Raw genomic sequence first — 144,179 nt, forward strand, 5'->3', positions numbered from 1 at the left:
TGTATCCAAAATAAACTTAAACTGCTTTTCATATTACAACATCGCTTTCTATTTGGTCCATTTTAGGTAATTAAGGCTGTATTTATCCTTTCACTATAAAATTTGGCTGAAGAATCTGAGAGATATAAAAGAAATTGGCGAAATGAAAAGAAAAGTTCAAACTCCTTCGTGTAGAATATCAATTACTGGCTTCTTTACCATCCATTAATACTTCATCACACTGGTTAAACAGTTGTTGTTAATAAGATAGGAATTCAACATTTTTCTAATTATTCATGTGCTAATTGCAATCTGAAAGTCATTTTTCTCATGTCACTTGACATTCATCAACATGCATATTCCAGACTATCATCTCAACTCAAGGGGATGTGTTCTATCTATTTGGATGCCAAATTTCACGTTCATGGAACAATCCCAAGTCCAGAAATTTCTGCAGAAGAAAGCAGAGCAGTTTTATTCCCAATGATTTGTGACTGATAGGCTATAACTCTTTTGTCTAATCTGATTTAATCTGAAATAATATGTCAATGTGTCTTTCTCTGCAGTGAATAAAGTTGCTCCTCAAGGAAGCAGCAATGCACTGGTTGAAGCCTCAAGAGACAAATGACTTTGGTATCATCTGGGTTGCCTTGCTTATCAAAATGAAAGCTAGACAGATAATAATGTATTAAAGATGAGCCCACAGGCAGAAGATTATTCTGATTGTCCATTCTCTCTGATATCTTTTAAAGCATTTGTAAAACATTCTTAAAGAGAAAAAAACTGTAGCATCTTAGGCAGACCAAAAGACGCAAACTCAGTATATCAAATAATTTGCTTATATCAATTACTTATTGTAGACAACATTAACGTTTAAGGAAATAGATACAAAACTATTTATTTATATTTCTACATAGATCCCATTATAGACATGAGAGAAATTGTAAAAAAAATGTGAATTGGTGTATCTTTTCTCTAAACCCCAAAAGGCATGCATTTAGTATTCTTCTGCAGGGAGAAAAGAACATTTCATATATGAATTAATGTATAGTAATAATAGCTAAATATCAACAGTGATATTCTGTATTACTGTTTCAGGAAAAAATTGACAGCACATAGCTGCTATATATATATATATATATATATATATATATATATAGTAAAATAAACAAAACTGTATATAGATTGCCAGAAATAACTGAATCTATGAGACAGCAGCATAACATATCATTGGGCTCATAAATAAATTTGCCTTTGACATGCATATAATCTGTATATATTATGCGTTTTACAGCTTAATGACAGAAAAAAATATGCACCTTTTATATAATGGACAGAAGATATTTCGAGAGAGTTATAGGAGCATATCTGGCAGTTAAAAATAAGAATGCTCTTTTTTCATATTTCATGTCAGTTTATTTTGACAGCTGTAGTAACAAGAGTCAAAGGTTTGATCACAGCTGTGTGGGCTGCATCTTCGTCAAGTCCACAGTTTCTGCCTCCCAGTGGATCTAGTGTCATTTCAATCAGAAAAGTGCCCCCAGACAAATGCAGTAAAAAATCGGTGATATCATTTTCAGCCTTTTCTTCTACTGGATGAGCCAGAAAAAGCTGGAAAGTGAAAAAATAGAAATCGTAATGAAAGGGGTGGCATTAAATTATCTATCTAGTGCATAGCTTATGATGTAGCTGAGAAAGAGAATTTTCCTGGAAGCAGCAGATGTAATTAGTGAATGGCAGGACTTTTAATATAAGACAGCCTTTCAAGGACTATGGATGAGAAAAGGAATAAGTAAAAGATCATTTTACCCTTTGATCTATTTAATATTCTACATCCGATATACATGGATTCCAAACATAAAATAGATTCAATTATCTACTCACTAATAAAGCAAATAATAATAAATCAACCATTTCCATAGAGACTCAATTTTAAATAGGCATTACTTATTCTTTTGTTAAAGGTAATGGGTTTATTCCAGTGACTTAAAAAAAATTGCTTCTCTAAGAGCCTGTATAAAGGAATCTGTTTGGATATATTTGTTGTTAGTTTGGGGAAAATTTTATGTCTCATACTCATTCATTTTCAGTGGGTGATAAATGTTTCTTAGTAAATGGTTTGTCAGGCAAGAATAGCAAGAACCTTCTGGGGATGTTGGATACCGATGATGCAAAGGAATGTGATGTGATCACCTCTGGTTTTGTTTATGATATGAAGCAGAAAATCGCAGAAAAGATTATTGATTGCTTACTCCATGCAAGTTTTATCACATCCTTGTAAACTGCCCCCCCACCACCACACACACATCACACATGTGTTTCTCAGACTCAGCATTGTTGGCAATTTGCTCTGCACTGGACAAATCTTTGATATGTGTGGTTGCATTATGACTCATGGCTGTTTAAGCAACATCTAGTGGGGAATTATTTAACCTCTACCCACGTGAAAAATCAGTAGCACACTTCTCCTCCAGTTGTGACAATCAAAATGAAATCCATATATTGCCAGGCCTTCCCTAAGGGGTAATCACCCCTGGGTGTGAACCACTGATGCAAATATACTTCTCATTTACACACCCACTTACATACGCATGCGACCACATGACACTCCCACTTACTTCCATACACACCCTCAGACACCCACATACACACATATCTACACTCACCATGTTCACCTGCACACTGCCACACACACAGTGGCACACACCTACACTCACAAACCCATTTATACACATCCCACTCCAAATATAGATGGTCCTACATATAAGGACACATCCCTATGCACATGACACACATTAAAAACTATGTATTGGCTTATAACACAGCGTTAAGAAATACATGAATACTTGTTTATTGCCTTGAATAATTTATTGCCATAAACATAGGTTTTGCATTTTTTTTTTCTCTTATGATCTGGGCATGCAATTCCTTAAACAATAAAAGTAGGTCTCAATACATATTTGGAGAATAAATTAATGATTAGTTTTCCTGATGTTGATATAACCTAGAGCTTATTTTTTTTTTAATCCCTCCTAGCCTTTTATTAGTGAAGACAAACATAGAGCCTTTTAGTGTTTTACTTCAACTATGTCTTGAAAGATATTCTTCTATTTTTCTTGAAATAAGTACTGTATGGGGATGTTGATTGAAGCAATAAGTACAAAAATGATATATAAAAAAACATTGTTATCAATTTGAATTCAAATAGGCATAAATGATACATGGTGTCCTTGCTGAAACAAATTGCATGTATAGTTCAGCACTTATTTTTTGACCAGAAAAAAAATCACAAAACCTGTGTCATTAAAGAAATAGTGAAACTGAATTGCTAGTATAATAGAATTTAAAACAGATCGCATTTGTATATTTGCTTTTCCTCTTAGGAATTATTGAATAACCTTTTACTCCATTGAAGACATGCTCTCTATTTGTAGTCTGTGGATATATGTCAACTTTGGGATCCAAAACTAAAATTAGGAAGAAAAGGTGTCCTGAAATTTTTAAGAAAATTGACTTTTATGAAGAGATCTAAGGTAACTTGATCATTTAAAATCACTTCCTCAATTCATCAAACTCAGTGTTACCTTGGTCAAAATGCCATGCAAGCTAGAGGGTTATGTCCTCAGAGAGCTCATAGTTTATTGCTACCTTAAGAGAATATGTGATTTTATAAGATATAAGGAATATACTGAGTAGGTACAAGCATGTTTTGCCATAAAATAGCAATAATTAAACTTATATATTGTATAATTAGATTGAATTTTTTTCATAATATTTGTATGGTTCACAAAAAATATTCTGTGAAGGAAATACAATGTTATGACTCTTTTTAAGATGTCTCATATGATGGAAAGAATATAAACTTAACTTTTCTTCCCTGTCTTGATTTTGAATTTGAGATTTTTACCCTCTAATTATGCTAATATTGTAGCTTAGACTATACATTTTTCAAACAAGATTGATACTTGTAGTATAATTTCTTTATACATCAGTACATCATCAGTTTAAAAGTCAGGATGCAGACTAATGAATGAGGATAAGACTTTTTAACAAAGGAATTAAACTTTGTTTATATACACACAGATATTCTCAATAGGGTAAATGATTAAATAACTGTGTATTTTTTTGGAAAGAAATATATTTCTGTTACTTCTGAAGTTTGAATTTTATTGCGCTTATTCTTTTTTTGTATTTCTAATAGTTACATGTATATTTCCCTCACTCAAGAGTTCATTATAAGTGATGTTTAAAAAAATAAATTACATTTTGTAAAAAAGCCAAAAAAAAAAAAAGAATACATACCATATTGGTATGTTATGGAAATAGAATTTCTATAATTAATTTAGTTGCTCATTATGTAACTGTCTGTATGACTTTCTAACAGTATATTTAAGGACTCTACACTAAAATATGACTATAACTTTTTTTATTAGGTCATCTCTGCTTATTATGCATGAAGACTGTCAAAGTATAAAAGTAAGTGCATTTCATGCTTATTCTCTTTCATAAATTCTAGTTGCTGTGTTAATTTGTGTTTACTGAAAAGCCTATATGAGTAAATTATTTTATATAAATATTTAGAGAAGTAAAAGAAAAATCTTTAAAATGAAAAAGAAAAATTATGTGGTAAATACCAGTAGTAACTCTTATTTTCCATATTCAATTATCTTTTGGCTTTTCTAATACTTTATTATGATTGTGAGAGATATTTAGATCTAGTAAATCAGAAACTAGTAAGTTTGGAAACATTTTTCTCAATTATGCCTTACACTGCATGGTAGGCTAAATAATGGTCCACAATATGTCCATGTACTAATATTCAGAAGCTCTGAGTATGTTACCTTATATGACAAAAGGGACTTTGCAGATGTGATTGAGTTAAGAATCTTGAGACAGGATTATCTTGGATGATCTAGGAGGTCCAAATACAGTCAGAAGGATTCTTATAAGATAGAATGCAATGTGAAGACAGAAGCAAAAGGATCTGAGGATGCTATACTACTGGCTTTTAAGATGTAGAAAGGAGGGCATGAGTCGTGGAATACTACTTGGCCATAAAAAAGAATAAAATAAGAAGTAAGCCAGAAAGAGAAAGAAAAATACCATATGATATCACTCATATGTAGAATCTAAAAAAAAAGAAAAAAAGAAAAAAAAAAGAAAAAAAAGGACACTAATGAACTCATCTACAAAACAGAAATAGACTCACAGACATAGAAAATAAACTTTAGGTTACAAGAGGGAAAGCAAGTGGGAAGGGATACATTGGGAGTTTGAGATTTGCAGATATTAACTACTATATAAAATAGATAAACAAATTTCTATTGTGTAGCACAGGGACTATATTCAATATCTCATAGTAATCTATAATGAACAATAATATGAAAATGAATATATGTATGTAAATGTATGACAGAAACATTATGTTGTATACCAGAAATTGCCACATTGTAAACCGACTACACCTTAATTAGAAAAAAAAAGAAGAATAAAAAAAGGAATGAAAGGAATGCACTTCTAGAAGGTAGAAAAGGCAAGGAGATAAATGTTCCCCTGTCATCTTTGGAAAGAGTCTAGCCCTGCTGACATCTTGGTTTCAGCTTGAGGAAATGCACTTTGGGCTTCTGACCTCCAGAACGATATTATAAAAAAAACTGTGCTGTTTTAAACCACTATGTTTGTGGTAATCTGCTACAGTGGTAACAGGTAACTAATATGCACTATTTCACATAAACTAAAATCAGATACCTAGAATTTAGCTTTAAACAACACTTCCTAAAAGATAGATTTTTGCAATATGAAATGTTACTTAGTTCATGTTACAGTTTTGCAGCTTTGCCATTCACTATGAAGTTGTAAAGTCAGCTTCTTTCTTCTTTCTTTCCTTCCTTTCTTTTTGCCTAGGTAAAAATGTAGGTAATCAATGTCAGATTATTTATAAAATTTAGTCATGTAAATTAGCCCATGAAGAAAAAAAAAATCGGTCTTTCTTGATACTAGCTGTGGACTGCAGAAGGATGAAAAAATTTAAAACATTTAGTATTCAAAATTGTTTTGTAGAATAAATATATTTTCACATTCAGACAAAACATACATGGACATGTTGTTTTTCCTGAAACTCATACCACATGAAATTAACTTAGACTCAAACTAATATATCAAATAAATAATTGTATTAAGCAGTTAATTAGACAGTGAAGGAATTAATAATAAAATCAAGTAATTGCCTTTCCTTTAATGATTTAAGAAAAACAAAAGTAACACCCTCACTTTAACTGAAAGGAATTTTTCTTTTCACTTAATTCTTTTCTTTTTGACGAGGCTCTGGCTAGTTGGTGATTCTCTCTCTCCAGTTTTATATGTGACAGGTCTACATCCAGTGCTTGTAGCGTAGATTTACACTTCCTTGTCTATTTGAAACACTACACTTCTATTTCCATGGCCATCACCTTTTAAAATTCAATGAGTTTCCAGTTTTATTAGCCTCACTTCTTTCTTGGGTCATAAGAATCTACTGAACTCTATACAGTTGTTGAATGTATATGAAGAAAGGACTGCAATTTTCAGTGTGTAAGAAATTCAGGGCTGTTCTAAATTCTGGATTATTTTATGGGGAAAACAATTTTCAGTTGATAGACTCTATGGAAGATTTTGGTTTATTACACATATATCTACATATTTATTTAGCATGCACATATATTTACATGCACACATACTTTTTTGTCTTCCTTTCTAAATTTTTTAGCTGCATCTATGTGTTCAATTGCTTTTTATATTCTGAAAATAGCACAGTATCATTTTAGCTTTCTAGATGTATATCTAAATAGTATCCTGTGTTTGTAGATGAATTTCTCAGCAGTTTTCTAGATAAAATGCTATCAACAATAATTTATCTCTAAAATATGCTAACGACTTTGAAAGATAAATAACCAGTTACCAATGATTTTTAAACATGGTAAGATGTATGCCAGTGTTTGATTTTACTTAGATGGTCAATTTCAGATAAAAATCTTGGGATACAAACTGAAACATTCTTCTCTTAAGCCCAAATTCTGAGATCAAGATTTTTAGGGTCATTCAGGTCTTGAATGGTGTGAAATGTGTGGGCATCACATTCTTATTGATGTTAAATATGATATCATATGCAGAATCACTTAATAAAAGAAAAATTTTAATTCCTGTCTTTACTGATGTCAAATTAATGTTATCAGGAAAACAAAAATATGTGTGTGTATGTGTGTAAAATGGAATGATACAGTTAAATTAAGTAGAAATGTGGTTAAAACTTGATGTCCTAAATACTAGCTATTGGTAACAACAAATGTTAGATGCTGATAGTAGATGACATTAAATGGTAATCATTGATAATACTGGGTGTTGCTGTGTTGCACAGTATTAAGATGCAGACCTTAGAATCAGACCACCTAGGTTCTAATCCTCACTGTGTCATTTACATCTGTGTGAGTTTGGGTACATTACTTAATCTCTCCAAACCTCAGTTTCTACATCTATAAAATGGACATAATAATAGAACTTAACTCATAAGTGTGTTGTGAAAACTAATTGAGTCATTTATATGTAATGCATGCAGAACAATGACTGGTACTTAGTAAGAAAAAAACTATACCAGTGTTTGCTATTCTTACAAAAATCAGGCATCAACAAAACTTGAATGACCTCATTTGTTTGTGTGTATCATTTCGATCTATAGCCTAAATGCTAAATTTCTAATTCACTATGTACTTTAGATAGATATCAAAAGTAAAACCACATGGTTATATTATAGTTTAATGCTCCTTTAAAGCAACTATTTACTTATATAAAAATATTTTAACATTTCTCCCACAGGAAAGATATTTTTCTCCCAGAGGAGAAAAAAATTTGAAAGAAACTTCTAACAACAAAATCTGAAAACTTAGAACTATTCTAAAATAAATTATATTTGAAGAGTTTAAATTTTTAAGTGTCATCAATATTCAACTCAATATATTAGAGTATTTTTTAAAAAATATATGTCCATATTATACAGTGCCAGATGCCTGAAATTGTCTGAAAAACTGGAAAGGACATCTATCAGAAGTCAAATTCAGCAGGCATTCCCTTTACAGATTGTTCCTAGAAAAAGGATGGCTTATGAAAGATTGTCAAATTCTTTTTTTTAAGTTTTATTGAGATATAATTGACATATAACATTGTGCTAGTTTAACGTGTACAACGTGATGATTTGATATATGTATACATTGGGAAATGATTATCTCCATCTCTTCACATAGTTACAAATTGTTTTTTCTTGTGATGAGAACTTTTAAGATCTACTCTCTTAGCAACTTTCAAATGCACAATACAGTATTGCTGACCAGACCAAGGTCACCACATGGTACATTATACCTGCAAAACTTATTTATCTTATAACTGGAAGTTTGTATCTTTGGACACCTTCAGCCATTTTGCCCAACCCCTCCCCTGCAAACTCTCACATCTGGCAACCACCAATTTCTTCTCTGTACCTAGGAGTTTGTTTTTTTTTTAAGATTCCACATGTAAGTGAGATCATACAGCATCTATCTTCCTCTGTCTGGCTTATTTCACTTACCATAATGGCCTTAAGGTCCATTGATGTTGTCCAAAATGGCCAATTTTTCTTCCTTTTTGTGGCTGAATTATATTCCATTATATGTATATATATATATATATATATATATATATATATATATATATCTCCATCTCACATTTTCTTTATTCATTATATCAATAATCCATTATATATCAAGTTATATCATATATATTATATTATAGTTATATAAAATATATGTTATATATATATAATATTATATGTATTAATTATATATATAAAACATTTTTCTTATCCATTCATCCATCAATGAACAGTTAGGTTGTTTCCATGCCTTGGCTATTGTAAATAATGCTGCAATGAGTATGAGAGGGCAGATATCTCTTAGTGTTAGTAATTTTGTTTCCTTTAGCTACACAACCAGAAGTGGAATTGCTGAGTCATCTGATGGTTCTATTTTTAATTTTTTGAAGAACCTTCATACTGTTTCACATATTGACTGCACCATAACATCCCCACCAGCAATGCACAAGGATTCTCTTTTCTCCACATCCTCATCAACACTCTTCTCTTGGCCTTTTTGATGATAGCGGTTGTAGCAGGTGTGAGTTAGTACCTCATTGTGGTTTTGATTTGCATTTTCCTAATAAGTAGTGATGCTGAACACCTTTTCGTGTATCTATTGGCTATTTGTATTTTTTCTTTCAACATGACCTTATTTGTTCTTAATTTCATATATTTTTATGTTTTTTTGTTTTGTTTTCTTCTATTTTGTTGTTGTTGCTTTAATGGAGGTACTGGGGATTGAACCAGGACCTTGTGCATGCTAAGCATGCACTCTACCACTAAGCCCTACCCATCCTTCTGTAGTTCTTTGGATAAGAATTATATATTCATTTGTGGACATTGCACCAAATATTTTCATAAGAGAACAAATGGGTTAGATTCAACAAACCCATTTAATAGATTGAGAATTTCATGTTTTGGTAAGATATAATTGAAAAATCACACAATAGTGTTAGTGAAAGTGGAATACAAATCTTCAATAGGAACAACAGAAATAAAATATACTATCCATGGAGTTCACAGGAAAAAAATCACAAACTTCATGTCTGAAAATATCTTGTCATCAACTTGCCTACCATTAGTTAGTTATAAATAACTCAATACTGAACATATTGTGTGTCAAACACCCTAAGGGGACCCACAGTGTGTCTTCCTCTACCTTTGAATAAGGATGGATTCAATCTCAGCAGAAGATTGGTATGAGAGATTCTCCTCCCAGCCTTGAAGAAGCAAACAGCCATGTTGTGCACTGCCCTTGGTGAGGACCATGTGACAGGGACCAGATGACAAGGGGACAGTCTTCAGTCTACAGCCAGTAAGAACACAGGACCCCTAAACTTACAAACAAGGGAATGGATTCTGCAAAACAATTTGAATAAACTTGGAAGTGGATTTTTCTCCAGTTTATCCTCCAGCTGAGCTCACAGGTCAGCCACCACTTTGACTGAAACCTTGTGAGACCCTGAGCAGAGGACTAAGCTAGACTATATCTAGACTCCTGACCTAGGACCTCAGTTAATAAAAAATGTAAGTTTTTTTAAGTCATTAAATTTGTGGTAATGTATTATGCAAAAAAAAAAATACACTTAGCCACCAACAGCCTAGTCATTTTCATTACTAAAATCACTCTGTAATCACAAATTTAACCATTCCATCCTGATAAATTTACCTCTTGTATTTCTAGACAGTTCCTTCTGGTATGCCATCACCTACATTTCTTTAATTCTATTAGAATATACAAACCATTGTTTCTAGTCCCTCTTTATTAACACCAAACATCTTTAGCTTCTCCCTTCCCTCTTTGTTCTTTTGGTTCCACAGCTAATCTTTATCCTCCTGTACTTCCCTCAACTTCCTTAAGTCATTCTCAGTTCATCATCCAGGGCTATTAAAACTCTAATTTTGGATGAACTGTTTACAAATGAACTCTCCTTATGCTATTTTCCAATTTTTAAACATCAACTCCATCCATACAGGAGAACCGACAAAAAAAAAAGCTTGGGGTCATTTTTCTCACTTCACAGTTGCTATCATATTTCACATCCAATACATCAGCAAATCCTGTGGGTTTTGAAATATATCCAGAGGCAGTAAAAATTACTCTAGATACCTGTAGTTTTAAGTCTCTGTAAATGTGCTACAACATCAAGTCTCAGTCTACTTTCCTCATCAAGTTTACCTAGAAAGTAGACAATAAACCACCTCCCTTCTCATCCCACAGGACTCAGCGGAAGAAAGGCCCCCCATCGTCTTAGATATATAAGGAAAGATTTAGAGGCTGAACAGTAAGAGTTAACATTAAAACAAGGCACCAAACTGATGCACTGAATTTTGCTCACTCTCCTTAGTTGGAAAGATGAAGAGACGTTATTATGACAAGGGGACAGCAATCCCCACCACCCAGCTGGCAGACAGTATATCTGTGGCTAATGAGAATCCATGTGCAGAAGTCATTGAAAGCAGGAAGCAGGAAAGGTGAGAGCAAATGAGCCCCGGGTTTCTGAGTGCTGCCAGCAACCATCTGGTACACAGCAGAGGAGGCAGTGCTGTCTCTGAAGCAAGAAACCAGAAGATAAAAACCTCCCTGATTGCTCCCCACAGGCTGGATTCCCCTGTCTTCCTAATTGCTCTGCACTCCCCTGGGGAGGAGGGTTAGCTTTCTCTGTCTGTGTTCCTGGAGGAGAAAACACATGCATGCCTGGACACGCACACACAAACGTATGAGTGGCACTCACACAGAAACACACACAGGCACGCAAATCCAACCTACGTGGTTTACGAATCAAAAGTGACTTCATCACCGTCAAATCAATATTCCGTTGATGTGAAATGTATAACTGGCATTCATGTGTTTCACCTACTTGTAATTTAAGTGGTTACAAAGTGTCAAAGGAGATTCTCCCATTTAGGGACAGCTGTGCCTGGAGAGTGATTCTTTTTTGTCTGTTCCTGTGTGGTCCAAGAAAATAGGATCCCAGGAGGTGAAGGGAAAATCACCACCCTGATTAAGGAATTAAAGGCAGCAGGAATGATGAAGGATGTACTATCTCAATACAACAGTCCTGCGTGGCCAGGGGAAAGGGTGATGAGACCTGGAGACTTACAGTGGAATTGCATCAGTGTTGGTTCCCATAGCCCCAGCTCTTCCAGACAAAGTGGCTACAAATGATTCGCTGCCAAGATTGATGACACATGATGTGTTGCTGTAGACATGACCAATGCCCCCACCCATTTTTTTTTCTGTTCCACTGACACTTAAGAACCAATATTAACCCACATTCATTTGAAAAGGCCACCAATGTACATCTGCTGTGCTCCCCTAGGGGTGCTTGGGCTTCCCTGGTGTTCGCCGCTGCTGAGGGTTCACGACATTTCCCAAAAGCCTGGACCACTGAGTCCAAAGTTTTACTGCGCAGATCAGATCCGGCTGGTGGCCAAGTCAGAAGCCTTGGCCTCAGTTCTGAATAAGTACTATCACATCTCCAACAAAAGAGGTGCTTGGTAAACCCTGGCACAAATCAGGTTCCTGATCACCAAGTACAGGTTTCTGGGAATATGTGAAAATTCCTCTGTTACATCCTTGGCCATCCAGTACATAAAGGAAGACAAGCAGTGTGTAAATTCTCTGAGAACTGGAGGCACCGTGCGTCTCAGTTAGGCCTTTTACTTGGCTCTTTATGTCTATTACCTGGAAAGCAGTTTTTTGCTTGGGGCCTGAATCAACCAGCTGCAGTGGAAATTGACCCTCTGGTCAGGGCTCACTCTTTACCTTTGAGGTCCCACAACCCTGGTGCCCCCTGAGATCTACCCGGTTGATTGAAGCTTATGGCAAAGGTAGGCCACCTCCTTCCAGAGGCATCCCTTGGGGTGCTGTGCGCACAGCTTCCCTCATCCCTCACACAGCTACCAGGCACATCCCTTCTGTAAAGCAGCTACTGGCCTGCTTCTGGTCTCTCACTGAAACTGAACGTTTGACCCATGAAGACCTTGTGACTCTCGGGCCTGATAGTGCTATTTTGGGATGGGTCAACTCTGACTAAAGGTTGCAAGATGAGAAAGGCCCAACTTGTCAAATGACAATGCGAGCATAAATGAGCTGGTCCCAGTGTCATCTCAGTTCTGCACCACGGAGTTGCAGCTATCCATTTGAAAGAATTCAGATGTCACATTCTACTGCATGACACAAAGTTGCTGGCTCCATGTAGGCCTTGACTGACACAGGCTTTCCTAAATGCCTGGCCCTGATTCTGGTTTGGCCAAGTTAAAACTTGATAGTGGCTGTTCTGATTCTACTATTGGTCAACTGCGGAGTCAGCTGTGTAAAACTAAATTCAGACATGGTTATTTTGCTCACCAGTCAGAAGGAAAGAGAATTCTCATAGCTCTGGCCCTACCCTTGAGAATCTGTATCATATTTTTACTGACTCTTGGACTATTGCCAGTGGCCTGGCTGACTGGTCTGCCACTTTAAACACCATGGGCTGGCAGATTAAAGACACCCTGCTTGAGGCCACAAACTGTTAAACAAAATTGAAGCTACTGAGTGCGCAGCCTGGATCACTCATATAGGTGCCCAGGTTGTATATGGAATGTATCTGTATCTATGTGGGATAGGATAAATCCCATCCTCTGCCGAGAGTGACTGAAATCATGCTGCTTATCAGGTCTGTGCTGATCAGGTCGTGACTGCTGACACTTGGGTGCATATTGGACAGAACACAGCAGTGCAAGGCATGCAGGGAAGGAGTGCATGTGCTGATACAGAAGCCACCATTGCATTAAGAATTGTGGCTGCTGTCAGAGGTTGGCCCATTTGCCTCATTATGAAGGAAACCACATTACGTGAAGTGTAGCCTCTTCCTTTTCCTGGAAAATTGACCACATCAGACTTTTCACCCCCTCTTGGGGCTACTAATGGTGTCTCATCACTTGTGACACTTTTTCAGGCTATGCTATTGTATTTCTTTCTTATTGTTGTATAATAAATTATGACAACTAAAAAAGTATACCCACTGATTACTTCAAAGTTCTGTAGGTTATAAGTCTGGTTTAACGTGGCTGGATTTTCCACTCGGGGCATTCCAAGGCCAAAATCAAGGTGTTGACAGCTGAACTCTGGCTGACACCTCTAGGGGAAAATTCACTTCCAATCATATTTTTGATACAACCCTTCCTTGAGGTTGGGAGCCTGAGGTCCCTGTTTCCTGGTTGTCTGTGAGTGGGAGACCACTCAGTTCCAAGAAGTCACCCACATTCCTTGACTCATGGCCCTTTCCAACTTCAAGCCAGCAATGGCATATAAAATCCATTGCACACTTTGAATCTGTCTTCCTCTTTTGCCACCAATCAAAGACTCTGCTTTTAAAAGGATCCTGTGATTAGGTCAGACCCACCTAGAAAATATATGTATTTTAAGTTGAATGGTGGTGAACATAACATAACCTTGGAATAAAACTCTACTGAAAGTTCTAGGAATTATGTAGAAGAGGGAGCATGTGGGAAATCTTGAAAGTCACTTTAGAATTCTGCCTAGCAGAACTCTTACTAGCCCAGTCCAATCAGCTTACTTTTAAAGCATCATTATGACACTTGAAAATAATCTGTGTATGTGTTCATCTTTCTAGACCATCTAGAGTCTAACAATAAGGTTATCTTATTGCAAACATTAGACTAATAATTGAGACATTTGATGGATAGTCCGTGTTTCCTACTGTTAGGTAGTTAGATAAATGGGGGCACCAGGCAGATAGGTGGAGAAGAGTGAGGATGGACTGCCTCTAGAATAAAGGAACTTTAATTTTTCTAAATGAGTGCCAGCAAGAAACCAGTTAGAACCCAGCGGCCACGACAGCTCGGCAGTGAGAAGGACTTGACGGGGCAGGACCCAGAGCTCATTGTAATATAACTAACATCACAGTTTAGGGTCCCCCATGGATTTTTCTGTGTACACTATGGGTAAGGACATGCACAAAGGGACCAGACATGACTAGGCATTCCAAGGCAAGAGCCGTCGATTAATCAAAAGGCCACCTCTAAGTGAGGGTATAAGGAAAAGGGCAAAACGAAGGTCGCCACCTTTTTCTTCCCTTGGATCAGCCCACGTCCCTTTCTTGGGGGTGTACTTTTCCTTTTCTAAATACATCTTGTGAAATATTTCACTACACAAGGCACCGCTTCCCGACTGTAAGCTTATCTTTTGGGTATGACAAGAACTGGCATCTTTTCCTTTTTAGAGGTAACACTATCATCTTTAGGCATCAGGGATTTTTCATTTGAAATGACCTTTTAAAAATTAAATCAAATTTGCAACAATTGAAAATAAAATAGTAATTGTCAGGGGATGAGAGGAAGGGTTTAATGTGGGATTATTATATGATGGCTTTAGAATTTCAGTCTGAGATAATGAAAACGTTCTGGAGATGGATGGTGCTGATGGTTGCATAACAACGAGTTAACAGCTTTAGTGAATGCACTTATGCCAGTAAACTGAATTGTGCACTTAAAAACGATTAAAATGATAAATTTTATGTCTTGTATAATTCCCCACAATAAAAAAAAATCAACTCAGAAAGATTTCTGATTCTGTTTCTCTCACCTCTTCCTGGGATACACCTTACTAAAGCAGTTTCGTTAATAAATGTGTCTTTTCCCACAAACAGATCATCTCTTGGCCACCCCCTGGGTAATGATTGATATGGAAAGGATGGTAGGTCCTATGGGATAGTATAGATAATGACCACTTGGTTGGGTACAGAAATTGGAATTAACATATTTTGAATTTTATAATTAAATATCAGAAAGTATGCGTATGCTTATATGTGTATATTTCATACATTCCATCCAGCAATTAAAGTTAACTAGATTTTTCATCATCCTCAAAATAGGGACAAAAATTCATAAGCCTGGCATGTTGCTAATTAGAAAATATTTAGAGAAATTGCTTCTTGAAGCATTCCACCATATAGTCATAAACAAATCATAAGTCTCATCTGAAAAAATATATACATGATGGAGGGTATTAATCAAAAGTGAATTTATATTTTTCGCAACTAAATATTCTTTAAGAAAGAATATATGGTACTTGATGTAATTCACATGCAAGGGCCTAATAACTGAGGTTCTTACAGATTATTTTTTGTTCCTAATAAGTGATTTTATACATCCTTCAGAAGATCAGCTTTGTGTAAGTCCTATATTTAAGACTGTTTTTCTACATTAATCTATTTTGAGATTTATTTATTTATTTATTAAATTCATACCAAAAGGAAATACTGTGTACAGTTTAGTTCATAACACTCAAACAGAAATTCCATTCTGCTAACCTGGATATTTACAATTCTAAAGCCACAAACTGAATTTTTTTTTTTTTTTACAATTAAAGTATTTAGCAAAAATTTCCCCTTGAATTGCATTTAAATTAAATTCTATGCACGCTGCTTGAAATAACACAACAACTTCCCAGCACAGTTGACTTTGAAATTTTACTTTATCCTTTGGACAAACACCTGAAAATAATTGAAAGAGGTTTTAAAAAAATAAGATAATTTTATCTTTTCAAGTAATTGAAAGCTTGTGGAATATGATTAAAATCTGATTTGTAAGAATGATTCAGTTACAATTCTGACCCAGTACCAAGTAAAATAATATTACCTATTGCCTAGGAAAGTAACATAATTCGTTTTTGATATATTAGCACAGTGATATTCATAGAGAGAAAGAAAAAGTTACTACACAGAAAATTCCTGATCCATGGCAATATCTTTAATGGTTAAAAAAAAATGGTAAAAATCACTTTCACATAAGTGATGGCATTGGTTATTCAAAAGTTCTGAAAGGACAGAGGGAAGCAATTGTCAACATAAATGGAGAAGCTGGGACTTAAAGAAGTTGAATGATTTGTCAATGGCTACAGAGCTTTATGATTCTGTATCTTCAAGTGAAACTCATGTAACAGTGTTATTTCCAACGTTGCATGTAGATGCATACAATAATAATTTTAGTGACTTTCAGGTCAAACTGAAAATGATTCATGGTTAGAAGCCTACTTGAAGAAATAAGTTAAGCAACAGCTGAACTTCAGCTCGATATTTTGGACATCGATAAATGACCATCGGCAAATGAAGGTGCTTCCTCAATGTCACCCTTATCTCCCTATGTCACTCTAATCTCCCCTAATCCCTAGGGCAAATAATTTTTCCCTCAAGAGTTAAAAGTGAGGAAAAAATCTATTAATTTTTTTTTTTTTGTCGGAGAGATATTGGCTAGCCTAAAAGAGAAAAAAAAAAGGATTTTTCTGTTTCCACAGTGTTTAAAATTAGAGGAGAATTTTTATTTTTATTCTAAAGAGGAAAAAAGAAGGATATTTTCCTCAGTGACTCAATGTATTAGTATGAAATAATTTTTCAGAAGATAAATGATTAGTATGAGAAATTACTTTTTAAATGCAATGAATAGACTAAGAATCCTGTCTTTCAGTTCTAAAAGAAGGATAATTGGATGTTATATCTTTGCTTGAAAATTTACAATGAACTGTCCATCAAAAATGTGTTTGGCCCTAAAAGCAATGGTAGTGATAACATCCCATACTCTTCTCCATCCTTACTCTGAGAGTAGCATGGTTTTCCAGCCTGTATCATAACTTCTTACCTCCTTAAATCCTTTTATCCCTACACTGTGTGTTAGACAGAACAGTTACCCCTCTCCAAAGATATTCATGCCCTAATTTCTAGAATTTGTGAAACTACATGGCAAAAAGGACTTTGCAATGTGATTAAGTTTAGGATTTTGAGATGGGGAGATTTTTCTGTATCATCTTGCTGGGTTCAAGGTAATCACACGTGTCCTTATAAGATGGAAGAGGGAGGCAGGAAAGCCAGAGGGTAAGTCAGAGAAGATGTGATAACTGAAGCAGGAGCAGGAGTGATGTAACTGCTGGAAAGGGGCCAAGAGTCACGGACTATGGTCAACCTGTAGAGGTTAGAAAAGGCAAAGAAGTGAGTTCTCTCCCAGAGTCTCCAGAAGGGACAGCGCCATGTGGAAACCTTGATTTTAATTCACTAAGCATCAGCTCAGACTTCTGACATTCAGAACTGTAAGGTAATGTCCATTTAGATACATTTAAAGATAAATTTCTGTTGTTTTAAGCCACTACATTTGTGGTAACTTGTTACGGCAGCAATAGAAAACTAATATATACTGGATTTAAATATTTTAAAATATATAAATATAATTTAAAACAGCAATAAACTCATTATATGTTAATATAAATAATACATTTTTGTGAAAATTACATTTCCACAAAATAGTGAGAAGAGTGCCATTATCTCATGCTTTTGCAAAACTTTCAATATTTGGCTTAATAAAAACAGCTGGGTTTTTATATCTGCTTATATTTACTCTGTAGTGATACATAAGTTTGATTGGCCTACAGGAAGAAAATCCACCCTACATACATATTTAGTTGGAAATGGAAATGCATTTGAATCGTGTACCAGAAGCATTCACCTGGGCAGGAGATGCAAATATAGAAATGCAAGATATTTATTGAAGGAGATTTCTGTGAAAGGTAAAAAGGAAAGAGGGCAAGATTAGCCTAGGAGAATTTTCAGACTGTGATACTGGTCTGACAGCAAAGAAAGGAGAAGGGGGAGAAAGAAGGATCTTGGAGGAAGATTTCAGAAGTCAATGTAGATTTTAAGAACTTTGGCTAAACAAATGAGGAGCACCAGAGTAAAGACTGACAATTAGTGGCGGTCCACCTCAGATAGAAACGGTCCAACTCCAGTACCCATGATGCTCAGTCATAGACAGGGAGAAGCTGGCACAAAGCAATGCCTAAGCCTGTTTGTTGTGGTGGATGTCAGAGGTATAGCATCTGAAGGCTCCTCACTAAAGGTGTTTTCCTGAGGATAGATCACAGTGACATACCTCTATGACTATCGCACTGTCCTTTCCAGATGATTGTGGATAATTCCATGCTAAAACTCAACAAGTGGTAGTTTGTTTGTTTGTTTGTTTCTTTCTTTCTTTCTTTCTTCCTTTCTTTCTTTCTTAGATTCCACATATGAGTGATATTATATGGTATTTTTCTTTCTTTTTCTGGCTTACTTCACTTAGAATGACATTCTCCAGGGACATCCATGTTGCTGCAAATGGCATTATGTTGTCATTTTTATGGCTGAATAATATTCCATTGTATAAATATACCACAAAAATGCTCAATAGCACTAATTATCAGAGAAATGCAAATCAAAACTACGATGAGGTGTCACCTCACACCAGCCAGAATGGCCATCATTCAAAAGTCCACAAATGACAAATGCTGGAGAGGCTATGGAGAAAAGGGAACCCTCCGACACTGCTGGTGGGAATGCAGTTTGGTGCAGCCACTGTGGAAAACAGTACAGAGATTCCTCAAAAGACTAGGAATAGACTTACCATGTGACCCAGTAATCCCACTCCTGGGCATATATTCAGAAGGAACTTACTTCAAAAAGACACCTGCACCCCAGTATTTATAGCAGCACTATTTACAATAGCCAAGACATGGAAACAGCCTAAATGACCATTGACAGATGACTGGATAAAGTAGTAGTTTCTTAAAGTTTAGTTGTGATGTAGTATCTGGAACTCTATTAATTTTTTGATACTCTGCTACATTAAAATCTATTGGTCTATTCTTTCACTTTGAATGGAAATTTTACTCATGCCAGATTTTGTAACATCACATGCCAATCATTTAGAAAATATTGGTTCACTGAATTATGCATATCTTACAAAAGTTGACATATTTTATTATAACATACATTTTAGAAGACCATAAATGTTAGTATCTCCATCAATCTCTTCAGAAAATTCTCAGTATTGAGAAGCTGTCAAAGTCACAGAGGTGAATATAAGCTTTTTAAAGTTTCTACTTTTAGGAATTTCATTAGACAATAAACTAATTGTATCTGGACATACAAATTAACTATAAATACATGATAAAAAATGATTGTCATTGACAATTAATGCCATTAGTTATACTTTTCCTTAAAGTGACAGGTTCACTTCTTTTTTTTTTTTTTTTTTTTTTTTTTTTTGGAAAACTGTCTGCCAGATGCTGAGATCTGAATAATCACAGTTTGTCTGTCAGTTGTTTTTTCAAGCAAAAATAGTATTTCATGAAAAAAACAAACAAACAAAAAAACCAAAAAACAGTTGCAATTGCAATTCAAACTCTCCTACAGGTGTGTTTTCTAGAGAAAGTTATGGTACTGGTATATATGTGACAGTTAAATTACACAGACTTCTAATAATGGTGGCACACAGAATATCAAAAAGATGCCACTGTGAGGTCAGTGCTTAATAAAATGATGATTTTTTTCTGTTGCTTTATCAGTTACAGGCTTAGATGAATGTTTTGTTTTTGTACGTTTGGGTACCTCGAGTGTGTGGTAGTGAGGAATTCACTATGACTATGAGTATGATTTGGTGCCATATTTTTTTAATTGAAGTACAGTAAATTACAATGTCTTTCTCTGGTGTACAGCACAATATCCCAGTCATGCATATACATACATATATTTGTTTTCATTTTTTTTCCATTTGTGGTATCTAAAAAGAAAAACACTATGAATTCATCTACAGAACAGAAACAGACTCACACACTTAGTAAACTATCTTATGGTTACTGGGGAAGGGGGTGGGAGGGGATAAATTTGGTGCCATATTTTGAACCTCCCTAAGGCACATAGTGTTATCCATCACTGCTTCTGAGACAGGAAGGGGACAGGGCACAGCCATTCAAGGAATGATACAGCAATTAACATCAAAATGGTGGAAGATTCAACCCCCAGTAGGCCTTGAGGCTCATGATGGTAGGAGATTTGACTTCTAGTGGATCTTGAGCTTCAATATACGCTCACTGTAATATATTAACATGGTTAATAACATGCCCACAGGTGCCATGACAGTCCCCAGGCTAGCCACAAAAGGTCAAAAAATGGGCAATGGCCAACTTCCTGGGAATACCAGCCCCTTCCCTGGACTAGTTAGACTTGTCCTTCCACTTATTAGCACATGAAGCCACCAAGCCCATAAAAACTGGCAACACTGCACCTCGCAGCTGCCACTCTCTCTCTCTCCCCCTTCAGAGATGGTCTGCACTCTGTCTATGGAGTGTGTACCTACTTTTACTCTAACCTGAGCACCCAACCCCCACACCTCGTGGCCTTTCTCTTGCCTTTTAATGTATCTCTCTAAATAAATCTACCTTTACTCAATTGTGGCTGGCTCTTGAATTCTTTCCTGTGTGAAGCCAAGGACCCACCCTTGGAGGGGCACATCCCAGGGGCTCAACCGAAGCCTGGGACACAGCCTTCCTTAAGTCCCACATCCATTTTTCCTACATCACTTTTACAACTTAAGTGAAAAATTTTAATATAGTTTACAAGAGCAAGTAACTTCTTCATACTTTTCTTGAACTTGTGGTCACCCTGAAAAAGTCTCTTTTAGGGACCCCTAAAAGGTCTGTGGACTCTACTTTGAAAATTAATTTCCCATGACCCATATTTATCAAATTCAATGTTGAATTGGCACTGAACACACAACCTAGGGCTGGTTTCCACCTATGTGATACAGTCTCCTCACTTTCCCTCTGAATCAGAGAGAAAGGATTTACCAGTCCCCTTTCCTTTCTTTTGGAACTCCCTTTATGACATAGTCTCCTGTCCTTGTAATTTATGAAGTAGATTAAAATTCCACAGTAGCTGAATGGGCCAATTTTCCTCTTGATATGTAAAGTTAAATTACCTGAAGTTATAAAACCTTTTTCTCTAGACACAGCCTGACTTTAATGACCATTGTGTTCTGTATGCGTGGACATTTTATTTTTGATGTCCAAAGCTGAGCATTCATCTTCTTTTTTCCTCTTAATTCCTTTCATAAGAATCTGACTCTCCCTAAAGCAAACGTTGTCTCTGTCAGAATGGGATGAGATTACATGATAGTAAACCCAAATCAATAAGCACAATAATATATTTATAAATAATAGAATCTTGATCACACAAGCAAATCCTATGCCAGAGCACAGCAGATCACAGGCAATTCTTGCCTTAGTCCTTAGATGATTCCTTATGCTAAAGAAGTAGAGGTTTTTCACTCCTGCTTTCAGAGAACAATTTCCATCTTACCCCTTTACATTTCCTGCCTTTCTTGACTCAAACTTTTTTGTAAAGTGTCCCACTTTTGATTTCTGTGGCATTATTACATGTAGCATCTACTTCGATGTTAACCTTTCCTTCCCTGTTCACCTTGCTATAAAGATTTCTTTACACTTCCCTCCTTAGGACAGTGTTTTAAAGTGAGGTAAGGTATGGAATATTTTTTTCAGAGTATTCTGATGATCATTTTCGAAATATATATTCCAAGTTTTCGTCTCTCTCACTAGTCCTTTTACTTACAGGAATGGACACCAAGATTCCTAAGTTTAGATATTAAAATATTATTGAAGTTTTTTTTAACATTCTGTAGCTGTATTCTCAAAGAGAAACACTTAAAGCAGAGCCTGTGTTGATTTTTCTTTCCAAAGGGAAATTGTCCAACCACTCAAGAAGCATTCATATTTTAGTTTTCAGGCAAGCCCATTAAGTGCGGTGCCTTTTCCTTTTTAAAACAGGTATTTTATGCCATCATTTTATAGTAAAATCTAATGGACCCTCTAAACATGGCTCAACTATTTACCTATGCTACCCACTCAATTTCTGGAGAATTTCATCAAGAATAATCTGAGTGAATAGTTTAAAAGTGAAACTTTTATTGATTTTTCATTGGCTTTTGACTCTGTGAGCAGAAACTGTTTACCACCTAATCTATACTAACTCAATATAAAATGCTGGCTAATCATGTATGCCTCAGTCCTGAATTTTAATAACACTTCAAGATTTGGGGATAAGAGAACAAGTGATCTTCAACACTGATCCTGAAAAGTCAAATGAAAATTTTAGCGGGGAAAAGAGAGCGTTGTCAGATTCCTACCAATCAATTTATCTTCTGTCCATATTATTTTAAATCAATTTGATTCCATAAGTAAGTCCTTAGATTCATGAGCTGCAAGTCCTCTCAACTAAAAATGAATGACCAGCTGCAGTGCTGGAGAAGGAATGATAGCATTGTTTACTATAATAGCACAAAATGCATTATCTATAAAATTATACCTCATAATGTAGTCAGATCTGATCATCTCATACAGGAAGGTTTTTATTTGTTTGCTTTTTTAGTTATCATGGCACTCATTTTAAATAACTACATTTTAGGATCAGTAGAATTGACTAAGAAATTCTTTCTCAAATTTTCATATCTAACTATTGCAATATTGAAAATCTACTGCAGTGAAGGTAGAATGCTTATGACACTTAGCAAGAAAGAAGTCCAAATGAACAAAAATTATTTTAGTTCTAGGCTATCATGTAAACTTTGTAGATTATATGAGTGTTTTCATTTTTATTAATGTGAATCATGACTTTTTTCTTGAAGAAAAATACTGACTGTAGTTATGTTTATATGGAGATAAGGAGTTACTTCTGGAATTCCCATTTATATGAAGATAAGGAAGTTCATAACCTAGTCAAGATCCCTTGTGAGATACCTTATATTTAAGGGGCAACCCTCATACGTACTCACATGCATACAACTTTGCATTGTAAGGTTTCTAAATTATAGTTATTTACAATCACTGAATAACAAAGAATTCCAGAAGGTGGAACTCCTGTTAAAGAATCAGTCTTAAACTGTCTGCTAAACAGTTGTCCAAAAACTCCTGTGAGAAATAATATTTAAAATACTTAATACCTTGTAGTAGCCTATAATGAAAAAGAATATGAAAAGGAATATATATATATATATATATATACATATATATATATATATATATATATACACACACACATAAATGAATCACTATGCTGTAAGCCAGAAATTAACACAACATTGTAAATCTACTATACTTAAAAAAAAAAAAAAACTGTAGAAAGACTATGACGGGACAATGTAAATAATTACTAATAAAGAAAATAATGAAAAAATGGCTTAGAAAAAGATGTGCAACCCATTCAGAAGCAAGGCAGCTATGAACTTGAACTATATTGTTGTGTATTAACTTAAATCTTCTCAGAAATTAGATCTTTTGGGTTGCATTTAAACATCGTTACTTTAATTTTTATGAAAAGACATGAAAACATTTACAATGTTACATGTGTTTTAAAAAAATGTTCTTGGCATTTATAATATTATTTTCCTAACCACCACATGAAAAATCAGTGTCATAAGTTAACCAAAAAGACCCACAATAAATAAAAACAGAAACATAAAACAATCTTTTTTACTGTGTTTATTTATAATGCTGGGAATTATATAATAAGAATAATAGTAATAGCAAACAGTTAAGAACTATTAAATATATGCCAGATTGCAATTTATATACTTTATATTTTTTACAACAATTTTGTGGGCTAGGAATTCTGACAAGAGTAAACAGATTTTCAGATGAAGAAATTGTTTAAACAAATGGAAGTCCCACTTTTATCAATAGAAAGAGCTGTGCTATATTTAAATTCAACTATGGTGGCCATTGATGCTTTATTACCTGAATATTTTATAATAATCAAAATATTGCTTTCATTATATGATAGGCATTGTTCGTAGTTCTTTGTATATATTAACTTTTTAAATTCTCACTATAAGCGATGGGACTTTATAAATGAGCAAAGAGCTGCCCAACTTGTCCAAGTCCTGCAGATACCCAGTTTTAAAGCTGGGATTCAATCCCAGGCCATGAGTCTTGTGTCTTTTTGCCCTTAATCATTAAAAATATTGCCTTTATTATTTGTATTTTACTTTTTCTTCATATGGTATTTTTATTCATACTTCCCAAGGTCAAATTCCTAATTCATTTACTATTTACCTTTTCCTGTACATTTTGTCCTTGGAATCCACTTCATACCTAAATTGGATTATGACTATATTACATCTAGATTTATAACCTATAATAGATGGTTAAATAGATGGATAGATAAGTTATTCTGTAAATTTTATAATACAATGCAATATTTTTAAACCCACATTATACGCTGCTTCTAATTCATATATATGTTTTATATATCCTCTAAGAATATAAACTTTGCTTAGTTAGAGGACAAATTACTTTTGTTTTTGTGTAAAAGATAGTCCCTTATATTCACCTAATAACGGGGCAATTGATAAATTCAGCATATATGTGTAATGACATTCTATTAGTTTTTTACTAATTTAAGAAGTAGATAAACAAAATTATACTGTATAGCACAGGGAAATATACACAAGATCTTATGGTAGCTCGCAGAGGAAAAAATGTGACAATGAATATATATGTGTTCATGTATAACTGAAAAATTGTGCTCTACACTGGAATTTGACACAACATTGTAAAATGATTATAAATCAATAAAAAGTGTTAAAAAAAAAAGAAGTGCAAATTGCAGTTATTAAGGAAACCACTCTGTCAAATAGCATACATTTTGTGACTGACAGAATTGATAATATATTAGAATGTTTATGTAAAATTTGGGAGTAAACAGATATTATCCAAGTCTGTCACTTTTTCACATTACTACATTGATTACAGTTTGTTAAACAGTGGGAGTTTGGAAAGAAAAACAAAGAAAATACTTTTTCTAATTCTCTTTTTAAAGGATTCACTGGAAAAAGGAAGAAAAAATTGAAATCTGTCTAATAGAGCAGTCATTTATAAAATTAGAAGAATCGTGCTGGCAGATGTTAGAAGACTTAAAAGTAGTAGGTAATTATAGATACAGGAATTTGCTGTTAAAGAGAGTTAGCTGAGCCTCTGCCTGGCTAGGCAATTAGATTTCAGGTCTTGGTCAGTTTAATTCTCCATTAGACATTTTGGTAATGAACAGCTCACTTAATCATTGTTCATCTGCACCCATACAATTCAAATTTCCTACTATAGAATTTATCTGACTTCAAACAATATTGACTACTGGGAGAAAATGCCTTTGCTAATGACTGCTTGATAAAAATGAGATCATAGAAGTGCAAGACGTTAGACCTTTGGTTGTACTCCATTCATAACACCTAGTTGTTGAAACAAGCATATCTGCCTTTAAATCTTACACTATAAATTTAAATTACATGGTCTAATAGTAAACAAACTTATGGTTACTAGAGAGAAAGGGATGAGAAGGAATAAATTGGGAGTTCAAGATCCGCAAATACTAACCACCATATATAAAACTGATAAAAATTTCTTCTGTATAGCAAAGGGAACTATATTTCAATATCTTGTAGTAACTGATAATGAAAAAGAATATGAAAATGTATGTATATATGAGACTGAAACATTTTGCTGTACACCAGAAATTGATGCATTATAACTGACTATATGTCAATAAAAAATAAGTAAACAATAAAATAAAATAAAACAAAATAAAATACACAGGCTAGGTGACAGCACTGAAGAGAAGTGAGGAGTATTGCTTGTTCTCTGAATTCAGGTCTCCATATCTTATTATCCCACCACTAGGAGTTATCATTTAATTTCTCAAATTTTGTATTTACCTAGATGCATGTCAAGATCACATCAGACTTTCATACCTTAACAAGTATCCTTTATCCTTCCAACTCCAAAAAAAAAAAAAAATGATTCTGAAAGAAAAGTAAAAAATGAGGGATTCGTGTAAAAACTTTGTTGATTGCTAATTATTTCCTTTCAATTTTAAAATCCATTACAGATAGGTCAGGTAACAGCTGTTTTAAGTACCACAGACTAGGATTCTTCTAGCAGTGCTTTAAGAATACAAAAAGCCTCATGTTTCTGTGGACCTTGTATTAATGGTATTTTATGTTTATTGCTTGAAATATGAAAACTACAGCATCCCTTGAGAAGTAGGCTCAATTATACTCTTCTATACTAATTAAAAATGAAATGCAGGTAGGAATACAACTAACTGTAGTAGTAGTTTATGTTTTATTATTATTAACCATTGACCATGTTGTGAGTTAATTCTCACAGCTACTTATATGGATACATGGCTACTGGTCATGACCTCTCCCCTCTGATGGACTATTCCATTATCAGTCCTTGAACAATGTCCTCCATATACTTTATTCAGAGGATTCATTACATGTATTTATTTTCAATTCATGTGTGACTCCCTACTGCCAGAAAATAAAGCCCCAAGAGAGAGACCATGAAAAAATAATCTAGTGGATGGTGTGGCATGTGGAAGCTGCAAAAGTCATCAATTAAATGAATAAACTAATTAATAACGTAAATACATGAATGTATTATTATATAGTTCATAGTACCTTGTCACAAGGTTCTTGTGAGAATTAACTGTGTTGTGTAAAGTGATTACTGGATGACTTGACATATGGGAAAGATTCAGAAACAGTTGTATGCTATTTAAAAACATTGAAACATTGTCTTTTTATCTTTAAAGAAAGTACAACATACTTTCACTGTAGGAATATACAAAATGAAGATGAGTTTTTAGAGCACATACTGCAGGAAATAATAATTTCTGAATAATTCCACATATTAAACTTATGTGAGTTAATCAATAAAGTGAAATAAATAGGATAGAACCAGGTGATCAGCCAAATATTGTAGACTGGGCTTATATATGGCCAATGGAGATAGACTAGAAGAATAAAAGTGATATAGTTTTAGAATATAAATTGAGTGTATTAAAGACCTTAAAGCAATGATCTCAATATATCACACATTTTAAAACACTACTTTTATATATACCAATTTTCAAAAAGAAAACACTTTTCACAATTTCTAATTTTCATAGAAATATGCTATAAAATGAGTGAATGGACTGATACAAATGAACTAAAATTACCCAAATGAGAAAACACCAGCTATACACTAATTAGGAAAATTCGTGTTGTTAGTGTCTAAAAAAATTGTTTTGCATAAGACATGTTTTTCTAAATCTTGTCTTGAGTTCCATTGAAATACGTCTTAAGATTCTGAAAAGAAGGTGGGAAAAAATCTATGTGTTTTTACAAAATTCTTGCACTCTAACAGTAGATGATGAGTCTTCTCACTCAGTGATAAACTAGTGGCGTGTAAACACCGTAGAGTCAACATGGTGAACAGTCCTACATAAATTGCCCAGAGCAGAGGAAATTAGAAAATGCAATGGAGGGGTCTGGGCCATTATGGGTGAACTAAGAAGAATGAAACAAAAAAGCATAGGGCAGAGGGTGGGGATCTGGGAATACAAAAGGGAGCTGGTATTTACCAAACTTTATTTCCCAATATGTTTGTAATCTCTTTGACTTTGAGTCTCTGCCAAATGCTTCATTTGTGTTAATTTAAAATATCAATGTGCATTTTTTTTTCAGAAAACATCTTTAAAATGCTTAGAGAACTGTCAGGAGTGTATGAACGTGGTGAGCTGAAGGCACACCAGATTTGGACCAGGGTAGACCCAGAAGGCCCAGCATAGTGTCCCTGTTTAGCATCTGCTGTCTGCGTCATCTTCAGAAATCAAACCACCTCTCTAATGCTTGATATTTGTCATTTGTGAAATAATGATATTCATCCCTTTATCACAGGATTATTTTGGGATTAAATAATATGACATGTAGCTCAAGAAATGTTTGTTTCTAAAGAATCATATTAATTACTGATGAATAGGCTAAGTCCACTACATCATTTCTTTTTTATGTATATCATTTCTTCTTCTATCACATGAAGAAGTCAGTTCTTAAGCTTAAGACAACATCCTTTAAAAAGTTTGTTTTATCAAAAAAGTAAGTGTGTTTCTTGAAATACAGATCATCATGCTTATATTTGAATCAATATTTCCTTGAGAGGGTAAAATTAAACCCAGTTTGTATCTATCTCATCACAGATTTCAAAAGGAATTTGCATTAATCATATTTAAATGTTTTGAATTTAAATAAAGGCTTATGCAAAGTCATGAGCTCAAGGTTGCTTAAAATAACTAATTTGATGATATTAATGTTTACTTCCCAGACATTTTGTGACACTGCTCTTCCAAGAACTCATATACCTTAAAATTTATTCATGCATATTTTCAACTCTACAGTTTACTTGAAGTGGGGATGCTAAATTATGTTATTTCCATCCAAAGTGTTGCTCTGTGAAATGAATATTGTGCATAATTATGGAAATGACACTGGTAATTAGCTCAGAGTAGCAGCAGAGCCTACATAAGTTAATTTTTAATATATGGTTCAATTCAAAGAATGTTTTTAATAACACTTCCATATTTATTTCCTTATTCATTGTGTTATATTTAAGTGGACCGAATGTACTTTAGAATCATTTAGTGACAGGTATGACTAATTTACTAACCCTGAGAACAGATAAGCAAAGTCAGGAAAGCTACCTGCACTACCTTGATCCGTCAACACCTTCTGAAATGCTTCAATTTTCAGAAAATTATTCAAAACTACTTGTGTATAATTGGCTTTATTAAGTAGTACATTTTTGTTTGGTGATTAACTCAGCACAGATCAGATAAAATTGGGTGTGGGCAAATTATATCAAAATATCTTAATCTAATAATTTAATGGTATTCTCTGGGGCAACTGCATTCCCCTTTACAGGGTTGTAATGTGCTTTTCTCTTTCCTATTTTGTTTTTTTATTTAAATCCGGTCATAGCAGAATTTATTTGCTAATTAGACCCAGCACAGCCTAATTAGTTTTCTTTAATACTTCTTTGCTGGGCTAATCATTGCTCTAGGATTAACAGATACAATTATAATAGAAGGGTATCCCTTTTGTATTTAAAATGTTTACATTTAAACTACAGAGTATTGATATTCAGCAAGTAAATAATAGTGTCCAAGTACACTTCTTAGATATTTATTAGTAGAATCAGCATAATAGTTTTCACAAATTGTTTTAAACCACTGTATCATTGGCAAATATTTACTAGATTTCTTGGATTACAACTTCTTTAAAAATAAAGGCATTTAACTGGCTCAGACTTTTTATTTTTTATGTGAGTTTTATAATTAGTAAAGGTCTAGAGATTGACTTGAAAAAGTCCATGAAATCCCTGGAAATTATTTCCAAAATTGTGTTGCAAAGTCCACGCTTGGATTTTTCAAGATTTCATAGCTTTTCCAAGATTCTCGAGAGGTTTATGATATATAAATGGAAAGAACAATGAAATCTATCAGGTTGCTTTTAAATCTGAATATCTGTAACTACATGAAGTTTTGTTTTACGTACATAACATATTTAGCCCTTCTATTTTTATTCTAGACCAGCAATGCTTTTGAATGAAAGAAATTAGTGGATTCTTGATTTGAAATGACATCCAAAGAAACTATTCGCAGAAATTTTCCATGTTGTCATCTTTATAGGATGAGAAATCGATGCCAGGTTTTCCATCCTGTGAGTGTCATGGAAGATAATACTGGCAGCACCCAATATTTCTTACGAAATTATTCATTCACTTGGTGATATTTTTATACCAGTTAATACCAGTAGCCACAAAAGGTACACCATAAGAAGTAAGAAACATTTGAGCAAAACTTTCTCCCATCTCCCTCAAAATGTGTCTTTTCTCCTTCATTAGGAAAGTAACACAGTATAGAGGAGGCATATTTATGTCAGTGTCAAGATTTCCTACTGTTGGGCATCAAGATAAATTGTTATCATGTTAATCACTGGCAATCATTAAGATTTCACAAATTATTTCTTATATTCAACCAATATTTTTTGGTAGCCTTAAAGCCTCAGCAACCTTAAACATAGTTATTACAAAGTTTAGATTTTCACTACAATCAGATTTTATGTAACTTTTTATTATTTACCAAGTGGTGATTAGATATCTTAACAATTATATTTATACAACTTTCTATATAGATATGTTTAAAAATAAGAAAAATATTCTTTAACCATGGGTGCCAAGAGAAGTAGCACATGTAGTCACTGCCTTTTGCTGCATACAGATCAAAAATTATTTAGGTAGATTATCTATACTTATAAAATTAAAAAGAAATAAATACTTATAAGTATTATTATAAATCACAAACGGTTTAAGGGATTACGGTAAAATTGCTTCATCCTAGAGAGGCAGTAGACACGCACACACACGTGGGAGAATGCTATGTAAGATGGGAGTTACGCTGCCACAAGCCAAGGAAATAACTGGAAGTCAAAGAGAAGCCTCAAGCTGGTATGTCCCTAGTTCTTTCAGTGGGAGCATAGCCCTACCAACACATTGATACAGACGTCTGGCCTCCAGAACTGTGAAACAGAAAATTTCTATTGCTCTAAATGTCTCAGCTTATGGGACTTTGTTACAGTAGCCCTTACGAACTAATACATTGGTCTACCTACCAAAGCTTATTTTTTTCTTACTCTAAAAAGAAAAATGTTTCTCCTATGTTTGAAACTGTTGTGTAACACATAGCAATATACGAATGGAAACCATCACTATAATGCCAATTATCTAAAATGAATATGATACGTTCAAATTATGACAAGTAGTCTTGACATTTTTGACAAACTTAAAAAAGAAAATATTGCAATCACATTTATCTGCATGGTTTCCAAATTTATAATTTAAAGCAGTTTAATGGAAGCTGTAAAACACAGGGTGTCATGTTCAGAAAAGAGGCTTATATTGTGAGAAAAAAATAACGATTAAGAAGAAACAATATTTTATTCATGTTTGTAATTGAATCATAGTTGTGTTCCTGTGATTATTAGACTGTTCTCAGGTATAACATTTTTATGTGAAACCTCTACTTAAGGTGAGCTGCCACATTATTGTTTTGTTTTTATTTTTACTGTAATTGACCTTGTATTTTTAAAAAATTAGAAGAAGCAATTTCCAGCATATCTTATTTTACAAAAGTACTGCCTATATCAAACATTTTATATCACTATTAATTCCATTGAAGAGCTGTCTTTTTTTTTTAAGGTGCTAATTTCAGCTGATGGGATACATGCCCTTAAAATAGAAAGTTTCCATTATTTATTCAAATGCCAGCAAATACAAATCAGTACCAGATATATTATAAAAGAATGACCATCCTACACACACATTCACATCCATGTATTAAACAAATGTCACTGACATCAGGGTTCTTTATTAAGTATAATTACTTAACATATAATTAACCTAATATATTTAACATACTGAGAATAACATAGCATATAGATTGAAATATCAATAAACAATGAATTATGTGCTTTATTTTCAGTCAATCTGATGCCATTCTTTACAATATGGTTGGTTTTTTGTGTGTGTGTGAATGAGATTGGAGATTATTATTTCTAACACAAACCTTGAAATTTTACTGATCAAGGAAAAGACTTGCAGCAGTAGAAAATTAAGTAGGTGCTAGGTTCCAAGACTTTCAGAAATATCAGATTAAAATAAAGGGTACGGCTTCTTTACCCTGGTCAATGACATGATTGAAAAAAAATGGCCATGGGATGTTTCAGTTCCGCCAAAAAGGTAAGGATATGGGATTTAAGTCCCCTGTCTGGTTTGTGGCTTGTTCTGACCATTAGAATGAATTGCAAGGAACTTTAAGCAAGTTCTTAACCTAGGCTTCCCAGAGCTTTCAAATCTCTCTCTTGTTGCTTTTAAAACCCATTTACAATGTGCAGATGCTTTAACTGGTCTGCTGGGTAATAAGCAGCACAAGGGTAATCGTCATTGTCACCCGAGCCAACTTCCACATGTGAGTGAGGCCACATGGGACAATTCACCGCCCGCCAGCCAATCTGTCAACCATCAGCAGACACATGGGGGAGCCAGCTCAGATCATTTGAATTTGGCCTAGGACAGATTGACACAATAGTAGCAGGAGTGTGATCTAAGTAAATAGCCATTGTTTTAAGCCAATCAGATATGGGATGGTTAATGCCAGGAAGAGTTAACTCAAATGGAAATTGGTTCCTGGAAGTGGGATGCTGCTGTTAAAAAAAAAAAAAAAAAGTGGCATTGCATTTGGGAGAAGGTGGCAGCTCCCCATTCTCTAACCTACTAACACATTTACCTACTTCACAGCTCTTCCAGCCTCTGATAACCATTGGCTTGCTCACAGCCTTTGCTAACAGTTCCACTATGCTTCTCCAGCTCCTGCCTGCCCATGCTACATAGTAGTGAAAATAGAAATGACCAAACTCTTATGTGTGATGATAACTTGGAATCTAAGAAAGGCATCCAGTGAATATCTGGATCTGAGTAAGGAAATCACTGGACCAAATGTTGCAAGTAACTATTTGGTTTTATTAACTGTGAGTGATACACAGCCACAAGAGAGGGACTATATAAAAAAAGAACCCTTTGTTTGCAAGCTCTCTTACCAGTAGGTTATAAATGATTCCTAAGTATACTTTTTGTTGTTAGTTTAGACTATTAAGAATCAGTACTCAGAAAAAAGAAAAAGAAAGAAAAAGTAAGTATGATCTGAGACAACTTTCTGCACCTGAGGGATAGTTTAAACAGGCAAGTTCTAGGACAGGGTCAGATATTCAGGGTCACACTTCCTGGAGGTGGGTGACAGGAATACATGTAATTTTGCTACACCTCTGGTGATATTTTTTGTGTGTTAAATTTGGAGAACTTTTGCCAAAGGAGCTTTTAGAGCGGTAAAACTGCAACTCCCCTGTAGTACTGTATCATTTTCTTCTGGCTCTTTCTTTTTAGTCTCACTCTCTTCTTTTCCCTTTTTCACTTCCTCATATGTTTTCCTTAAACTTCAACTTCCCTAATTCCCTCAAGTGGACTTGGAGTCTGTTTACATCATCCATGTAACAAAATACATGGACTTTGGCTTCCATAACTAATGTATCTCAACTTAGTCCTGTCAGTTCACTGTCCAAAGACAAAGCACGCTTTCCACAATCGACAAAGAGCTTTGGGAGTCGCACTGGGACACTGAGGCCTCTCTGTCTCTCCCAGGCTTCCTTTCTCCTACTGAACCATATTCTTTGCCTTTATTAGAGCCTCATATGAGTAATCACTGTAGAATTACAGCTGTCATTGCAATTGTGTCTGGTGTGATTGCTGCAAACTTACATACACAAAGTTTGCTATTATGGTCTGACCATTACATTTGTGTGTGGAGCACATAACTTGTCTTTTTCAGTTTATAGCTCCTTGGATGAAAAGGGGCCACATCCAAAGAGCCTTAGCCACTGCCAGACTCATCATTCAAATGTAAGACATTAAAGAACGTTGACAAGAGCCTCCTGTTAGAATAATCTGAATATATCCTGTCTTCTCCATGCACAGGAAGAAATAACTCTGCCTCTGAACCTGCTCAGAAGATAACTGCATCAGATAAAGGGAGCTGAACTCCAAACTGTATCTCATGTCTCATCAGGAGTATGATTACTGCGAATCATGCTTTTGTGCCTCTCCAAAGGCATTAAGTTATCTAACTATTTTTTAAAGATAACATTTCAATGTATTTGGCTTATTTAATAGGTGCATTTGTGAAATATTGGATTTAAGTAAGCTTTTGAAGGCTGCTTCAAAACACATTAAAATATATCATATGATCCAGCAATTCCAGTACTGAGTATTATCTGAAGAAAATAAAACACTAACTTAGAAAGATACATGCGCCCTCATGTTCATAGCCCCCTATTTATAATAGCAAAGATATGGAAGCAACATAAGTGCCTATCTTCCATGGATCAATGCATAAAGAAATTGTGACATACATACACATGTAAATAGATGTATATATAGAAATATTATTTGTCCATAAAAAAGAACAAAATCTTGTCATTTGTGACAACATGGATGGACCTAGAAGGCATTATGCTGAGTAAAATAAGTCAGACAGAGAAAGACAAACCCTCTATGATCTCTCTTATATGTGGAATCTAAAAACAAAAACAAACTCATAGATACAGAAAACAGATTGGTGGTTGTCAAATTTGTGCGGTGGAAGAAATGTGTGAAGAGAGCCAAAAGGTGGAAAAAAAGAGGATTGAAACATGATAAAGGGTCAAGAAGGAATATAACTGTGTGGAGTGAGGTTGGAAGAGTGTAGCTTCACAAGGGAAGGGCAAGCCTTAGCGAAGAGTTCAGCTTCTGTGAGTGTATGAAGTTAGATTACAAGCCCCAAGAGCATAGAAACATAAAATAAAATAAATATATATTAAAGGATTATTTATTAATCAATTTGTACCTATTGGCTGGACATATTGATCAGTACCATTTGGAAGCTAGGGTTTTACTCTATTAAGAAAAATTCTGTCTTTTCCTTCCTGGGTAATAAACCCAATCTAAAAAATATTTTTAGCTTAATTAGTACAAGGAGATTAATCAATATGCTATTTTGGAATCAGAATCAGGAAACCCTACCTTGGCCAAACTATAGGTTTGACATGAAGAGGTTAATGGAGGGACTTCTGGCAAACTCAATGTGCTGAAGGAAAACTATTTCTAAGTGCCAGGTAATACTTCAGAAGTGCATGTCCACATAAACCTTTAATCCAATGCTTTTCTGCCATCCGTCAGGGAGGAAGGACAAGAAGATGAGGTACCTGTGAATCACTGGACAATGAAAGGTGGTATCTTAGAGAACAGAAAAGGTATTTTTAAAAAGGTTAAAAACCTGAAGCATTAAATGCAGGACCTGGATCAAAATTAAGAATGATGTTACAAAGGCAGATTTGAAATCAAGAAATTAGGGATTATGAAGGTCCAGAGACAACCATGATCTGCAAAGAGAAAAGATAATGCCAACATCGAAGTGTATCTGTACCTTAGTATTAATAGCAAGGGGACTGGATTTATCTCTTGTCAGCTACTCATTCAGCTTTGTGATATCACTAATCTTCTCAATAACCTTACCATGATTTTGATTCAAAGGGAACACGTTTAAATATAGAAGAGATAATGGAGGCCATATTGCCAATACTACTATTAATAAGCATTTAGACATTCATTGTAATGGCATCTGAAACCCAGTGGGAAAATCGTTGGGGTCCAAATTAAAAAATGTCTCCATAATATTACATCAGATGTACTTGCACTTACTAGAGTATCAGGGTTCTGTGTTCTGGCTTAAATGCCTATGAAGGCTTCTAATAATGTGCTTGATTGGTTCACTGAATATTAAAATCAACCTATGTTAGGCAAGGTTAAAATGCCAGAGCTTTGGGAGGTGGGATCAAAATGGCAGAGTAGAGAGATCCTGGGATCACCTCCTTCCAAGGACACACCAGAACTACAACTACAAATAGAATGACTCTCTCTGAGAACAGCCTGAAGACCAGCAGAACAGTTTTTCTACACTTAAGGATGTAAAAACAACAAACAAACAAACAAACAAAAAACACCTTGATATGAGTAGGAATAGTATAGACACGGTCTAGATAAGACCCATACCCCCAGTGCAGTGACTCACAAGCAAAAGGGAATATCACAAATGCAGATGCCCTTAAAGGTCTCACATGGGGCACTCCAGCCCTAAGGACCTGCATGTGAAAGATAAGCCCCCACAACATCTGGCTTTGGAAACCTGCAGTGCTTACTCCCTGGATAGCCAGTGGAATGTAGGAAGATTTCACTTTTCAAAGACTCAAGCAAAAACTCACTCTGAGTCGCAGTGAAGAGGCCACAGTGCAATTTGACAAGCACCTGGAGGGGTGTAGTATAGCTCAGTGGTATAGCACAAGCTTAGCATTGCATGAGGTCCTGAGTTCCATCCCCAGTACCTCTGTTTACATACATACATACATACATACATACATACATACATACATACATACATACATAAATCTTTTAAAGCACTTGGGTCATACTGTGAATGAAATGTTTTGACTAATTTTAGGGCCAGTGACAAAAGGGCAGGGATCTGTTGAAAGCACTGTTGGGCACCATTTTAAAAAATTCTCCCTCTACTTAGCTGGCCCAACACTGGTGAATTCTATTCTTGACATCTTTCATCTACCTTTCTAGCACCACTTGCCCTCGCCCAGCCAGGTACCCCTCCAAAGTGGCTCCCTCCTGGTATGAACACAAATAAATGGAAAGATGTATTGTGCTCAAGGATTGAAGGATTCACATTGTTAAAATGTTAATACAGCCCAAAACAATGTACCAATTCAATGCAATTCCTACCAAAACACCAAAAGCATTTTTCACAGGACTGGAACAAACAATCTTCAGGTTTGTGTGGACCCACAAAAAGACCCTGAATAGCCAAAGCAATCTTGAGAAGAAGAACACAACTGGAGATATCACACTTCATGACTTCAGCCTATACTACAAAGCTATAGTAATCAAAACAGTATGGTACTGGCAAAAAACAGACACATGGATTAGTGGAACAGGGGTATGGGAGATGGGTGAAATTGGTGAATAGGATTAAGAGGTACAAATTTTCAATTATAAAATAAATAAGTCATGGAATGTAGTATACAGAATCAGTAATATTGTAATAACTTTGGTGAAATACGGTAACTAAATTTACTGTGGTGATTATTTTGTAACGTATATAAATGTTGAATCACTCTCTTGTACACCTGAGACCAGTATGGTATATCAATTATACATAATAAAAAAAACTAATATCTAAATAAATAAGAGAAATAAACTTGTATTTGAAAGAAAGACGTCAGAAATTTGCCTAATGCAGAAACATGACTATGAAGACTTCAAAAAATAGAAATGTTGAAGTAAATGTATTTATGACTCACTTTTTCATTCTTTCCATACTGGGAGGGGATAGAGACACTCTCTTAACCAAAGTATGAAAAATACATTAGTAAGGAAATCCGTGATTTCTTACAAATCTCAGAAATAGCTGGCAATGTGAGATCCTAACATTAAAAAGGGCAATCTGATTTAGGTGTTAGTAACAGTTCCCAGAAGAACAGAATTCTGATGCAGCACTCAACTGCCAGAGACAAGGTAGTGATTACAATGAGCACATGGATAAAGTGTACTCAGATGGATTTTACCTTCAGGATATTTGGCAGCAGGGAATTTATCACGGCATCCCTAGGGCTGAAGTAGAAACTCTACCATAGGTCTTATTTGTACTGCAAAACTGGGGGAGCAAAACCCTACTGACATCAAGAATGAAAGATATTAAATATATTAAAAGTATAATGTTGAAATCTTACAAATGGCTCTATGTCAATTAATTTCAAACACTTTAAGGAATTTTCAGAAAAAAAAATAGAAAGTTATTAAAATCAATTTTAGAATACTTAATAAATTTAGGGTATAGGAGGGATCCCTAAGCAAAGCTTTTCTTAGAAGGACTTCTAATAGCCTATAGAGACATGAAACTATTTCAACTTAGAAACAAAAAAATGCAAAGAAACAATAGCAGATATAGCTTTTGTTATATATATGTATTATATACACACACATGTGTATATATAAATGTATTCTACATATAAATGTATATTCTCTCTCTATATATATAATTTATATATAAATGTATATACACATTCTATATTTAAAGGTATATACACATAAACACATTGCACATACAGACTTATAAGAAAGTTACATTGTAAATATTCAGTGTAGAGTAGTTAGGGAAGATTTAAATAAATACATTGTTTTAGCACTAAGGCCTTCATAACTAACAAGGGTAAAACTAATTAACAACAAAACTATAACATAGAAGATGGTGCCTATATCTTGAAACTTTGAATACCTCTACTCTTCCTAAAAATATCATAATAATTGGACACACATTTTATTGTCATCGCATATGCTTACTCAATTGAATAATTTCCATTTTACAAGTAAAGTTTCAGGTGTTAACAGGTCCTTTTCTGTTTGAAAATGCTGATTTTAATTACTCGGATTTCAGTTATGATCCAGAAGAGAGAAGAGGGCTAGGATATTTAAATATAATTGAAGATATCTTTCCTTCATTTATTCCTTCTCTTAAGTTTAAATTTTTGCTTGATCAGTTTCCCTTATGAAGAACAAAACTGGCTTTTCTATGGAATAATATGACTCATGAATCTAAGTTGCATTTCACTATGTATATACCTAAATTTGATTAAGTAGGAGTGCAAATTTTGGCTGAACAACTGTCATAGAATTGAATGGCTGCACAGAAATGAATTATATTTAATTATTTAATAACTGCTCATGAATTAACCATGAGTGAAACTTGAACTAAAAGTCACAACATAAAATATATTACATTCTGCAGGTTTGAATTATGGCTATGCACACATAATGCATAAAGTCTAAAAACTGGTATACCATACATCTTCTAAGCTAGTATTTAGAGTTCAGTCAAAGATGCACTACTTATGAGTATAAGCTGTAAATGAAAAAGAAAACTTATATCAGTGTTAAACTATTGTCTACTTTATATATGTAAAATATATTCTTACCTAAATATGTTCAAATTAACCAAAAACAAAATTACCTAACTTTTGAAAGTTATTCATAACATATACAACAGAGATAAATAAAATTTCTGTTTATCTCAATAAAATAAAAATATTGATTTAGAAATAAAATTATATGCCACTTTTTAAAAGAGCTAAACAGAACTTTAATTAAGTGCACTTTTATATCTTTCTGTCTGGAAAATTTAATGAGCACCATGTAGAGGTTGCCATTATACTTCATAAAATGAGGAAGTAGAAGTTTGATTATATTAAGTTATAGAATTATTAGTTTTATACAGTTGGAGAACTATAGATCTCAGTGAGTTTATGGATATTAATAAGGTAACAAAGAAATTATTAGTATAGGATAGGTTCACTTTATATTTTCAGATGTATTGAAATGGAATAGTCATAAGACAAATATTGTAAATATATTTTAGAAAATTATACTTATTCACAGAATTTATAGATCTACTTAGAAAGCAGTACACACTGCTACTCAAAATTGGCATGGAAGCATTCCTAAAAAGGAAGAACTATAAACATATTTTTATAAGAAATTTAGTTATCCAAAAGGAAGCATTAGAGAGATAAATGAAGTTGGGTTTCTTCTCTTTCTGTTATTATTAACAACGTTGAAATGTGTTATCTTCAGGACATACATAATTTTTCCAAGTATGTAAATTACCATATTTTATTTATCATAATAGATACTTACAGGTGTAGCATAAAGAGAATTTCCCCTTTTAACTTTTTAACTTATTTCTAACTCATCAGGACACATAATTTTTTTAATACTTTCAGAGTTCATACAGAAATGGAAAAAACAACTTGATATAATGAGTTGTTTTATTTTTTTAAAGCCTGTCAGCTACATTAAGAAGGACCCATTTTTGCCTGTCTCTCACATTCAAGAAATAATTTGGTTCCTGCTCCTTTCATCCAGCATTGGCCAGAGAACTCCTAAGATGTCTTAATATACAAAAAGGATTTTCATGTTTGAACTCGAGGAATCCTTAACCCTCAAAATACGTATTCTAGACTGGTAACCCCATTGAATACTAGAGGAATAACAATTATGTGTAACTATGGTACATAATAACGTAGCCTAAGAATCAGCTTCTCCTTCCCAATTCCAGACGTACGTAGCCAACGGAAAACTCCACACCTGTATTTGGAGGTAAGATAGGATCTTACTCAGAACAGGTAAATAACTTGAACTAATACTTTCTTCCCAACCCCCATATCTTACTCAACAGCTCCCTCCCTCCACTCTTCTTTATATATGACAAGTCTATCTTTCTGTGTTGGGACCAACCACCTATAATCATTCTTGAATCTCCTACACTGCATTCATTCCACAAAATAATCCTGTTGACTTTTCTTTTTAGTTTATTCCAAAACCAGTCACTACAGAGAACTTACATTACTTCTACCAGGTCCCTGCATGCTTATTTCTTTATCTGACTCTTAAACTAGTTTTTAATAACTTGTACTTTTGTTTGTGGTTTGCCCTTAAATCTGTTCTTCATACAATGGAACAATCTTACTAAAATATATGTCAGATCATGCCACAGCTCTACTCAAAATCTTCTAATAATTTTGAATCTCACTCAAAGTAAATTTGGAGGCCCTTGTCATGTCTTTAAGGAATTTCATGAGCTAGAACTCGCTATCTGCCCAGCCTCCCTTGCTCACTACATTTCAGACACTCTGGCTTCTTTGTTATCCTGCGCATTGAAAAAGCATGCTTCATCTTGTTGGGTATTTTCAATTGCTCTTCCCTCACCTAGAATGTGCTCTCTCTAGATATTCACATGCTCAATCCCACACTTCTTTCAGAATCTACTCAAATGTCACAGTATTTCAGAATTCTGCACTGACGACCCTGTAGAAAACAACAATACCTTTATCACCATCCTCATTATCTTTGTCTAATGTTAAAAGCACTGATCGCTAATGTAACATAGATATGAGTTTGCTTACCACTTGACTTCTTTTGCCTAGAATGTAAGCCTCAATAGATCATAGGCTTGTCACTAACAGTGTCTTGTCCATAACAGGATCTCAAATATTATTAGTTGAATAAAGTAAATTTGGAAATATAAAGATAAATGCTACACAGTCTGTGTTGACAACACAGCAACATAAAATTTAGGACAGAATTTTCCTTCCACTACTCCCCAATTTGATTATTCTAATCAATGAGCCAATGAACAAAATGTACTTACAGAAATAACTGCAATTCACTCAATAATTTAATATTTTTAAGGATGTGTTTGTTGCTATGTACCATGGAATAAATGCCAAGTAAGTAGACATTGCATTAGGCAAATACAATCTAAAGATACATTTCTTAGATAATTTCTATTCAGTTATAAATGTTAGATAATTCAGAGTAGAGTGTTTCTATTCAGAAAAGCAATTATAATTTACCCTTAGGGTAAATTTATAAGAAAAGAAAACAGTTTTTAAAGTACTTTAAATATTTCATCACTTCAAATGAAATAGAGTGGCTCAAATACAATTATGTATCTGTGTTCCCTCAATAAATTCCATCATAAAGAAGACAAAGTTAGGTATGAATCTACAATGATAAAACAAATCAGTAAGAAGAAAAGAGATCAGAAAAAAGAAACAGAAAAGAAAATGAGTAATAACTGTCTTAATAAAATGGCATAAACAGAAAGCTAATTTTTGTATGGAAATGGTATGCCCAGACCACACAGAGCACTTATAGCAACAAAGACAACAATTTTCAAAAAAACAAGTATGTGCACAGCTGAAATTCAAACAGCAAAATGACCACTCTTCTCTGAAAATACTGAACCAGTTAACTAAATGTGAAGACATCAGGCATATTTGTTGGCTAATGTATTAAACAAAAAGAGAAGAATCAAGTGAAATTCTATACTGTTGATCATGAAATCCCAGTACCATATCACAGCTCAAGTGTAAGATGCTGCCACCAAGCTTATTCATCTATTGGCAGATCACAATTAAGGTTTCCTCTTTGTGGAAAACTGACCAACTCAAGGGAAAAGACTTGCAGTTATTCTCAGTGAATAATCTGCCAATGAAAGAATTGAATTAACTCAGTCCATAGCAATGTCCACTGGTGGTTTACCACCTCGAATTACCAGCAGTTCTCGGTTATAGTACATAATTCTTAAATATAAGACTATCAAAAATCATCTGATACTTGAATAAAGCCTTCATAATAAAAGACAAAAGTCAAACAAACCAATGGACAAAATAATCTAGAAGAAAATGAATCAAAGTCAGGGGCAGAAGATGTCTAAAACAAAGAGGGGAAAAAACAGAAAACAATGAATGTACTAGAAGAGGTGAAGGAAGATATTAAGTGCAATAAATAATAGCAAGAAGTTTATAACAACTTGAACTCATAAAACAAGAACCAGCTCTTGTAAATTAAAGCAATTAAAATAAGTTTTAATAGAATGTCCCAGAAAATAGAAAAACAATTAAGATTATAGAAAACAGGCAGAAAGAGAGAGTGCGTGTGAAAGGGAGAGGCAGGTGGAAAGAGAACAGAATAGGAAATGTGAGAGGACAAAAGAAAATTATGGAGGATTCCAGGGTGTCTAGCAAAGTAAATTTCCATGAGAGAATAGAAAGATACATATAATTTGGGCTGTTTTTATTTTTTTAACATAGGTGTGATACTTATTTTTTATTTTATTTGTAATTGATTAAAAAAACTTTACATTATTTTTAAGGTTACTTTTATGTACAGTTAGTACAAAATATTGGCTACATTCCCTGTGTTATACAATACATCCTTGACCTATCTTACACATGATAGTTTGTATCTCCGACTCCCCCACCCTTATATTTCCCCTCAGTCCCTCCCTACTGGTAACCACTAGTTTGTTCTCTATATCTGTGAGACTGCTTCTTGTTTGTTATATTCACTAGTTTGTTGTATTTTTTAGATTATGCATGTTGTGATATCATACAATATTGAAATTTCTCTGGGGTGTTTTTATTTATCAGCATGGGGTAAAGGAGTAGGGAATAAAACATCAGAACCTCTTTGAGGGGTCCAAATGATCTAATGGGTTCCAAGGCAAAATATTTATAGAGGAAAAATATTTATACCCTGCTTAGATGCTTTGGTCAGTTTCCTGCAATATGACCTACTTTTAATAACATATTTAAATTGTCACAAGCCTGCTAAAGAAAGCAAAAAGTTGCTTTTTTACTGAGAAATAACAATTTACTAATTTAATTTACTAAATTTATTTTACTAAATAAAAATTTACTAAGAAATAAAGTTTGACTTGGCAATTTAAAAACAGCAATGTAAAAATGACAAACCTTCCTCCCCTCCTCACCAAAAAGGGCTGGAAGTGTAAAGTACATACTTACAATTTCTGTTATAATTTTAAAATACATGTATATAATCTATAATAAATTCAACTTAAACATTTTAAAATGTAAACATGACAACTAGACACTTCAAAATGCTTCTGTTTTAAGTTTTCTGTCATTCTGTTGTCCCCATTTTATGAATTTTACTATTGGCTTCTTTTTTCTGATCTAAAATAATACAATTTAAAAATTAAAACTCTTCTATATCTTCATTGTTTTAAAAATTCTCTCTGAATAACGTGTTACACTTGTTAGAACACGGGGAGTCTCTTATTACAGTGTTTTCCCTCCTTTTCACCTTGTTTCTGCATAAGTTACAATCAGGAAAATTCTCTTTCAGTGTTTAATTAATGGTAAGTCTGTAATTAGTCAAAATCTCACGAGGAGTTTTGCTTTGGCGGAGACCGCTTTCTCCATAATTATGCAGTTTGTGCTTTACTCAGAAGCACTTCATTCATGCATCCTAAGAGAGTGAAATCAAGCCCTCTTCCCTTCACCAGGTGCTTTTCATTGGCTTGGAGGTGTACATCCATCCCAGGAACATTTCCTGACTTTTCTGACTAAAGGGAATGCATTCAGAGAAGGCATTTTTTAACCTATAGCAAAGCAACTTGGACATTTCCAAAACAGCTTTTTTAAAATCTTTGAAATTATTTTGATCATTAAACAATACTGATTTTAGTGACTGTTGATAAATATCTCTAAACTTATACAATTATCAATCATTTATACAATTAATAGGTATTGGAGGTTGTATTGCTTCTATTCTGAATGATAATTACAAAAGCCAAGAAGAGACATAGATAACATAAAAGAGAATAGAAAGTTAGTGAGATGAAAAATTAATACTCATTGAGCAACTTTACTTGAGTATTTTAAGTATTTTATTGAATGCAGTGGAAGGAAGGAAATTTACACGTTGACAGTTAACGTTAGAAATTCATTCAAGAATATACTAAAAGGTGTAAAATATACAATTAAGCTGATTTGAAAGAACAATCGACTATCAACATGTCTAAAGTGAATAATCAGAGAACATCAGGGCAAACTGAATCTTAAACCATTCTCTAGAGGGATTAGACGACGCACTTCCTGTAACTTCATCCCTTTCCATATTTAGCACTTGCAGAAAATCTCTAGCATTACCTGTTCACATCAAGTTTTCTATAAAGAGAAGCGGAAATATCAAGGAGTCGTTATGTAAAATAAATGAAGTGGATCTCAGATCATTTTTTAAAGAATTTTAAAAGTGTTTTATAATAAATTAGAGATAAGTAACAAAGAAAAAATTTTAGCCATGACAGCTTATAAATATGTTAAGGAAATCAACATGCCATTATAACCAGATTTACTGATTATCTTTTCCTATATATACTTAAATATAGTTAGTAATAAATTATATTTGAAAACTTATAATAGACTTTCCATCAGTATTTAAAGATACTAATTGCTACCTATAAATATAAATATAGAATTTGAGACAATATTTTATTTTTATACTTAGAGTGAATTACACATTGATTCTAAAACTTAGGTTTTATTAGGAAACTGTATCTATTATGAGAGTATCTGACAATTATGATAATTTATTGTTTGCCTTGACAGCTGAAGTCCCGATGCTATATCCAGACTTAGATATATCTGAAACTAGATGATTCATGTATATATTTCTTTAATTCTCTATATACTCCAAGATCATTATCAAGATTTCCATTTGTTATTGTACAAATTCAAATCCTGGCTTTGCATTCTTTATGGATAACAGAATTATAAGTAATAAAATTATCTACCAAGAGTGTTCTCCTCATTTGGCATGCTCAGTACTTTATAGAGATTATATCTAAATCTCAAAACAACCATCAAAGATAATGATTATTCTGTCTACTTAAAATAAGAAAGTTAAATCTTGGATAGTTTATGTAACTTCCTAGATGTTAGTCATCTGATAATTGGAAAAGCCAGGATGCTAATACAAGATGTTAACTATTGATTTGGGGCTTTTATCCTCACTAAATATATACTTAAATATATACTTGCGTTACAATGACATGGTAATTGTTACATGTCCCATGTGTAAGTTAGCATAGGGTGCCTAAAATTCTTGATTTCTTTAGGTATGTGGCATATTTTCCAAATACGATTACAAATTATTGAATTATGTATTTGTACCTCTTTCATCCTTTATATGAAGCCAAATATCATTTCTTTTAAATGCTTAATTATTATCACAGAAGTAACTATATAACTATTAACAACTGTCTTCCATGGACTGTATATTTATTCATACATTTAATTTTCAAAACACTCTTAGAGAGTAAGTGCTGTTGTTATCATTCACAGTTTATAGATGAAGATGAAACACAAGGATGGAGATGCCAACTAAAGAATGTCACTGAAACTCACAGCTCTCAAGCTATGCATTGTTATTTGTCAGCAATTTTGGCATCCACAGAGGGGCTCGGGGTAGGCTTCTCCCCTTCACCTGAACTCTGTGAGGGTCCAGAGCCTTGGCACCAGCAAGGGCCCCTTGCACCCATCCTCTTCTCCACTGGCTCCAGATGAACTGGAGTGAGTCTGTCCTGATTCTCAGACCTCCTGATTATGGGTTGATGTTCCTGAGTTTTATTTGGTGGTGGATAACAGGTACCTGATGGAGACATGTTGAATGACAAGGGGGAAAGACACCTCCCCACCCCAGTTCAAACATATTGGGAAAATCCAGTTGAAAGACACTGGGATTTGCTCAGTTGAAAGATACTAAGTGGTCTGGATTGAGTGATTAGGTAGGAGGCTGGCCTAATGTCTTTCCTCAACTAGGCTAAATGAAGAGTCTCAGAAATCCACCCTCCAACTAGAACCCCTGCCAGATTTATGTACGTATGGAACCTATACTTACAATTAAAAGAAATCTTGCTCTGAAGATGGCCAAGATGAGGCTCTTTTGACATTCCAAAACTGGTTTTTGTGCACACAGTTGGAGAAAGTAGCTTAGGAAAATATCTTTTTAGATTTCTGACCCTAAGAAAATAAGTCCTTCTCTAAAGAGCTCACACTTCTCAGCCTGTCTTGAGATGTAAATATTCTACCAGGGCTCTCAGGAAATCTTGTTTTACTTTTATCTTCATATTCAATTCCCGAGATTGGGGGGAAAAAAGAGGCCTATTCCCACTGTTATTTATAACTAGTGAATTTTTTATTGTAATATATGATTTTTGACTGAGTATTGAAAATGGATCTATGAGATCTCTCCTTGTGTCTGTCTGTACATCTCTGTGCATATCATAGATATAATATGTCTCTAACTCCAGACAGTATATCAAATTAATTTGTAAATGAGCTGTATTTAATTGGCATAAAGAAAACTAAGCACTTATATAAATTTTCAGAAATATGAAAGAAACTAACCCTAATGAATTTCAGGTTCATGTGATCTGGGAAAGTTTAAGTATTAAATTAATATGTTACATTAAAGTTAGTTTGTTGTTTAATTAATACAGACATGCCTTTAAACTCACCAACATTTAGTATAATACTTTTATTGTACCTTGGTTTACTAGAAGTCAATTAAGTTTTTATTATTTCTGTTACAAATATTTTTCAGCAAAAAAATAACTTGGTATGTTGAAATTTTATAGGTAAATTAAATGTGGTAAGAGTTCTTAGGTTAACTCTTTAGAAATAATTTTATTCAGAAATATCCACTTAAAATTGTTTCCCCAGATATTTAGAACTTTTGAGTTCTGCTAAATTAAATTAAATAATGGAAGGTCACTGAATAGTGAGATCTTTCCTAAGTAAAATAAGATCCTGGGATATTAATTACTGAATATAGTCTTTATTTTATAGAACAATTAAAGATATTTAGGACTACTAATGAATATGTTTTGTGTCAGACTGAGACACTTTCTCTAAGAAAGCACACATTTTCAGAAATTACAAATAATATTTATAATCTTGCCAATATGCAAAAAACTAGTATATAATTACTTCTTGGTTTTTACTAGAAATTAAGATTTTTAAGAGTTGAGAATTCTAGATTAAAATATGTAATTAAAACTACTAGGGCAAACACCTTTGTATTCAAGGAAAAATCTGAAGGTAAAAATGGAAGTTATAGAAGGTTGTGGAAAAGAAACTCTGTATGTGAATGGGACTAGCTAAGAATAGGAAAAATCTAATTCAGTACATGAAATTTAACATTAAAGGTAAAATGTTACAAACTTTTTCTTAGAATATTAATCTGCTTTTGATAATAGATTGTACATTTTCCTTACCTTTTAACTAATCTGTTATAACTTTCTGTGTTTGTCTCTGAAATCTATTATTGTCACTTGGTTAGGTGAATAAGATTGTTTCACATTGACCTATGATCCTATTTGACCAAGTGTTTTAAGACCTTTTGATATTTTTGACAGAATTCCTAAAGATAAAATTCTAAATGGATTTCTTTGACCTCAGGCTAACTTTGAAGTTTTCCAGAGGGCCTGTGGAACACCTCAAGAGATTTGTTTCCTCTCCTTATCAAAAAGAGATACTAAATCAATTAGGCTTACTTGGTATGCTAAATTACATGGGAAGCATTGTCAAATGAGTGATAAACCTTCTTAGGTTCTAGTGTATGTAAAAACTTTATAAATATAGATATTCTAGAAATTGTATAGAATTATGAAAAATGTGTTCTGGTAAAATGTTGTCAGTCATAATTCTAGTTATTATCTTAAAATGCTGTATGTCACAGTAGTAACCAAATTTACTTGTCAATTGTATTGTGTTCAAATCTTTAACCATGCCTTTAAATATTTTATCATTTATAATAATTATTTTTGAACTTTGATGTTTTGCCAAAAAAATCTCTTGAGGTGTCCTAAGACTCACTTCCCAAATGGCTTCTTATTATTATGTTGCATTATTATAAAGTTTAATAGAATTATTAAAAGGGCACTCTAAGTTTTGTTTCTGTAGCTTATCACGGTAATCTATCTTTGAATGAACATCAGATGTCCCATGACCCACAACCAGGAGATTATGCATACTGGAAAAGACATCATTTAAAGAATTGTCTCCAACTTAGATGAAAGAACCCTTATCAATTACTATTAAATATCTCATGCACAGGAAAACTGAAGGGAATTGACACTTGGATGTATATTTTCCACTTAGAAGGATTCTTGGAACCACACCGGTCTATAGAGTAGACTGCTGACCTCAAACTCAACTTAAAATGATGCTCAAACAGAAGAGAAACAGTACCCACAACAGAATGAGAAGACAAGATCAGTAGACAGGTATCACAAGATGCCAGACCTAACTTGTATGATTATACATGTTTTCTTAACTTCTTAAACTTTTGCATGTGTTCAAATCTTTTTTTTTCCCTATCATGAGTACAATCCTATGCAAAGTTTTAAAATTAATCCAATAATTGGGTTTATGATTAGTTACCTACATCCAGTACTTTTGGCTTACGTTGGTGGATTCTGCCTCTCCAAGGCTCTAATTGTATGGCCCTTAGGAAATTTGTTTTAGAAGAAAGAATTTATATTTCTGTTGGGGCAACTATTACTATTACTAGATGGGAGTCCCCTCACTTGGGCAAACAATCCTACTTGTTCTGACCATGGCCATAAATATACATTTTTCTTTAAGGTTACTCAAGCTCAGTCAGTACAATGAGCTGAATCCCTGTCAAATGCCATAATTCCCACTTATTAGGAGGAACCCTCATGCAATTATGGGAGAGATACATAAGCTTAACACCAGGCTATAGTCATTTAAGTTTAAGAGCCCCCTTATGTTGGGAACAGTTGAACCATACTAAGGATAATCAGTTTAATAACACTAGGAAATTGGGCTGGGGTGTCTTAAAAAAATGTCAATATATAATTACCTTTAAAATAGTGATTCATGTGAGACTGACTGGATCAGATGACCTGGGGATATACTAGGCAACAATGAATGGAAGTTTTTGGCATAAATTCTTACTTATGACCCTATTAATGGTACTATCTATATCACTAGGAAAATAGTATTCTGCTTATTTTTCGAGAATGTGGTTTCTTGCATAACCAAATGTGTGACTGAGCCCCCAATAATGATGAAGTGACTTGAAATGATTGACCAAATACATAGTTCTGTATGAGATCAATGATTGTCATACTAGAACTCTAGATACTGAAAGAAGCAACAAGAAGGAATATTTTCCTGGATCATAACAGACTAGTAAGACAGGTGGTCCAGTGACACTTGGCTACATTTAATAGGGCCAAGTCTTCTAATAGCACATTGAATGACTTATCAATAAAATCCTGGCCTGACCTATGAAGGAGAATTCCTAGCACCACAGGAGAAAATGGTCATGAAATGCCTTCTAAACCTTGGTTGAATTTATAACCATGAGGGGACACTGTCAACCAAAGAATGTCACTTGCCATCTGGCTCTACAAGGATCAAACCACTGCAGTTGTTGACCTTCAACACACATTGAAAGGAATTCAGGGTGGAGATCAGGAATAATGCGTTCTGTGCTCTGGGAAAACTGTATGTCCCCTTATCCAAAATTACGTATGCACTGACCTCCCCTCTACCTCTTCAGAGTAGTTTTACAGAGCTGTCTGATAAGCTGTCTCCTGTCCTATGGTTCTAATAAGTCCCTAAATAAAACTGAAATTCACAACTCTCACGTTGTACATTTTAATGTCAGTTGACAGAGAGCTTGAATAAATTACCCAAGGTCATATACTTTGCAAGTAATAGGGTTGGGATTTAAATGTAGCTATTCTTGATACACACACAAGAAAATACTTTTATGAAAGTGTTGCTGGGAAAAGGGGAATAAAATTTATCTCAGTTCTTAGTCACCCTCAAAAAATAAATTCTTAATGAGAGACAAAAAGCATGACATAAACAAGATTTATTAGTAAAGTAAAAAGGTAGTAAAATATAGTACACTCCCAAGAATTGGGAGCCGGCCAATCCAAGAGAGGAACAATGGCACCTCTCCTTTGTTTTTCCTGTTCCTATATCCTGACTTAGGGGGCGTTTTTATGATTGATTGATTGATTCACGACTCAGGTTCTCTGAGTGCTCAGGCTGACTGATACAGCTCATGATGCTTGTGCTCAGGCATGTCCACCTCTTTTACACATGTATTTACCCACGATGCACGTAGAGAAGCCTATGGGAGGGGGCTCAAACTGTAATGTTAATTACATTGTAATGAGCACTGGGTCAAGTTAAGCCAGGTCCTTCTCTCTATTGTGCAGCCACAGCTTTTAATCCTAGCTGGCTTCTTTGCTGGCCTTCATTTAGAAAAAGTAAAAGTTTTTGGAGCCCCTTATTCTGAGTGCAGGTGTACTGTTATTTTCTGGGTTGCTCCTTTCCCATTCCTTTCCCCCGCCCAGTACTCATTTCTATCTAACTGCCTAAGAAAGTAATTAGTAACAGAACTAACATTGTGTATGAGTTCCTTTTATAGGAATATTTTAAATAAATACATTTTAGACATATGTTATATTCTTGGCCATAAATTCAAGAAAACAATGTCATACCCTCTCTAGTGTCCTCCATACTTATTCAATATATTTCTGCTTTAATATATAAAGGAGATGGCTGAAATAGTGAGTGAGTATAGGTCATGAAAATAGTCCTACAGGAAATAAAATAGACATTAGAAAATATAAAACAAACAAAAAACTATTTTAGTGTTAAGGTCAACGGCACATAATGTAAAGAGTTGAAACTAAAGAAAAAAAGAAAATTTAGATTAAATAGTCATTAAATATGTAAGATAAATGACAATTTCAAAAACTGTGGAACAGTAGAATGTCTTGAAGTACATGGCATGGTAAAAAAATGTTTCAGTGGCAACTTTTTGGATCTAGTACAACTTTGGAAAATAAAAGTGGGCATGGTAAGTAAATTACCTGAGTTACTAGAATTTAAACCAATGTGGGGAAAAAAAAAAAAGTTAGATCTTTGTGATAGCCAAACAAAGGGGTTTAATATTTAAAATTCAAAGAGTGAAATTTATTAGCACTTGTAGGTTGTATTAACACAGAACTAAATGATGGCTAATTATAAAAATGCCTAAGTAATCTTTTTTCTTTGACAATGAATAGACTTGTACAGATGAGGCTGTGTGTTCTGCTGTAAATAAGCACATGCTGTCTGCAAAGCATTTCACCTGGTAATGTAGCATTAAGGATAAAAACCAAGGGCAGTTTATATTTTCAGGTTCTTGCTACCTCTGTAGAAAGACAAAAGGGACCAGGCAGAGTTGCACATGTGGACAAACATAACTGAAAGACGGGTGTTTTAGGAAGTGCTACATATTCAGTGGGAGAGAGCAGGGGACACGCTTTATACTTATTAGAGCAACTGGAGTAAAATTACTCATTTTAGAACTATTTTGAAACCTTACTTTGAGAATCATTTTGAGAACCATTGAGACGTTATTTGCAAGAGAAAGAAGAAATCACATGGTAAGAAAACATAAGAAAAGGAATGTAGGTGTTAAGTACCTATATTTTCTAAGCACTTCACAAGAAGTACTTCATTTGTATTCATTTAATCTATGTTTACTTCATCTACACAAAACCCCCTAGATATCACTATTCTTTTTCTATATTTGTGGATAGTACAATTAGGAGCACTTTAAGATCAGACTGCCAGTATCATACTGTCAGGGTTTGACATGATATAAAATAAGTTAAAAAAAAAACTCCTTTTCACTACAACACTCATATGGCATCAATCTTTACTAGTGTTCTGAAGTTTGAGAAAACAAAATGAAAACTATTGTATAGGATATTATCAGTGTAACAGAGATGAATTTTAGAGGTCAAGAAGCTTTTTTTGGTCCTTATCTTCATGAAAGGCAAACTATAATTCTGTACTCAGAATGATAGGTTAGATGTGGTTGTGAAAGTAATAGGGAGATTTTGACAGTAATATTTGGGACTGATTACTGGGTGATAAGAGAGAAACTGCTAAGACATTCTGGGCCAGTGGTTCTCAATTTAGCACATATCATAAGCATCTGGGGCCTAAGAATTTGCATTGTCTAACTAGCACCTGGATGAACTGATATTGCTAGCCTAGGGGCCTCACTTTAAGAACCACTGCTCCAGGCAACAGACACCTGTATCCAGTGAGACACAGGATGATAATACTCATCTGGACTTCCTACTGACTTGGAACTCGTTAGGCAAAGGAATAGGATGTGCATGATACTATCTTATCATTGATTATAACACAGTTAATGATATTAAAATTCTCACATTTTAATTCTGAAGTTAAGAATCTAATTTCCCATAAAGGATCTGAATTAATATATAAAAACTGCTTTAAATTCCTGAAAATATTAAGAAGAAAATAAATATACTACCCATCAGCAGAAAGAAATGTACTGTGTTTAAAACTGCATGTCACTGTTATGTAAAATGCTCTCATTCCTTCGGTGAAGGATAAAAATGGCATGCATAATTTAAAAAATAACTTAGTGGCTTGATTTTGAATATGCATTTTTATATTATTTGAATACATTCAGTACTTCTAAATAAAATGCATTTTCTCAATTAATTTTGTTGGATTATGTACAAAAATGCATTCAGTTACTTTGAAATATAGCTACACATTTTACTTCTGTATCTCATTAGACAGCTCTCTTAAATTTATACGTTATAGGAAGAAATATGGGTCAGATGAGAGAAAGTTTTCCTTTATTTGTTTTGTTACATTTTCTATTTATTCAATAAAGAATGGATATGATTAATTATAGATTATTTAACAAAGTATCTTTACCAAATTAAAGAAATTCATTTTACCTATTGAGCATGATATAATACTTTCTTCAAAATTAGATCCTTTAAGTAATTTTAAGCAGCAAAATAACAGCATTTACTGTTTCACGTAAAATCAAGTGATATAATCTAATATAATCAAATGCTGTCAAAACAGAAATTTCTTTAATTTTGAGAATGTTGAATGAATATTTAAAAGTGCATATTTCTAAAGAAATGATTGAATCTAAAACAGGCACATAACTATAATTTTATATTGAGTTAAAAAATAGGAATATCTTTGCAATTATTGAGTTAAATGAAAAGGAATATCTTATTGTATTGAACCACAATAAGTCTGTGGTTAAATACTTCTCTAAATATAGTATTTCTAATGTATTAAATAGTTCACACTGTGGGAAAACAGGATGGGATTTAAAGAAGTAAATGTTGCTTTCTAATATGATTTTCTGAATAAATGGTTTAATCCTTAGAACGATGTTAGGGCTGGGGATTTCCAGATGGAAAATACAATTCTGAATGTCAAGTTCATGGTATTCAAGCTCTTCTGCTTTAAATGTCAGGGCTGTTTGCCTGTATCAAGCACTGGACTGATAAAAGCAGTCAGGGAAATAGAAAAACAGAAATGAAATCAAATATGACATATGGAAGGGCAGAGCAGAGTACTGTGAAAACTCATGTCCTTCATTGAAAAAGAAACAGTACTTGAATTACATTTCTGAAAAGGGGTTAGGTTGTTTTTAAATTTTGCAATCATCATCATAAAATTATAAAATTGTAAAAAGAAAATTGACCTTTGCACAATCTGATTTAAGAGAACAAAATTGAATGATGTTTTTTTCATTGTGTGATCAAAAGTTGAAAATAGAAGGAAGTGTACCCTTCCTTTTTGTAGGAAGTATACACACAAATAGTTTTTCTTTTTCACTAACAATGATTTTTCTTACTTGGCTTTTCTCCTCCTTTGAACATAAGAAATACTGACACTTATTTTATCAACCCTTTGTGCGATTAGAACTTGTTTGACATACTGATGATTGTCAACATATTTTTTTTTCCAGTGGAAAAAGAACAGAGAATGTTCATCCATTATATACCATCACTTCCAGTGGGATATAAATCTAAAATGATATAAATGCAACCTCTCAGTTCAAGAATTTTTATACATAATGTTTAGGTGTTTATGTTTTAGGCGTTGAATCACACAGTTGACTTTTAACATATGTTTTGTTTTGGTTGCTGACAATATAACATGTGAAAACATACTGAAGTAAAAAAAAAAGAATGTGGTATAATATACTCTATGGACACATGAGATAAGAATCAGAAATAGGAACACTTTCATTTTTTTTAGAAGAGCATAAAATTTCAGCCATACTTCTCTATCCTTGCTATATCCCCTTATATAGAAAAAATGTATTATTATTCTTGTTTTATATATAATGCCCTTGTATTGCACTTTGGTCTTATAGAGCAAATTATGCTTAATTAAAAAAAATCTCATTATAGTAGCTAGATAATAAAGTTTGCTTAGTATAACTAACCTATTAATCATAATAATAAATCTCTTAAAATATTGCAAATTAAGTAAAAATTCCCTAGCTATTCCTCCTATTATTAGGTAAATAAAGGAAAGTTCAACTTGAACCTAGTATATCTTCAAGTTAGACAAGTTTCTTATTGCAAGGGTAATTAGGTTTATTTTTTTTTAAATTTTTTTAATGGAGGTAGTGAGGACTGAACTGAAGACCTGGTGCCTACCAAGCATGACCTCTACTGCTCAGCTATACCTGCCCCTCCCCTTTCTTATCCTTTTTGATTGTTTTCTGTGGACGGGATTAACATATGTTCTTATGAGGTGATTAAATAAATAGAAGTTCACCCCAAACTTTATCTCTTTAACTTTAATGGTGATCTGTATGGAAGCTGAAGGTTTAGTAAACTTACACTCTCTTGCCCTTTTATCTCTCTTTCCTTCAAGTACGTAGTAGTGTTATGAAATCTCCTATTGCTTACCTTTGAGTAATATATTTAAAGCTTATTTAGTTTTCTCTGCTCTACAATTCCCTCCACTCAATAACAATAACTAGTTACTCCCCACAATGCAAATTTTTGGAGCTTTTTTGCTGTATGCTATTCTCATGCCAAGAACTCTTTCATACAACTTCCATTCACCTGGATTTTTGAACACTCATCTCTGTGTCTTCAGCTCTGCAACCCCTTAAGATCTCTTGGGGTGAGAATGTGCTCCCTGACAGAAATCAGAGCATTTATAGGGCTTTCTTCATTTGTTTTTCCCTTGCTCAGGGTTCGTATTACTGTGCTTCAAATGTAATGACTGAAACTGTTGTTTCATATTTTGTCCAAATTCTCTTCTTTTAAGATGAAGGGTTACATCTAGTAATATGATGTTACTTCATCTTGGTCAGACAAAAGTCCACATTGTTTTTTCAAAGTTTGGCACATAATTACATATAATTATAATGTATAACCAGGGTTAAGAATCACTCTATAAAGTAGAGTGCACTTTCTTTCAAAGTAGAGAAACTGTAAATTATCTTAAAATAAGATACACATTAATTTTCTGTCTATTCCTTCAAATTCTAGCCAGTTTCATCTTACCTCAAGAGAGTATTTTTAATTTTTTAAGCTGACCTTTTATTTGGTTTATCTTTTCAGTTTCTTGCTTTTTGAAGTTCAGCTCTCACATCAGTAGTATTGACATTAACTGAGAGCACATTAAAAATCTAGATGTTCAGCCTCTCTCCCAGATTTGCTGAATTCAGTCCTAATATTTACAAGATCTTTAGGTGACACCTGAGTACCTTATATCCTGAGAAATCCTAAATAATATACACACTACAAAACTAATGAAAACCAAATGAAGTTGATATATTAAGACTCAAGAAAGCTAATGAGAATTTTAAAAGACCATCTTAAGGGTGAGTTATCTTATTTCCAGTTGTGTGCATCATGTATATGCAACTTCTTTTATATGACACACTTCTACATTATCTTAGAGAAAAATCTCCCACTGAAGTGGGAAAGTGGTACTCAAAGTAAATGTCATATTGTGGAAAGTGAATTCTAGCTCTTGCATTTTATTTGTAATCCAGTTTCAGTGTATAGGTCAACAGCAACATGCTATGTTTTTCTAATATTAGTTTATTCTGTCATTTAGTTCCACTTAGTGTCATGTTGTGTTAGAATTGTTAGAGTACACATAAACCAGTTCAAGGAAAGAATGGTCATTCTTTGGAAATAATTGACAGAACAATAAACCTTTTACTACTCTACTTTGCAGAAAGTCAAGACACATAAATAGTTGTGTCACTACTCCTGCAGTTCTTCTAAAATTTCTATGGAATGCTGTAAATGAATAGGTGGCTTATCACATTTCTTGAGAGAAAAGTAAAATACTTTTGAAAGATGAATATAAATGTATTATTTATCAGTAAGGTAAATTTAGCAGTATTTGTTTTTCTGCTTAGTCTTTCCTTCAACTTAACAAATTAAATAAGTGAGCATGTTATAAATATCTTCTGGGAGCCAGGCAATGTGCTGGGGGTTGCATAGAAAGATAAATAAGATGCCATTACTTTATCAAAAAGCTAACAATTTGGTAGGATCACATAAGATATAAACATGAAAAAATTCAATGGGAAGTAAGATAAGTGTCATTAAAGAATACCTGTGGATATAAGAGAGAGGAAGAGAGAGAGGGAGGGAGATAACATCATTTAGCTTTGAAATCAAATGAAAATTCATGGAGAAAAGATAAAATGTGGTCAGTTGCTAATGATATCTGGTTGGAATTCCTGGTGGATAGTATCACATTAGGAAAATTCTGAGGGCAGGAGACAGAAGTTTACCTGGTTGATTATATAGGAAATTGGAGGAAAGAAATATTTAAAATGATATTTGGGTGGGGCCAAGTAGGGGAAGGGAGAATTTGTATGCAATGTGTTAGGCAGTCAATTTCACTTTTCAGATACCTTATTCTCAGTATCTCAGTATCATTTGTTCATGAGGTTTTCCTAAGTTTAATACTTAGTACTGACATGCTAAGGAGGGTGGCTTCTTCCAACAAGCTTTACAAAACGCTTTGTGCATCCAGTGTGAACCTAAGATTGGCTCTCTCAGTATAGGGTGTTCAAAGACAGAACACTTGTTTTCCATCTGATAATACGCATGGTCAGGTGGTGTATCCTTTCTCAGTGAGTTATATACTCTTCCTCACTGGGCAAAGAGAGTTGCTATGAACCTATCTCCATAATTGAAGTCTGGCCAAAAAACAAAACAAAAACTTTTGAATAAAAACATCGTTTTGCTCATACTGGACCCCTCAGATACTATAATGTTACACGTGTTATGCTTTACATTTCCAAATCCCTCTTTGAATTCTCAGTGCAGCAGGGCAGTGCCTGTTCCTGCTTAATCAGGTAGATTCTATATGGAGGGAAATGTAATTTAAATTAGAGTGCTAAGATGGCACTGGGGATAAAAGTATTATGCCCTAGTGATATAGAAATATTCATATTCTCGGAAAGCTCAACATAGAGGAAATACCATTTTCTCATGAGAAGAGGGTAGAAAAGGTACTCTATCCACAGCAAATTATAGCCTCCCCATGGTTAGTAGCTCTTGCCTTATTTCTAAATAACAAATTGTCCTGCATTGCATTCCTCTCCTCCAAATTTGTGGCTCTGCATTTTAATTTTGCTAAAATGTAATTCCAAATAAAGAACAAGACAAATAACACACCACGAAGTTACCGAGACAAATTCTTCTTAATAAACAGTAAAATTTTCATTTAATCCCCCATTGTGCTCTTGGCTTCACTTACTGCTTAGTCCAAAAACTCAACTTTATCTTGATATTTACTGTCTGACTATTCCCTCTACCTATCCAAATAATCATTGCTGTTTAGACACAGGCAACATCATACCCTGATGTGATGAACAGCGGTAGCAATTCTACTCCACTTCACCACGAGGGCAGAAAAGTTAGAGCAATAGAACATTCTTTATCCACAGAATATCCCCATAAAGAAATTGAAGCCACAGACCATTGGAAGTAAATGGGAAAAAGTACTGGTTAAAAATTCAGACAGTTTGTTTGGCATCTGTAGGCTAGAATGGAAAGAAAATGAAGAATGAAAATATGTATGTATGGAAAGTATTTTCTTTACTGCAACAGGTATTTTTTGAGCACTTATTATGTATAGACACTGGAAGGCACCCTTAGATCTAAAAAGTTACCCTTGCCAACAAGTAGCTCAGGATTTAGCTGTTGAGAGAAGAAAAGAAAGTAATTCATGAATAACCAATGAGGGACCAAATCAGGAAAAGAGAAAGGCATCAAGTAATAGTAAAATCTGACAGGAATCACAAGGAGGGAAGAAGGTTCTGGGATAATGCAAACTGATTCTTCCATAAATATATTTGAGGGCTCCTGCTAAATTGTCAACATCCTTTCCAGCAGCCTTGCAACCATAAAAATTATACAAGTGCAGCTCTGATTCTTAACATAAAAAGGAAAACTGCATTCATCCATGCAGGAAGAATATCTCAGAGAAGTAAAAAGAAGCTTCAAGTGGAGGCTAATAAGGGTATTTGAAACGTTCATAGGACATTGTTTTATCGGTTTTTAAATTTTTTACTTTATTTCTTTTGTCTCTAAATCAAGATAGTTTCCAATGTAAATTATTGGCCTGTTGTGAAGATCAAAATTAAAAGTATAGTACAAGGTGCAAAGTGATATCCAGATAGTATTAAAGTCATTCCTCTTTGCTGCTGAAACTATAAAGCCCTTAAAAATAAATTTAAACTAGAAAACTTAGAGTAGATTACTAATTCCATATGGAGTAAAATAGCTATGACATAATTTTGGTGCACCAGTTCATGAAATTGGGTCTTTTGATAATTTGATTGATGTAATTTTGTTCTCCATAGATTTATGATTTATAGCAAACTGACTTTAAAAATTATGAGATGCAACTGATTGATGTAATTAGACCATGAAAGTGAATGAAATCTTCTGACATATTAGGCAGTAACGCATTTAAATGAGGTGCCTAATGTGTTAGCTTCCAGAGTCAGATCAATTTTAGATAAGTAATTTATATTACTGAATTATATTCCAATTCATGAGGACAAAAATATTAAACACTGTACTGTCTGTTGAGGGACTGCCAAAAAGGCATGATTTTAGTGCTGAGAAGGTTAAGTATATAAATGTTTAATGACTTAAACCAACAAGCAAAGATTTTTAAATGCAATAAAAATAAATGATATAGTTGAAAGCAGTGACAATTGCTAATTTATGAACTGTTAAAGCTTACCGGCTGGGCTAGGTACTGCCAGGTACGGTCTGCTAATGAAGGAAGTCTTCTGCAAGCCAGTAATATAGTTGTAATTTACCTCTAATAATGTATTCTAATAGAACTTGTATGATGAATTTGAAATGCCATTTTCATTGGTAATGAAAGGAGTGCTGCTTTATAACTGAACTGCAGGGATCTATTTATAATCACTTGACTACTCACTGAGGCTTGAGTACGTATATGGATGGTATTTATGCAAAAATAAAAATATACTGGGTGAGAATGATTTGTCACTTAGTCAAGACACTGTTTCAAGGTGCACACAGTATAGTGCATGTTTCTCTCATTGTTCATCAAGAGAGAAGCTGGAATCCAATTTGGGATACTGTACCTTTTTCAGTTGGAATAAAGGTATTTGCAGCCTATGAAGTAAAGTAGCAATTGCAAATAGCTGCAAACTAGACCACTGGAGAGTCTAAGAGAAAACAAAGTAATAGTCTGAGTCTATGGCAAGAACTGCTAATTATACAATTTATCTCTTTAACCCACACAGACAGGGGTGAAGAATCATTGTCATCTTTTATTTGGAACAATAAACATTTACAAATGTGTAAATGTGCTACCAGTTGAGATGTCTAAATTTCACATTTTTAATATAAAAATGTGTTTCACCATATTATTAGAAAGTGCATATCTTTTGTGGGTAATATATGAATTAAATGAATATTCTTTTAAACTAATTTAATATGTTTATGTGTCCATATCCATGTGTATTATTTTCTCATATTATCTGGAACCAACTGAACATTCAGTTCATATCCCAACTCTCATTCTTTTCTTTTGGACAGGATTTTCATCTATTTTAATATGCACTGTTATTTTCTAAACGTCAAACCCTTTTGTTCATGAGCAGGAAACAGTACAGCTTACAAAAAAGAGGCAACTGTTTACCCAACAGCGGAATGAATCACCCAGGGCCAAGTCCAGAATACTTGTTTCCTAAGAAAATTATACTTAAGGGCATTTTATTTTTATATCTTTTAGCTAAAGTCAGATATTAGAGATTTCAAAGAACCACAGTAATCCAGAGAAAATGTTATAGGGTAGGTATATGAGAATATTGAAATTTTTTTAAATAATTTTTTTCATTGAAGTATAGTTGATTTATAGTGTTGTGTTAGTTTATGGTATGCAGCATAGTGATTCAGTTATACACATATATATATTCTTTTTCATATTCTTTTTCATTATAGGTTATTCCTAAACATTGAATAGTTCCCTATGCTATGCAGTAGGACCTTGTTGTTTGCCTATTTTATATATAGTAGTTTGCATCTCCTAATCCCAAACTCCTAGTTTATCCCTCCCTCACCATTTCCCCTTTGGTAATCATAAGTTTGTTTCACCATAAGTGAGTTTTCCGTTTTGTAAATAAGTTCATTTGTATCATTTTTTAGATTCAGCATATAAGTGATATCATACAGTATTTGTCTTTCTTTCTCTGACTTACCTCATTTCATATGATAATCTCATTCATGCTGCTGCAAATGGCATTATTTCATTATGTTTTATGGCTGAGTAATATTCCACTGTGTGTGTGTGTATACATATATATATATATGTATGTGTATATATATATATATATATATATATATATATATATATATATATATTACATCTTCTTTATCCAATCATCTGTCTGTGGACATTCAGATTGCTTTCATGTCTTGCCTACTATAAATACTGTTGCTGCAAACATTGGGGTGCCATAGGTAAATCAATGAAGTTAGAACACTCCCTCATATCATACACAAAAGTAAACTCAAAATGGCTTAAAAACTTAAACATAAGACAGGACACCATAAATCTCCTAGAAGAGAACATAGGCAAAACATTCTCATATAAATTGTAGCAATGTTTTCCTAGGTCAGTCTCCCAAGGCAGTAAAAGTAAAAGCAAAAATAAACAAATGGGACCTAATCAAACTTACAAGCTCTTGCACAGCAAAGGAAACCATAAACAAATGAGAAGACAACCTATGGAATGGCAGAAATTATCTGCAAATGATGCAACTGACAAGGGCTTAATTTCCAGAATATATAAACAGCTCATACAAGTCGATAACAACAACAACAAAACAATCCAAAAATGGGCAGCAATTCTCCGGTGAAGACATACAAATGGCCAATAGGCACATGAAAAAATGCTCAATATCGCTGTTATAAGGGAAATGCAAATCAAAACTACAATGAGGTATTACCTCACACCAGTCAAATTAGCCATCATTCAAAAGTTCACAAACAATAAACCCCGGACACACTGTGGAAAAAGAGAACCCTCCTACACTGTTGATGGAAATGTAGTTTGGTGCAGCCACAATGGAGAACAGTATGGAGATTCCTTAAAAAAAAAATTAAAAATAGACTTACCATATAATCCACATGATCCTGGGCATACACCATATGATATACCATATGGTATATTCCCAAAAGTGAGTAGCAGTCCCACTCTTAGTCATATATCCAGAGAGAACTCCAATTTGAAAAGGAAGTTTTATTGTTTTGTCTTCTTTTGTTTTAGATTTCAGAAAGTGGGGTGATAGGAAGAGTGAGATTGAAGTTTTAAAAAATCAGAAAACAATAGTTGCTATATGTTTTTAACAGGTACCATGAAAAGTCAGTTTAGCTGTCAGACTTATGCCAACATTGATGCCAATAAGTGCTAAGATGATTTCTGACTCTGATGTTGGTCTTTAGAGATATTTTGCTTTCTCTCTGTTGTATGTTTATTGAGTCGCACAGACACTCCATAAAACTGGGACATATCCACACAAAGTGGGGTCAAGGATTTTTGAAAGAAGTAAACGACAGAATTGTACTAGGTATCAGTTTTATAATAAAAAGTTATACCCATGTCAAACTGAGTTTTAATGTCCTATGATTTAAACTCCTTTATGTACAAATCATCATTTAAGTGGTTATAAAAACATAATATATATCTACGTCCATATCTCTCTATCCACCCTCCTTGGAGATCAAATACCTACTACTTGACTTATCTCAATATTATCCTAAGCCTTTGAAATATTCTGGCTTGCAACTACTAAATTTGATATTTCTAATTTTAGAAGTGACTGTTTCACAGTAAATTTCAAAAAGGAAATAAATTCCTGAATAGTACTCATTATTTATAGGAAATATCAGCTCCAATAGCAGGATTATGTTGAAAACAAATTACAATTTTACACAGTAACAGGCCACTAAATACAGAGCTGCAAAATGTGTATTTATGGGGATCATGATCTGTCAAACACTAGATGACCTTGAAGACTTTTATCAGACTCCAGCTGTCACCAGTCACCATATTGAGTCCTTCACATACGTTCTACATTTAATGCTTACAATCACATGAGGCTCCCCACTTTATAGAAGAAAACTGATACTCAGATTAACTAATTTACTTAAGGGCATCTGTCTAAAATTGATAGAGCCAGTAATCTCACCAAGACTGTGTAAATGCAAAACCTGTGCTCTTTTCACTCTCTTAGAGTTTAGTGGTTTTATACTGTATTTCTGCAAATCCTATATAAATTTCTAACTGAAAACTAAAGCTGTAGAGGAGGGGATTTAACTGTACTGTAGTCAAAATGCTTTGAGACACTCTGCCAAGATGAATTCTTTGAGACCTCATTTTCTTTCTTGACTTGGTACACACATATCATTTCTCCTGACTAAAATACTCTACGTCCCTTTACATCTAACTGAAGGTCTACCCCAGTTTGAACTTTTGATAAAGCCAATTCTTATATGAAAAATACAATCTTCCTTCACTGGGCTTTTTGCCCATAATTTATTATAGCATCATGACACTGTGTCGATAATTATGCATTTATAAGTGTGTTTTCTAAGGATCCTGAAAAGTAGGAACCCAACCTTGTTTGTCATTATGTCCTTAACATTCAGTCGGTACCAAACAGAAGGATGAGTGAAAAAAAATGGATGAATCCCAAATCCAATGAACCAAGCTATGGGAACTGTGAAGGGCAAGGGGTCCTTTCACAGTGGCTGTGCCTGAAGGGTTTAGGATGCAAAATCTTCAGCTCTGGATTGTCCCACTAACAACTGCTATGAGCTGAAACCCAAACTAGCAGAAACATCCAACCAAAATGCTAGGAAAGTATGTGCAAGAAATAAAATCTGTCTATGGAATCTTGTAGCCTCATCTTCAGGTACCACACTCTCTATCCGACTGTGCTCCATCCTGCCCAAGTGGCCATTTTGTGATGTCCACATATTTACCACATCGAAACAACTTCTCAAGAAATGACCAGTCAGTTCTCTTAATGGAGAAAGTAAATGACTGATAGGACCTGATATTGCTATTTCCTTAAAGGGGTATTTAGATTTCACTAGGAAAGAAAGAAAAACATAAAAAAAGGAAGAAAATTCTGTGGCATTTCAGGCCTCAGAAAATTGAGTAAGAAGATACAGATGGTGGCAAAGTAACATTTCCAGTTCCCATCAAGTCACTCCAAGTTTAAGAGTCAATTATACTTTTTGTTTAATGAGCCTTCCTTTTTTTTTTTTTTTAATGTCCCTTCCCTCATGTCAGGGTGTTCATGTTCCACAGAAGAATTTAATCTATTTTCAGAAAACTATCTGATTAAAATTGCTTTAGATCAGTGGTCTTCAACTCTTGCTACACATCAGAATCATGTGAGAACTTCTATCTCTCTCTCTCTCAACTGTCTATCATCTATCTATTTATTTCTTCACCAGAAAACCTTAATATTTCCCTCAGCGCAATTAAATTTTAGACAGGCTTCTTCCTGAGTATAGGTCCTGATCTCACTTTGCTTAGAGCACTTTTAGGAAATGTATAATTGTAAATTCTTTCTGTGTCCCTTTGACATGCAAATCCCTTTAAAAGCCTCTTGACAGTTTTACAACTCAGGAGTGCCTTTCTCAAGGACCTGAAATGTAGTCATCAAGGAAGATGGTGTCCCTATGTCCCTGTATCAGAGGGAGGGTAGGAGTCTAAGTTTTGTGGGTGCCTTGCTCCAAGTTACAAAACTATCTTCTGTACGAATATATGAGAGAGTTTACTTTTTCTCTGGACAAGGTTAATGAGCAAACACAAGTGGCCTACAAATCTCCCCACTTTAGCTCTTAAAAATTCTCTTGACTTTCATTTCAGTGGGGTTGAATGCAATCTCTTTCCCCTCATATAGTAGCTTTGAATAATGTTTTCCCTAACTGCTTAAATCCAGTGCAACTTAGCTTTTGACACAGTTCATTTCTCTCCAGCTGCTCGGATCTTCTCAAATCTTTAATTCCACAGGTTTGGACTTGCTTATTTACCTGTTTTAAAAATCTCTACAGGTGATTCTGATATGTAACTTGGTTGGCCAACCATTCATTTATATATTAACATAAATTCAAATCTGCTGGGTCAAGATATACTTGCCAGTCATGTTTTCTGAATATGGGATGAATGTAAGTGAGCCCTGATACGTGTGAAATGCCAGAAGTAGCAGCAAAGAATTCTAAATGATTATTGGGTGGAGACAAGCTAACGTAACGACAATGGTGTCAAATACTATATGAAACAAGTATGTAAGACTTTTTCTGACTTATTTTAGTCACCCACAAATCCCCCCAAAATAAACTAGATATGACAATTATATATGTCACATATTTCAAAGATTATTCTGGAAAAAAAAAAAGGCAATGTATAGTGGAAAGACTTGGCTCAGGCAGTTTGAGCCCAGTCACTACTTTGCCACCAGGCTATAAAGGCTTTGTGAAGACCGAATGACTAAAATGCTATTGAAAATTGTCAGCTCTAAAGCCCTCTAGAAACATAGGTGGTGCTGGTGATGAATGATTGAAAGGATAACCTTAAATAATTTGATATTTTTGAAAAAGAAAATGTGCCCTATGCTTTAACTGTTGCTCATGTGTAAAAATATCAGCAAATAAGTGTAAGTGTACCAGGTCTGCCATTATGACCAATTAGCTAATTAGTAGGGTTTCTGATAGTATAAGTAAAGGAATTGAATGACACTTAATCAATGGAGAATTCTTTAGTACAATAAATGTCTTTGAACTTCTGTATAAGTCAGTTATAATCCAGGGGACTAACTACTGACAACTATTATGATATTAATATTGAAAATTTCAGTTAAAATTCATTTAAAGTGATCCTGTATTATGTGTCTGTGTACAGTAAAACATCATAATGTAACACTGCAAAACACAATGAAACTGGTCGATAAGAATGAGTGTATCAATGATTTAGCAGACAGAACAAAGTCAGAACACTGCTGTTTGTTACGTAGTAGAGAACTATTACCTGCTAACAGATTTGTTTCTGCCATTATGACAAATTAAAGGAGATCACTACAAGCACAAAAGCATTAACATTCTGGCGTGGAGGTTTAGATGTAATTTGGTACATTGCCAAACAGATTAATGTCTTGTTTGCCAAGTTTTGTATGTTATTCTGCCAATTGTGCCTCTTCTAATAAAAAGAAGTTCTTGACATGGGGAAGAAAAATGAACCCAAATCCGAACAATTGTTAAGAAAATATAAGTGCTCATGTGAGTCTTGTGAATACCACTTAAAATTTGTTTCTTGCTATCTTCAATAATTTTATAAATACATATTAAACAATAAAAAGCCTGAATTGAAAACAAATTCTAGGCTCTAGATGATGTAAATCTTATTAAAAGGAATTAACTGCAAAACTTGTAGAGATAATACCTCTTGAATTTAATTATATTTATTATGATTAATTATTTCTATTTACAGCCAAACTTTTAAGAGGATAACATGAAATGGAAGGCTTGTTACAGTGGCAAATCTGTAGCAATAAGGTGATTATGAGGAGAAGGATAGATTATTAAAGAAATTTGGCACTAGGAGTTTCAAAAAATTCTTTTTCAGGCCAAATGTGTAGCTGTTGCTTGGCGTTTAAACTAATGACCCAAGTTGGCTGACTTTGAGTCTGATTCAATAATATCTGGTCAGCATTCTCCTCTCCTGCCAATACAAGAAACAAAGCAATTCTCTAAAGAAGGAATAAAAAATGAACAAGTCATTTCCTCAGTCAAATACCACATTATTGTCAGGTCTCCATGGTCAAAGTAAAGCAGACAGTTGATACAAAGCTCTGAAGGACAAAACAGATTTTCTAACAGCTCATGCCAGTGATACAAGTAACAGAGTTCAATAGTAAAAGACATTGGGCTTCAGAAATAGAATACATTTTTGCTATATACATAGTTACAGTAATAGTTGACCTCCTTCAAATGAACTAGGGTAGTACATCTTTCTACTTAACTGTAATAAGAAACATTACTGGATCCAAAACTACTCTTTGAGTGAAAACATGGCAGGAGAAGGATTATTATTTGATTTAGAAATATTCAGCATGTGAATACCACAAAGGAAATACACCTTGGGTATGTTACACCAAGTCTGAACAATTCAAGGATCAATTTTATAACCCTTTAAGCTTCATATAACCTTTACAAAATTGCTACCTAGTACTCTTTCATTAGGGAACATCCTTGGAATTGGCATGGACAAGTGCAGGTCAAAATAAAATGTCTACATTGCATAGAAATGCTTAGAAATGAGAAATTTATTAAAAATTTTCAGTAGCTGGGAAAGTTTTGGGGGGCCTCAGTTTCTTTATAAATAAAATAACATATTATAACTATAATAGGCTCTGAATCCATGTCTAGGCCTGAATTTCCTCTAACACTTCACCATGTACCAGTTGTAGGCTCAGAATAAGTTTTTTAAAATTTTTTTTTCCACTTCCATTCATATAGAGATAAAAAGTTGCAGAAAAGAGGATGACATTTGTCTTGTAGGAGATTTGTAGGAATATCAGGACTTGACCTATGTGGACAGTTGCAAGAACAAAAGATTCCAACACCAAGAAGTTTGCAACCACCAACTACACCCTCTCCCCTTTTTAGTATTAAAGAAGCCTGAATTCTGACTTGGGTACATTTGAAATAGAATGTGTGTATGAGCCTGTGTGTTGAGCTGTAGATGCAACTGGAGACTTAACACTGTATTCTCTAAGTCAATGAATCTCTAATTTTTTAAAAAGAAGTTTTAACAATCCCTTTAAAAATTAACTTATGTTTACTCCTTATTTAAAACTCACCATTTTTTCCTTTATTATCCACTAGCTATCTAACTGTATGCTATATTAAAATGATAAATTATGATTATCATGATCATTCATGTGTTCTAGATACAAAAACTCAGCATGAAAGACTAAACAAATACTTTCCTGTGGGCTTTTTTCATCTGTCTCCCAACAACCAAGCATAAACCAAAAGTAGACTTATCTAAAACACAGTAACTAAATGGGGATTTATATATATTCTTGGTTCTGTGTAAGTGCTTCTGTGTTAGCGATATTTTACAACGAATAAAAGCTCATCCACTAAGCCATCTTATGTAAGTATTATTATACCTGTAATATCTCAAATGAGATATGCATTTTGTGATATGCTTTCTAGGTGGTGCATCTACTTCTCGTGGTTGCAATAGTAACAAATCTAGGCAGACAAAAATAACCTGGATCTATTTTTAACGTCCTCTAGCAAATATGCTTTTAAAATGGATGTGTAAGAAAAAATTACCCCTTATGAAACACCTTTCAGTTGCTGACAACCTACAGCCATTTTGTTCATTATATCTTAAGTCAAAGCTCTGCAAGACAACTCAAAGCATAGCAAAAAGGAAAAAAAACAAAAAAACTCAGCAAGTTCTTAATCACTTAAAATATTCCATCTGTGAGAGCCTGGCCTGGACTGTGAGGACACAGTGTCAAGGTGCTGCTGAGACTGTAGTTGGGATTGTTTGGGAATGAAGAGAGGATTGAAGCTCCTGAAAAGATAAAATCTTTCCTTCTTATTGGCTTTCTCAAGGATCTTCTTGTTTTACTCCACTCCTCAAAGCAGACTATGGAAACTGGGCCTTTTGTAGTTCAATTATAACATTATTTTTCAGAAACAGGAACAGATTCTTGTTGTTATCCTGGTTTCCAAGAAGAGATAAGACATCCCAACTGTGATGATTCCTAGTAAGTGATGATAGTTAAAACCTCCATGTCCACAGGGTCTGCATAGGGAGATATAGATTTATATACATAGATATGTCTTCAAGCAGAGCTCACTCTCTTGGCAAGGATTTTAGGAAGAAATTTCAATAAAATTCTGAGGACATTGCATTATAGGAATAGCAAGCGAATCTAAATTTTAGTAGATTCTAATGACAGTTAGATGCTAATAGAAAAGCTGTCCTCAAAAATATATCTTCCGACTCTTCTTTGTGCTCGGTAGATTCTTTTGATACTGAATGCAAAACCTCTCACAGTTCAGGCCATGAGACAACAAAATTAACTAAACATACTTTTTTTTTTTTAACTGACATCTTAATTTAGGAAAATCTCTGGGCATTGATTATGTTAGCCTAAATATTAGGCTATTCTGATATTCAGGCTTTCTGTGAATAGAGACAGATATATATACATATATTTATGTTGAATCTGTAAACATTTAGTTAGTCTTGCCTTAATGCATTGACCAGGAATTCCCATGTGATATTGAATCCATGCAATGAGGAAGGACATTGTTATCTTCTTCCCTATCTTATTGAGAAAGCATTCTAACCTTACCATTGGAATAGTTGTTTTTCATTTGTTCCATCTGTTTTTTAGATATTTTATTTTATTTTTATGTCTTTTGGTAGCTTGAGCATTTTTATGATGCAATTGTATCTGTGCTATAGACTTATTATTTACACTCTTCAAAAGGATGCTTTTAATAATTTCCCTAAGGTTTAGAATATATTTTTTATTTAATCAGTGTCTTATCCTAAAATAATATTATACCCCTTGATACATAGTATAAACATCTTATAACGCTATATTCTCAATTCTTACCTCCTATGTGTTGTGCTAATTTTGTCTTATATTTTTCACTTCTACAAACTTTATGAACTGGCAATAAATTGCCTATGATTTGGTTTTAGACATCTATCTTTAAGAGTGATTTAAACTAAACTTTTTTTTAAAATTTCTATTTATTTCACTTTCAGTGCCCTTCATGTCTTCATGCAGATCCAAGATTCTGTCTTGGTTTTATCCTGTGTTTTCATGAAAAACTTTTCTTTAAACATTCTTGTGCAGACACTTGCTAGTGACTCATTTTCTCAAATACTGTTCTTCCAGGGTAGTCTTAATTTCGCCTTCATTTTTGAAAAGTTTTTTTCTAGAAATTCTCAATTGACAGTTCTGTTTTTCGCTTTTGTTTTTCCTTTTATCACTTTCAAGACATCATGCTAGGGTTTCATGGCTCCCATGATTTTTGATGAGAGGTCTACTTGTCATTATTTTCTTTGTTTGTCTATTTTTAATGTGTATTTTTCCCCAGTAGGCCTTCAGGATTCTCTGTTGGTCTTTTGCTTAGAGCAGATTGAATATGATATACCTAAGTGTGTTTTGTAGTTGCTGATGATAATCCTAGGTATTCATAAACCTATCTGATTTGTGAGTATTCTCTGTCCTTATTTCTGTAAAATTCCTAACCATTATATTTCAAATTTTTCCATCTCTTTCTCTGGGATTCTAGGATTTCAACTACATGGATGTTAGGCTGCTTGATATTGTTCCACACTTACTAGGTGGTTGTTATTTTGGTTTTTATTTACTTTCTTTTTTCCTCATTCTGTTTCTACTTGGTAACTATCTATTGACTTCTTTAAACTTAACTGATCCTTTCTTAAGCTGGGTCAAACCAAGTAAGGAGTCACTGATGGCATTCTTCTTCTCTGTTATTATGGTTTTTATTTTTGTATTTCTGTTAGGTTCACTCCCGTAGCTTTTCTCTCTCTGCCGAAATTGTCCCTCTGATCTTTCATGCTGCCATCTTTTCCATTTGAGTCTTTAACATATTAGTCATTCCCTGTTAGTTCCAAAGTATGTTTTGCATATGAGTAGTTGTGCTGATTGTTTCATCTCTTGAAAGTGGATTTTCTTGCCTTTTAATATGTTTTGTCCGTTTTTTAAAACTGGACATCAGGTGTAGGAAAGAAGAGACTACGGTAAATAAATTTTAGGCTTAAAATGGGGGAATATCATTCCTCCATCAAGGCTTTTAGTGTGAGGGTTGGAGTTAGTCTAGTAAAGTATGTGGCTAGATTTTAGGTTTGCTGCTAGAACGGTCATCTTCAATGCAGCATAGTTTAATGCTGTTTACCAGAAATTTACCAGAAACTTACGGTATGGGTACATTTGCCAGAGAGTTTTTCTCAATCATTTCCATCTTCAGCTTTAGGTCTTTGCTTTGTTCTGCGCATTTGGGAGATTTGTCCATGCTCTTGTAACTCTAATGGAAGTATTGTACTCTTGTTAGAGCAGGTAGAGAGTTAAATATGAGCAGAGAAAGGGGGCCTGGGCCAAAAACAATAAACCATACATCATGTAAACAACAGGGGTCCTTGGGCAGACAGAGAAGAGTAGGAACCTTGAGACTGATTAAAAACACATTTTGGGGTGACAAGTGTCCTGGAGGCAAGCAAAGAAAGGTGGGAAAAGGCAGGAATTCCCAGTGTCCAAAAGTAACTTTTGGCTCATTATGCCCTCATTACCATAAAATTAGCCTTTCAGATTATAAGTACCCATCATGCACAGGTGCTGTCACACTTCCAATCCAGACTAATAAGGACAAAACTCCCTCCTCCCCTTGGGAAGAGGAGCTGGGATGAAAATCAGGGAATACAGCCCCAAACCATTCCCTTCCCAACAAATATTCCGCCCATTCATTTTTATACTTCTCTTGCTAAAGAAACAGCATAGTGGCTTATCTGGGCCTGTCTGCTGTCTCCTTGAGAGTTTACTATATCTATATTATCTATATTATTATCTATGGCTTAATAAAACCCCACTTTACCTTCTTAACCTGTGTCTTGTCTCTGAATTTTTTCTACCATGAGATAAGAACGTAATCACTGAGAACACTCTTACCTGTGCTTTGGTGCTTGTTAGCTTAGAAGGAAGAGTGATTCTCTGTTGTTATAATTAAACCTCAGACTGAGGCAATGCACTATGATCCTTCTTAGCGGTCTTGAACCTTCCTGAGCTAAAGTTCGGGGCCCAGCAGGTATTCCTGATCCTGGGCTAAAAGTTCCTTTCATTTGTTTTATTCAGTGACAGTGTGTTTTCACCACACTCCTAAGGGCAACAAGATAAGCTTTCTTTACTCTATCGATTAAGGATTTTGTTCCCTAGATACGTGTCAAAAACTGAAAAATCTGAAATTATACCCTACTCAAAGCTAACAAGTTGCATTGCCTCACTTTCTGGGATGCTGACAGAAACTGTGAGAGTCCAGGGTCAAAGTCAAAAGACAACTTTACTCACAGCAGAGTAAACAGCATGAACTTCATGTCCACATTAATTCCCTTTGCTCCCTTTCCCCCAAGGTTCATGGGCAGCGTGGTGTTGGGGTAGGTGTCTTATGAAACCCCAAACCTAGGAAGCAAGTTATTCATAACCAGCAGCAAGCAAAGCTTCCTAACCTTTATCTCAGTAGAAACTTTATCTTTGTTAAATGAACAGCAAACACATATGCCTTCTGCTCATGATGGAGACACTATCTCTGTCTTCCAAGGCTGTTTGCTATACAGTCATTATTGAAAAAATAGTCCAGAAAAAGATGCTACCTGTGCCTTTACTTGCAAGATGTGTGAAAACAGAGAGGCTCATGGAAAACACTTCCCCAGCAATGAAGACATGAAGCAGAATGGTGTGGGCAAAACTGACTTTCTCTTCTCTGGCATCTCTTGTTCCCTTACCCCAAGAATCATGAAGAGAACTGCAGATATCTTGCCAAGGGAAATCTGTGTTCACAAAAGCCTGCAAAAAAAGTACAGGCATCCTTTATATTTGCAGCCTCCAGTCACTAGCCTACAATCTGCTTTCATCAACGTGTTAGCTATTCTTCTTAATTTTTCTTCTTGGTCTGTGTCTGATCATTTCAGCCCAAAGGAAGCAAATATTTACATCCAGTATCCCCCTTCAAGTGACTGTTTTTTTCCCTAGATTTCATGTTTGTTGGTTGCTCTGCAACCTTTGTTTCTTGATAAGCTCAAGAAAATTTGTGAACCTGCAGGTTTTATGGCTGTTTTGTCCAAATTATGCTAAAACAAGATTTTATTAGCTGCATCAAACAAAATAGATAACTAGGGTCCCATGAAAAAAAAATCAAAATTTATTATACTTGTCATATGTGTTTCACCCATATAATAAATATAAAATCAAATAGTGTATCAATCATAGTTATGTAGAGTTACCAAGAGAGGCAGCATTATAATGTGAAGAGGAGTGCAGAGGGTCCTCAAAAAACTCAGCAAATTTCATTCCTGGGTATATATCCAGAAAAATTGAAAACACTAATTCAAAAAGATACATGCACCCAAGTGTTCATAGCAGCACTATTTACAATAGTCAATAAATAGAAGCAAACCAAGTATCCTTCAACAGATTAATGAATAAATTGATGATAAATATTTATATGTATGTATACATATATACTATATATATATATATATATATAATGGAATATTGCTCATCATTAAAAAGAATGGAATTCTGCCATTTGCAGCAATGTGGATAGACCTAGACCTATTATGTTTAGTGATATAAATAAGACAGAGTAAGACAAATACTGTATGATACCACTTATATGGATATATACAGCAAAACAAAATGAACTCACAGGTATAGAAAACAAACTAGTGGTTATCAGTAGGCAGAGGAAAAGGGGAGGAGCAAGTTAGGGATATGGGATTAAGAGATACAAACTACTATGTATAAAGTAGATAAGCAAGAAGCACAGGGAATTATTGCCATTATCTTATAATAACTTTCAGTGAAGTGTAATTTGTAAAAAATACTGCATCAATACGCTGTACACCTCAAACTAATTTAATATTGTAGATAAACTGTAGTTCAATTTTTAAAAACGGCCATTTTGTTTTTTGGGGTTTTTTTTTTTTTTTTAGATTTCACATATGAGCAGTCTCATATGGTATTTTTCTTCCTCTTTCTGGCTTACTTCACTCAGAATGACATTCTCCAGGAACATCCATGTTGCTGCAAATGGTGTTATGTTGTCAGTTTTTATGGCTGAATAGTATTCCATTGTATAAATATACCACCTCTTCTTTATCCAGTCATCTGTTGATGGACATTTAGGCTGTTTCCATGTCTTGGCTATTGTAAATAGTACTGCTATGAACATTGGGATGCAGGTGTCTTTGTGAAGTAGGGCTCCTTCTGGATATATGCCCAGGAGAGGGATTCCTGGGTCATATGGTAAGCCTATTCCTAGTCTTTTGAAAAATCTCCATACTGTTTTCAACAGCAGCTGCACCAAACTGCATTCCCACCAGCAGTGAAGGAGGGTTCCCTTTTCTCCACAGCCTCTCCAGCATTTGTCATTTGTGGACTTTTGAATGATGGTCATCTGGCTGGTGTGAGGTGGTACTTCATTATAGTTTTGATTTGCATTTCTCTGATAATTAGTGATATTGAGCATTTTTTCATGTGCCTTTTGATCATTTGTATGTCTTCCCTGGAGAATTTCTTGTTTAGGTCTTCTGCCCATTTTTGGTTTGGGTTGTTTGTTCTTTTCTTATTATGTCATATGAGCTGCTTATATATTCTGGAGATCAAGCCTTTGTCGGTTTCATTGTTTGCAAAACTTTTCTCCCATTCCGTTGGTTGTCTTTTTGTTTTTCTTGTGGTTTACTTTGCTGTGCAGAAGCTTGTAAGTTTCATTAGGTCCCATTTGTTTATTCTTGCTTTTATTTTTATTGCTTGTGTAGACTGCCCTAGGAGAACATTTTGAGATGTACATCAGATAATGTTTTGCCTATATTTTTTTCTAGGAGGTTGATTGTATTTTGTCTTACGTTTAAGCCTTTGATCCATTTTGAGTTTATTTTTGTATATGGTATAAGGGAGTGTTCTAGCTTCATTGATTTACATGCTGCTGTCCAGTTTTCCCAGCACTATTTGCTGAAGAGACTGTCTTTATCCCATTGTATATTCTTGCCTCCTTTGTCGAAGATTAGTTGACCAAAAGTTTGTGGTTTCATTTCTGGGCTCTGGGCTCTCTATTTTGTTCCATTGGTCCATATGTCTGTTTTTGTACCAATACCATGCTGTCTTAATTACTGTAGCTCTATAGTATTGTGTGAAGTCTTGGAGAGGTATTCCTCCAGCCTCTTTCCTTCTCTTCAGTAATGCTTTGGCAATTCTAGGTCTTTTGTGGTTCCATATAAATTTTATTACGATTTTTTCTAGTTCTGTGAACTATGTCCTGGGTAAGTTGATAGGGATTGCATTAAATCTGTAGATTGCCTTGGGTAGTGTGACCATTTTAATAATATTGATTCTTCCAATCCAGGAGCATGGAATATCTTTCCATTTTTTTAAGCCTTTTTGATTTCCTTCATCAATGGTTTACAGTTTTCTATGTATATTTCTTTCACCTCCTTGGTTAGATTTATTCCTATGTATTTTATTACTTTGGGTGCTATTTTAAAGGGGATTGTTTCTTTACTTTCTTTTTCTGTTAATTCATCATTAATGTAAACAAATGCAACTGATTTTTGACCAGCTACCTCGCTGAATTCTTCGATTAGTTCTAGTAGTTTCTGTGTGAACCTTTTAGGGTTTTCTATATATAGTATCATGTCATTGGCATATAGTGACACTAAAAAGTGCTATATATTTTAATATCCAATTATTGTTATATTTTCAGGAGCTTTTAAAATCTATCATCATACCTAGACATTATCCAACTGCTAACACTTCACTTTTTTTAATTGTTTAGTAGTCTGTCAGTAATAGTTGATTGGAACTCAGACTGCATTTTCTCATATGAACAGTGTATATGAAATTAAATGAACAGAAGTCTATTAATTCAGAGTTCTTTTCTCATCTAGTTAGTTGACTACCTCACATGCTGAAGATTTATACAATTTTTTCCCTTCTCCATCTTCACTGCAGAGATTTCACAAAATCTCATTGTTTTCACAGTGAAAGAAAGCAGTGTTTGGGAGTCCAGCCAAAGGAATCAGACAAAACACAGGGCAGCATCTTGATCCTCTGCCCACCAGGGACTGCTTAAGAAGTCTTAATTTTGCTTATAACAGTCCACACTCAAGGTAGAAGGGGAACTGGAGAAAACCTGGGTAGAGGTGCTTTAAAATATATGTCAAATGTAGAATTGTCTTGTCGCATGGTCATGGACAAATAATTTAATGATTCATTGTATAACAAAGTGAAGTGGAAATGTACAGAGCAGAGAATGAACCCACATTAGCTTGTAATACGTGAATAACAATAATTTTAAACACAGAAAATATGCTTGCATAGAAATACTGTTTAAAAATAAATCCATAGTCAAAGATGCATATTCAGATCTATTGTTTTCTTTACACTTCTTTTTCACCCTAGAAATGATCTTTTTTTTTATTTGCAGTAACCTATTTCCTATGACTTTTACAAGGAAAGTATTTTACAGTTCTTTGAATTGATTATCACATTTTTAAGAAAGTGTCCAGTTGAAGTAGCAATTTAAAAGTATCTATTTTCCATTTCCTGATCTTTGATGGTAGCTATTTCCTATCTTAGAAATATACTTTTTAAATGCTTTATTTATTTTCTTTCTGAGTAGTTTGTAATATCTACTTTGAGGAACAAAGGAAAGGGAGCTTGTGATTTTCAGGGGTGATAAGGCACCATAATCACTAAAGAGGGCTTTGAGAAAAGAGGACCAGCTTAAGATTTGCTAGACTTTTGTCACAGACTTGGAAGTCCTACAGACTCACATGAGGGACAAAGGTTATTCAGAGCAGCTGCACTCTTTCGCCACCAAGGTTCATTGATCTGGAACATTTAAGAGCAGAAATTTAAAAATCAAATATTGTTTTTCCCAACATTATAATGCTGTGTCTCTTTGTAACTATAAATAATTACAATAGATATACTGTTAGATTTCACATTCATTTCTTTTTATGGGTATAAGATACATACAACAAATATAATAAGTATTGATTTTTTGTGGGACTTTAGGTAAATGTTTTGCTTGATATGAGAGATGAAAATCTTATTTTAGCATAATTTGGACCATTCTAGGCATTTTAACAAACTTAATAAGTTATACTATCAATAACATCATCAGTACTGTTTTAATCAAGAAATATTATTTGAATAGCTAACCAGATGCTCTGCTGGCCTATATGCATATGAGGTGAGCATATAAACCAGTAATAAAAGTAAATTTTTTCCTGGTACAAAGGAGGCACTTAATGATTTGTTTAATTCAGGTATGTATGTTTTGATAAAATAGATAGAAATGCTATGGGGTTTAAGAGTTGAAATTCAACAACTTTTTTAAGAAAAAGGAGTATTTGAGGTAAACTTTGAAAAATTAAGCAAAAGATGAGAGTCTAAACCAGGGTGTAGATAACGAGCATGGAAAATAAAAAAGGTGGATTAAAGTGGCAAGAGAATTGATTACACTTGAAATGATCAAGGAAGCTGGAAACCAGGGTCATAGAAGACCTTCTAATGTGAATGATGAGTCCTCCAAAAATAGTGGCCAGGAACACGGTGAAGGCTAAAATCTTGAAAATAGAAACTGTACCTTATTCAATCCTTATTATTAGAATCTGGCAGTGTGACTAACACAGTAATAATTCAAAAACTCTGGAAGGACAAATAGAAGGAAGGAAGGACAGAAGGAAGGAAGGAAGGAAACAAACAAACTACAAAGTTCCTTGTGACATTAAGCATTGGTTTAGCATAGAAAACACTAATGTTTCCTCTTGACAGGAATACTTGATGGTAGAAATGACCTACATTGAGGAATGTGCAAAGAGACAGACATCAGAGTAATCAAGTTTCAGTTATTGAAATGAAGTAAAATAATGTACAGTGATAAAGTCTGAAGCAGGGAGTGGTTAACTCTGTCTCTTTTCCAATTGAGCATTCATTCAGCAAAACTATCAGCTCCAACTGTCATCGCCTGGCAGTTTGATTTGAACCTGTGCTCAGCAAATTTTTAGGTCAGTCTTATTTTTGATGAGCAAAACAAAAATTTAAACATTGTAATACCCTAATTGACCCTAAATTGACATTACTGACTCAGCTAAAAATTCAACTTTTTGAAATAGAATATTAGGGAAGGTCCCATATAAGTTAGGGCAATGATTTAATTCCTTCATCATATGCCTGTAAATTCTTTCCCAAATCCCAGGATGGCTTTATTATCAATTCACAGGTGCTACACCGATTGTTCTAAGAAGAATATTTGTAAGGTAAAGAAAATGCTTTGACATTTGGGTACTTTGACATTTACCATTGATATTAATGATGCTATAAAATTGCCATGCAGAATGCCATTTACCCATGGAGTGATGCTTATTAATTACAAATATTATGTAATCTGTTTTAGATGTAAAAGGTTATGTGTTCTTTTTATTTCACATTCTGATTAAATACAAATCTGCACAGAAGCAGAACCATTATAAACTCAAATGTGAACTTTAAATAGGATTTTAACCTCAGGGATTTGCATGTCAGAAAGAATTTAAAGCCATCGAGAGAATCAGGAATGAGATACTTTTTCTATAAGCAACAGCATTGCTTTTGTAAATCTTCTATCTCCCCATATATATTAAAGAAAAAATAAAGGTGAAAATATTCAGATTATGGACATATGGAGTTTTACGTGAATATGTGATTTAATTAAATGCAAATAGAGAAACAAAACTTTCTTATGGTGTAAGAATATGAATATTAAATGAGCCCCCTTTAAAGGAAACTAATTTGACGTGATGTATTTCAATGGAGACTGACAAAGGGGCTTCTGGTGCAAAAATGATTCTAGCTAGAATTGTATAGACCCTGAACATTTGGAAAATACTGCTCTATAGAACTTTACAGTTACGCAGTAAAAAATATTTTCTTATGTTCATTTTCCTTTAATGTTCTGTTTTTCTGCTTGCTATGAATTAGCATCCAAGATATATTCGTATTCAATGATTTGCTCACCTACAATAACATCTGTATTTATTTTGGGTTAGTAGTCCTCACTACTAACCCATGATAAGAGTTTCATTCATAGTGTTGAAAAAACAGCATCCTTCTATATATACTGTAATCCTGGGCCTGATTTTTGGAAGCACACAGTGATTATATTTAAAAGTCCGTATTTATTTTCCTATGTAGCAGTCAATATTTTTTTTTTATCTCCCTCCTGTTTTCTGTAAAATGGAGAGTAAAATGTGATTGGAAAGTTAATTTTGTTTTAGATCTTTCTGCTTCTGATATTATTAAAAACATAAAACGGCTTTGTTTTTATTTCTAATAAATATGACTTAATCTGAAATATTCTACATGCATAAAGTTGTAGAACAGTGGTCTGTAAAAGAAATTTAGAAATCATCCAGATATGATTATGTTTTAAGTAAAAGGAAAATGCAGCCCAAAAATGTTCATTGAAATTTTAAAGAAAATCTTTAATATTCACAGTAACCAATGGGTTGACTGAAGAAGAATGACATGTGACCTATCTTTGGCATTATTTTTTATACTGATGAATTAAATATATACTATAGTGTTAATTACTAGTTTGATTTGACTTCTTTATCACCCATCAATATTGTTGGATTCTTTACGTTTTTGTTAAAAGCAATACAAATATATATATGTAACTGCACAAATTACCTTATTTCACCAAGCAGAGGGAGAACTAGAATCAAAAGAATTTTTGCAAAAGTTAGGGCCACTCTCTTGAGCAACTGATAAAAAGTTTGAATTTTATTGAGAAAAAATGAGAAACTATTGAAGTATTTTAAACAGAAAAGTGATATAATGTGAATTACATTTTTAAAGGCTCACCAGGGCTATTGTGTAGAAGGTAAACTGTAGAAGTCCCTGGGGTAGCAAGGATGCAGCTGGGAGGCTGTTGTAACACAGTGATGACGGTATTAGTAGTAGGGTGTTTAAGGGGGAGGGTATAGCTCAGTGGTAGAGCATATATTTAGCATGCATGAGGTCCTGGGATCAATCCCTAGTAGGTCCATTAAATAAAATAATAATCATAATAAATAAATAAACCTAATTATTCCCTGCCTCCCCCAAAAATAGTGGGACGTTGACAGTATCAACAGAATAAACTTGTGTTTTGAAATGAACTGATAGCTCTGCAGATAAATCACCCAGGCATTGTGATTCAGGTATTTATAAACTAATTCTACTTTTTCCAAGGTTTCAAGTTAAAGAAGCCCTTTAAGAAAAAATTCAACTAGAATGCTCCAAAAGACCAAAGTTTACCACTCTGACAGAAAAATAAAAAAGCAGGATCAACGTTTGGTTGAATCTTCCAGGCTTTAGACAACACTTATTGAATGATGTCCAAATACGAATCTCTCTTATTTAATATTTGATTTGTTTGTTTTGCTGTATTTGATTTTATCAGAGACCTATTAATGTAATTAAACATGGAAACTAGCCTGGAGTGGATAGACTAGACCAATCAGTCTTATTTTTAAAACAAATTTTATTGCATGATTTTTTTCTTTGGATTATTCATGTATGTGGAAATGGAAGAAGATGAATTTAACAATTAATGAGCAACTAGCACATTACAAGGGATTTGTTATATATCAAACGTGCTATCACAGTTCTCACAATAACCCCATGTCTCTTTGAGGATATCTCCATGTTAAGATAAGAAAACTATGGATGGAATTCAGAGATTTAAGTAAGTTGCTTTATTTTTCTCTGATAACAAATAGTAGAATCTATAGTCAAAGCCAGGTTAGCTTCCACCGGGAAGCCTCTTTTGAGTAACCTTAACTAATTAAACAAATTAATTTTCCAGCCATGGAAGCATTCTGCTGATACAGATAACCAGAAAAATATTATTTGATACTGTGTTCTTCATTTATTTTATACTCTTAGAAAGAACAAGTAACTAAATTGTTTGATTAAAAACAGCCATAATTATTGAATAAGATAATTCTTTAATATCGCATCTTAGCCTCATTTCATGCAGCTTATAATATTAATTTATCCTTTCCTATTGTATCCTATTCTGGATGATGTGTGAAGCTGAATGATTTCACCAAGCTGTTGATAACATTATGTGCCACCTTATACTTGGGAGTGTACAATTGTCTACAATTTAATTATTGAGTTATCACACATTTTCCATGCACATGTTCATAACTTGAATCTATCGCCAATCATTTATTTTTCCTTCTGAGACAGAAAAATTCTATTTCTACCATATGCCACTGAAATATTGGCCTTTTGTTGGCCTTAGGATTACAGGAAGTTGTTTTTCTTGTTTGCCATTGTTTGCAAACACATTTGGAAGCAAGTCCATTTGTCATTTGTATAAGACATAAGAAAAGCCTTACTGGTTTGATAGCTCTCATTCTAGGAAACAATCATTTAAAATGATGGAGGGAAGCTAAAATTCACTTAAGCTTAGTTTCCTTGTTCCTAAATGATGCTCATTCAAATTTTTATTAAAGGCTTATATAACATTCAATTTAAGCCACATTAATCCACTGTGACAAGTTCTAGCCAAATGTTCCCCAAAATATAGCTTAATTTTTATTGGAGACAGCTTTCACCCTGTATTATAATCGTTGTAGGATGTTTTGATATCATGCAAACCATAACATCTCAAGTTTCAGCAATCTGATTTAAGAAGGTAATACACAAAACTGGAGTAGTTTTTAAGCAATCTGACTTCAGGAGCATATGTGTAAATTAGACCAGAGTTTTTAACATTTGTCATCAATAAATTACTGCTTAATGATATATATTGCTTCAGGGTGACAAGAACTGTAAAGAACTGTTCTTCCTTTCTCTGTCTGCCTCCTTCTAGATACAAGTGAGATCATTAGCCTCTGAGCCCTTGATACAGAGACTAATGAAGCCACTGAATCATTTAATTTATAGCTTTTTCAGACAGTGCGTGATCTCATCTAATCATATCTGTTACATTCACTACTCTACTCAGGGTTTCTCTAGTTAGCCCTTTAATAAACTGTATCTGACTTGAAATTGACCTTATGAATTTAGCTGTTATTATATATTGTGGGTTCTGTCCCAAGAAAACTTGAGAATTTGGTGGGAAAGTGGGACTACACTGCTTCAGGTTAAATACCATAGTTCTCATCTTGCAGTAAAATAAAACTTTCTTACCTAAAAGACAAATGGTCATCTCAAGATAAGATTAATATTAAATGAAAGTACTAGTATTTCTAATGGACTTTTAGAATTGTAGTTTATCAGAAATAAGTTAAATACAGCAGGCTATATTTGAGGGTGAAAACCACCAATGAAGGAATCTTTTCACTGTCTTAAAACTTAATGAGGAAGCTGTGGTCTGACTGGTTCCAATGTAATCTTATATTTGCCATATTAACCTCAGAAGGATATTTATTGCCAGCTGTTCTTGTCTCATGATAGTATATATGAGGAATATAACCCACTAAACTGAAAGCAGAAATAACTATTTAAAATTGATAATTGAGGGACTGAGGCCAAGATGGTGGAGTAGAAGGACACTCGCAGCACACCCTCTCCCACAAATGCACCAAGACCCACATCCACGGACCCACTCAGCCAACCAGAGCACCTGCCAAACTCCGACAGAACACCGTCCTCTTCAAAAGACAAAGATGCCATGAATCTGGTAGGAGAAAAGGAAAAAAGAAAGAAGAAAAGGCAAAACAGTGTGGGACTGGTCCCGCGGGGAGGGAGCAGCAAAGGAGGACTGGTGCTCATTCACTGGGTCTCCCCTCTCCAAATGAGAGGCCAGCGGGATGGAGGGGGAGCCTCCGAGGCTCTGATCTGTACAGAGCAGCCCTTGACTGACAGAACTAAGTTAAACGGGCACAGAGGGTCCCCGCGACACCCAGCCAGAGATGCGGGCCAGCAGCTGGGGGCAAGGCCAGGCTGCCCAGGCCGGGTGGAAATCAGGGGCGGCTGCACTAAGGTAGCCCCAGGGGACTGCAGGGGGCTGCGCACCATGGCTGTGGGTGCACAGGGCAGAACAACCTGGGCCCTCCATAAAACAACATGGTTGATGTGCCCTGGGGGGAAGGGTGCATACCCCTATCTCTGAAAACCCGCAGAAAGTTTGCGGGGGAAGAGAGGCGGGCTCAGGCACAGCCACCATATCCTCCAGTGCTGAGCATCCAGGCGGGGGCGGGGGCTAAACCTGCATCCGCACCTAAGGGCTTAGCAGCCTCAAAGGCCAGACGGAGACTTGTCTACAGCCCGAGGCAGATAGGATCCTTCCATCCTGTTCCCTCAGAGAACTTGCTCCACCAAGACAAACAAGGAGCTGGGTTTTGGCCCAGAGCAGGGACAAGGCTGTTCCTTGGTCTTCCCCAAGCCCACCTGCGAAGCACCGACCCGAGGCGGAGCGCGGAGCGCGCAGCGGCACAAAGCACCAGAGCAACTGGCACAGGGAGAGGGAGGGCGACCCCCCGCATTTTGGGCAGGAACGCAGCCCTTGACAGCGGTGCTGGGGGGGGCGCAACCTGCCCTCCTACCTGGCCAGTCTGCAACATCTGACTGCGGCATCGGGAGAGGCAGTGACCCGCCCGCCCACAGCAGAGGAGAGCTGCACCTGACCCAGTGTTAGGAGGAGGCGCGATCTGCTTGCTGACAGGTGCTGGGAGCAGCACAGAAGAGGGCGCCAATGGAGGGCCTCTGGAAACAGCAAGCTGAGCTTCCAAAACAGGACTAAGACAGAAAGACTTCACATTAAAAGCACACAGATTCCAGAAGAACACCGACACACCACCCTTTTTTTTTTTTTTTAAATCTGTTTTTATCTGTTCTATTTTCTATTACCTTCTTAATTTTTACTTCTTAATTCATTTTTATTTCTCTTGGGTTTTGATGTCCTGTTATTGGTTGAACACAGGTTTCAAATACATCTTTTCATCTTTTCCCCCTTTTTTAAAGGTTTTAAAAGGAAGTCTCAACCTGATTGCTATCCTGCTTCAGCTTGCTCTTCTATTATTCATTATACACTGTTTTCAAGCCTTTTTTTCTCTCTTCTTTTAAAATTCTTTCTCTCTCTTATATTTTTCTTTTTTTCCTAAGTCTTATTCCTACATAGGCATTAGATAGATAAACTACTTAAGGACCACAATAGGTAACTGATACTCCATAAATCACAGTGCCAGAGAGGTATGAGCAAAATGAAGAAGCAGAGAAACCTTTCCCAATTAAAAGAACAAGAGAAATCCCCTGAAAGAACAATCAGTGAAATAGATGTCAATAACCTACTAGATCAAGATTTCAAAAAAGGAGTGATCAAAGTGCTGAAGGAATTAAAAGAGATAGTGTTTAGAGATATAATATATGTCAAAAATGAAATTGAAGCTATAAAGAAGAGCCAAGTAGAATGGGTAAACTCATTGACTAAGATGAGGAATGATCTAAAAGCTGTGCAAAGTCGACTAGATAAGGGAGAGGAACAAGTTAGTGACCTAGAAGACAGGACAATAGAAAGCACCCAATCAGAAGAGCTACAAGAGAAAGAAATAAAAAATAATGAAAGTAGCATAACGGACCTATGGAATAATACAAAGTGTGCCAATCTTTGCATAATAGGGGTCCCAGAAGGGGAAGAAAGATCAAAGGGGATTGAAAAGGTTTTTGAAGAAATCATGACTGAAAATTTCCCAAACTTAAAGAAGGAATCAGATATCCAAGTACAGGAACCTCAGAGGGCCCCAAACGGGAAGAACCCAAATGGACCCACACCAAGACATATCATAATCAAGATGGCCAGAGTCAAGGATAAAGAAATGATTCTAAAGGCAGCAAGAGAAAAGCAAAGAGTAAGTTACAAGGGAACCCCCATAAGGCTCTCAGCTGATTTCTCTACACAAACACTACAGGCCAGAAGGGAGTGGCAAGATATATTCAAAGCCCTGAATGAAAAAAAGATGCAGCCTAGGATACTTTATCCAGCAAGGCTATCCTTTAGGATAGAAGGAGAGATAAAGAATTTCACAGAAAAGAAAAAGCTGCAGGAGTTTAGCAACACTAAATCCATGCTAAAAGAAATATTGAAAGGTCTTATTCTAAATAGAAAAGCAGCAGGATGCTACAGAAATGAGAAACTCACAACTGGAAAGGTGATAACTCATGAATTACAAATAAAATAAACACAAAATTATAAAAGAAGACATACAAATCATTGAGAGTGGGAGAGGGAGGCAGGGAAATATAGAATATTTTTTTCTTTCTTTTTTAAATTTTTTTTTTTCTCAGTAGGATGGGTTTGAGATCATGTTACTATCAGTTTAATGAAAACAGTTATAGTAATGGGCTAATAGATTTATGAAAAAGGGTAATAACAAGCCAAAAACTTAGAAGGGAGTCACAAAAATTAAATAAAATCCATGAAAATACAAAGGAAAATTACCAAACCACAAAAGGAAGAAGAAAGGAACAAAGAGGAAATACCAAATCAACTGAAAAGAGAAGTTCAAAATGGCAATAAACACACATCTATCATTAATTACTGTAAATGTTAATAGACTAAATGCTCCAGTCAAAAAACATAGACGGGCAGACTGGATAATAAAGCAAGAACCTTCAATATGCTGCATACAAGAGACCCACTTTAGGGAGAAGGACACATATAGATTGAGAGTGAAAGGATGGAAAAGGATATTCCATGCAAATGGAAAAACCAAAAAAGCAGGTGTTGCAGTACTGATTTCAGACAAAATAGACTTTAAAACAAAGGCCATAAAGAAAGATAAAGAAGGACATTTTATAATGATTAAAGGAGTGATACAAGATGAGGATATTACACTCATTAATATATATGCACCCAATATAGGAGCACCTAAGTACATACAAGAATTACTAACAGAGATAAAGGGGGATATTGATGGGAATACAATCACAGTTGGAGATTTTAACACTGCATTAACATCACTAGACAGATCTTCCAGACAGAAAATAAATAAGGGAACAGAGAAATTAAATACTACAATAGAAAAACTAGATTTGGTGGATATTTTCAGAGCATTACACCCCCAAAAAATAGGTATACATTCTTTTCAAGTGCACATGGAACATTTTCTAGGATTGGTCATGTACTTGGGCACAAAAGAAACCTCAACAATTTTAAGAAGATAGAAATTATCTCAAGCATCTTTACTGACCACAATGCCATGAAACTAGAAATCAACAACAGAGAAACAAAGGATAAAAAAAGGAAAGCATGGAGATTAAACAATATGTTATTAAAAAACCAATGGGTCAATGAGGAAATCAAAGCCGAAATTAAAAAATACCTTGAGACAAATGACAATGAATGCACAACCACTCAAAATCTATGGGACACAGCAAAGACAGTGCTAAGAGGGAAGTTTACAGTGATACAGGCCTTCCTCAAAAAAGAAGAACAATCTCAAATAAACAATTTAACCTACCAGCTGAATGAATTAGAAAAAGAAGAACAAAAAGCCCCAAAAGGCAGCAGAATGAAGGAAATTATAAAGATGAGGTGGGAAATAAATACAATAGAGATGAACAAGACCATAGAAAAAATCAACCTAACCAAAAGCTGTTTTTTTGAAAAAGTAAATAAAATCAACAAACCTCTGGCCAAACTCACAAAGAAAGAAAAGAGAGAGCACAAATTAGCAAAATAAGAAAGGAAAATTGAGAAATTACAACAAATAAAATAGAAATAGAGAATATCATATGAGAATATTATGAAAAACTATATGGAGCCAAACTGGATAACCTAGAGGAGATGGACAAGTTTCTGGAAACATACTGTTCACCAAGGCTGAATCAAGAAGAAACTGACCACTTGAACAAACCAATCACTAGAAATGAAATCAAATTGGCAATAAAAAACCTCCCTACAAATAAAAGTCCTGTACCGGACAGCTTCACCAGGGAATTCTACCAAACATACAAAGAAGAACTCATACCAGTCCTTCTCAAACTCTTCCAGAAGATTGAGAAGGAGGGAATACTCCCAAACTCATTCTATGAAGCCACCGTCACCCTGATACCAAAACCAGGCAAAGACACTATCAAAAAAGAGAATTACAGACCAATATCACTGATGAACATAGATGCAAAAATCCTCACCAAAATATTAACAAATAGAATCCAACAGCACATAAAAAAGATTACACATCATGACCAAGTGGGGTTCATCCCACGGACACAAAAGTGGTTTAACATACACAAATCAATCAATGTAATACATCACATCAACAAGAGAAAGGACAAAAACCACATGATCATCTCAACTGATGCAGAAAAAGCATTTGATAAAATTCAACACCCATTTATGATAAAAACTCTGACCAAAGTGTGTACAGAGGGAACATATCTCAACATAATAAAAGCTATACATGACAAACCTACAGCCACCATAGTACTCAATGGTGAAAAACTCAAAAGCTTCCCACTGAAATCTGGGACAAGACAAGGCTGCTCACTATTACCACTCCTATTCAACAAAGTCCTGGAAGTCCTAGCCACAGCAATCAGGCAAGAGAGAAAAATAAAAGGGATCCAAATTGGAAAAGAAGAGGTGAAAGTGTCACTATATGCTGACGACATGTTACTATATATAGAAGACCCTAAAAGGTCCACACAAAAGCTACTAACGTTCAAAAATCAGTTGCATTTCTTTACACTAACGATGAATCAACAGAAAAAGAAAGTAAAGAAACAATCCCCTTTAAAATAGCACCCAAAGTAATAAAATATCTGGGAATAAATCTAACCAAGGAGGTGAAAGAATTATACACAGAAAACTATAAACCATTGATGAAGGAAATTAAAGAAGACTTTAAAAAATGGAAAGATATCCCATGCTCCTGTATTGGAAGAATCAATATTGTTAAAATGGTCACACTGCCCAAGGCAATCTACAGATTTAATGCAATCCCTATCCAATTACCCAGGACATATTTCACAGAACTAGAACAAATCATAATAAAATTTATATGGAACCATCAAAGACCTAGAATTGCCAAAGAATTACTGAAGAGAAGGAAAGAGGCTAGAGGAATAACTCTCCAAGACTTCACACAACACTATAGAGCTACAGTAATTAAGACAGCATGGTATTGGTACAAAAACAGACAGATAGACCAAAGGAATAGAATAGAGATCCCAGAAATGAACCCACAAACTTTTGGTCAACTAATCTTCCACAAAGGAGGCAAGAATATACAATGGAATAAAGACAGTCTCTTCAGCAAATGGTTTGGTAAACTGGACAGCAGCATGCAAAACAATGAAGTTAGAACACTCCCTTACACCATACACCAAAATAAACTCAAGATGTATCAAAGACTTAAACATAAGACAAGATACAATAAACCTCCTAGAGGAAAACATAGGGAAAACATTATCTGACATACATCTCAAAAATTTTCTCCTAGAAGAAATAAAACCAAGAATAAACAAATGGGACCTAATGAAACTTACAAGCTTCTACACAGCAAAGGAAACCATAAGTAAAACAAGAAGATAACCTACGGAATGGGAGAAAATTTTTGCAAATGAAACCAACAAAGGCTTTATCTCCAGAATATATAAGCAGCTCACATGACTCAATAAGAAAAAAATAAACAACCCAATCCAAAAATGGGCAGAAGACCTAAACAAGCAATTCTCCAAGGAAGACATACAAATGATCAATAGGCACATGAAAAAATGCTCAATATCACTAGTCATCAGAGAAATGCAAATCAAAACTACAATGAGGTATCACCTCACACCAGTCAGAATGGCCATCATTCAAAAGTCCACAAATGACAAATGCTGGAGAGGCTGCGGAGAAAGGCGAACACGCCTACACTGCTGGTGGGAATGCAGTTTGGTGCAGCCACTATGGAAAACTGTGGAGATTCCTCAAAAGACTAGGAATAGACTTACCATATGACCCAGGAATCCCACTCCTGGGCTTGTATCCAGAAGGAACCCTACTTCAGGATGACACCGGCACCCCAATATTCATAGCAGCACTATTTACAATAGCCAAAACATGGAAACAGCCTAAATGTCCATCAACAGGTGACTGGATAAAGATGGTGTGGTATATTTATGCAATGGAATACTACTCAGCCATAAAAACCAACAACGTAACACTATTTGCAGCAACATGAATGCTCCTGGAGAATGTCATTCTAAATGAAGTAAGCCAGAAAGAGAAAGAAAAATGCCATACGAGATCGCTCATATGTGGAATCTAAAAAACAAAAACAAAAACAAAAACAAAAACAACAACAACAAAAAAGTGTAAATACAAAACAGAAATAGACTCATAGACATAGAATACAAACTTGTGGCTGCCAAGGGGACAGAGGGTGGGAAGGGATAGATGGGATTTCAAAATTGTACAATAGATAAACAAGATTATACCGTATAGCACAGGGAAATATACACAAAATCTTATGGTAGCTCACAGAGAAAAAAATGTGGCAATGAATATATATATGTTCATGTATAACTGAAAAATTGTGATGAACACTGGAATTTGACACAACATTGTAAAATGATTATAAATCAATAAAAATGTTTAAAAAATTTTATAGACAGCTCAACCAATGATTGTCATAGATTTCTTGACTTGTCCAATTTAATAGTTCTTCACAGAAATACAAATGAACATATACCAATGAAATTAATGGGGAATGTAAATGTAAATATCTTACCTTCTGAATTTATATTACTCTCGGATTTAGAATGCTTTCTAATATTTAGCTTTTTTATCTGCAATATATGAATAAAGCTAACCTGCCAGCCATGACTGCTATAAAGACAATATAAGGCAATGATATGAAAGAAATTTACTAACAGTAAAGTAATATTCAATCAGTTAGTCAAAAGCAACATTTTTGAGTGACTATGGGCTAGTCGCTATGCTAGGAATTTCTGGACATACATTGATAAATAAACAAACAATTCTTGCCAAATGGGGCTAATGCTATACTAATGGAGATATATATATATATATCAAAAATGTGTTATTACAACTTATGTTAAATTAGAGGAAAGAAACAGATCCCACATATTGAATGGTTATTTTATGCCTCTCTTGAGAAAAATGACACAAAGATTGATACCTGGTAAAGGAGAAAGAGATAAACATATAGATATTCTAGGCAAAATGAACCACATGCACAGGATTGCCAGATGGAAAAAGAGGTTGGCATGTATGAGACCTTAATAAAAGGACCAAATTAAGAGAGGCAAAGGTGGAGTAAAATGAAATTAGTTCTATAGGTGGAACTCTATTCACCATAAGGACCTACAGTTGATGTTAATGATTTCAGAATTATCTTTAGGAGAATGTAAAGCCATGGAGATTGTGTGTTGTTGACTTAATTTTTAAGAGCAGTTTTAGATTCATAGCAAGAATGAGGGGAAGGTACAGAGATTTCCAGTATACATCCTTCCCTGACACATGCACAGCATCCCCCGTTATCAACATTCCCCAGCAGAGTGGTACTTTGGTGAACTCACATTGACACATCATATTCACTCAGAGACTACTGTTTATGTTACTGTTCACTCTTGATGTTGTACATTCTAAGGTTTGGATGAACTTATAATGATATGTATACATCGTTATGGTATCACACAGAGTATTTTCACTGCCTTAAAATCCTTTTTGAGCTTTTTCTATTCAGCTCTCTACTCCCTCAGACATCAGAAACCACTGCCTTTTTGTTGTCTCCATAGTTTTGCCTTTTCCAGAATGTCGTATAGTTGGAATCACATAATATGTAGCCTTTATAGATGGCTTCTTTCACTTAGTAATATGCATTTGAGTTTCTGCTATGTCTTTTCACAGCTTGATAACTCTTTTTTTCAGTACTGAATAATATTCTGTTGCCTAGATGTACCACAGTTTATTTATCTATTCACTTACTGAAAGACATCTTCGTTGCTTCCAAGTTTTGGCAATTATGAATAAAGCTGCTATTAACATTCATGTGCAACTTTTGTGTGGATATAAGTTTCAACTCCTTTGGGTAATTACCACAAAGAATGATTGCTGAGTCATATGCTAAGAGTATATTTAATTTTATAAGAAACAACCAAACTCTCTTCTAAAGTGGCTGAAACATTTGCATTTTCACCAGCAATGAATGAGAGTTTCTGTTGCTCCACATCCTCACTAGCATTTGGTTTTGTCAGTTTTCCAGGTTTTGGCCATTCTAATGATATGTAGTGGTATCTTGTTGTTTTGATTTGCATTTCCCTGATGGCATATGACATGGAGCATCTTTTCACTTGCTTATGGCCATCTGTATATCTTCTTTGATGAGGTGTATGTCAAGGTCCATTTATGATTCAGGCTGCTTTTTTATTGTGGAGTTTTAACAGTTCTTTGTATATTTAGCATAACAGTTCTTTATCAAATATATCTTTTGCAAATATTTTCCCAGTCTGCGGTTTTTCTTCTCATTCTCTTGGCATTGTCTCTTGCAGAGAAGAAATTTTCAATTTTAATGAAGTGCAGTTTATCAGTTATGTGTTTCATGGCTCATGCCTTTTGTATTGTATCGAAAAGTCATAGTCAGACCCGAGGTCATCTAGATTTCCCCGTGTGATATCTTCCAGGAATTTTACCATAGAGATGTTTTAATTTGGAGTCCCATTATCAGATTTATGTTTATAAAGATCATATTGGCTACTGTGCAAGAATGCTTTGAGAACTACAAATGTGAATTCAAGGATACAAACAAGGACTTATTCCAACTACCCAGGCCAGAATTGATGACTTATACTAGGGTGATGACATTGGAGGCAAGGTTGTGTGTATTTACTCTAAATGTAATAAGATGAGAGAAGTGGAATTTTGTAATAATAGAATGAATGCCAATGACTAAGAAGAGTGGATCATTAACATTGACTTTTATGTTATTGACCTGGTTAATTTCACAGGTTATGAAAAGTTGTAAAGGAATAAACATAACTAAAAGTAAAAAAGGAAATCATGATATAGTGTATCACATTTCAGCTGATATTTTTGGACCTAAATGAGACTTAAATTTTCCAAAGCAAGTTTTATGTTTGGTGTCTTGTTTGGAAATAGTTTCTTATATATTGAGCACTGCTGCTGAATTACATTATGGATTTTCTTGGTACCTAAATTTATCAAAGTGAAATCTTGCTGTACTCCCAATGTCACCTGGAAAAGAGAACTATAGAAGAGAGAGCATAGTTGTTGCTTTGTGGAAGGGAATTCAATGACTTGCCTCATGACATCTTTGAACTTTTACATATTTAAAAAGCAAAAGCAGTGCTCAGAAAAATATATATAAATATTATATATGTGATATATCATATATATCATATTATATAAATAAAACATATATATGTTATGAGTAGAAAACAAAGCACTCAGAAATAATAAATAACCTACCATATCTATAAAAATCACTAGCTACTCTAATTAAGAAAAAGAGAAATTAGAAATATATAAAATATGGAATGAGGAGAAATATATATGATATATACATGTAAGCACAAGAGGAATAAACCAGATCTATTTTGAGCAAACTGGTGGTTACTTTTTCTTCATGGTACCCATCATGTAGCAAAATTTGTCATTTTTTTTGTATTAGTACAATTTTCCTTGCACAACCACCTCCCAGGCTAGATTTTAAGCTTCAGTTAACAAGGCCTCTAAGTACTTAATTCACTGTTATAACCTCTGCAACAAATCTAGTATCTGTTATATAATAGTGCTAACTTAAAATTTGTTGTATGAATCAAGTAACTAAATTTCAATGTATTGTTAGCTCCTGATTTATCAATCTGATTATAACATATGTAAGCACGTTCCTTAATACACACACACAGATTCAAAACACACAGAAACATACTGTTTTATCTTTAATAACATACTTACTGATTGAGGAGTGAAATGATATTGTACCAGAGAATACAGAAAAACAATAGCATGCAGAAACATAGTACTAATGATTAATATGAAATTTGAAAGTAAAGGGTGTTAGAATAAAGCAAGAGCTATCTCATTTAATTCTCCACTGAAGAAAAAAGCTGTTTCTCTGATATTTTAAAATAAAGGGAAAAGACTAATTATGATTAATTTATATTTTCTAGGACTTTTAAGTGCTGAAAAAGTAATATATGGCAAAAAAAGTTAGTGTAAATTTTATCGTGTTAGTCTGGTGCTCTTCCTCACATCCCACCAAAAGTTCCTAAGTTATTTCAAGAAAGTCTGTTAATTAAATAATTTCTAAATGATAGTTTCCAAATGAAGTAAACTTAAAACATGTGTGAAGAGTTTTATTGTAATTTTGAAATCATATATTTTGGTCTTCCGTAAGATTTTTAAAAATTTTACTGAATTCATACATTTTTTAAGGTTATATACCATCACTATATGAGGAAATATTATCTACACGGAGATAAACATATTACATTAGCAAGACAGTTTTAGTCACATGATTTTTATTGAAATAATTACCTCCTATGATAACTGACATTTGCTTTAGACTTGTTGGCCTAAAACAAATAGACTGTCAGATATTTCTCTAGCAAAGATGGATTTTTTCAGGATCATCAGAGAATTGCAATCTGGGGCCTGCCACCACATCAAGCCACATGCAAACCCCCAGCTAAAATGGGGAGAACTATTTCCTAGAGAGGAAAAGGAAGTTGGGAGGGCTATAAGCAGAGTCCGCAGCTTTTCATTGGCTGAGTTGTTACTGTCTCTCGTTGACTGAGTTTTTGCAAGGAAAGAAAAGGAAGTTGTTTCTCCTGTTGCTCTCTGCTATCTTCATAGGTAATGAGAGGGCTCACTTCTGGTCTCCCAACTCTACGTAACTGAGTTTTCCGTTAATTAACTTTTTACAAATTTCCAGAAATGAACAAACTGATGGAGCAAGGCCTCCCAGCCCCAATGACATGGTGTGGTGGAAAGGGCACTGGCTTTACTGTTATAGGAACTTGGCTCTATTAAAAACCAGCTTTATGAGACATCCTTGTGAGTTCATTATCTAAAATATTATGAAGATTTGCAGGTTTATTGTGAAGTCAGTACACTTTCCCATGCGAGTGAAAGTGGCTAGCAAAACAAATAAAATACGTCTCCATGTTAATTTTCCTCCCTCTCCTCCTTTTTTATTTCTATCGTTTTCTTTAAGTAACAGAATCATACTTATTAATAAGAAAATATCATTTTAGGTGCTTTTTCAGAGACTTACCTTCAAACTGGTGTTCACCTTGTCCAATTATAATGATGGCAATATTAGTGTTATTTAGAAAAGTTTGAAATTGATAGCATTATCACATAGACACAATACTCAGGTTTACCAGCCAGTGTCCAAAACAATAAAATCACATTTTTATTCATTCTGTGGGATTTAGACACTTGCCTACAGAATCCTTGGTTATTTCTAAGACTCTCCCATGGTTAGGATCATGGATCCTCAATGTGGATTTTTCAGTTTTCTGCTCCAAGCCCATCATAAAATCACAATGTTACTTTCTTTTTTTGTTCTTATTGATTAATGATATAACTTGTTTATTGACTGAGAAATAATTCTAAGGAGAACATCTTTGGACAGTAATGTGATTATTAATAATAATAATGGCAACATTTTGCAGAATTCTATTGTGTCATTATTTTATTTGCTATGCTGACATATAAGGAAAGCTTTTGTGAAATTCTCAAAGCCTTTATTTCCCTGACTTCATGTAATGATATGTGACAGGATCCAACTAAACATATTTTTCTGATATTAAAGTGCTTGTTAAAACAAACAAGCAAACAAAAAGCCAAAAGAAAACAAAATTAAAAAACTAAAATTTAGAATTACATCGGAGGGTGTGAAAGGCTTCTCTATACTTCAGGGCACCAAGCTTAGAAACTCGTTTCCAATGTGATTCAGAGAGTAAAGTGTGCTCAGAGAAGCACTACTAATTTATTCTAGAATGAAGAAAAAAGTTATAAAGTCAATTATAGACAAAGGCAGACAGAAATACCCTCTTATGGAGAGGTGTTGGTAACTAATTTAAACCGTCAGTAAATACATGGACTCAAGATATGAGAAAGTGAACTCCAATGGCAAGATAGGAGAATAAATTCATGAGGCATACTCAAAAAGGTCAAAATTTGTAAAATATCAAGGTCTTTTGCATTTTGCATGCATATTTATGCTCACCTTGAAAAAATAAGCAAAGTCTTTTGGATTAGAAATAGGTTTGGACTGAGAATGGGTAAGAATAGCTGTGTTTATCATATTTTTTTATTTAGATGTATTCTTATATTTAAAACTTTTAAAAAGCCTTTTTATTTTGAAATTCCTCTGGCAGTGTTTTGTTTCTGCATAAATGATTTTTGGAAAACAATTAGAAAATGCCTTGCTATAGAGTATTTCATTCACTTTTGTTGACTTTGGCAAGATTTAAAAATATAAGTACCTAGATTTATATTTATCCCAGAATGTATTACCAAGAGCTGTCAGTGTACATTGAAGTCTTTTAGCATGAAATATGTGCTAAAATAATGCCCAGACTTTATGCATAGTCACACACAATATTGCTTGCAGTTTCAAAAATCCAAGAGCTTATCTTTAAAAGCCTGGCATCTGATTTTCTTTTAAATAATTCCTTAAAATTTCAGTTTCATTGTGTAAGCTATCATCTCTGCCATATTCATGGCTGCAGATCCTGAATTACAATTATCTGCTGATCCTGAATAAACCCATTTTTCTTGGAGATAAATCTGGAGGTCCATTTATTTAAAGTCAACATTACATGACATAGACATGATTGATTAAATCATATTGATTCAACCTCCAGCACCTTTCACCTCCTAGGAGGAAAAGGAGGGCGAGGAGGAGGAGGGGTGGGGAGGAGGGATGGTGGGAGTGAAAGGTCCAGTCCTCCAATCACATGGTTGGTACCCCTGGCAACTATCACCCATCCTTAGGTTAGGTCCAAAAGTCACCCTATTAACATGACAAAAACATTTTTAAGTTTTTATTACTTCTGAAATTCCAAACATTTTATTAGGAATTCCATGCCAGAAAAGGGGACAAAAACCAAATATATATTTCTTATTGTAAATCACAATATCACATCCCTTAATGTACAGTCACAGTCAGTGAAAAAAATAAGTGCTCCTTTAACTGATCAGTCCAGCAATCATGCTTATTAGTTTGAAGGTCCTATACTGTCTTACAACATATTTGTTTTATGTATTTGTGCCTAGTTCTATGTCTTTGTTTCTTCAATTTAGAATGTTCCCTTTATCACCTTCCAATCCAAACCTCCATCCTGGTCTGATGTAAAGAGACTTGGTGATAAAACTTGTAAGAAATGTGTAAGATCTCTATTTTTTAAAAAAGTAAAATTCTGCTGAACAATATTCAAGAAATGTTGAATAAATTTGAAAAATTCCACAAATGTTATTGCAGAAGACTCTATGTTTTAAATATGATATTTACTCAAGTACAAATTGTATGTTAAACATAAAAAGGGTAAAAGGAAATATTTTGTATGTGGTAAACATATACATATTATTTCATTTGGAAAACAGAGTCAAAATATCCTTAACTAATAAAGAATAATGGTTGAAGGCAGGGATGGAGTTTCTTATTAATAGAACTAGGACTAGACAAATGTATCAATAAAACAGAATAAAAGTCTATTCCAAACATAGGTAGAAATGTAGTAAGCACAGAGTTGTCATTTTTAATCAGTGAGGAAAATATGACCATTTCATAAATGTGATTGAGACAACTGGTTTATCATTAATGGGAAATGTTAATGTGAATTGCTACTTCATATATTTTACCAAAAAATAATCCCAGATTTATCAAATATTGAGATCTAGTAAATAAAGCAACAAAAGTACTAAAATAAAGCATGGATCAACTTTTGTCATAATGTTTTAAGGAAAGCATGTTCATTTATAATATGGAAAATAGAAATCAGAAAAGTAAATAATGATATATTTTAACACACAACATTTTAAACACCTGTACAAACAACTTAAACAGTGTTGAAAATAAAAGGGATAAAATATATTTGCAATGCAATTTCTACAGGAAAAATTTAATCTCTAATAAACTAAAAACTACTATAAATGAAATACACTGAAAGTCTCTTATCACACTGAAAAATGTTCAAAGTGATTAATCCTGAGGAGATTCAGGTTAACATAACAGACTTTTCTTCATTGACTATAGGATTTATTATAATTATAGAGATTACTTAGATTATATACATATATATGCATATATGTATAATTATAAATACAGAGATTTGGTCAAGATACAGAGAATGAACATTGTGAAATGATCTTGTAAATCAGTTCTAGTGCTCTACTGGATAGTTGTCAATATGTTATCAGTAAATTCAAACCCTTGATTCAGCAAATCTACTTATCTTAGAAATGGTGAAGAAAAAAATATTGTCATAAGGTTAGTGACTCATGTTTCCCACAAAAGTGAAAGTTTGGAAACAACTTTACATCATCAGAAAACTGGTTTAAAAAAATGAGTGACATGTACAATGGAATATGATGCAGCTACTAAAAATAAGATTGTGTACCTGTAACTATTCAAATTAAAGTTACTTTTGAAAAATGCTACTGAGAGAAAAAGGCAGAAGAGAGATCTTCATTATAAGAACAGTTCATTTACACACTATTCCACGTACATGCCACTGCAGTTTAATCTAAGCGCAGAATTAGCTGACATACTGTCAGTGGTTATTTCTCTGTAGTAGAATTTTGCTGATTTTTGCTGTCGGCACTTGGCATCACAATTCCGTATCCCAGGACTATTAATGTAACCATTTTGTGCTTCAGATTTTTCATCTCTCACGTTAAAATAATAATAAAACTTAGCTCATAGGATTGTTTTGAAAATTCAATAACAGAATCAGTTTCAAAACCTGGTGCTGTAGCAAAGATTAAGACATGCAACCAAGCACTTAATTTACCCTCAATCAATATTAGCTCTGATACTTGACTTTTTTACACTGGGCGTATATAATTTTCTAATATACAATTTTCTAATAATCAGAAAGCTATTTTATAAAAGTAAAATAAAATTGATTTAAAAATCTGAATAAACACAACAGAGACTCTGCTTAAAAATAATTCATTTTATGGAGCTTTTTCTGATCTCTTGGAGTATTTCCCTAACTCTGAACAAAGACTGAGTCTCTTCTGTCTGAGATGGGGTATGGTAAACTGAACTTAGTAATTCTGACACATCCTTTATAAATCAAGCACTCTCATAAGCATTAAGTGCTTTCTCTTATTTAATCTTCAAAGTAACTCTAAAAAGTGGGAGATACTGTTATTTTATAGATGAAGAATCACTTATATGCATATACATAGCTTCTAAGATTTTGAACCAGATCCTTTTGACTTCTGGGGCCAATTTTCCAAATTTTAGCATTTGAAAACATACTGGTCACACAGTGGGTTTTAAATGTATGTTAAATATATGTTTAATGAATAACTAAATTGATTAACTATAAAAATTCCACCATAAAATCGAAGGGAGACTAGTCATGTAAGTATTTCTACCTTATTCCCCTAGATTCCTCTATGCCTGTCTTTTTGGCTTCTCTCTTTTGTGTGAACTTGACTACCATTAATTTATTAAAAGTGTCCAGAATGACATTATATGACATATTCTCTGTAGAGTCAAAGGAAGAAGCATCCACAAAGAGCAATCAGAATGAAAAGGGTGAACTTTTCAAATCTGGTCCCCCACATAGCAAAACACACAGAATACATTGACTGCTTAGAGAGTTCAGGCCATCTGGAGGATACACTTGGGGAAGTAAAGACAAGGATTTATAGGTTAGGCTCACTTTTAGGTCTGGAATCTGGAAAAAAAAGTATGACTGAGTTGCTGCAGGTTTAACACATTCCTCAGCCACATAACAACCATATTCTACATAAGCATCTTTCAAACTCTCTCTTACTATTCTTTACCTGTGCATATACTTCTGTTTTTTCCCTCCTTTTGTTTTTCACATTTTTTACTTCCAATCACAGCCATTCTAGGTCCATGGACATTATATCTTTTCTAAGAAAGAAGAACAAAAATGAAGTAATTAGGATCATCTATTTGAGTAAGTTTCATTATTTTATGAGTTGTTCCCAAGTCCTCTTACTCAGGATTTAATTCTGGACTGTGTAATAGCACAGATGTGGCAGGCTAATATTTAGATGAAATCAACCGGAGCCCATTTTTCTTAAAATTTCCTATTCTTTACACACATTCTTCAAGAAGCTAATAGGCTTTATATTAATTATCTTAGGCAAGAAATGTGTTCATTCAGAAAAATGGTAGGAAGGAAGGAAGGAAGATAGAAAGGAAAGAAAGAAGGGAGGGAGGGAGAGAGGGAGGAAGGACAGGGAAAAATGGAGGGGAAAGAAAAGAGATGAAGGGACAGGAATAATGAATGGGAGGAAGGCAGGAAATTAGAAATGAGTTTGGTGGATCTTTTAGGAGATTATGATAGATATTTAGTATCAGGAGAGATGAAAAGATTAGCACAACAAGATTAATGGGCTACATAAAATTTTTTTGTTCAGCTTCTTGGGCAAATTCTGTAAAAAGCAGCAAGCTACTCCCTCTTCCAAAAAGAGAAATCTTTATATTCTTCATTTAGGCATAGGGTACAGAAGATTTCATTATCTTAGGATGACATCAAAGGAGCTGAGAGATCACTATATCCCAAAGCTATGTCCAAGAAGCAGCAAGGAAAGAACAGGAACTGGAAGAAGACATGAGATACAAATGAAGGATCTCAAGGCTTTATTTTTGTGAACCAATGGCTTGAACTAGAGGTACATACTCCCCTCCCCATCCCTCTAGCCACTACCTTAACATAAGATAGGCTCAAAATAGATATGAAGTGATTTTTCTGACAATTAAAAGATGTTGTATATGTTGCAAAGTTGAGAATCTTGCCCACTTAACTTGGAAAAAAAAAAAAGAGATTTAGTGAGCTTAATAGACTCAGAAACAACCTCCATGTGCAGAGAAGTGCAGGACAGTGAATTGCTTTCGATGATGTTAACTTAGAGCCATGCAGGTGGGCTGGCCTTGGCTAGCAGAATCCTTCTTTAATAAAGGAGCTACTCTTTGACTTGCAGATTAATCACATCTAGAGAGCTAACATAGTTTTAATAGTGAAAGAGCTCCAAAGTGGCCCAAGAAAGAAATAAAAACACATTTTTAATCATGAAAATTAAGAGTCATATTTTAGGACTATGTATTTGTTTTTATAGTCAGTTTCATTAATCTCTGAAATGCTGCATGTCATACACAGATACCTTCAAATAACTAAATACATGGTTTACTTTAGGGAATTCATTGTGCTTTGAGTGCTCTGATTTTTTTTTAACATTTTTTATTGATTTATAATCATTTTACAATGTTGTATGAAATTCCAGTGTGGAGCACAATTTTTCAGTTATACGTGAACATATATAATATTCATTGTCACATTTTTTTCTCCATGAGCTACCATAAGATTTTGTATATATTTCCTTGTGCTATACTGTATAATCTTGTTTATCTATTCTACAATTTTGAAATCCCAGTCTATCCCTTCCCACCCTCCGCCCCTTTGGCAACCACAAGTTTGAATGGTCTGATTTTGACTAACTCTTGGAAATATCCTGGTGAAATCACCCAAATGTACATCTTAGATTCCAAACATTCTCTTTGTGGGGAAGTAGATCCTTAGTTTTTGTTTTGATTTGTTTTGTTTTGTTTTGTTTTTTTCAATTAAGAGGACAATCTGTCTTTGTAAAATGAAATCTATTTTTCCTTTTAAGGAACAAAATAATTCTCAACTTTCAAACTGTTGAAACTTTCTGTTGCAATTCCTGAACTAAAAAACAATTTAGGAAAAGAATATTGTCATAGTTAACACATGGGAGAAATAATGTAAAAATTTGTTTTGTTAGGAAAATGAAATTTGTTTATGTGCTTGATGTCTTTCAGTTGTTTAAAAAGGAAAAACACTTTTTGAAAGATACTTAATCCAATGGAAAATATAAAATTCTGAAGACTTTTTTCAGTTTTATTGAGGTATAATTGACAAATAAACTTGTGAGATCTTTGAAGTTCACAACATGGTGATTTGATATATGGATACATTGTGAAAGTAAATCTTCCAGATTGATGTCAGTAAACAGTATGCTATACTCCTTTATGTTACATATAGTTTTCATATGTTACAATCACAAACTGAGATACATCTTAAGGTCAATGGCATCTTCTAATTGTTTTTGTCTAAGGCAGCAGTCATGAATTAGCTGTCAATGATTGCACACGTTCTCAAAAGTGCTAGCACCAAGACTTACAAAGTAAATATCAGTGGCTTTGAGTAAAATTGATGAAAGCGAATCTCTGATTACAAGCAGCAAGGCCCAACCAGTTCCTGGCTTCCTTGGTCATTGAGGAGAGCTGCTGTATTGGCTGCCGTGTGCATCAGCCAGCCAGTGAGTGGTAGATCCTTCAACTAGAATTTGGTTTTAAAAGCCACTATAAAGTATCTGTTCCACCAACTCACATATACAGTAATATCAACAGCACATATCTTTCCTTTGGGCCAGAATCAACTTTCATAAGTCTCCAAAAATATGTACGAAATGATAACTTTACTTATATAGGTCTCTACTTCATGCTAGCTGGGAATGCATGTATTTTATTTTCTCTGAGAGGAAAAAAGCTCATAAATTAGTTCATGGTTAGTAGGATGTATCTTTTGATATATTCACAGATAGCATTTATTATTATATTTCATGTTTAGACCATAATTTTATTTTAATGTGTTTTAATAAAATTGCTGTTGCAAGATATTTTTCTGTGGACAAGGCCTAATATGAAGGCCTGTGTAATGTGATATTCAATTTCTAGTGTATATATTTCTGAGTCCCTTGGGGCTTCTAATTTCATTTCCTAAGACGTAATTTTTTTCATCATATATGGATGTTTTATTTGATGCAGGAAAGTGCATCTTTACTATAGCTACTGTTTTCCCATTGGTGATCTTAGTCTAGTATTATGGAGCACTTGGTTGTTTTTGTCCCTCTGAGTAAATAAAGGAAGTACTCCGTCTCTCAAGAAAACTCATAAATCTAACTCCTTTTAAAGTGAGCTCATCCTATAAATCTTTTCTAGTCTACAGCAATCCCGTACATTTTTCTTTCAGATTGATAACTACATACCCTCAATATAAGTGCAAAAAGAAATTGCATTGTGTACTTACAAAGGAAGTAAGTGTTTTTGAGAGATTTAGTTCCGAAATTTATATTCACCTCATATTGTTCTATGAAATAAATGCCATAAGAAGTGGCATTTCTATCATTTCAAGCACACTCAGAGTGCTCTTAATAAAGTCAAAATGGCTAAAGGAAGTGCTTTGTCCTCTTTGATTTTGCTAGAAGGAAAATGCTTTAAACTGTTTTCTACTATCCTCGTACTTAGGTTACATAACAGTTAAATAGATTGTAAAGGATATGAGTTGTAACAATCTCTATCAAGTCAAGCTTGTCATAAAGTAAACCCACATTTGGGGTTGGCTTGGGGTTGGCTGTGACTCAGATGGACTAGTGATCCCAGGAAAGTGACCTCAGCTCAACTCCTGTAGACACTTTCAACGGTAGTGTGCTGAAGGGATTTTTTTTTTTTTTTTTTGCCGTTAGGCTTGTGAATCTGGATTTTTATTATAATAAAATGTAAAGAGATTATTGAGTCAGGAGGACCCTGATGGCTATCATCATTGTGTGAGGAAGGCTCTATTGATTATATGAAAGCATGGATAGTCACTTCTGGGATTCAAAGTTATTTGCAGTCACATGTGAAACATACTCTCTTTTTACTACTAGTGTTTTAAAAGATATCTGAAACCTACCCAAGAAGTAGGAGAGATTCTCAAAGATGTCTAAGAGAAGTTTGTATCAACGTCTATTTGAAACTAGTAAGAGAAGAATTCCCAGAACAAATAACTTACTCTCAAGTAAGACCCTGCAGCATGATTTTTTGCCTTTAAAACTGAAATGGAAATCTTCGCTGAGCCTCCTGTTGATTTCCTTTCACTGAAACCTAAAAGGTAGAAACTATAATGCTATTTACAATGTTAACCTGAAAATACATAATATTGCTTAAACCTTCCATTAATGTATTCTTGTATTATTGAATGAATGAATGTATGTGTGTGTATAATGCAATTAATCCAAATCTTTGGATCTTTTCTCCTCTATATTACATCCTATATAGTCTACTAAAATTATATTTATATGTCTATTTAAAATAAATTCCAAGATGTCTCTTAAATACAGGAACGTGTATGTCCGTTTTTGTATCATTAGCACTCGTTCATTGTGAATGTCAGACACTTCAAAAATGTTAATCAGAACTAATAAATTATATCCTATTATAATCTGTTTTGAAATATTAAACTTTCAATAAAATGTCTGTGTTGTATTCTTTTTGCATGTAAAGTTTTAGGACAGAAAGCAGTTGAGTGATAATAAAATATTAAACAGTTTGAATAAAGATAGAAGTTTTAGAGGGTTACTGGAAAATTAGTTTGATATCTTCAAGGCAGAACTGACTTCAGTGAAACTTTTAATTCCTTACAAAGAGAATTGAGATGAATTTCAAACCTTAATGTGAGTTCAAGGCTTCCAGGTGGCCTCTGACTTTTTGTAAGGCACTTCCCGGAGCAAGACTTTTTATCAAACCTATGTACTCTAGATAATAAAATTTTTATACAAAAATTTTTGCTAGATAATCTGACAACTAATATTTTAATTGATTTGTAGGATTTTTAAAAGTACATAAAGAAATAATCAATTAGGAATATCAAGAATATTTGAAGAACATCATTGCTGCGTAATGGGACAATTAGCCACCAACAAGTAACAGCCAAAGGCCCTCTGAGTTTCTATGCTTTGTAAACTCCAAGGACCTGACTTTCACTATTGTATTTTAACATTTTTTTATTGAGTTATAGTCATTTTACAGTGCTGTGTCAAATTCCAGTGTAGAGCACAATTTTTCAGTTATACGTGAACTTACATATATTCATTGTCACATTTTTTTTCTGTGTGCTATCACTAGATCTTGTATATATTTTCCTGTGCTATACAGTATAATCTTGTTTATCTATTCTACATATGCCAGTCAGTATCTACAAATTTTGAACCCCCAATCTGTCCCTTCCCACTCCACTCCCCCTTTGCAACCACAAGTTTGTATTCTATGTCTATGAGTATGTTTCTGTTTTGTATTTATGTTCATTTTTTGTTTTTTGATTCCACATATGAGCAATCTCATATGGTATTTTTTCTTTCTCTTTCTGGCTTACTTCACTTAGAATGACATTCTCCAGGGACACCCATGTTGCTGCAAATGGCATTATGTTGCTGGTTTTTATGGCTGAATAGCATTCCATTGTGTAAATATACCACATCTTCTTTATCCAGTCACCTGTTGATGGACATATAGGCTGTTTCCATGTCTTGGCTATTGTAAATAGTGCTGCCATGAACACTGGGGGGCAAGTGTCTTTTTGAAGTAGGGATCCTTCTGGATATATGCCCAGGAGTGGGATTCCTGGGTCATATGGTAAGTCTATTCCTAGTCTGTTGAGGAATCTTCATATTGTTTTCCACAGTGGCTGCACCAAACTACATTCCCACCAGCAGTGTAGGAGGGTTCCCTTTTCTCCACAGCCTCTCCAGCATTTGTCATTTGTGAACTTTTGAATGATGGCCGTTCTGACTGGTATGAGATGATACCTCATCGTAGTTTTGATTTGCGTTTCTCTGATAATTAGTGATATTGAGCATTTTTTCATATGCCTACTGGTCATTTGTATGTCTTCCTTGGAGAATTTCTTGTTTAGGTCTTCTGCCCATTTTTGGATTGGGTTGTTTGTTTTTTTCTTATTAAGTCATATGAGCTGCTTATATATTCTGGAGATCAAGCCTTTGTTGGTTTCATCGTTTGCAAACATGTTCTCCCATTCCGTAGGTTGTCGTTTTGTTTGGCTTATGGTTTCCTTTGCTGTGCAGAAGCTTGTAAGTTTAATTAGGTCCTATTTGTTTATTCTTGCTTTTATTTCTATTGCTTGGGTAGACTGCCCTAGGAGAACATTTTTGAGATATAATGTTTTGCCTATATTTTCTTCTAGGAGGTTTACTGTATCTTGTCTTATGTTCAAGACTTTGATCCATTTTGAGTTTATTTTTGTGTATGGTATAAGCGAGTGTTCTAGCTTCATTGATTTCCATGCTGATGTCCAGTTTTCCCGACATCATTTGCTGAAGAGACTGTCTTTATTCCGTTGTGTATTCTTGCCTGCTTTGTCGAGGATTAGTTGACCAAAAGTTTGTGGGTTCATTTATGGGCTCTCTATTTTGTTCCATTGGTCCATATGTCTGTTTTTGTACCAATACCATGCTGTCTTGACAACTGTAGCTGTATAGTATTGCCTGAAGTCTTGGAGAGTTATTCCTCCAGTCTCTTTCATTTTCTTCAGTAATGCTTTGGCAATTCTAGGTTTTTTATGGTTCTACATAAGTTTTATTATGATTTGTTCTAGTTCTGTGAAATATGCCCTAGGTAATTTGATAGGGATTGCATTAAATCTGTAGACTGCCTTGAGCAGTGTGACCATTTTAACAATATTGATTCTTCCAATCCAGGAGCGTGGGATATCCTTCCCTTTTTTTAAGTCTTCTTTAATTTCTTTCATCAATGGTTTATAATTTTTGATGTATAATTCTTTCATCTCCTTGGTTAGATTTATTCCTAGGTATTTTATTACTTTGGGTGCTATTTTAAAGGGGATAGTTTCTTTGCTTTCTTTTCCTGTTGATTTATCATCAGTGTAAAGAAATGCAACTGATTTTTGTATGTTAATCTTGTAACCTACTACCTTGCTGAATTCTTCGATCAGCTCTAGTAGTTTTTGTGTGGACCTTTTAGGGTTTTCTATATATAGTATCATGTCATCTGTGTATATTGTCACTTTTACCTCTTCTTTTGCAACTTGGATCCCTTTTATTTCTCTCTTTTGCCTGATTGCTGTGGCTAGGACTTCCAAGACTATGCTGAATAGGAGTGGTGATAGTGGGCAGCCTTGTCTTGTCCCAGATTTTACGGGAAGTGTTTGAGTTTTTCACCTTTGAGTACTATGCTGGCTGTAGGTTTATCATATATAGCTTTTATTATGTTGAGATATGTTCCTTCTCTAACCACTTGGTGAGAGTTTTTATCATAAATGGGTGTTGAATTTTAACAAATGCTTTTTCAGCATCTATTGAGATTATCATGTGGTTTTAGCAAGTATAACAAATATGTTGTGGTTGTCATATAATCTCACTATCAGAATCCATTGGGGAAAAATATTTCCTTTTTCAGGAAAATCCAATCCTCTATTTCTTTTCTTTAGTTGATTATTCCCCTTTGAAAATTATTATTACCTAAACAATAATTATTATTCTTGATATAATGTATTTTATAATTATTTTACCTTTATGCATCAAAACTAAAAGGTCTTAATCTATAATTTGTAAAGATGGTGAGATATATTCATCTGCACAGCACAGTTCCATTTCTGTGCCAACTAACATACACTTTTGACATAATATAGAAAAATGGGTGTGATTTGGCAATATAAAAGTTGATAATTAGAGAAATACTAGGGGCTCGATATTCTGTTTATAAATTTAAAAAGTAAACATGTAATAAATAGATCTTATCTCAATGGTTATTGGGTATGACTTCCCTGGGAAATTTGAAGTTATATTCTTCAAGTATTTTAGGAAGGGAAAGTCAGAAAGACCATGGTTCATTGTCCTTCAAAGGATGTGTATATTTTGTAATTTATTACTTTTTCTTTCTTCATTCCCACTTGTCACCTATGGAAGCAAAATTCTAACAAAATATCAGTTTGTATTTAAATATTTTTAAGTATTTCCACAAGAATAAGACCAGTCTTCTTTGCTTCCCTGATAGACACCTTGAATGTCATAAGGCAAATGGACAGCCACTTGGCCTTGTGAATAAAAGGAGTGTGCCATGTTCTCTTTATAGTTGAATATGAGGCCTGGGAACTGAACACAGAGTATCCTTGACTGCAATATCATTTAGATGAACTGAGGACTGGAGCATAAACCAGTAAAAATCCACATGCAAAACTTTCCAGATGTTGCTGGCAGGTTTTCCATATCATAGGGGTGGCTTGGGAAACTCTTGCATTGTTTTTTCTGATTGACTTTTCCATTAATTAACCACATGATTAAACTTGCAGATATAGCTAAGTGAGTCTCTTTCCCTTCCTGGTGAAGTGAATGTTTTCATAACTAATTCCATAACTCAAAGAAGAAAATATAGTCCCAAATTCCTTAGCCCTATTTAAGTCAATAGAACATTTGCAAGAGACAAACAAGGTGGAGAGTGTTGGTGTATAGAAAGATGTGATGACCTGCTATAATCTGTGTGTTTGTACACCAACAGCAATGCTGTAACTATCACAGCAAACTGAACAGCAAATCACAATCCATTTGGGGATTGATTTTCCATTGTCTATAATGAATTTGTTTAGGGAAAGCAATTTTTCTTCTATCAGTATTTGACTTAATGTTATGTACACTTAGCTTCAGAGTGTACTTGAAAGGCATAGACATAATAAACGCAAAGTAACAATAAAGTTCTATATGCAAGTAGGACAAATGGTAAATGTAACAAGCTCAGTTTTTCCCTTTCTTTACTCCTGTCTGGTTGGATTATGCACCTTTGAAATGTCAAACATCTAGGCTTCAAATTGCCTACTTGTCTTCAGCTAAACAAAAGTTTGTGCAAATATAGCTATATATCTTAGAAGAAAGATACTTTTAGACACTCAGTCAGAGAAGTCCAAGGCCTAAACTAGTAACAGTACAATCATTATCATCATCATCAATAACTTTACTTGTTTTTAAATTATGTCAGTTGACAGAATGCATATTGGGGAAATCTACCTTTGGTCATAACTGAAAGAGAAAGACTGAAAAGTATTAGGAAATTTTCAACTTAAGGGTATCTTCTCTCCACCAAATCTCTTCTTAGATCTTGTCAAAATGACCTTCTCAACCAACTTTATCACAGATTTCACAAGGATATATTAACAATAATTACCTAAATGTTTATATGCATCGACAATGAACAAATGATACTTGTTCTTAGATGTAATTGTATGGATGCTTCAAATAAGTAGTTAAATATAATGTATCCTCTTCACAATTATTTTTGGAAGAATTTTAAATATATATTCCCTCCTTATAATTACTGTAATTTTTATTTATTTTTTATAGTTGTTGCCGTTCTAAAGTCATTCAGTTTTGGGTGTAGTACTGCTTCTATGCTGGTTGCATTGGCAATTATTACGGCTTTTTAATTATTATGGTGTTTTAGTAACTATAATTATTCAAGAATGAGAATAATTATCATTATTAGTTTTATAATTAATGCACAATTGATCAGACACATAATACAACAAATCAAATGTTTTTAATTACTGAAGTAACATTTTCAAACTTCTAATTAATCAAATTCTCTTCAGTATTTTAAATTAAAAACATGAGCCTAAAATGTCATTCTCCTAAATGTTCAAAAAACTTAAGTAACACAACGAGCACACAAATGAGCACTGTAATAGTTAAAATAATCTCTCTAAAGCTGGCACAATCAAATATGGATTTAATTAAATTCTTCCTTTCAAGTTTAGCTATTTACTTACTCAACAAAGGTGAGAAAATTTATGTCCACTCTGTTGAGATTTTAATATTATCACAGATTTGTAACAAGGATATGGCTGTAAGTGTGACTTGTTAAAATGACTTGACCATAATCAGTAATTATTGGAGTCACTCTACAAGGGATGCACTTTGTCAGCTACACCAATGGGATAAATGTACCCCATGTTTCACATCTAGGGTCCCTTACCCTCACAGTTGAATTTTTTTTTAATCTAGTGTATTATGTGCACTTTGGGCATTCTTGAGTTTTGTTTCCAGACAATTGTACCTTTATGCTGATCACAACTCTTCAATGCAAGTCTTTGTGACATTCTCTTTTTGTAATTTTTTATAAGTAACCCTTTCTACAACTCTTACTATTTATTATTGAGTTGGTTGTATCCAAAATCATCTAACTTGGATTGAAACTCATTTACATAGTCTTTAACAAAAATCTTCCTATTGTTGCACTTTCTTATTTAACTAATTCAAAAATTTATTCTATAAATATGCTATTAAGAGTTTCCAAAGGCTACTTTAATTTTTTAAAAAACATGTTTGGGCTATTCTATGAGGTTACCCTTTGTTTTTCCAATTTTATTATTTTAGTTAGCTCCAATTCCCAGTGGAAGATATCTTCACTTACAAAGAAAATTTTCTTAGGTTCAAATTCTATCATTCAAAATCACAGAATTTTTAACATTGGATATAAATCCTTTCACAAATTTTATTTTATAGATGAGAAGATGGACTAAGGGGTTTAGTGATATGCTTCAACCTATATAACTAGTTAGCAACTGAACCAGGAACAAAGGTCAACTCTCTTAACTCATATAATATAAGTTTTTGAGGTTCTAGTCCAAGATGGCAACATGGGAAGCTCCTGAACTCATCTACCCCCACAAAACACTGAATGAACAGCTATATATGGAGAAATTCCCTCTGAAAGAAATTCAGAAACTAGCTGAGTGACTCCTGCATATCAAGCAAATGAGAAAATACCCAGGCTTTCAGGTAGAAAAGGCTGAAACACACTCTCATCATCATAAATCTCACCCAGCACAGCAGTATATAATCAGAAGGGAACTCACAACTCCCATTTTCTTCCTAAAGGGTAAAGAGTTTGAAACCAACTTCTGGCTCCTCAACTTTTGAGATTTCCATCTTAGAAACAGGCCCCCCAAACATCTAGCAGTTCAAAGCAGGAACTTCATAGTGATACAGCCCTACCTCAAAAAACAAGAAAAATCTCAAATAAACAGCTTAACTTTACACCTAAAGGTTTTGAACAAAACCCACAGTTGGTAGAAAGAAGAAAATAATAATATTAGAGTAAAAACAAATGGACTAGATACGTTTTAAAAAAGAAAAGATCATTGAAACTAAGAGCTTGATTTTTGAAAGAATAAATAAAACAAAATTGTTAGCCAAACAAATGAAGAAGAGAGGGCCCCAAAAATAAAGCTCAAAAAGAGAGAGATCTCCAAAAAATGAAATTAGAAATGAAAGAGAAGTTACAATGATATCACAGAAATACAAATAATCATATGAGATTACTATAAGCAATTATACATCAAGATAATTGGACAACCAAGAAGAAATGGATAAATTCCTAGAAAGATAACATTTTCTAAGACTGAATCAGGAAGAAATAGAAAATATGAACAAAACAATTACCACTAATAAAATTGAATCAGTAATGAAAACAAAACAAAACAAAACAAACAAACAAAAAAAACAAAGGCACAAGACCAGATGTCTTCACAGGTAAATTCTACTAAACATCCAAAGAAGAGTTAATACCTATCTTTTCAAGCTATTCCAAAAAATTGAAGAGGCAAGAACATTTCCAAACTCATTCTATGAGGCCAAACTTGCCCTAATACTAAAACCAGGTAAAGACATTACCAAAAAAACAAACAAAAAAAAAAAAAACCAAAAAAACAAACAAACAAACAAACAAAAAAATACAGAGCACTATCCCCGATGAACATAGATGAAAAATCCTAAGCAAAATATTAGGAAACAAAATTCAACAACATATTAATAGGATCATACACCATGATTAAGTGGGATGTATTTCATGCATGCAAGGATGGTTCAATACCCACAAATCAATTAACACAATATACCACATTAACAAAACAAAGGAAAATTTTGCATGACCATCTCAATAGAAGCAGAAAAGGCATTTGACAAAATTCAACATCTATTCATGATAGAAACTCTCTGTAAAGTGTTTATAAGGGGAACATACCTCAACATAATCAAGGTCATTTATGACAAACCCATAGCTAACATTATACTCAATGGTAAAAAGCTGAAAGCATTTCCTCTCAGATCAAAACTTAGGATCTTGGGATGCAACAAGGTTATCTACTTTTTCCACTTTTGTTCGATAAAGTATTGGAAACCCTAACCACAGAAATTAGGTAAAAAAATAAATAAAGAACATTCAAATTCCAAAGGAAGAAGTAAAACTATTTGCATATGAAATGATACTACACATAAAAGACATGAAAGACTCTACCCAAAACTATTACAACTAATAAATAAATTCAGTAAAGTTGCAGGATACAAAATTAATATACAAAAGTCTGTTGTATTTATATACACTAAAAATAATTTACCAGAAATAGAAATTGAGAAAACAACTTCATTTACAATCACATACAAATGAATAAAATACATTTTGGAATAAATTTAACCAAGGAGGTGAAAACTAATACTCTGAAAACTATTAGACATTGATGAAAGAAATGGAATAATACACAAATAAGTGGAAATATACAAGTGCTTATAGATTGGAAAATAAATATTGTTAAAAATGTCCATACTACCCAAAGAGATCCACATATTCAATTCAATCCTTATCAAAATCCCAATGGCATTTTTTTTTACAGAACTAGAACAGATAATCCTACTATTGTTTGGAACCAAAAAAGACCCAGAACAGCCATAGTTATCTTTAGAAAGAACTAAGCAGGAACTATCACACTGACTTCAAATATACTACAAAGCTATAATAATCAAAACAGCGTGGCCCTGGCAAAAAATCAACACATATATCAATGCAATAAAACAGAAAGCCCAGAAATAAGCCCAGGCACATTTGATCAATTAATCTACACCAAAGGAGGCATGAATATACAATAGAAGAAAGACCATTTCTTCAACAATTGGTTTGGGGAAAACTGGACAGCTAAATGTAAAAGAATGAAAAGAGAATATTTTTTCACACCATATGCAAAAATAAACTCAGAAAGAATTAAAGACTTAAATATCAGACCTGAAAATCATTAAATTTCTAGGAGAAAATGTAGGCAATATGCTCTTTAATGTCAGTCTTAGCAATCTGTTTTTGGATCTTTGTCTTCAGTCATGGAAACAAAAGGAAAAATAAAGAAATAGGATGAAATCAAAATTAAAAGCTTTTGCACAGTGATGAAAACCATCAACAAATTAAGAGGCAATCTACAAAATGGGAGAAGCTATTTGCAAAGAATATGTCTCATAAGGGTTTAATGTCCAAATACATAAAGAATTCATACAACTCAATATCAAAAAAGCAAACCTGATTAAATAATTGGCCAGGACGTGAATAAGAATTTTTTTATAAAGAAGACATACAGATGGCCAACGGGCATATGAAGAAATGCTCATTATCACAAATCATCAGGGAAATGCAAATCAAAAGCACAATGAGATCACTTCACAGCTGTCAGAATGGCTATTATAAAAACAACAAATAACAAGTGTTGGCAAGGTTGCATAGAAAAGGGAAACTTCACACACTATTGGTGGAAATGTAAATTGGTACAGACACTGGGGAAAGCAGTATGGAATAGCAATCAAGATGGCATAGTAGAAGTGTGCTGAATTTACCTCCCCAACCAACACTTCAAAATATATCTATACATGGAGCAACTTTTGCCAAAATCACCCTTGAGAACTGCAGAAAATCTCTTCAACAACCAAGACTGTAAAAAAGATTGATAGGGAGTTTGGTATGAGGAGAAGTGATCAGGTTGGGACCCACACCTTAGCAGGGTCATCGAAGAGGAGGTGGGTATTACAGTCTCGCAGTTCCTCCATTGGGGAGTGAGAGGTTCTATCACATATTGGGGTCTGACACTGGGAAGATGAGTCCCCTTAGCTGGTTTAAAAACCAGAGGGACTTACATGAGGACTGTAAGAAACCAAGACTCCACTTGTGAAGAGCAATGCACATATGCTTGCCTACTCCTAAGAACAGAGAAAGCAGACTGAAAACTGACTAGGGCTTTAGCTGGTTTCTCACAACTGACCTAGTACACACCCCAGTCCATACTGGGAACCCACTCTAGCCACTCTCACTCCTAGTACTGCTCTCCAATAAGATAGAAGTGCCATTGCCAAGGAGTGTGCATACACTTGTAATGAAACCAGCTCAGACGCAATCCTCAGGGCTTCTGATCCAACACCTTGGGCCCTCCCAACACCCTCAATAGAATGATGAGTACCATTAAAGACTGGAGAATTCCTGGCTCACACATGTCTCTGACTCTAGCCCCTCCACCTCCAGCCTTACCTCCCCAATGTGGTAGCTGCTAGTACATCCTAGGCAAAGATATGACCCATGTTCACTTCAGATCCAACTCTCCCACCAAAGCCATTAGTCACCTGCAGACTGTATAGGGATGCTGTCACACAAGGACATCTCTTCAAGACTGAGATAGGTAACTGTTCACCTAATTTCACAGATATGGAGATTTTTGAACAAAATGAGAAGATAGTGGAATATGTTTTAAATGAAAGAACAAGAAAAAAACCTATAAAAGGAAAACCTAATGAAACAGAGATAAATACTTTAGCAGATAATGTTCACAGCAGTAGTAATATGAATGCTAACTGAACTTGGGAAAAGAATAGATGAACACAGTGAGAATTTTTACTAAGAACTAGGAAATATAAAAAAGAACCACTCCAAGCTGAAGAATATAATAATTGAAATGAAAAATACATTAAATGGAATTAACAGCAGACTAGGTGATACAGAAGAATGTGTAAGTGATACGGAAGATGGAATCATGAAAGTCACCCAATCAGAACAACAAAAAGAAAAAACAAATTAAAAAATGAGAATAGTTTAAGGGACGACTGGGACAACATCAAGCATACAAACATTTGCATTATAAGCATCCCAGAGAAGAAAGAAAAAAAGGTGTACAGAATATATTTTATAAAATTATGAATGAAAACTTCCTGCTGCTTAAAGAAAATTCCCAGGTGCAGAAAGCGCAATGAGCTGTAAACAAAATGAACCTGAATCAACCCACACCAACATGTATCATAATTAAAATGGCAAAAGTTAAAGATAGAGAGAAATCTAAAGGTAGCAAGAGAAATACATAGAGTAACATACAAAAGAACCCCCATATGGCTGTCAGCTGATTTTTTTGCAGCAGCCTTTCAGGCCAGAAGGGAGTGACATAATATATTTAAAGAGCTGAAAGAGAAAATCTTACAATCTAGAATACACTACACAGCAATTTTATCACTCAAAATTGAAGGACAGAGAAGGATTTCTCAGGCAAGGAAAAACTAAAGTAGTTTACCAATACTAAAATACCCTTATAAGAAGCAATAAAGGGTATTCTTTAACTGGAAAAGAAAAGGCTACAATAAGAAGTAAGAATTTATAGGAAAATTACACAAATGAAATTATTTGCAAAATAGAAACAGACTCACAGACATAGAAAACAAATTTATGGTTACCAAAGGGGAAAGGGGAGGAGGGATAAATTAGGAGTTTGGGATTAGCCAATACAAACTACTATATACAGAACAGATAAACAACAAGGTGCTACTATATAGCACAGGGAACTATATTCAATAGCTTTTAATAATCTCTAATGAAAAATAATATGAAAAAGAATATCTATATGTATAACTGAATCACTATGGTGTACATCAGAAAATAGCACAACATTGTAAATCAACTGTACCTCAATGAAAAAAAAAATTATAGGAAAGAAAATATCCCACTAGTAAAGGCAAATATATAGCAAAGGTTATGGACCTACCACTTAAATAAATTAAAAGACAAAAATTGTAAAATCAACTGTAACTACAGTAAACATTTAAGGGATAGACATGAAAATGTAAAATATGACATCAAAAACACAAAACTTGGGTGGGGGGATAAAAATGTGTATCTTTTAGAATGTGTTTGAACTTAAATGACTATACCAGTTTAAAACAAGTACATATAATCATAGATCAATATATATATAAAGCCCATGATATCCACAAATTGAAATCCACCTACAACAGATACACAAAAAATTGAGAGCAAAGCACATAAGCATAGCACTAAATAAAATCATCAAACCACAAGAGAAGAGACTGAAAAAAGAAAAGAACAGAGAAGAACTACAAAAACAACTGGAAAACAAATAACAAAATGTCAGTAAGTGTATAACTGTCAATATGTACTTTAAATGTCAATGAACTAAATGCTCTAATCAAAATACATAGGGTGGCTGGTTGGATTAAAACCCAACAACAGCACCCGTGCATATGCTGCCTACAAGAGACTCACTTCAGACCTAAAGACACACGGACGGAAAGTGAGGGGATGGAAAAAGATAATCCGTGCAAATGAAAATGAAAAGGAAGCTGGGATAGCAATACTCACGACAAAGTAGACTTTAAAACAAAGTCTACAGCAAAGAACAAAGAAGGGCATTATACAGTGATAAAATGATCAATACAAGAAGTAGAAAACAGTATGGAGTTTCCCCCTCAAATGCAAAATAATGCTATCATATTATTCAGCAATTCTACTCCTGTGTATTCATCCCAAGAAAACAAAAACACTAATTCAAAAAGATGTATACTGCCCAATATCATTCATTGCAGCCTTATTTACAAAAGCCAAGAAATGAAAACAACCTAATTGTCCATGACAGATAAATGGATAAAAAAGACTTGAAGTATATATGCAATGGAATATTATTCAGCTATAAAGGGATATGAAATCTTGCCATTTTGGACAACATGGGTGGATCTAGAGGGTATTATATTAAATGAATTAAGTCAGACAGAAAAGACAAATACTGTATGCTTTCACTTACACATGAAATTTAAAAAACAGAACAAATGAACACATATAACAAAACAGAAACAGGCTTACAGATACAAGGATCCCAGAGAGGATGGGAGCGGGGGAACAGGTGAAAAAGGTGAAGGGGATTAAGAGGCACTAACTACCCAGCAGCCAGTCGGTTCCCGCGTGTTCTGCGACTCTGCAGCCTTGAGCCCCAGTGACCCGCAGCATGGCCGTCAAGAACTGGCAAAACCAGGCTCACCACCCTGGCGCAGGTCGGGCAAGCAGGTTATGAGGTGACAGTGCTGGTGCAAGACACCTCCAGGCTGCCCTCAGAGGGGCCACAGCCGGACCACGTGGCAGTGGGCGACAATCAGCAGGCAGCAATTGTGGACAAGACCGTGGCTGGGCATGATGCTGTCATCATGCTGCTGGGCACCGGCAATGTCCTGTACAGGTAATGTCCGAGGGTGCCCGGAACATTGTGGCCGCCATGAAGGCCCACGGCATGGACAAAGTCGTGGCCTGAGCCTCGGCCTTCCTATTGTGGGACCCTTCCAAGGTGACCCCAAGACTGTGAGATGTGAACGATGACCACATTCGGATGCACAAAATCCTGCAGGAGTCGGGCATGAAGTATGTGGTCGTGATGCCGCCACACCTAGGAGACCGGCCACTGACTGGGGCCTGTTCAGTGACCCTGAGTGGACAAGGGCCCTCAAGGGTCATCTCCAAACATGACCAGGGCCACCTTATGCTGTGCAGCCTTACCACCGAGGAGTTCAACAGGGCACAGCCCCTACCCACACAAAACAGCATGACTAGGGCTCCGCCCGGTCCAGGAGGACAGCATCCTGGGAAACAAAAAATAAAGGAAGGAAGCAGTCAATCTTGAGCCAAGAGCTCCAAATAAAAACAAAACAAAACAAAACAACAACAACCAAAAAAACCCAAAAACCTTATTATTACCTTATAACTTATTATTAACTTATTACTACCAGTTATAAAATAAATTATTAAGTCACAGAGATATAAAGTTCAGCACAGGGAATATGGTCAATAATAGTGTAATAACTTTGCATGTTGCATAATTTGTAAAAAATATCTGATCACTATGTATACTTGAAACTAACATAATATTATAAGTTAATTATACTTCAAAAAATTGTTACCTAGTGTATGAGTCCATTCATAGGAATGGAATCTAGAAAAGGCAAATTTACAGGAACAGTTGTTGCTTGATACTGTAAATTTGGGAGAGGGGATGATAATGGAAGGGTAACATAAGGGGATTTGTGGAACAGTTGTGTATTGTATTCAGTCCACTGTGGAGAGATGACTGTATGCATTCAGCATAATCCTTAGAACTTGACATTTTAAAGGGTAATTTTTCCTGCATGCCAAAAAACACCCCCCACCCCAAAACCAGATAGGAAGTCAGGGTAACCCAACATGGAATGCAGAATGTTGACTGTTTTGACTCACACACAAAGGAAAAACATAAGGAGAATGAAAATCAAATACAAGTAGTTGCCTTGAATTGGATAAAATTATAAAAAAAAAAAATGGGGAACTCTAAGTAAAGTCTATAGCTTAGTTATTAGTAGTGTATTGATGTTAATTCCTTAGTTTTAACATTTGCATCATGGTTATGAAATATGTTAACATTAGGGAAGCATATAGGAATTCTTTGTACTATCTTTATAACACTTCTGTAAGTAAAATTGTTTCAAAATAAAACCTTAAAAATAATCTACTTTTTGAGATGGAGTTTGATTCTAGAAGTTTTTCTAAAATGAAATTATATAAATGACTTTTCAACAAACACTTGTTTTGATACAGCTGTCTGTATTTCCATAAATGCATTGTGGAAATATCCCCAAAATTTTGGGAAAGGATTTTTTCCCACTAATACTTTCCATGAATTAAGAAACAAAAATTATAAAGATAATTTGAGGGATTTTCTTAATGTTTAAAATATTTTCAGACAAGTTAATAAGCATATATGTCATATAACATAATGCATGCAACTCTTATCACAGCATTAACTACATGAGTTTTGCAATAATCACATTCACTCCTCCTCAGGTGTAGTTCCTTGACATGAATTTGTTTTGTGAAAAGTAATCTTGCTGGTTCAAATGACTTGTGCTAATTCACATGTTGAATATTTCATCTTGAAAAGTGAAGGTTTTTTTACAAGTGAGAGTGCTTCTGTGCGAAAGCCAATAAGTTTTATGATGAAAGAGAAGTTGTGTGTAAGAACTATTTATCTCTTCACTAAGCTGAAGGTCCTGGTCTTAACGTGATTTAAAAGTATAGCAGTGCTATTAATTACTTCTCTTAAATTCATGTGTGATGCTGTGGAAAATGCTTTCTCCATATACCAATATGGGTTATTTTCCATCACTTTTTAAAAATAAAAAAAAAATTGGAAAGGATAGGTAATTAGGTTTATTTATTTATTTTTAGAGGAGGTACAGGGGAATGAACCCTGGACCTCATGCATATACTCTACCATTTGAGCTATAACCTCCCCACCTAAACTTTGAATTTTAAAATTCTATTTTTTTCAGCCCTGGTTCCAGGTGGTTCAACAAAAAAGAAAGAGAAAATAGATCACAATGTAAAATCTTATTCAAATGATGGATTCTCATTAATAATAACCATAAGGATCACTAATAATGATTTTAAGAAACATTAAATTTCTGGGCAGTATTCTAACCTACACACGTATCTCAGTCCTACCTCATAACAGCCATGTCAGGTAGGTTCTATAATTATTTAATTCTACAAATTGGAAATTTGAAGTCTAAGATATTAAATAATTTGGCAAAGGGTAAATGGATGAAAGAGGCAGAACTTGGGTTCAGAACCAGGGATCCATGTTATAGGGACATTATATATTATATATCAATATAATAAAATGAGAATGCCATGTTCTGTGCACATCATTACTTTTGCTTCTTAATAATTCACCAATTTATTACTTCTAGTAGTTGACAGTTCTTTAGTGTACAAGGCAGGAATTATAGTAGAATATGTGGGAACATGGATCCCTGGTTCTGTATAATTATAAATATAACCACAGAAAGTATAAAAATAATAAGTATATTTATTATAATTTAAAAATAACAATTAACATGGCATAATAAAATGTCTAAAAATGCATGCTCACCAACTGTGTTGTTATTTTATATATAACCAGAGGTTTGCATGCTATCTTTGTGAACTACATTTTTAGATACTGGGAAACAATATAAGTATTTGATTAAGATGTGATAGGATTAATGTTTTGTTTTGTGAAAAATAAGTTGATGGTGTTTCACAGGAGAATTAAAAGAGGGAAAGAGTAGGAAAAGACTGAACCAATAGGTAGGCTAATGAAGGATTCCAACATTGGTTGACAGAACCTTGAATTAGAGAGGCAGCAAGCAGAAGGAAAAGGCTGAATGAAGGCACAAGATATGGCTAAGATAGGCTGCACATAATTTTGGACTGCAATATGATCAGAGAGGGTGGTGAAATGACGGTGCCCAGAATGGTCTTGAAATTCCAAGCCTAGAATAAGAAAAGGATGCTATCTCTGATAAATGCAGAGTCTCTTTGTGAGACCCAGGGGTGTATGATGAAACATTTGATGATTGGCTGAGATGGTATACGTCAGAAAGAAAGCTGGTAATAACACAAGCCTGGAATAGTGATTTAATAGCTGTGCACTTGGAGGTAGATCTGTACTCCAAAAAGTATTCTGATACTTGTGAATAAAAGGTGAGACAGAATTATTCCAGATTATTGCAATAGGATTAGGGGAGAGAGATTGCCTCTGAATACAGCAAAGACGGATGGAGATTTATAGCCATTGAGTAGAGTAAGTGGGTCAGTGGATAGAAAATTACTAAGAAGAGCTTGATTATGTATCAAGGACGGAGGGGTTCTTGCTAGAAGGCAGGCCTTGACTTAGATATGAAGGGCAGGGGATTCTTCTTAAACTTACTTAGCAGTATTCTTTGCTAGGATTTGCCTCAGCAGGTCAAAGGCAGAGAGGCAGGCCAAGGTTGCCGAGAAAGTTCAAAGGAACCTAACAAAGTTTGGTGAGACTTGATTCAGTTTTAACAAACAAAAGCAGGTGTTAAATTTAGGAATTGACTTGTGCACAACTCAGTGCCAGGTATAACTGGAATACAATTTCCAATCCTATAATTGGTATAATTGAGTCGCTAGGAAATTTTCTGTCTTACATTTACTCTTTCCTTCCCATTTCCTTCTGACATGTTTAATTGTAGACATATTTTCTGTTTTTTATGCTGTTTTCTCTGCCAGAATTTTTGTGGTTTCCTACACTCATCCTTATCCTTCGAGTGAGCCCCTCCTTTTTCTTTGAGATGCAAGTCACATAGCAACTTTTCTGTGACAATTGTCTTGTTTCTTTATATAAGACATTACCACCTCTACAATTGCCGAGGACATTGTTACAGCCCAATTTTAACATTATTATTGATTGATTTTCCTAGATATCTTATTAATATGAATTTTTCAAGATCTAACTCAAGAACACACTTCCTTTGGCATTCCACCATAAATAAAGGTGACGGAGTTTGGATTGAATCAGATACTCACTGAGTTTTTGTTGAATAAATAATATTGAAGAGCAAGATATGAAATAGAGGATGTGGGCATCCTCCTTGCCTTAGTAACTGTCACCCTAGGATAAAGGACATTTTGACCATCTAGGTTTTCCAGAGAAGTATACAACTTTCTTAAAACATCAAGCTGCTGAATAAATAAAGTTTGGATAACTAAGGGAATGGGAACTTTGAACAGGTAACCATTAAACAATGAATTCCAATTATCCACAGATCACTAAATTTCATTTGCAGATGCTCACTTATTCAAATCATGCATTAGGCTGTATCTCTTTCCCCTCAGATAGGTCATACTTTGCATAATGTATTCAGAATTGACAACTCAAGTAATAAGACTTTTGGAGAAAGCTTATAACTTATGGATATATATATATGCATAAGCTGCTTATGGTACAAAAGGCATTGGGATGCTTGAAATTTAAATTTTAGATTTAGAATAATTTATTTTTATGGTTCAATATTTACTAACAAGTTTTGATTTATTGCAGAAGAGGAGATTCATCCAAAAATGACCAAGATCTATTCAGATACTACTGTATAGGAAGTAATGGTGATTCAGTCTTCCCTGGCTTTAGAATCTCAACATCAGGTTCACATGGGTATGTCTGGCTTACTACATCTCATATTACCTGGAAATTTTACTATCTGAAGATTTTAAAAAGCTTATTAGAGATTATTTGAAAATTAATTACCCAGTATGGATTAAATATATTTAGTTTCATTAAATTGTATGTAGGTACACAAATTATACATTATGCATTTGTAGCAATAACATTATTATCTGACAGTCTTTTCTCATTATAGTCAAACCCCTAACTGAGAGTGACTCCTTTCTCCCTTCCCAACACAATTGCTTCTCACTGACCACTGTACACTATTGAATCTCATGAAATCATTGCTTAATACCACTCCTTGGGAGAATGTATATTCCTAAATACAAAGGTTTTGCATGTTTTGGACACTTCTGTGTCTCCAGCTTGCAGAATATTGCTCTACCAATGCTAGCTTCTTCATAAATATTGTATCAATAAGTATTTATTAAACAATTTATCTTACATTTTTCATTGTCAATCACTGAGTTTAAATTTACTGTTTCCGTGCACCAGTGTTGATAAAAATAATTATAGAGAATTCTCATTACTCTCAAATTATTCCATAGGATGTATGTAAAATAATATGTCATAAACCTATTGCTCAACTTCTCTTCCTTTTACCGATGAACGTACCGCTGTAAATTCAGGAACTTTCTTAGGTAATGTTCAAGTGGGAGCAAGCTTTATCACACCATAGCAGAACGCTTTCCCTGGGGTCTTCTTCCAAGGGAGAGATTTAAGTATTACCCAGCTTTATCTGGGAGATCTCTTACTATTCAAAAGTCTTTTTATTAGAGTGTTTTCCTCTGCCTCACTATCGAAATTCACATCCATATGTTTTTGCTACTATAGAACAGTTAAGAACAGTGAATCCCTGGCTTGCTGGGGCTTTGACACTGAACTGGGTCAGACTTTTGACTTTTTTTGAGCATAATCTCCCACCTCTTCAGAATACCCTTGTCTTAGTACAGAGATCTCAACATGTCTTTCTGCAAACGTTTCTCAGTCTTGGCCACGTTTGTCAGGGTGATTCACTGAATGGCTAACCAGTGTTTTGTTTTGCTTTTTCTCCCAGGGATGGAGAATCTCCTTTAAGCCAGTGATATTTTTTCCGTCCTTCTCTCCAAAAATGAAATGTTTCAATTTGAAATCTAAGCCTCGGAACTCTTGACTTAGGATAGCATTAGCAGTTTTTGTTTTGCAACATTGCAAACAAACATGGCCCCATGACAATGGGACAACCTCCGACCTTCCCCTGATTTTGGTGGGAAACAGCAGCTCATCCAAGAAAGAGGAGAAGAATCCAGGCATCCAGAGAAGGCATAAATGAGCCAACACTTCATGAGAAAGTGAGCTTCTCTGAGAATAGGACAGAATGCTGGCTTGTAAGGTGCAGTGTTTACAAGATGGATGGAGATGACTCTATTTGCAAATAGCTCTGCTACTTTTGTTGTGTGTGAGGGGAAGTTTATGGGGTGGGGGGATTCCTACCTGATATCCAGAAGTGACATAAGACCGTAGATACTATAACTAGAAGCCTTGAGTAAAGTTCCCCACACTCTAGCTTGGCAGGATGTAAATGGCCTCTTTCCCTCAAATCACCTTCGAACATCTAAATAGTGACTGATATGAACTGGAACTGTAGAGTTCTTTCCAAAATTTAGAGATTGCTTAGTCTTCCTGGAACTAGTAAGATCTCAATAAAAGGAAAAATGTCACTAGTACCCCATCTATTTTCCGAATGTCTGCAATCACATTATCTGCTGCTCTCCCTGGCAATTTCCAAATTTGGAGTTGGATTTGTTTAACTTAGAAAACTGTGGCATTCTTGCTGAATATCATGGGGCACATTCATATCTGTCACCCTTTTGCAGGAAGAGAGACCTTGAGTCACTTGTAAATTGTTGTCTTCCACTCTTGGTTATCTTATGAAATAGGCTCTGCCTATTTTTTAGGCATTTGAAATCATCTTTGTTTTGTGTGTTCACACACAGTCATAAACTTACCTATATGCACATTCACTCTTTGCCAACCCATATCCTGACCTGGTTCCTGATTACACGTTAGCATCACTCAATTCTTAACATGTTGGTACACTAATCTTTAAGGCAAAAATCTGTTCTAGTATTATAATGATATTTTATTGTAATATATTATGTTAATTTGATTATGAATTGTAATTTAACCACTATTAAATCTTGGATTGTGGTAGAGGAGAATTTGAGAGTGTTACTTCTGCACCTCTCAGCCTCACTGAGCCATAACTCTTAGCCCTCTAGCATCCAATGGACAATTCATTGAGGCAACACAGACAATGCACTTTTATTTGTTTGAAGAAAGAAAGCACGAAGCAATGGAAAGAAATTAGACATGCTGGAAAGGGCAGGGATGGTGTACACATACAGAATTTCATCAGATATCAAGGGAAGAAACTAGAATACCATTTGAAACACAATAGGTATTCAAAACAAATCCCCATTTTTTTTTTTTTGGCTATTTAATGGAACTGAAAAGCCTGAGTTATGACAAAAGATCAGAGCAGCATTTCAAAGCACTTGTTGTATGAGGAGCCATGATTTGTGAAGTGAGTCAAAGATAGCTGCATAGATCCACTGACCCAAAACTTGGGATGTGTGTGTGTGAGTGTGTGTGTGCATGCTGCAACAGACTGGACACATCAATATCTTTAGCTTTACCAGGAACAATAAAAAAGTCTGAATAAAATACTGGAAAAAATGTTTGAAGGAATTGGGACAGGAAAATAACATTAATGGAAAACAGCTGAAACTCAAATAGTCTGGAGTTTACTTTGTAATGTACCAATGTTAGATTCTTACCTTTGACACATATAGTGTAGTAATATAAGACAATAACATTGGAGGAAAAATGTAACTGTATTAAAATTATATAGGAACTCTCTGTACTATCTTTGTAAATTTTCTATAAATCTAATTGTTTACAAATTTTAAAAATATGTTTTAAAATAAAATGTACACATGTATAAAGATAAAGAGCAGAGGGTAAGATCAGCCAAGATGGTGGAGAAGAAGGACACTCGTAGCTTACCCTCGCCCACAAAAACACCAAAACTCACATCAATGGACTCACCCAGCAAACCAGAGCACGTGCTGAACTCATCCTCTTCAGAAGACAAAGATGCCCTCTTCAAAAGACAAAAACACCATGAATCTGGTAGGATAAAAGGAAAAAAGAAAGATAAAAAAGCAAAACAGCGTGGGATCTGTCCCATGGGGAGGGAGTGGAAAAGGAGGACTAGTGCTCATTTGCTGAATCTCCCCCTCACCAACAGAGAGGTCAACAGGATGAAGGGGGAACCTCCCAGGCTCAGATCTGTACAGAGCAGCCCTTGAGTGACAGAATTAAGTTAAACAGGCACAGAGGGTCTCCAAAACCCCCAGCCTTAGAGGCAAAGTGGCAGGTGGGGAACAGGACAGGCTGCCCTGGCAGGGTGGAGGACTGGGGCAGCTGCAGTGAGGCACCCCCAGGGGGCTGCAGGGGGCTGCACACCATGGATGAGTGGGTGCACAGGGCAAAACAACCTGGGACCTCCATAAAACAACATGGCTGATGTGACTTGAGGGGAAGGGTGCCATACCTCCTATCTCCGAAAACCATCTGAAGGTTTTCAGGAGAAGAGAGGTGGGGCTAGGCCACAGCCACCATATCCTCCAGTGCTTAGTACACAAGTAGGGGCGGGGTCAAAACCTGAGTTCTTACCTAAGGGCTTAGCAGCCTCAAAGGCCAGACAGAGACTTGTTTACAGCCCCAGGCAGATAAGATCTTCTGCCCTGATAACTCGGAGAACTCACACCTCCAAGACAAAGAAGGAGCTGAGTTTTGGCAAGGAGTGCAGGCGGGGGTGTTCCGACTGCTTCCCTGAGCCCACCTGTGGAGCACGGACCCAGGAGCAGGCAGCTGCACAGAGCCGGGGAGCAACCCATGCCAGGAGAGAGTGGGTGGCCACCCACCTTCCTGGCAGGAGCACAGCACCTGACTGCGGTGCTGGGAGGGGGCACAATTCTGCCAGCCAACCTCACCCGAGTGCAGCATCTGACCTCAGCTTTGGGAGGGGAGTGACCTGCCTGTCCACCGTGTAAGAGCACAACAACTGACCACATTATTGGGAGAGGGCATGATCTGCTTGCCTACAGGCACTGGAAGCAGCACAGAACAGGGGTACCAACAGAGAGACTCTGGAAACAGCAAGCTGAGTTTGCATAGCAGGGTGAGGACAGAAAGACTTCTGGATAAAATCACTAAGAGCATACAGTCTCCACGAGAACAAACACACTTTTTTTTTTCTTATTTTTTTTTTAATCTGTTCTATTTTCTATTACCTTTTAAAGTTTTACTTTTTAAACAATTATATATGTCTCCAGTTTCCATCACTCTTAATTTTTTCTCTTAAAATATTTTTATTATCATTTTTAAAATCAACCTCATTTCATTTTTATTTCTCTTGGTTTTGATCACCTGTTATTGATTATACACAGGTTTCAAATGTTTTTTGTTGTTCTTTTCTCCTTTTTTCTTAAGGTTTTTTAAAAGATGTCTGAACTTGATTGTTATTTTGCTTCAACTTGTTCTTCTGATATTGATCATACATGATTTTCAAAACATTTTTTTCTCTCTTCTTTTAAAATTGTCTTTTTTTAAAAGATTTATTCCTGCATAGGCTTTAGATAGATAAATAAATAAATTCCTTTAGGACCACAATAGATAACTGATACTCCATAAGCCACAGTGCCAGAGAGATATGAGCAAGATGAAGAAATAGAGGAACCATTCCCAATTAAAAGAACAAGAGAAATCCCCTGAAAGAACAATCAATGAAATAGACATTGATGGTCTACTAGATAAAGATTTCAAAAAAGGAGTGATCAAAGTACTGAAGGACCTAAAAGAGAGAGTGTTTAGAGATATAAAATATGTCAAACATGAAATTGAAGCTATAAAGTGGAGCCAAGAAAAAATGGAAAACTCATTTGCTGAGATGAGAGCTGATCTAAAAGCTATACAAAGCAGACTAGACAATGCAGAGGAATGAATAAGTGACCTAGAAGACAGGACAACAGAAAGCACCCAATCAGAACAGCTGAGAGAAAAACAAATAAAAACCAATTAAAACAATATAAGGACCTATGGGATAATATAGTGTGCCAATCTATGCATAATAGGGGTTCCAGAAGGGGAAGAAAGAGAAAAGGGGATTGAAAAGGTATTTGAAGAAATCATGATTGAAAAGTTCCCAAACCTAAAGAAAGAATCAGATAACCGAGTACAGGAAGTTCAGAGGGTCCCAAACAGGAAGAACCCAAACAGACCCACACCAAGATATATCATAATCAAGATGGCCAAAGTCAAGGATAAAGAAATGATCCTAAAGTCAGCAAGAGAAAAACAAAGAGTGAGTTACAAGGGAACCCCCATAAGGCTTTCAGCTGATTTCTCTACACAAACACAAACACTACAGACCAGAAGGGAGAGGCAAGATATATTCAAAGTCCTGAATGAAAAAAAAGATGCAGCCTAGGATACTTTATCCAGCAAGGTTATCATTTAGAATAGAAGGAGAGATAAAGAACTTCACAGACAAGCAAAAACTAGAAGAGTTTATCAATACTAAACCCATGTTAAAAGAAATATTGAAAGGTCTACTCAAAATAGAAAAGAAGTAGGATGCTACAGAAATGAGAAACTCACAACTGGAAAGGTGATAAATACCATGAATTACAAATAGAATAAAAACAAAATTGTAAAAAAAAAAAAAAAAGACATCTAAATTATTAAGAGTGGGAGAGGGAAGCAAGAAAATATAGAGGTTTTTTTTTTTAATTATTTGTTCTTGGTAGGATGGGTTTGAGCTTATATTACTGTCTATTTAATACAAACAGTTATAGTAATGGGTTAATAGACTTACAAAAGATAATTATGAAACAACAAAAGGAAGAAGAAAGGAACAAAGAGGAAATACCAAATCAACTGCAAAAATAATCCAAAATGGCAATAAACATGCATCTATCATTAATTATTGTAAATGTAAATGGACTAAATGCTCCAGTCAAAAGACACAGAGTGGCAGACTGGATAATAAAGCAAGAACCTTCAATATGCTGCATACAAGAGACCCACTTTAGGGAGAAGGACACATGTAGATTGAGAATGAAAGGATGGAAAAGGATATTCCATGCAAATGGAAAAGCCAAAAAGGCATGTGTAGCAGTACAGATTTCAGACAAAATAGACTTTAAAACAAAGGCCATAAAGAAAGATAAATAAGGACATTTTATAATGATTAAAGGAGTAATACAAGATGAGGATATTACAATCATTAATATATATGCACCCAATATAGGAGCACCTAGGTATGTAAAACAATTACTAACAGAGATAAAGGGGGATATTGATAGGGAAACAATTGTCGATAATTTTAACACTGCACTAACATCACTAGACAGATCTTCCAAACAGAAAATAAATAAGGCAACAGAGAAATTAAATAATCCAAAGAAAAATTAGATTTGGTGGATAATTTCAGAGCATTACACCACCTCCCCCATAATAGGATATGCCTTCTTTTCAAGTGCACATTGAATATTTTCTAGGATTGATCATGTACTTGGGCACAAAAGAAGCCTCAACAATTTTAAGAAGATAGAAATTATCTCAAGTATCTTTACTGACCACAATGACATGAAACTAGAAATAAACTACAGAAAAACAAAGAAGAAAAAAATGAAAGCATGGAGATTTAACAACATGCTATTAAAAAAAAAAACCCCAATGGGTCAATAATGAAATCAAAGTTGAAATTAAAAAGTACCTTGAGACAAATGAAAATGAAAACATAACCACACAAAATTTACCAGATGCAGCAAAGGCAGTGCTAAGGGAAAACTTTGTAGCGATACAGGCCTTCCTCAAAAAAGAAGAACAAACTGAAATAAACAATCTAAATAAACAGCTAAAATAATTAGAAAAAGAAGAGGAAAAAAAAAACAAAAGTCAGAAGAAGGAAGGAAATAATAAAGATCAGGGAGGAAACAAATAAAACAGACATTTTTAAAAAATAGAAAAAATCAATCAAACCAAAAACTGTTTTATTGAAAGAGTAAATAAAATAGACAAACCTCAGGCCAAACTTACAAAGAAAAAAACAAAGACAGAGCACAAATAAGCAAAATAAGAAAAGAAAATGGAGAAACTACAACAAATAGAATAAAAATACAGAATATCATCAGAGAATATTATGAAAAACTATATGGAACCAACATGGATAACCTAGAGGAGATGGACAAGTTTCTGGAAACATACTGTCCACCAAGACTGAACCAAGAAGAAACTGACCACTTGAACAAACCAATCACTAGAAATGAAATCAAATTGGCAATAAGAAACCTCCCTACAAATAAAAGTCCTGTACCGGACAGCTTCACCAGGGAATTCTACGAAACATACAAAGAAGAACTCATACCAGTCCTTCTCAAACTCTTCCAGAAGATTGAAAAGGAGGGAATACTCCCAAACTCATTCTATGAAGCCACCGTCACCCTGATACCAAAACCAGGCAAAGACACTATCAAAAAAGAGAATTACAGACCAATATCACTGATGAACATAGATGCAAAAATCCTCACCAAAATATTAACAAATAGAATCCAACAGCACATAAAAAAGATTACACATCATGACCAAGTGGGGTTCATCCCAGGGACACGAGGGTGGTTCAACATATGCAAATCAATCAATGTAATACATCACATCAACAAGAGAAAGGACAAAAATCACATGATCATCTCAATCGATGCAGAAAAAGCATTTGATAAAATTCAACATCCATTTATGATAAAAAACTCTCACCAAAGTGGGTATAGAGGGAACATATCTCAACATAATAAAAGCTGTATATGACAAACCTACAGCCAGCATAGTACTCAATGGTGTAAAACTCAAAAGCTTCCCACTAAAATCTAGGACAAGACTAGGCTGCCCACAATCACCACTCCTATTCAACAGTCTTGGAAGTCCTAGCCATAGCAATCAGGCAAGAGAGAGAAATAAAAGGGATCCAAATTGCAAAAGAAGAGGTAAAAATGTCACTATATGTAGATGACATGATAGTATATATAGAAAGCCCTAAAAGGTCAACACAAAAACTACTAGAACTAATCAAAGAATTCAGCAAGATGGCAAGTTACAAGATTAATGTACAAAAATCAGTTGCATTTCTTTATGCTAATGATGAATCAACAGGAAAAGAAAGTAAAGAAGCAATCCTCTTTAAAATAGCATCCAAAGTAATAAAATACCAAGGAATAAATCTAATGAAGGAGGTGAAAGAATTATACACAGAAAACTATAATCCACTGATGAAGGAAATTAAAGAAGACTTAAAAAAAGGGAAAGATATCCCATGCTCCTGGATTGGAAGAATCAATATTGTTAAAATGGTCACACTGCCCAAGGCAATCTACAGATTTAATGCAATCCCTATCCAATTACCCAGGACATATTTCACAGAACTAGAACAAATCATAATAATATTTATATAGAACCATAAAAAACCTAGAATTGCCAAAGCATTACTGAAGAAAAAGAAAGAGGCTGGAGGAATACCTCCCCAAGACTTCAAACAATACTATAAAGCTACAGTCATCAAAAACAGACATATGGACCAATGGAACAGAATAGCAAGCCCATAAATGAACCCACAAACTTTTGGTCAACTAATCTTCAACAAAGGAGGCAAGAATACACAACGGAATAAAGACAGTCTCTTCAGCAAATGGTGTTGGGAAAACTAGACAGCAGCATGGAAATCAATGAGGCTAGAACACTCCCTTACACCGTGCACAAAAATAAACTCAAAATGGATCAAAGACTTAAACATAAGACAAGATACAATAAACCTCCTAGAAGAAAATATAGGCAAAACATTATCTCACATATATCTGAAAAATGTTCTCCTAGGACAGTCTACTCAAGCAATAGAAATAAAAGCAAGAATAAACAAATGGGATCTAATTAAACTTACAAGCTTCTGCACAGCAAAGGAAACCATAAGCCAAACAAAATAACAACCCTCGGAATGGGAGAACACTTTTGAAAATGATGAAATCGACAAAGGGTTGATCTCCAGAATATATAAGCAGCTCATATGACTTAATAAGAAAAAAACAAACAACCCAATCCAAAAATGGGCCAAAGACCTAAACAAGCAATTCTCCAAGGAAGACATAAAAATGACCAATAGGCACATGAAAAGATGCTCAATAGCACTAATTATCAGAGAAATGCAAATCAAAACTACAATGAGGTATAACTTCACACCAGTCAGAACGGCCATCATTCAAAAGTCCACAAATGACAAATGCTGGAGAGGCTGTGGAGAAAAGGGAATTCTCCTACACTGCTGGTGGGAATACAGTTTGGTGCAGCTGCTGTTGAAAACAGTATAGAGATTTTTCAAAAGACTGGGAATAAACTTACCATATGACCCAGGAATCCCACTCCTGGGCATATATCCAGAAGGAACCCTACTTCAGAAAGACACCTGCACCCCAATGTTCATAGCAGCACAATTTACAATAGCCAAAACATGAAAACAGCCTAAATGTCCATCAACAGATGACTGGATAAAGAAGAGGTGGTATATTTATATAATGGAATACTAGACAGCCATAAAAATTAAAACATAACAGCATTTGAAGCAACATGGACATTACTGGAGAATGTCATTCTAAGTGAAGTAAGCCAGAAAAAGAAAGAAAAATACCATTTGAGATCACTCATATGTGGAATCTAAAAAAAAAAAAAAAAAAAAAAAAGAATATAAATACAAAACAGAAACAGACTCATAGACATAGAATACAAACTTGTGGTTGCCAGGGTGGAGGGAGATGGGAAGGGTCAGATTGGGGTTTGAAATTTGTAGATACTGACAGGCATTATGTAGAACAGATAAACAAGATAATACTGTATAGCACAGGGAAATATATACAAGATCTGGTGTTACCTCACAGTGAAAAAGAATGTGACAATGAATAAATGTATGTTCATGTATAATGAAAAATTGTGCTCTACACTGGGAATTGACACATTGTAAACTAACTATAACTCAATTTGAAAAAATCATAGTATTAAAGTTAAACAACAAAAAAAAACAAAACAGAGCAGATGGTAAAAATGTTTTTAAAATAAGGTAGGAAAAGACCTGACAGCTTCCTAAATATTATAAGAATATATGATAAGAAAGCAGCAGGGAGCAGGTGCCACACCCAGGCCTTTTTGTGATGTGTCTTCAGTTTCTGTGAAACCCAAGACCTGCAAGGTCTTGTGGAGTAAATAATGATGATGGAGTGTAGAAAGCAAGAGGGAAAGAGAGAATAGTGAGTGGGCTGACAGAGCTTTCCTACAGAGCCCTGCCACATGCGCACTCTTCATGAGAGATGGAAACACTGGGAGTGACTGTCAAGGTTCAAAGCTATATAGACATAATCTCTGCTGGCCAGACCTATGTTCTAAAGCCCCATGAAGACTTATGAGAAGTTGAATCTGTGCTACAGTTGGGTTTGTGTCCTCACTTGAGTGAATGAGTGTCTTTTGCTCTAGGGAAACCAATTCTAAAGCAAAGTGGACCATCTCACTCTCCAAGACGTGGAAGATGAGCTGGACCAGCTGCCTTTGCTCACTTATGTTGACATATTAAGATGTAAGTTAGCCCATTCAAATTTTCATCAGTAGAGAACTGGTTAAATAAAATATGATATATCCATACAATGAATTCTATACAACAGCTTACTAAAAGTAGGGATTCAGGTTAATATTCAGGGGAATATTCACAGCATATTACTAAACAAAAAATGTAGATTATAAAAGACTATATTTTATATATAACAAACAAGAACATATATAACATAAAGAAAAATCATATATGTGTACAAAAAACTTGGAAAGATGTAATCTGAAAAGTTCATAACACTTATCTACAGATAAATGGGTGATTTTTAACTTTCTTCTTTAAACTTGTAGTATTGCATACATTTTTAGAAACCTTATTTCAGTAATCAGAGAGAGTCAACTTATTTCCATTTTAAAACAAAGTAGTAGCTTTTCTTTCAATTTGGTGTTTTTTAAGTCATTGCAGATTCAGAGCTCATGCAATCTGGCAATACTCCTGGTGATGAGCTGTGTGAGATTTTTCTCTCTGGGTGATCCATGTCACATGCAGAATTACTGTCCTCTGATGCCCAGAGAGCTTTGTCTGCCTTGCTGCAGGGAGTTGTGAAAAATGGGAAGCAGCTGAAAATGATGGAAAAGAAGATGTGTGCTCCTGTTAACAGAGGAGTTTTCTTATGTGCATAGGTCCTCTTAGGAAAAGCCCAAGACTACAGAGCCAGACTCTGAACCTTTCATTTTTCTGTAGGACACGTAAGGTGTGAGCCACCCAGCCAGTTGGCTACAGGTACAGATACACTGATTTGTAAGGGAAAATAAGCACTTCCAGGACCATGAGAAGCTGCCGCTGCTCCAAGGCTGTCCCATCAAGAACACAGGTCGGTGCTATGGTTTGATGATTTATTCTGGTACTTTTCCCTGGAGCTGCAGCCAGACCCCCAGCATGTGGGATTCTGAAATTCAAAGCCAAGCTGTGGGCACAGGATACATTTCCGCATGGGGTATCTGTGTAGACAAAGATTTTTCAAAAACCACTAAGCATACAGGAATAAATTATAAATTGGACTACATTCAACTTAATTAATCTTCTTCATTCAAATACCTCAGTAAGAGAATAAAAAGCCAAGTCACATAATGGGACCAATTATTTATAATATGTATATCTAACAAATGACCAGTGTCAATAAAGAATGTCTAAATATCAACAATTAGAGAGAAAAAAAAGATGGCTCAAGACTTAAATGTACATTTTGCAAAAGAAGGAAATCAAATTTGTGAGAAATTTATAAAAATTGCTTCATCACCATCACTCAGTAGAGAAATGCAAATTAAAGCCACAATGAAGAATTACCCCACACCCACGAGAATAGCTACAGATTTTAAAGTCAGTATTATTGTTTTAGACAATCATGTGAAGTGACTATAACTATCATAGAATTCTTTTGTTTTCCAACTTTATTGACGTATGATTGACGAATTAAGATTACATGTATTCAAGGCATCCAACATGATGTTTTTGTATATGTATACATTGTGAAATTATTACCACAATCAAGCTATGTAACATATCCATCACCTCACATTACCATTGTGTGTAAGTGTGTATGTGTGTGTAGTAAGAACACTTGAGATCTATTCTCTTAAAAATTTCAAGTATACAGTACATTAACTATAGTCACCGTGCTATATATGAAGTCTCCCAAACTTACTCATCTTGTAGCTGAAAGTTGGTGCCCTTTGACCAACATCTTCCCATTTCTTCTGCCCCCAGCCCTGATAATCATCTTTCTACTCTCTATTACTTTGTTAGATTTTGACTTTTTAAGACTTTGGCTTCTTTAGACCCCACATACATTGAGATTGTGCAGTATTTGTTTTACTGTGTCTGGCTTACTTCACTTAGCATGTCTTCCAGGTTCACCCATGTTGGGGCAAATGGCAGGGTTTCTTCTTTTATAAGGCTATGTTATAAATATTCCATTAACATATAAAATATTCCATTGCGCGTGTGTGTGCGTGTGTGTATTTACATACACCACATTTTCTTTATCCATTCATCCATTGATAGACACTTAGGTTGCTTCCATGTTTTGATTATTGTAAACAATTCTACAATGAACATAAGGGTACAGATATCTCTTCCAGATAGTGATTTTTCTTTGTCTGGATATATACTCAAAAGTGGAATTGCTGAATCATATAGTAGCCATTTTTTTTTAAATTTTTTGAGGAAACTCTACACTGTTTTCCATAATGGCTGTACTAATTTACATTCCTACCTTTTCTTCATATCCTTGCCAACATTTGTTATCTTTTGACTTTTTGTGAATAGCCATCCTAACAGATTGGAGATGACATCTCATGTGATTTTGATCTGCATCTGATAGATCTGATGGGAGTATATACACTGATATAACTTTTGGGGAAAACAATTTGGCAGTGTCTATCTATCTGGCTTTAAATAGTCTATGGTCCAAAAATAATTCCTAGCAGAAATGAATATGTATATTCACCAGCAGATGTATGAAAATATTCTTAGAAGCAGTCCACATGTTTATTAACACTAGGACGGGTTGATAAACCAGCATATGAACACAAGCACACAAACATAAATGACCAGCCACTGTAGCTCTTTCAGTGATATATAGAAAGGAGGAAACAGATAATGTTCAATGAATACTACATACCAATGAAAACAAAGAAGATGTATGCTTCATTCAAACAGGAAATGAATATCAGAAACAACATGTTAAGTTCAAAAAGTCAGACATACTAAATTAAAAAAATTATGCTGATAAACATTACCCTAGTATTTAAATTTGTGGTGTAGTGACTGGATGGAACAACAGAAGGTCTCTGAAGGGGTTGGAAAGATTCTAGATGTTGATATGGCTGCTGGTTAAAGAGGTCTGTTTAATTGGTGAAATTTTGAGCCCTGCACTCATCATACGTATACTTCTCTGTAACAGTGATATATTTCAGCAAAAGGCTTATTTCAAAACAAACCCTTCACAGTTTTTTAAACTATAGAATTCCAGGCTTGGTTTATTCAACTGTGTGGTCCTGATCATGAGTGGTACTATAAAGTGTTCTAGAGATAATTTGACCAAATCCCACTATAAATGGAGAAAAAATAAAGCCCTGAAAGATTAAGTTATCAGTACAGATTCAGGCAGAAAACCTGTCTCAGAACTAAACTCAGATCCATGCCTCTTGGTTTCTGAGCTTGTTCCACGTCAACGGATGTGTATTCAACAAATTTTTATTATGTACCTATGATGTGACAGACACTTTGATACATGTTGGGCATAACAGCATTAACAAAATGAAACATCATCAACAAAAGAGAATTCCAGTCTCTTGCTGAGCATATATTCTAGTTGACATGTCAAAATACATTTAAAAATCAACTCCAAGAGCCCAACGCGATGTGATCATGGAACTGATCATGAGTTGTCTGTCAAAATCTCTTTCCTCCTTGTTTCTTGGTAACATAACTATTTTTTACCCGGATTATGGACCAAGTAACATTTACGTCCTTAGCTTACCTAGCAGGGAGAATGTAGCCATATGAGTACCTACAAATTGATGGGGTTTAAGGATAAGTTGAGTGTTCTTTCTGGAGGATTTTCCTTTCATCCCTTCCTTTGTCCCCTCTCATTCCTCCTGGCCTGGACCGAGGTCATGAGGGCTAGAGTTGGATCATTAATTTTACGTAAAGCCATACCTGAGAATGGAGAATAAGATAGGAAGAAACCAATTATCTGATACCATAGCTCAACACATAAGACCTGGATAACATACTTTCTAGTATGTTTTACTTAAAGGAATGTGAAATAAAGTTCTATCTTATATAAGACCCCATTACTTTGGATTTTCAATCACTGACTGTTAAAAGTATTCTAACACAACAACTTAGTGAGATATTGTGCCATTTTTATGGCATCCAAGGACATCCAGAGAACCTGGTGGCCACTGAAAGTTCTATTTCCTACTGCATAACTCAAACACACTTTGAGCTACTAGTCAGCCCATATATAGAATGCGTTCATGTAGGTCAAGGCAAAGTTCAGTTCAAGGAAACAGAGTGATGAGGACATGCATCCCCCATGACCCAGTCCTGACAAAGGACTGATGCTGCCTTCCTTCATGATATACATCCCAGTGCTTCAGCAATGCAGGTAGTCTGAATCAATCACAGGAGAGAAAGTTTCAGTTTTCCTCCATTCATCCTAGTAATTTCTCTTTCCAAACCTAATACTGGTAAGTGTAATCTGATTCCACCTGAAATATTTCAAGTCACAAGCTATTCTATAATGAATATAACAAGACATAACCAGTTTAGATGGTTAAGCTTAACCCAATTTAAAACTATGTTTTATCAAAGAAACACAGAAAAATGATAGTGAGTATTTCACATTATGTCATCTAGATTTCTTGCTCTGAGTTTTAAAATTGAACAGTGAAAGAACATGAGAAAGAAATCTCCTGGGAACCAGCTCCCATCTATTTTGAACTAATTTCAGACTTAAGAAAAAGAAGAACATTTATTCTGGGCTAAGAAATTCAGATTTGTAATTAACTCTGGTTTGTTTTCTGTCACTGGTGAGAAATCCGCATTGACTATGTGTCCAAAAACTGGTTATATGTTTTTCTCAAAGAACTAATTTGTAAAGATGTTTTAAGCTTTCCTTTTCAAGAATGTCGTGGTTAATGATTCACTTCTTATTTGCTTTTTCCCTTGTATTTTAATTATATTAAATAATTGGAACCAAGGATCAAAATGCAAATTTAGAGAGAACATTAGAAATACCCAGCAAAGATAGCTTACTTTCTGATTGTAAGAAAACCTTTATAATACTATGTGAAGAGATTATCCCTATTTATTTTTCACTAAAGAAGAAAAAAAGCAGATTTACTGAGTGTAAAAGCTAATTAAGATAAAATTGTGTTATAGACAGTCACAGCCTTGGTCAGTTAAGGGAGAGTTATCATCAGCACAGAGATAAATTTCTGCCATAGAAATGATTTCTTCTGATTAGCTTCCAGGAACTCCTGGCCCCTAAATAAGGGCTAATGGCTAAAACCCAGTACCTCCAGGGCTGTTGGAAATGTAACTTTAAAAAGAAATGCAGTTTTAAACTCAGTTTCCTCATCTGTAAAATGATGGAGTAGGTCAAGATGATTGTAAGGTTTCTTTTGAGAGTATGTTAATATATTTGTTTAAGACAATAATCTTGAGGTGGGGGAAATATATATCATGAAGTTTTCATCTAACTGGTAAGAAATCTTGACTGTTTTTCTTTAGAAGCATATTACTGCTTAGTTCATTTAAATAATACATAACAGAGAAGTCCAATTAAAGATGGTAAGTTAACCATGCTTTACTTCATTTCTCTCCAGCAAAAAAAGGATTAAGAGAACCAGCTACATCCTTAAAGAAGCAATGAAATAACCTCAATTCCCAAAACAACAGGAAAGGGAAAAGAGAAACAACTTCATATTCAATAAAACAAAGAAATAGCCCCAAATCCCGAGGAACAACACAAATGTTGCAGTACAGTGAAACTTAAATCCCCCGCCCATACACACAGAGAGATTTAAAAGCCTACATGTAATTCCACAGACCTTGATCAGAAAACTCTGTCTAATATCAAGTCCCACGCTCCTCCAAGATCTACAAAAACAACTTACTTTAATCAGGGTGATGGGATATAAGAGTGTGAGCAGGCTATACAGAGGAGGAGATCATGCTGGTAGACACAGGTCTGCTCCATTAAATTTCAGGAGAGGTCAACTGAAGGAGATGTGATGAAGAATCATGGGCTTCATTGCGGAAGATGAGAATGCAGGCTCAGATTTTACATAAAATTTTGTTTCCTGAGATATGTATTGCAGGAACGAGTTAGCAGAGTGATTAGCAGCCAAAGCAGGGTAACCACCAGGCACTGTTTCCACAACATCAAAATCACAGACTTTATTTAAACACCAGGGTGCAACCTAAGATGGCTCTGAGACTCACCTTTATTGACAAGGGAGGTGGGAGTTTGTGACAGTCAGTGAGAGAGCAGAGACTTCAAGCTAGACATGAGACAAGGAGAAGGCAAATCTTGTACCAGAAACTACCAATCTTCAAGATAAACTCTAAGAAAGGGATCTTGATAACACACATATTAAAGATTCATAATATTTGTCCAGTAAGAAAAATTATTTATTTATTTATTTATTTATTTATTTATTTATTTATTTATTTATTTATTTATTCCCATTAAACGTACTCAAACATGACTGGAGAAACTTGTGACTCAAGCAGATGGGAATTTATCAAACTTCTGCCCAATAGCACAACCTTGACAGCCTCAAAAGGAGGGAGGGTGTTTATCTGATTTTAGACCTCACATAGAGTGAATGCTGCAAGTAAGAGAACTCATTGGGATTGTAACATAGTTACTTTTGCTCTATGAGCATAGTAAGCCAAGGAACTTTGAAAAGTCCTGATGGACAAGTCGTTTATTGGAACAGTTTGATGAGCAAGCTGGGTATTCATAAATAAGCGGTTTTAGTTATTTGACCATCTTGTCTTCCTCAAAAAGCACTTCCACGAGCAAGCAGCTAAATTACTTGTTTTCTTGCTCTTGGTTTTATTTAACAGTGTCAGAACATTTTGCTAAGTTATAACTTCACAGAGTTGTTATTTTGGATACATTGATTTTTTTTTTTTCCCTAAGGCAGCAGCCTACAGACATTCTCAGAGGTGAAACAGTAAAGGAGTGAGGTAAGAAAGTAATTCCAAGATTTCATCATATGTAGACTGTAATTAGGATTTTGCTGTGAGCCACAGACCCAGAAATGTCAGCAACTCAGGGGAAAAGGCTCCAAGTGCAAAGGATTTGGTGAAGCGGTGTTTATAAAAACAAAATCAAGTATAAATAATATCTTGTCCCACCTCATAGTAATACTTCCTCCCTCATATTAATATTAAACAAATATTCTCCCCATGTAAAAATTAGTAAGAATAGAAAAAAAAATAGACACAAATCTATTCACAGACACAGGAAGAAAAATATCAAGAAAAAAATTAAAGAAAAAAATAAGAGGAATTTTCAAAGGAAAACAGTTTGTACAATTTCTAAGAAAATTGAGTTGGAAATTTTTAAAAAGTAAAGTGTCAAAGAAAAAGTCATTAGATGCTCAAATAAAATAATTGCATGAGCAATAAAATTAAAAGTAACAGCAATTTAGACATGAAAGCCATATTAGACACAGCAGAAAAATTGAATAAATGTGATTGAATGCAGGTAAAAAAAAAAAACATTAAAATAAGAACAGACCAAAATTATATAAAACACTATGAGACTGATACATAAATATTGAACATTCCTAATAAAATATAAGGAGCACATTAAATATATGGCCGAGCAGTGCTGGGAGGGACCTGCCAGGGTGTCTTAGCATGTTTTGATCACGTTTCCTAAGGAAAAACGATTAAGAAAACAGGATTCTCCTCCTGCCTTTTTTAATAAGATGTCTCCTTCCAGAGTTGCCAGCTCCTCCAGACCCTAGAGGAGAGAGGAGCTACTTAGTATTTAGGAGGTGTCTCCACCTTTGTTTCTAAAATGACTATTAGAGATACACATAGAATCCTTGACAGACCTACATTCTATTAGCACCTTTTCGAGGAGGAGAAAGGGGACTGGATCACCTTGGATGTGTCCCCCCTCCTCCCGCCAGGGGAAGGATGTGGCGCAGGAGGTCACTGTCCTTGCTTAACTTGCATTTGGTGTGGTTGCCTTTGCCCCTGCATTTGGACGCAGCTGTGGACCAGAAGTCAGGGGAGAGGGCGCCCCGGGCCTTCCAGGGCCCCGGGTGTACAGACTGCAGCTTCAGGGCCGCCTCCCCAGCCCTGAATGTCAAGGTGTTGAGTGCGGTGTTGGGGCTCCAGCAAAGTAAAAACCGGCTGCCCGGTTTTATTTTACCTCCGGGAAAATTTATTTTTCCTTTTTGTGTTTAGGTGCGAACTGGGAAAGGCTGGTCTGACAGAACGTGCAGGGAGGGGGTCCTGGCTTGTCCCCTCCGAGAGACCTCTGGGGTGCCCAGCCCTGATCTATCTCCACTTAATAACTCAAAAGGAAGATTTCTGCAACCACATTCAAATATCAGAGTCGGTGACATTGCCCCAGATGTCGGTACATTCTGCAGAAACATCTCCCAAAAGGCCCTTCAGCAGGCTTATGGCCAACATGGCTCAAAGGCCACGTAGGTTTTCCATGTTCATCAAGACCCCTTCTCCCAGCCCAGGCTTCCTCCAGTCCCAGTCAGAGGGTGGCAGCATTACGGAAATCTGGTGTTTCCATATTTCCGTGATCATCACATCCGAATGCTCTCATGGTGTGTGTGACAGAGGCTGCTGGTGGCCTGTCCCCAAATTCTTTCTCCTTTTCTTCCTAAATAACAGAATGTTGCATTCTAGAATAAATATGATATATGGCCAAACTATGTAAGCAGTTGTTTATATGAAATTTCTGGAAAGTTTCTTTAAAGAAGAGTAGGAGGGGCTACTCCATTCTCATACCTGCTCCTCATTTCTTTCCAAAATGTAGAAAGATGGGCTGAGCCTAAGCATGGGTTATAGATCCCAAGGCAACACATTAAGGATAGTATGTAGTTTAAAAAGAAAAATTAAGGACACTTGGCATATTATGATTAGGGAGCCACTTTTATAGCTCTGGATTTCCTACTCCGGCTCTCCAGGAAAGAGGAATCCTAAAAGCCACTATGGCAGGAGTTTGGTGAAATGCAGCAGAACTTAATCTTAAATTGCAAATACTTTACTGATGTTTATTTCAAAAATCTTTCCATTCACATTAATTTAGAAAATGTTCTTTCTCTGATAATAAGGAAATATAAATTATAATGCATAAATTTAATTCATTCTTATGCATCTCATATATTAAAATTCTTACATATTTTAAATATTTTTAAAATGAAGAAAGACCCTTTAAAAATAAAAGTTGAGAAATACTTGGCATCATGTTGTAGTAATTTATTGATTAAAACTCTCCCATATCCTCTGTGTTGCATGTCCAGGCAGATGGAACTCAGATGCAATTTTCTCAGGTAGACAGTCTTTCAGTTCAGAACCAAGGTCGAGAGAAACATAAAGATAGCTGGGCTTCCACAATAAATCTGTGGTTCTGTTGTAAAATTGGTGGGATAAGAGAGAAGTCAGGGGTGTCTAGAAAAGTTTATGACAAAGAACTTAGCATTTCCTAACAACTTCCAATTACAATAGTTTCATTGAAATCTTTGTTACTCAACCCCCATCTTAGGATTTCTCTTTCTCTTTCTTTATTATGAAGGATATATTCTTCTATAGAAGATCCAGAACCACTATTAAAGTATTTTATCAGCAAAGCTAGTGTCTCCTTATTGAAATATATCTTCTAAACTTTTAAGGTAATAATTATTGTCACAAGGGTAATCAGTGATGTACTAAATTAAATAGCAAAGAAAGTTATGAGAACTCATTCCATGTGTTATATAATCTTTCTCTTTCCTTACAAAATTGTAAAAGATATAGGATGCTCTAAGGAAAGGTCTTATAAATTCTTCCTAAGATTAAGAATGATTCAAATTTTCCATTTATATATGAGAAACCTACAAAAGCTTTCAAATGCTAAGTTCCCAGAAAGACTGCTTGCTAGCAGTTGTCATTGTCAAACTTTTCTACCTGCCACAGATCTTATAAATATATATATACATTTTTTTTCTTTCCCTTGAATCTACTGCTTTTTATAAATTGTTCCTTTAAAAATTTTGGGTAGCAAGAGGCATAGTCTCTCTTAGTACACCCCTACTTTTACAGATTTAAAAATACTCTATTTGAAATTATTTTGCTATTCACTATAGAAAAACAGATGGGGCAAAAAAAATTAGCTTAGGAAGTTATAAAAGTTTGTGTGCTCTTATATTATTTGAAACATTCCTTAGGGTTTTGCCCTTGACTTCCTTGACTGATGGTGATTGCAGTGTTCACTGACTTCCCTTTCTGTATTTTTATTTATGGAATCACCATGCTCTGTGAAGTGCAAACTACACAGAGAGGCTCTGGAGGAAGAGATGCCATAGTGGGAGAAAGAGGCAAAGAAGCAGCGAGGCAACAGGCATGTCCGTGAAGACGCCGTTTTGGGTCGGAGGTGAATCCTCCCGTCTGGGTTGCCTCCAATCCGTGTTGGCTAGAGAAGAACCGCCCAACCAAGACATTTCCAAACTCCTACTCCACAAACCCAAGAGGAAAAAGAACATTTTTATCTTAAGCCACTAGGTTTGGGGAGAGATTTTACAGAGAAATAGAAAATGAGAACAAGATGGTTATTTAATCTTTTGACACATGTTTCCTCTACTGTAATATGTAGGTTGATAACAACATCTATTTCATAAGGTTATTGTATTCATGAAATAAGATTTGTAATACACACACATGGGGGAGAGGGGAATAAAAATCTGGGAGGTTGTTAAGGAGCTATTATATATGCCAACTCTAACTGGGTGATAAAATTGTTGCTACCATATTAAACATCCCATTGAAAAGACCAGTTTCCTCAGGGGCATGATAATGGATGAAATTATAATACAAACCTATCCACATAGGCATACTACTGTAATTAACTTTGGAATTTGACGCATTTCCAGACTAGTGAGCAGAGTTATGTGTGGTAAGTAATGACTCTTGAGTTTATTTATTTTTTAACACTTAAAGAATGAAAAGTTGAATCCAACTTGGTTTTACAAAAGGTTAAATTTTTCGGAATCATCTTAATATCTGTAATTTATAAATTGTCTTAACTTTTTTTAGTTGTCTTAATTTTTTTAATTGTTTTGTTTTTGTCAGGGTTAAAGACCTCTTGAGAAATCCTCCTAATTTGCTTGCTATTTCAAGTCACTCATTCCTAATAACATGAGGGCATTAGAGACATAAACAAGAATTTCATACAAATCAACTACCTGACTAAGGAATTAAATAGCCGGTGGGACACACAAGACTAAATATAAGCAAAGCAAAGTAAGAAAATAACTTGTTCTGATTGGTGAGAAAGAAGTCATTTTAAAAATGTTAATAACAGAAATATATTTTATTAGAGCTTTTTTCACTTTGTGGAAATAGTAGTAGTAAAATATGTAATCTACTTAAGTTTCTTCTAAAGCATTTAAATATATTAATTCAATTTTTTTTTCATTTGGCATATAGAAAAAGAAGACTAGCTCTTTAAGTGGCAGGATTGTTAGGATCAGAGCAGCAAACTAAGGTCCCTTTGTGTGAACGAATCTAGGCATAGTTAAGAGACTATACCTGGAAATCGGGGGAAATAACACAAAATGCTTAAAAAGAAATGGCTTATAATACTGTAATATTAAAAGCAGACTGGAGTGAAGAACAAATCTTCAGATGGCTATGTTGATGGCTTAATGGTCAATGTGATTGGATACAGAATAGTTAATAATTCCAAAAGTTTCAGGTTATTCTACCTACATATTTATTTATTTGAGTAAGTTGTTCAATAATGATATGATATCTCAATACGCTTAGAGTAGGCTGTTAAACTGAGGACACCATATTGGTAATATTATATGCAATACCAAGGCTTTGCATGCAGGGATGGACATTTCCTTCAACAACTGAACATACTCATTCTTCACAGCCTCTGCATGTCGGGTAGCCTATGTGCGGAACGTTCTTTGCTCAGATAAATATATGATTAAACCATAACTTCATTTTTTGCTTTTAGTTCCATTCATCCAGGTAAATTAAGGTATATAGTGGTCAAAATGAACCCATAGATTTTACTGCTTCAGTATAGTAATGATACTTGATATGTCTCACCATTTTTTATTCATAGTATTTATCACTTAGTCCCATGTAATTACAATAGGAATGGAAGTATGGGGGAGCGATGGATTGATTGATTAGCATTACTGTTTCTTATGTAATTTTCTTGTTTGCTGATCAAATGTGCCGTGGTTTCCTTTCTTCCACATTTAGAACACTCAATTTATTTCCAATGGAGATAAGCCGAAAGTCCAGCCAGGCATTGAATCTATACTGAAGCTCAGGATCTAGGTGCTATGTGTGGTAATCTCTACATTCAATCCAGATGAACTTCCTATATTCCAAAAAAATCATAAAATAAAATAAATTTTAAAACAGAGAGGGATGGAAGAGAGAGAGAGAGAGAACTGAAGACACCCAACAATTATTCTAGCAGTTAGGCTGAGAATGTGAAATGTTTCTTGATTAGGCAGCAAGTTTGCTTCCTAGAATAACTATCCTTTCCACTGTTAATGTGGCCTTTGTATCTCCTTCCTTTTCCATTTATTGTCTTTGGCCATATCCATTGTGTTCTTGGGGAATAGCCTTTCCTTGGGAGCTGCACAGTTTTCTCAGTCCTTTTCCTGCCTTAGAAAAATTGAGGTCTCAAGGGGGCAAATGAGTCAGTTTTTATTTCCTTGCTAACAATCTCTTCCTTTTAATTTCTTGCCAACAGCAGTCAATAGTAACTGTTTCAGCTTATAGAGCTGCTATAACAAAATACCAGAGATTGGGTGACTTTAAACAACAGGAAGTTATTTTTTCACAACTCTGGAGGATAGAAGTCCAAGATTAAGGTG

The 144,179-nt window shown here is 34.6% G+C and overlaps 1 pseudogene; it reads left to right on the forward strand.

Moving 5' to 3' along the window:
* Positions 1-10,973: 10,973 nt before the first annotated feature.
* Positions 10,974-116,471, forward strand: LOC105083664 (flavin reductase (NADPH) pseudogene; annotated as a pseudogene).
* The last annotated feature ends 27,708 nt before the right edge of the window (positions 116,472-144,179 follow it).

The sequence above is a fragment of the Camelus bactrianus genome, chromosome 14, assembly GCF_048773025.1.
Source record: "Camelus bactrianus isolate YW-2024 breed Bactrian camel chromosome 14, ASM4877302v1, whole genome shotgun sequence".
In the NCBI taxonomy this organism is placed as follows: domain Eukaryota; kingdom Metazoa; phylum Chordata; class Mammalia; order Artiodactyla; family Camelidae; genus Camelus; species Camelus bactrianus.